The following is a 137,812-nucleotide window of genomic DNA, read 5'->3' as shown; positions in this document are numbered from 1 at the left end:
GCAAGATCGTAGAGTCTGTTTAGGACTGTACATATGTGACGTGAGATTGAGTTATACACGTTTACATCTTGTATACATGTAAGATGTAAGATCACGTATGACAGAGGGCTCATATAGCACGAAGTCCAGATCGAACGGTTATTACGTAGGGAGATTCTCAAAAAAAAACTCAGCTCTTTTATAGTGTGATGAAAAAGTAAGCCCAACAGGGCTTCTCCGTTAATAGCCACGTTGCATTCCGATTTTTTTTTGTGGCCTTGAGCGAACTCTAAACGAGACCCTAAATTTAATGTCAAGATAAAATAATACATTGGCAGTGCATAAATTTAGAGTCGAACTTTGCATGCTGGTTGATCCTGGTCACAGAGTTAGTCGACACCCAGTGAAAAACATTTGAAGGGCGACGCGTGACAAAAAAAGCACGATCGATTTTTGATTGAGACTTCACGAGTACAAGTACATGGCACCTGATTTGCTGATTTATTATACCGAGCGTCCAGCACATGGAGAATTGCGACCACAAAAACGATATGAGTTCACAAAGTCTATTATTTTCCCGTCTAAAATAACTGCACACCTTGTGTTTTCAAGAATCAAATACCTAATTTGATTTTTTTTCCTGACGAGTCAAAATCTTAGCCGCCTATTTGAGTCCTTTCGCATCGCGACACGTGTGTAAGCACATTATTGCCTTCTACCTTTTCTAAACTTATAATAGGTGCACGCGATAGATAGCTACCTACCTACCTACTTACTCCATTTAAGTTGAGTCCGTCTCTATCAATTTCTAGTATGAAATTAATCTCTTATTGCACTAACATTTACTGTCGACCTTGTAATTTTATTTGATTTAAGTTGGCCTAAGCTCAATTGAATCGTGCAAAAAATAACTAATTCATGGATTATTGGTGGGCACCACAAATAAATTATGTATACAATTGTAGTGTACTAGCATATTTTATAACAATTTATAAATGATAGTAGTTTTTTTTATAATACATATAATAGGAGACACAAAAGTTAATAAAATTTTCTATACATCTAATCAATTTCAACTTTTTTATAAAAAAGTGTCTTTCCTGAGAAACAAGATAGGCAGACGGTGAAAGTATGTACCTAGGATATATGTACACTAGGGCCTCGTTTAGATGCGAAAAGTTTTTGGATTTCGCTATTGTAGCATTTTCGTTTCTTTGTGGCAAATATTATCCAATTATGAACTAACTAGGATCAAAAGATTCGTCTCGTGATTTATAGGTAAACTGTGTAATTAGTTTTTGTTTTTATCTATATTTAATGCTTCATGCATGTGCCGCAAGATTTGATGTGACGGAAAATTTTGAAAACTTTTTGGTTTTTTGGGTGAACTAAGAGCATCTCCTAGAGACTAGGTAAAATTATATTCCAAACTATAAGATTTAGCCACTGTGTAAAATAAAATACTTACTAAAAAGTAAAAACATAGAGTTCCACAATAGCATTTGTATAGGATAACTAGTGAGGACGACATGTTATATATGACAAGTGAAAGTTTAGAGATAGCAAACTTGCTATTTTAGCAAACCAGATAGCACACCTGTTGGAATTTATTTTTTTGCTTTAAAAATGTAAAAATAGCATAGATAACTTGGATAACATAGATAACTGCCTAGCATTTTAGTTATAGCCCCTAGGAATGAGGGGCTTGAGTAGTTATACTGAGAGTCCAACTTTCTAAGATTGATTAATCTTATAGAAAATAGTTCAAATATTTGTATATTAAAATAAATTCATTAGAAATATATGCCAAACAATTAACCTACCGATTTCGATTATCTACCACAATATCAGTAATTTTTATTGCATATTTAGTCAATCTGTCCCTGTTTAGTTCTCTACCCAAAATTTTTTCATCCATCTCATCGAATCTTTAGGCACATGCATGAAACATTAAATGTAGATTAAAAAATAAACTAATTATAAAGTTTGGTTTAAAATCACGAGACAAATCTTTTAAGCCTAGTTAGTCCATGATTAGCCTTATGCTACAGTAACCCATATGTGCTAATGATAGATTAATTATGCTTAATAGATTTGTCTTACAGATTTCCAGATGGGCTATGTAATTTGTTTTTTTATTAGTTTCTAAAAACCTCTCCCAACATTCTTCCGACACATTCGATGTGACATCAAATTTTTTTTTATCTTCAATCGGCCATGTTTAGTTCACCATGAAAACCAAATCTTTTCAAGATTCCCCGTCACATCGAATCTTACACCAGATGCATGAAGTATTAAATATAGACGAAAATAAAAACTAACTGTACAGTTTACCTGTAAATCACGAGATGAATCTTTTAAGCCTAATTACTCCATGATTGAATAATGTTTGTCAAATAAAAACGAAAGTGCTACCGTTGCGAAAACTTTTCAGTTACTAAACAAGGCTCAGGCCTTATTCCTCTGCACTGATGCTGTAGACTTGTTTGGGTCTTCTTCGCCTTCGGCCTCGGCCTTGCACACGACACGGCCGAGCGGGGTCGCCGGGCTTTGACTGGCCGAGTGCCGGCCCGGCGCCTCGTACACACCATCGTGCTGGGGTTGGCGGCTTGGCGCCTCTTTTTTCCCTCCCCCCCTCCCATTTTGGCTATCTTCCCCCCCAAACCCGCCCAAAATCCCAACCCCTCCGCTCCCAATCACCGAACCCTAGCTGCCTCGCGCCGGCGATGGCGGCCCCGCGCGCCGCCAAGCGCCCCAAGTTCGCCTCCGGCGAGGCGCCGCCCCAGCGAGGGGAGGACGACTACGTGCCGGGGAACATCGTGGAGATCGAGCTCTTCAACTTCATGACCTACGACCACCTCGTCTGCTGCCCCGGCCCGCGTCTCAACCTCGTCGTCGGTCCCAATGGGTCCGGCAAGAGCTCGCTCGTCTGCGCCATTGCCCTCGGCCTCGCTGGAGACCCCAACGTATGTGCTCGACACCCTAATCGCCACCAATCTGCTATGTTTCCTCAGCGGGTTTCACTGTACTGTTGTGCTGTACGGTTCAGTTAGTCACCGCGGTTGCGATATTCGTTGCAGATTCTCGGGAGGGCGTCCAGCGTCGGTGCATTCGTCAAGAGAGGTGAGGTTGCCGGGCACGTCAAGATATCCCTTCGCGGGGAAACACCTGACGACAAGATCTGCGTTACTAGGAAGATTGATACGAAGAACAAGTCCGAGTGGCTCCTCAATGGTACCAGTGCCTCACTCCTAAAACACCATTTTCTGTGAAGTATCGGCAAGTAGAACAGACGATTTTTTTTGTTGCAAACATAAAGTCAATTACGTACAGTGAGTTACCCATCAAAGGGATTTACATTTTCCCAGCGGATGCATGCTCCTGACACGTGCCACCGATTGTTTTTCCCCTTTATCGTTGGTTTATTGAGTCACTTGTCAAAATCTTGGCTTGCTGTATTACCGTCTTGGTTTTATGGCTGGGATATTTCCCCTTTTTCCATTCTATCTTGTACACCTTAGACAAGCTGATATTGTGATTGATGGTGCTCTTAGTTGTCCTAGAGGAAATTACGGAAAGGAATGTTGTATGCATCCGGTAAATAGAAATGCTTATATTTTACATATTTTTGAGTACTGGTAACAAGCATACAACACAGAGGCTGGAAGAAACTCCTTTTCTAAAACAAGTTACTAGCATACACATGATTCTGTCATAATCTCTGCTGGTATAAATTTCATATCAACTTCCTCTACTTCAGTTGGCTCAACATCATATTCTTAAGGATGTTAATTAATGTTGCCATCTTGTCCCTTATAATGTAATTTCAGCAAAGCCATTTCTCTGAGTGTATGCATGAGTAGCTTTATTGTTTCTGTTTCTTTTATTATTTTTTGGAATGTGTTCTTCTTGTTTGGAGAAGTAGTTCTTCCTCCGTGTAACTGAAATTTGTTTCCTCCAGGCGCGACTGTCCCTAAAAAGGAAGTTATTGATGTGATTAAGAAATTCAATATTCAAGTTAACAACTTAACTCAGGTTAGCCTTTACATGTGGCTTCAGTTCTTGTAGATTCTAGTGTGTTATATCACACATCTATATTTGCTCTGCATGTTCATGATAGATTAATGAGCTGTTTGTCCTTACAAAAGCAACTGTAGAGTTTAACTTATTTTGCTGTTCTGTGCAAAACCTTCTCTAGTTCTTGCCACAAGACCGGGTATCTGAGTTTGCAAAGCTAAGTCCCATTCAACTTCTAGATGAGACTGAAAAGGCTGTTGGTGATCCTGATTTACCTGTTCAGCATCGTCAACTTGTAGAGAGAAGTAAGGAACTGAAAGCGCTTGAAGTGGTAATGACGAATCTTGCTCCTATTATTTTTTTTGTTCGCTTGAGAGTTTTAAGCTCACCTGACTTTTTCAGAAACAGTTTGTTAGGCGTCAAATCTACGCTATCGATTTACCATTTATGTTCTGCTCAATTTTAGGCTATAACGCAAAAAGAAAAGACTTTGAATAATCTAAAGGCCCTCAATGCCGAACAAGAAAAAGATGTTGAACGTGTTCGACTAAGAGATAATCTCCTTAGAAAGGTGTGTACCTTTTTGTCCATGTGTATGATTTTAGTAATAAGTTTCACTGGTGCTGTGATAATACTTTGTTTAATGTGTCATAGGCTCAATTAATGAAAAAGAAGCTGCCATGGCTGAAATTTGACATGATGAGGAAGGAGTTTGTAGAGGTCATACAAGAGAAGGAGAACACTGCAAAGCAAGAAATGGAAGAAGCAGCCAGAGTCTGGGAAGATTCAAAAGGCCCTATTGAGTATGTTCCATGGTTCCAGAAATCTTCAATTGTTCATTTTGGGAATATACATTCCTTCTAGATGTTTTTTTAATTATTTCGTACAACATGATTTTCTATTCATCCTCATCCTGGGAAAAAAAGGTTTCCTTTGCATTGATGACAAAAATGCACCTACATTATAGTTCTATTTCTTTTAGCCAGTACTCCAATAATTGGTACTCCAATAATTGGAAATCGGGTCAGCTTGACCTCCAGTTTCAGTTGGGATTGATACACTTCTTTTTCATTTGTGTTTTTTCTTGCTTGACGAGATTGAAGCAAAGTTCCTGATTGCCATAGTTTGTTAACAACATAGCAATCTGTGAATTCAGTCACTTTACATAAAATTTGAAAAATGAAACCTCCCATCCCTATGTGGTCAAATTTTTGTGAGATACTAAGTTAAATGATTGCATCACCCACCCAAGGTGGAGATGGGAGGGGATTAACTCAGAACATTAGTTGCGCGCCAACTCCTTTGCCGTCAAGCATCTCCAAAGTGCGATGTACCTAAGTTTCCATCCACACTGTTCCTTATTAGTTTCGCAAATATGCTTCTGGGCTTATGTGGTCATGGTCCTAGCCTCAAGACAGCTTAAGCATCATTTACAGTCCTAACCCAGCTAAAATTTTATGTGGACACATTTCATTCAATTAAACCCTTTTGGATCCATCTCAGGCTCAGCTGAATTCCCTCCACTGGATATTTAGTTTGAAGTTGCTTATACAAATTCCATGTTTGGCTTCAAATACATCAGAGAGAAAAAAATGACAATTAAAACATAGTATAAAAATGTTCTTTACTTGTTCAAAACAAACAAAATACACAAAGAAAAGTGGATATTGAGAGGTTAGGAATATGCTATTAGAATATGAAACAACTTGTCTTTATGATTGTGGCTTTACATTGAAGAAGTCCAACTTAGCTGAATGTGTGCTTTCTGAATAAGGCAATGTTTGGATTTTAAGGTCTAAAGGGAGATTCCCTTTTTTGCCATTTTTTTGTAGCAAACTCAAGAAACACAAGGCAACTCATACTTCAAATATAAAGAAGATAAGCAGCCAAATAAATGAAAACATGGACAAACGTCAGAAAGTTATGGACCATGATTTAAGGCTGGTATGAACCATTCTTTACTGTAATCAGGCATGCATTAGTGTCTTGCTGCTTTCATTCTTTGACATTCCTTGGTATCAGAATGCAGAACTGAAAGCTACATTTGATGAAATTGATGACCTCAAAAAACAAGAAAAATCTCGCCAGCAAAGGATCCTGAAAACTAAGGAAGATCTCGCTGCTGCTGAAAAGGATCTTGAAGATCTACAGCCGTATGAACTTCCTAAAGCTGAAATGGTTGGTAGATTAGCCTTACTTTACACCCTGCTTTCTTTAAATATTTTTTCTTACTCTGTTATTGACTGTTATTACGTCCAGTTTACGTGCTCATAATAACACAAGTTTTTCAGGGTGGTTGTATTTACACTAGTAGCTATATTTTCTTTCTGCAACAGACACAGCTAAGAGACCAAATTGCACGAATAAATGTTGAGATAAAAAATCTAAAAGCGGAAAGGGATGCCATGGAGTCTCAGTTAGCTCGAGAGGAAGAAAGCATGAGGAGATGTTCTGATAGGTAACCTGCTTCGAACTGCTGTCATCTCCACAAAAGACTAGGTTACCTAACACTAAATTGTTCCAGGCTGAAGGAAATGGAAAGCAAGAACAGTAAACTACTCCAAGCATTACGAAGTGCTGGTGCTGATAAAATCATTGAAGCATACCACTGGGTTCAAGCTAACAAAAAGAATTTCAGGGAAGAAGTCTACGGGCCTGTTCTCCTTGAGGTTCGTGTAGTATTCCTGTCTACAGTCCTTTTCTTTGCAGCCATGATACTATACCTTGTTTCAACTGTCCCCAGGTAAATGTTCAGGATAAACTTCACGCCACTTACTTGGAAGACCATGTTCCAAACTATATATGGAAGGTACAAATACAGTGCTAATGCTTCATTTCTTGATTGATGCTGAATAATGTTGCACGCATTGCATGTTGTATTAGTTTCTACTCCCTCTGTTCTAAATTATACTTTGCAAGGTTTATTCCTAAGTCAAAACTCTTGTTTTGAAAAAGTTTTCGGAAAGAAATATATTAATATCTATAGGTTCAAACAAATGCGCAATCAAAACATATATCACAAGAATTTTAATGAAACTAATTTGATGTTCTAAATGTTGTTCCATTTTAGTTAAAGTTAAAGAGGTCTGACTCAGGACAAAGCCAAAGTGAACTATAATCTGAAACAGGGAGTATTTAACATTCATGTAGAACTAGAGAAAGCAGCTAGGGGAAAATTTTACAAGTGGCTGCTGGATCACCTTTTGCTATACTGCCATTGCACATTCCAATGTTGTATGCATAGTCCATGTGCAGAAGCAGATTTATCCTCCCATTATTGAGGATGATCACCAGCCAATCATATGCCATTTATGTATATACAACCCTAGCTTATTGTCATTGCTGACTTGCGAATAGTTACATGCCGTCATCTTGTTTCTTGTGGAAAACCATTGTAATTTCTGTAAACAATTGATGCACCAGTCATTCATCACTCTGGATGCTTCCGACCGTGACTACATTGTTAGAGAAACGAAGCAGTATGGCATCCCTGTTCTGAACTACTTGGTGCGTGAAGGCACAAAGAGACGGCCATTAAACATCACTCCAGAGGTAAGCAGATAGGGGCCAAGCATTTGCTCTTATTTGTTGCACCCTCTTTTGCAACTTTTATTGTGCATGCACATTCACACTAACCATCATCCTTACTTGTTCCTGAGCATTTTGAATGAATGTGCTCCACGGTTATTCCTTTTTGTGACGTGATTGATCTTTGTGCTTTCTTGACCTCTGTTCACACTTAAAACATGACCCGAGAACTTTGTGATAGTAATATTGAATATTCTGCTTTTCTTCCTTTGGCAGATGAGGCAACTTGGGATCTACTCCCGTCTTGATCAAGTATTTCAAGCCCCTGACACTGTAAAAGATGTTTTGATTAGTCAGGCGGGTTTGGATGATTCGGTATAACTACTTTACTATTTAAGTTCTGTTCATAAAAAAGAGTGATAATTTGTATATTGGCATGGTCCCTGGAACATACCTTTGACTTATTTCTTATAACCATTATATTGCCAAACCAGAGAAAATTGTATGATCGTGAAACCTTTTTTTGTTGTTGCAAATCTCCCCATATCATCATGAGATCCCCCCCTTCCACTCCCACACAAACACACACTCAGCTCTGAAATTACAAACACGCCAGATAAAAAAAGGCACGTCCTCCACCAAGTGACCTGCTGACCTCAAAGTTCAAAGCACAAATTGTTATTGGTGTTTTAGGTTTTGATAGGTTAAGTGCTTAACTGAAAGGAGTACCTGAAACCCTCCACTCAAAGTTGTTTTTTGTCTCACCTTCTTCTTTTATGTGTATTTAGTACATTGGTACAGATGAAACTCATCGCAGAGCAGATGAGGTATCAAAGCTAGGCATCTGTGACTTTTGGACTCCGGATAACCATTATCGATGGTCAAAATCAAGATATAGCGGTTATATGTCAGCATTTGTAGATGCAGTCCGTCCTTCTCGGCTCTTCAAGAGCAGTATGTCATCTCAGCCTCGGTAATTCAAATACATAATGCACCTAGCGTCTCTTATTCTTGTCCTGCTTTCCCCGCAGATCTGGATGTAAGCTGCATTGAAGAGCTTCAACTTCAGAAAGAAAACCATGTAAAGAATATTGAAGGAATGCGTGAGGCTTTAAAAACACTTCATAGAAAACAGAGGCAGTTAGAAGACGAAGAGGCAATTATACACAAGCAGAAGGTTTGATCTTTTCAGTTTCATTGATTTTTGATGTTTCCCTACAATTTGGTGTTTTCTTATCCCTTCGAATGTAATCAGCTGATGAGCTTAAAACTCTAAGAACTTGGTTGCGTGGGTTCACAGAGGCCTGGAACTATTCCTTTGTTTTTACTTCCATGGTTTTTAATTATTAATTAGTTGTTCCTTGTGACTTATATTTTGCTAATTAAATTTTCTAGGAAGAAATTATTAATGCTATGAAGTACCATAAGAAGACTCGGGAAGAGATACAAAGGCGTGTTGGTATGATACTTTCTCCTGATCTTTTGTTCCTTTCATGTGAATCATATAATAATTGGTCTTCCAGACATGAAAAGGCAAATGCTGAGGAACATATCCAGAGAAGAAGATGTAGAATCCAGCACAAGAAAGCTTGTTGATCAGGTTGCTAAGTTAAATGATGAGAGGTTTCATGCAATGATAAAACTTAAGGTAATATGGCCTTTATCCTAACAAACGTTTTTAGTTGTTTGTCCAGAAAAGCATCAAATTACTCTGTACTTATTTCAGTTTTATTTCAACTGTCATAGGATTTGCTTACTGAAGCTGTTGCTCTCAAATGGAGTCACACAGAAAAGAACATGGCTTCAATTGAGCTCGATACAAAGGTATACACTACATTTACAAGAGTAGGTTGTCTGTACTATCATTTCCGATCAGATTACATATTACATTTTGAAATGTAAGACATCGTTTGGCCTGTTGCTGTTGTCTGGTCTCACAAATACTGTTTGCTTTAATTTATCTTATATTACAATGCTGATGACACTAAAATCATAATATGTGTAAATATGGGTCTGGTCATACTAATTTAATCTCACAAAATCTACAAATTGTTAGGTTAGTTGTTGGTAAAAATAGTGAGCTTTGAATCTTGAAATGCATGCACATTGTATGAAAGAAATGGGCGGGTGTTGGATGGAGGGACATTAATATATGTAGAAATATGTGGGTGTTTGTATGGAAGGGCACTAATATACGTAGATAATTTGTACTAGTTTAGCAATGATGCACAAAATGAACAAATGAACATACATTTAAGTGTGAAGTGAACTCAGTTGAATGGAATGGTTGTTTTCTTTTCTTGTATTTCCCCCTGGTTATAAAGTTTGTGAGCTTGCAGAACTGTAGCAATTTTTCTTGTGTTGTCCATAATATCTACGCTTCATGGGATTATCTGGCTGGTATTACTGATTTTTTTGCTCTTTCTGTTTGACCATAATTGATCATGTCATAGATATGGGAGATGGAAAAGGATGTGAAAAAACTTGAAAAGGACGCTAGTCAGAAGGCTAGAAACTACGAAGATTGTAAGTTCGTTTTAAAATAAATTCTCTTGCTGTTTTCTTGTGATAATTGTGAAGTCAGGAAAGTTACAAATGGTGAAATGTGGCCAGGGCAACCTCCCCTCTCCCCACTAAACATCAAATAATTTGTTAAGTATGGTCTTTTGGCTGAGCCCACAATTATCAGGGACAACTCACATCATTGTTTCATAGTCAATTATTTTGTAAGCGGTGGCACAGTATATTTGTGCATCTTTTTAAATATAAAGCGCACACTTTTTGGGTGTGCTTTACCAATTATGTGCTAGATAAATGAAGAGTTAATCAAAGGTGACAATGTGAACAAACAACTAAGTGGGAAGTGAACTTATAGATTGAATGGAATCTATTTGTTGTTTTCTACTTGCAAATACCACATATTTCAGTTTACTGTTTAATCGGTGACTGCATTTAACTTATTTTTTATTTGAAATGAGAAGTAGAAGCAAGTTATCTTGAAATCTGGTTGGAAGAGTAATTTCTTTTCCTTGCTCTACAAATTATTATCTGCAGTTGAATGTGCATAAACTGATTTCAACTGTCATATTTTTTATTTCTTCAGGTAAAAGAATCACTCAGGAGCATAGGCGGAGGCTGTCTATTGCGAAACAGAATGCAGAGTCGATAGCCGTGATTACTAAAGACCTTAAAAAAGATTTTGAAGCGGTATAGTTAAAATTTAGTTTGTGCAAACTTCATTCTGAACTTATGGTAGAATACCAATTCATTACAATGGGTTTTGTGTTATCTGAATGTACTGATTGTTTCTTATATTTCAATTAAATGCATGTAGTATTGATTCCTTTTTTGAATTCTACGAAATGACAATCATTAATTCATCACACTAAGCATTTCACCTAGATTGACCATGACCATTAATAATGTCTATTGTATTAGTAATAACTGGATTTTTATGTGGTTATGCCATTTTATCATCAAATCCTGTTTTCCTGCACCGTACTTGAATCTGCAATATAATAGTTTAAGCCATACAACACCTGCATGCTCAATCCACCACAAACAACCTTTCAGTCAAATACGAGAAAAATGATTTCCAGCTCTAAAGTGCTCGTGCTGAAAATTGAGACTTTGAGAGTCTTATCATATCGTATACTAACCATGCGAGGTTGGACACAACACATGTCTAAGTGATTATATACACTAATAGAATCTTCTAGCACTGCTCTTAGGGGCATCATTAGCACTAATAATCCGTTTATTGATTCTTGTAGATGCCCAAAACTGTAGAAGAACTGGAAGCTGCAATACAAGATACTGAATTAGAGGCAAATTCTATGCTATTTCTTAACCAAAATGTTTTGCAGGAGTATCAAAACCGGCAACATGAGGTATCAAAATGTCTTGTTCTGTTGTTCATATGTGCTGGCCAGTTATCAATGATTATGTTTTACTCACTGGCAGAATTATCTACTGAGAACTTAACAGATGACATTTTATGGAATTACTGATATTTTTTTTAAAAATCTTTTCGAGATGATAACATAGTGAGGGAATCCAGGAAGGCGAGTTATGAAATGTCTATTTCCTGAAGTGCATTAAAATTGTTGAGGCTGCATATGCTCTCCCTTCAGACTATCACCCTTGCGGGAAATGCTTGGCTATGTATGATATGGTCTGTCGATCGGGAACTGATTCTAGAACAGCAGGATAGATCGGCTAACTTGCCCTCCATAGAGACTCTGAGCTGCTTTCGTTGATCTATTTTCTTCTTTCCTAACCCATTTCTGTATGATATGGTCTGTTGATCGGGAACTGATTCAAGAACAGCAGGATAGATCGGCTAACTTGCCCTCCATAGAGACTCTGAGCTGCTTTCTTTGATCTATTTTCTTCTTTCCTAACCCATTTCTCAAGGATGCCTTTATTGACCAGGTGTCTAACAACCTACTAACAAATCTCCTTGTAAAAAAACTACTAATAAATCTTATCCATGTAACTAATCAACCCTATCTGCTACAAATTAATCCCTAAGCTGCTGTTGCTGCACCTTGTCCAGAGCCACAGCCGGCCCACTTGCCCTAACAATGTATGAATAATAAGCTGTTGTCACTTGCCCTAACAATGTATGAATAATAAGCTGTTGTTTGGGTGTAATCATAGTCTTCTTGTTATTTGTAAATAAATTAGGATAGTAGATGAAGCCTCGGACAGTTGAACCGTCCAAAAGAAGTCAAATTTGAGTTGAGCCTTGGACAGTTCAGCAGTTCATCTATTGAATCATAATCTGTTTTGAGCTACTAAATCAATCTTCTCTGCCTAGAATTTCGTTGATACAATATTGATTTTACAGATAGAATCAATCTCAAATAAACTTAAGGATGATAAGGGTGAACATGAGATATGCTGTTCTGAAATCGAAACAGTAAAGGTTTGAATACTTCATCTTGTCACCTGAATTGAAATGATTTATTTTACTTCTTTTTTTGGATCCATCTCCTACGACTTGACTTAAGTCGTTTTGTAGGGTAAATGGCTCCCAACTCTGCGGACTCTTGTTTCAAAAATAAATGACACATTCAGTCATAACTTTCAAGAAATGGCAGTTGCTGGAGAAGTTTCACTGGGTATGTATAGGTTCTGTTTCTTCACCATTGTTTGTTTTCTTTGATAATACACTAATTGTTGCGTCAAAACTTCCTTGCAGATGAGCACGGTCTTGATTTTGATCACTATGGTATTCTTATAAAGGTGAAATTTAGGTGAGCTTTCTCCAAATGAGAGCAATTTTGATATTTCTGAAACTGGATGAATAAATAACCATCACTTTGCACCATATTTTTTTTTGAAAACATACTCTGCACCATATTAATCAATGTACTGTTTTGTAATGGTGAGCTAGCTTGGTATTGTCTACTAATTACATTTGCCTGGAGTACCAGACTCAGCCCTTCCAAGTCGACTAAAGGGATACTAAGTACTTTTAGAATTTATTTTGACAAAATCTTATGATTATTATTTATTAATCTACAGATGATGTATTAGTCTGTCCTACAGATGATCTTTCTGTGATCCCTGTATCTTGTGAAAGTTTTTTTTTTTTAAAAAAAATCAGAATTGGATGTTATGGAAATGAAATAGCACGCTAGCATTATATTCTCTTATCCAGTCTCCCAGAGCTCCTCAGTGCATGTTGTTAAGTGGGCTTGCCTTGTTTTGTCGTGTGCTATATTTTAGTGGACTTCTCTTCCATGAAGCACTCGCACATGCTCTGAGCAGTTCCACTATTCTTGTCCTTATCATCTAAAAGTGAATAGTGGTCTGGCCATCATATGAAGTAGGTTCCACTCCAATTCGCAGAAGAGTTGTGCAACCAGTGTCCAACTGAATTAAAATGACTGAAAGTGGAGCACAGTTCATAGATGAAGATGGTTTATCCTTTCTCAAGTCTATCTCTCCCTCTTTTGTGATGTTTCCTATTTCCGAGTCTATCAGGAGATTTTGTATATGTAAATAATTCTAATTCTCATGGAAGAAATATTTTTTTATTTGTGTGGCCAGTATCTATTCTTTTGATTGCATATTTGTTGCTGATATTGTTTTTTTTACTATGCTGTGCTTCTAGCAAGGGTTTTGATGTATTCTCTCTTGGTTGTCAGGCAAACTAGTCAGCTGCAGGTGTTAAGCTCTCATCACCAATCTGGAGGGGTATGAAAGATCAACAAGTGTCAAGTCAAATGTGAAACCTTTTCTCTTCACCTACTTATTGTCATTATTATTTCCTTGCTGTTCATAGGAGCGATCAGTATCGACCATCTTGTATCTTGTGTCACTTCAAGATCTTACCAACTGCCCCTTTCGGGTTGTTGATGAGATAAATCAAGGTAAACAACTGGATTGCTTCATTTCTCCCTCAACTGTATGACCGTTAACTTGTGGCTTTGAGGTTGTCTAAGGCATTCATCCGAATATGCAGGAATGGACCCCATAAACGAGAGGAAAATGTTTCAGCAGCTTGTTAGAGCTGCCAGCCAAATTAACACGCCACAGTTAGTGACGGTGCACTCAACACTTTGTACAGCATGCATATCTGCAGACCTCCCGACATCTGATAACCTCCCCTTTCTTTTGCCTGCAGGTGCTTCCTTCTGACGCCCAAGCTTCTACCTGATCTGGAGTACAGCGATGCCTGCACCGTTCTCAACATTATGAACGGCCCATGGATTGAGGAGCCAGCAAAAGGTACTCGTCTCACTTATGCTTTCTGGAAAAAGAAAACATGCTGATCTTACTGGCGAACTGAACATGTAAACATTCTCGGTCTGAGTTGTAGCTAATTCGTGTGATGCTTGCAGCTTGGAGCTCCGGGGATTGTTGGAGGACAGTGGTCAGCGCTTCTGGGCACTGATCAGCCTAATATTTTGCCTCGACCGCAGGAGGCTGAATATTTTGCCTTTGACCTCAGGAGGCTTTGTAAAGTTTAGCGTGTAGAGCTGGAAGCAGCTATTGGTTGGTTAATTTAAGCTTTAGTTGTACTCCATGTAAATATAGGAGAGCTAAGGTAGCTGGTTGCATTATCTATCTATTAACTAGTTGCTGGGCTGCTCTAGTCACTTGGCAGCCCATTTGTCACGGGAGGGTACTGCACTGCGTAATGATCCCGACCCGGTAGCTCACCACCAGCTAGTATTTCTGCAACTGACCAGCTTAGTTCAGTAATTATTTTGCAGCGTGGCAGCAGCAGTCAGTCCGTGTGGTGTGTGCCTGTCTAGTTGCTATGACCCCTCTAGGCGTGTTTCAATTCACTGTTGCTTGGATAATCTCTTGACGAGGTTTGTTGTAGCGTTCAAATACCGGCCAATCTTTGCTGCAGCCAGCCTGTTAGCTCGCATCGCACTCTAATGGTCTGTTTCTTGCATCTTATTAGCATGTCGTCAATAGCGTGGCCATGCTGATTTTTTTTTGGTCGCCAGTGGAAGCGTGTCCAGTAGCCACGATATTCGACATGTCCCCAGGATAAATTCAAGGATAGTTTTGCCAGACAGTTAACTTTTTACAGTGAAGTTGAATTTCATTTTTTTCTTTCAGCGTCTGCCTTTCTCATCTGCTGATTCTTGTGGTGGTAACGTTTGAGTGTTTGACTATTGAGGATTTGGTACTCAAGCCTCACCAAATGTTTCCAGCGCAAGGCTGCAAGTGCAAGCGACCAAACAAGCCCTGATCGGCTTATAATAACAGCAACAACTCACAAACCAGTCACACTCCTCTTGGTATCCCATTGATGTTACAATTTTTAAGCTAACAGCTACATATGGGACATTACACGAGCTGAAGATGCATCACACGAGCGCAAAAGGAGAGTGGTTATCACACCGTGTTCCATTTGATCTCCACGTGTATCATCCCGTTCCTCGAGTTGATGAGGTGGTACTTCTCGTTGATCCGGCCGTTGTTCACCACATCCACCAGGTTTATATTCACATGCCCCAGCGATTCCTGGAAGTTCGAGAGATCGAGCCTTAGCTATGTGTTATGAGTTATGACAGACAGCAAAGAGGGAGGGTGATGCTTCAGCCTGCAACTGCAGCATGAATGACTTGCCTTGTTGCGGAAGGGAAGTCCACGGCGTTTGCTTTTAACTTCGATGTGGATCTTGTCTTCCACTGGAGGCTCGTCTACCATGAACTGGAACTCCTCGCTCCATCTTGGATCTCTTGTTTTCCTTATGACCTGCAACAGCAATGTACACAGGATTGGACCATGAGGAGGTTATTGGCGGTAAGGGGTTTTTGTTGCTTGATTTTGTGCCAAAGGGTTCAATTGAAGTTGTGCGAGAACTGAAACATGCAAAACGTGAGGTATGGGCAGTTTAGTCAGATTCAAGTGCTATTCCAGTTCTTTTATTTGCCACCTTTGAGTGAAATGATTATGATGCAAGTCTCTGTGTAGATGATATAGTCATGGCAAAATGGACTGCGGCAATGTGGCAATGTCTTTCTGTGGAAGCAGTGTTATGCTAGTGAAATTATGGATCAGTTCTCCAAATGAGACTATAAGATGGACAGAGAAGTTACTCCTATCATTCTAAACTTTTGTGCCCAATTAGCTGTCCACAACTTTAGCTTATCAGGCCAAGATCTCAGAAGTCTGGATCTACATATTCTCAGCTTAGACATTGCTACCAGTTAGGTAATTCAGTTCATCTGACTAAAAAATGAAAACTAAAACCAATAAAGACGAAAAAGTCACAATAGGGTTTTAGGGCTTGCTACGTTTTGCTATACAGATTTTAAAAATAAATGAGGCCTTGTTTAGTTCCGAAAAATTTTGGGTTTTGGGTATTGTAGTATTTTCATTTTTATTTGGTAATTATTGTCCAATCATAGACTAACTAGATTCAAAAGATTCATCTCGCGATTTACAGGTAAACTGTATAATTAGTTTTAGTTTTCAACTATATTTAATGCTTTATGCATGTGCCGCAAGATTCGATGTGACGGGGAATTTTGAAAAGTTTTTGGTTTTTGGCGTGAACTAAACAAGGCCTGAGCGTTGCTACATAAGAAATAATAATAATTTAGTAGTGTTACCTTTGTTTTCTTTCGTTCTCCCCTGAAAAGTACCTCAGCATACGGATTAGTATGTCGCTTCCCTTCGACATCTTCTGCATTTTCTACTGAAACCAACAGCACCCCACCACTGCATTCACCGTCTGCTTCCCTTCTTACACTAGCATTACCTTCACCATCTGAAGACATATTGTCTTCTCTGAAGGGATCAAATGTCAACTCAACAATGAGCTTTCCTCTATTCTTCTTGTTCTGCGGATCATTTGGGTTCATGCTTCGAACAAGGTCGAGTGTGAATAACTTGCTCTCGTAAGGTGTAAGCAAGCGGAGGGGAATTACTTGCATGCCCAGTTTATCATGCATCTTAACCTGCACAATCAGAAATACGCTAAGGTTATCGATGGGTGTCTCTCCTGCCAATGCAAATCAGGAAAAAAACATATATTCCATCACAATGAGCCATTATGAGAATATCAGAAGTAGAAAAGTAAGTTGCATACAACTAGAAACCTTTTCCCAATCAAACATGTGAAGCTCAAGGACTTGAGTGTCAGGATCCTTGACTATGAACCTGAAGTGTTCATTCCATTCAGGATTCAGGTTGCTCATCTTAACAGAGGTTTTCTTCCAGGGCAGTCTTTCACCACTCAGGCGCATCTTGACATAGGGATCAGATTTGCCAAGAAAGTCCATCTTGAGAAGATTCAGGGCTTTAATTACCTTTACATGCAAGATTCCAACAGGCTTCTTTGTAGCTCCACTGCAATATGGTTCATAGAATAAAGAGTAATTAAATTAAAGTTAAACTGGAAATTTTGTTTTAAGAAAACTGGAAAATATTTGCTAAAAATAGGACGATGAGCTATTGCTTGTAATAACAAGAAAATGTTTGTATTATCATCCGATTCTTTGTTATAAACATTTGGATGTCATAAATAATAATTAAATCCACATTAAGTTTTGTTGTGACTCGTAGATGAAGCACTAGCTGTTTGGATTTCATTGCTAGAGAATTTCACCTTGCTCCATCTAAGATAGGAATCTGTATAACCTTAGGCCAGTGATACAAAATTGAGATTTGCTTTGATATCTGATCCTGTGAGAAAAAAGGATAATAAGACCAGAGTGAACGTATTATATATGCCTGTGCTTCTACAGTACATTTACTCAAGGGTTTGGGAATGTTTTTTAATACAAAGCTAGAAGAGCAGTTACCTGAACATATTGATACAAGACTGGTATAGCCATGACATCTCCCCCCAACAATTTGAATCCAAAATCTATACGTGGCTATACCCACAAAACTTGAGTTAGTAATCTTTAATAAAATTATTAAGTGCAGATGGAAGACACAATACATACCTTTTCCATTAGTGAAACACACAAGTTAGCAAAACAGGGAAAGCTTGGCACAAGTGACTTCAGAGTCACACGTGGTTTTAGCATTATATGCAAATCTTCAAGCTGGAAATGGCAAATATAGGACTTCAATACGTCAGTGAACTACCAAGCCTTATATGTATAATGCAGCCAACCAGGGACAAAAGCTAACCTGAACCGTCACTTTGAAAGAATGCACCTTTGCATTCACTGTTACATTTGAAGTGCTAGCCCACCGAATCACAGGCTCAATTACCAACTCTTTTTCTAGCATTTCGTAAACTTTAATGCCTGTTTTAAGCAAGTAAAAGTATGCGAAATTTATATTCAGATGGAAGCCAAAACAAGTTGGAAACGAAGTAAACAGTGAACAGACAGCCCTTCCAAATTACACTTCAACTATAATGCATCAACGGGATCAGCTTTATATTCTAGGAATAGTTGAGTTTCACACATTAATAGAGTGTTTGGTTTCAGGAATGGGTTAGTCCATCATCTTCTCACTCATCACTTTTTTTTATTTCGTTTCTGGAATAGAATAGGTTGATGTATCATCACCACCTCATTCCTCACAAGCTAATAATTAGTACTAGTGTGAGGAATGGAGTCATTGCAAATTTGCAATATCACTCAGCACATTGCACCGCAACAGTAAGCTATCTAAGAGAAATTGCAGACCTTGAAATGTAGGTGGAAGAGCCCCAAGTGTCAACTGCCCAAATTCAATTGATTCTATACCATATTGTCCAACATATTGATCAAATATTGGCCTCGTTGCACGTTTTATATTGTTGCATATTGCCTGCGTTCGTGGAGCAGAACATTATTTTAGCTAATCATGCTTCCGTCTAAAATTTATACAGCGCAGAAATGATGTACCCGTAGAAATCTAACTAAATTTGTACCAAATAAGTCAAATAAAGGTTGAAAGAACCTTATCCAGAAAAGGCCACATGTCAAAAATGAACTTGTTCATCCAGTCAATCTGCAAAACAGTACGATGTTGTGAACTATAATCAGAGACATCTTGTGTTTGAGCATTTGCAACTCCAGCTTCCAATTCAAAACATTGGAACAGTTTTGGAATACCAGTTCGATGTGTGGAAAAAATATGAACCATGCTCCCAAAAGTAACCCATTTTCCTGTCGGACTCTTCAAGAACTTCACCAACTATAGAATCTTTTGACGTGACACCTAAGCTAAAAGGAATGTGTAATGTGATTCTATGTAAATCCTCATTGGCAACATGGTAGTCTCATTTCTCAAATCGGATGAATGAACTCGCATATCCTTATTAGGTGGGAATACATGCTTTAAAACTAATGTGTCTCCAAAAAAAGACTAAATATATACTGAATATAATTCCATATCAATTTAAAGGTTTATCATAGCCAAATTGATTTGTTTCACTCGAGAAACTTAATGCTAATATTAAGATGAACTTTCACAAAAAATGTTGTTCTATAGATCAAATCTATTAGTTTCAAACATAAATAAACCATAAATTTATTTTGGGTAAAACACGAATAAGGTTCAATTTCTTCCATAAGACTTACATTCCTACAGAGATGATCCTCAAGGTTTTAGTAAACATGCAGTTGACTTACACCTGCATTCACTCATTAAACAGGGATTGATATACTATGGACATTCCATCAAGTAACAAGAATAAAACATTGGATTAGTAGTGTAATAAGAACTAAAAAGTATGTACTCACCCGCTCATAGTCTGGGCTCTTCACCCATAATGGAATATCTGGTATTGTTGCCTGCAGGGTTTCAGAATCTAAATCTCGTAGAGGTTTAATGACAGGATCCTGTAAAGTCAACCATGAGAAACCAGATTACGTTGCAATTTTATTGATACAGCACAATAATTACCACAAATGTCCACCTCTATGGAAATTTATATATTCATAATAGTATTGGCTGCTATAACAAGGTAAAAAAAGTAATTCAGCCCAACATTTCTGGAAAAATTAAGACTATATTTTTTGGATTAGAATTCGGTTAAAAAGTGGACAAGTTATCGGTAGTTACAAATTCAAATTTCAGTCTAGCTGCAATAAATGAAAATATTATTTCATGGTCTCAGTTTGCACTACTAGAGAACACTACGCCAAAGCTATCTTTTGAAATTTATATGCCTTCATGAAACATGATCGTTAGTAATTCACTAATTGGTGATCCATAGGTACAAGGGTAGCATCACTTAAGAGGAAAAGGTGACAATAAAACCGAATTAGTTGTATTTTTTCTCCAGAAAACTTAATAGATGTTCTAAGTGGGTTCATATTACAGAGTTGGAGATAATGTAAAACGGATATAGTTGTCTCGACTCTGTAGAGGCAAGCTGTTAGTGTGTGCTATATTGGTGTCAAACTGAAATTGATTTTATGACTTTCGGTTGCACAATATCTCTGTAAAAATGACAGTTAAGACTTTTCTTTACTTAGCGTTGTGGATCTGATTCTTTCTTTTCTTACCAACTAAGCTATCCAAATGTCATTGTAGTCTCAAGAAGACTGCTGACTGCGTGTTCAGACAAGTACGCTATAGATATAGTATTTATTAAGTTCCAAAGTTGAATTTTGTTCCCATCATATTCAATTCAACAACTGCACGTCATATTCATTCCTATGGGCAAACTGATGAAACCACCTGTAGTTTTGCGCGAACCACATGCTGGAAAATGATTCCAAGCATATTAGACAGCTTTGAAGAAAAGCATCACTCAAATATGCCCAAGTACCATGCTAATTAAATAACTATCACTACATCGTTAATTACAAGCACCCCGCCATAATAATAATAATATGCACTAATCCCGTTTCACATTGGCAACATTAAACAAATGCATACACGTACGTAGACGTACAGATATATCTTACTGTCATGCACTTGGCATATCCTTTCTGTAATCTGCAACCTGCTTTGTCCAACATAGACAGAGACACATAACCTATACGGTGAATCGATCCTGTCACTGATCCTCTAGAGGGGGAAAAAAACCCTCACACAAACTCCCGAATCCTCTTCCACTACAACAATTTCTAACCTGAAAGTCGGTATCTGCCTGGCAGTGCCCAACCATGCAAATTGCCACTAGGATCTGATCGGAGCGAACATAATCCGTTCGTTGGACAAGGCAAAAAAAACGAATCAGATACGCAAGCCGGCATCAGTCGGCAGGCCATTCAAAGTAAGGCTTCAAAGCTGGAAAAAGGTACTCTCAGCTGGCTGATGGCCAACTATTTCTGAAAGGAAACGTACCGGACAACCCAAGACTTCAGATGCCTACGTACTCCCTCGACCGGCCCACAACTGAAAATCGCTCCAGCTGATGTAATCTCACCTGGACTTTGGAGGGCCGCACGCACAATCTTCTCCACGTCGCATCGCCACCGTGTACAGAAATGTAGAATAAGCCAACGGAGTCACTAGTTTTCTTTTTAAAAAAAGATTAAAAAAATCCTCTGTTTTTAAGAAATCAACATAACAAGTCACTATTGACAACGAGCTTGGTCGCTGTTTTTCCTCCAAGCAAAGACGCGATCGAAGGAGGGAGGAAGCAAACATAGTATATCTCCACATCCCAATCAAATCAAATCTTCCCCAACCATACGCGGCGGGGCTGCGCAGTCGTCGATGGCCAGCTTGCGCGTGGCGTGTGCACTGTGCAGCTTCGATTCGGGGAAGGCCGTCGTGCCCATCCTGATTTGGTGCAGACGATCGATCGGGTGGTGGTCCTGCTGGGCTCCTGCCCGATACGTGCACGCACAACGCACGGAATGAACGCGCATCGATCGATCGATCGAATCGCGGATTCGATTCGATTCGAACTAGCGTGACCGGAGCACGGAAACTCGGAGTACGCAATCAGCAAACGCGCGCGGCTAGCTAGTGCAGTGCTGCGGCGCGGGGATAGACGAAGACGACGGTGGTCACCGTACGCAGTTACGCACGCACCTGGAGGCGGCGAGCGGCGGCGAAGTAGCGGAGGTAGACGAAGTAGGCGGCGGCGAGGCCGATGGGGACGCCGAGGCAGAAACCGAGGACGCCGCCCACGAGGCCCATCGTCGCCGTCGCTGTCCCTGCCGCGATCGCGAAATGCCGGCCGGCGCCGCGCCACTACCCCAGGCGCCGCGGCAACCGCCGCCGCATGGGGAGTCGGGAACGACCGACCGCGCGCGCGCGCGGAGGTTGCTGCTGCAGGCTCGTTGTGGGTGTGGGCGGCGGGGTTTCGTGGTCGCCGCTTGCTGCTGCTGCTGCTGTTCTGGTTCCTCCTCCTCCTCCTCGGATGCGTCGAACGAACCGAGGCGGCGGGGACAACAACTGGAGTAGTATAGTCCGGAGTAGTAGCTAGTAGAAGCGGCGGAGGCGGCGAGCGCGAAGCGAGGTAGCGAGCTGGCGCTGGCGACGGCGGAGTTTTATTGCTCGGGATGGGGACGGACGACGGAGACTGGGATGCTTCGTGCGTCGGCGTGGAGAGAGCGGCACTTGGCAAGCGGGGTTTATGAGGGTCGCCGTCCGCAAGCCAAGGCGGCCGGCGCGACGTGCCGCGCGGGTGGTGGTCTGGCTCTGGCCGTGGCCGACGCCTGGTGGCTGGTGGACTGGAAAAGGGAAACCACCACACGCTATTTTGGGGGGAAGGGGAACTCCACGCGGCCTCGCGCACGAAGGGCGCAACCGTCGGTCGTTGCGGCGGCGGCGGCAGAGCCAGCGGGCGGGCTCGGCACGGGCGCGCTGCCGGGTCGCGTTTTGGTTCGGTTCCAGGCTGTTTGTTTGGGTCAAGTAATCAAGTTGGAAGTAGGCTTTTGCCTGGCGTCGTGTCACGGTTTATGCAGTAACTAGCATATGCCCGTGCGTTGCTACGGGAGTAAAATTTCAATGCACGATAATATAAAAAACTATGCCAAATTAAAAAATATATATACTAACATACTATTCTGATCCAATTGCAAAAAAAAGCACAATTTCTAAAAAAATCATCAATTCGTCATATGTATTATCAATATATACTTTTTTCTTAGCCGCCGCCTGCCCTGGCCCACCCCGGTGACTCACTACGTCTCGCCAACGCCCGCCGCGCTGGAGACGTCGTGCTCAAGTTTGGCTCGGGCACCCGCTCGCTCACCGTCACGCTGCTACAGGCAGACGCTACCATCTCCTTGCGGTGCCGGTGCCGCGGTAGCGCCTCCTGAAGGTCGGGCACGATGGGGTTGGGGGTCGGAGGGGGGGGGGTGTCTTGCGTGTGAGATGTGAGCGCGTGAGGCCCACCTGTCGGCGCAGTTCGCTGGAGCGGGAGGGGCACGCAGAAGCTTGGAGGCACGTTGAAGTGGTGTTGGCGTCTCCTGTTTGATCTTTTTAGGAGTGAGATTGAACTATTGATCAATATATAATGAACTATACAATCCCCGTTTACTACCATTCTATGAATTTCGGTTTACATATGGTCAATCTTCTAGGATGAAGACTTTATATATGCTTCAAAATTCTTTTTTGCGAATTTCACAAATACTAACACAGACGCTCAACACACACTCAGAATATATGTACGCAAACTCTATCTTTATGAACACCTTAAAAATGGCACATCTCGGGATAGCGATCAGATACAAGAGATTCCATACATCCAAGTTTTTTTCCAGGGAATCCAAAGTTTATTATATTTCTGGGTGGCATAGTCTGGTGCCCAGGCCCCGTCTCATCAGGAAACATCGGCCTTGGCAAATCGGGCTGACAAGTTTGTATTCGTCCCAGCCCGGCCCATCCAGCCAGCCGCCATCCACTGCTCCTCTTCATCGCAAACCCTAATAAACCCGTCGCCGCCGCCTCCTCGCTCGTCCTCCCTCTCCTCCCAAATCGCGCCACCACCAAGCACCTGACCGGTTCCCCATGGCCTTCCACCTCGACTTCCGCTACCTGGATGAGGGTCTCGGCGGCGAGCGCGGCAAGCGCAAGCGCCGTGAGGAGGCCGATGCGGCGGCCGCAGACTCCATGGACCTCGACGCCGACGCGCCCCGGCCGTCTAAGGTCCGCGCCATGCCTTCCCTCTCCGACCCCTCGAAGCCGACCTCCTTCGACCAGCCCACCTACGACGGCGTCATCGCGGGGCGCGTGTCAGGGTTGGGGGTCGGGGGGTGTCTTGCGTGTGAGATGTGAGCGCGTGGGGCCCACCTGTCGGTGCAGTTCGCTGGAGCGTGAGGGGCACGCGGAAGGAGGCACGTTAAAGAGGTTTTTTTTGCTAGGGTGGTCCAGCTACGGCTGTTCTAGGTCGGCCTTCTTCAACACTCGTTAGAAGCGTGTTGTCTCTATGTTTAAACTCTTCTTCTTAATACTATTATACACAAATCTTTTGTGTTTTCGAGAAAAAAAAGTTTGTTCTATGTATGCATACATACTTAACATAGATATCACTTTAGATGGTCTAGTATGAGCATATACTTAGTCTACATACATTTCATTCGGTCATATACATGCTTTGTGCAATAAGGTGAGAGTAAAAATTTGCAGTACAACTGCTAATTTATCAGAACCATAGTTAATCCTAGTGCCATCAACAAGTCAGATACATCTACCTCTGGCTCCTCCAACACAGATTATAGTAATTGTGATGCATCGAATTGAATAAAAAATTAAGTGAACCTCAAATAAGAAAACTGATGACATTATTCTAAATTATCCTCAAATAAGACAATGCTTCAGCTTAGAAGATATACAGAAATCAAAGAATTAGTTAGTGCATGGAGAGGAACCATATTTGCAAGGTTGATCTCTGGGCTTGTGTTGTCAATAAGTTACAGTGTCATGATTAGCACAAAACTACTCTGTGGCAGTGCCAACATCATCTCTTCCATGTACTCCACCACTTGTATTTGTCATGATCACCGTCAGCTTCAAGCTGACAATGATGACAGGCCTCCTGAAATGCCTCACACTGCCACCATCAGAAATATTTTTTCTGCCAGCTGATCTCTATAGTGATCTCAAGCAGGAGATGTGCCGGCTGACTTGGATTAAAAGATCGAGATCACAATACCATATTGAACTATCAACTGGACTATGAATACACGTGGGAAAGAACAAGACCAAAGTAGGATATTGAATTATCAAACTACTACACTAATACAATAGATCATATGTAGACTTGAAATATATGATTACTCACAGGTCCGTGATTGTGCCTTGTTACAAGCAAAACAAAACCAGATGGCAAATAAAATATGTACTGGAATTTTATACATAGTAGTGCTTGTGTTTGTACAGCTTGTAGGCACACAATACAAGAAGCTGCTAAAACAGAGGGTTGTAAAACTGTTCATATTTCATTAAATGGTCTGAACATGTTCTCAAGTGTAGGGATCTCCAGAGCAAGATTTTTTTTCTATTGACCTTTGAACTCTAGTTTGAAACTACCAATAGATTTTTTGCAGGGCCTATATTGACAAATAAGAAGAATAAAACTACGTAAATGTAAATCACATATTAAGAGCTAAGCATCATGAATCTAGGAGTTTATTAGGAGCTAAGCATCATGAATTCTGACGGATCAATATGGATAACTAATGTTTTTATTAGGAATGAATAGTTGACTGATTTGATTTGAGGAGAAAGTACAGATAAGGGATTTATGGTGACCTCTGTGCACTAATGTTTTATGCCTCTCTTGAATGAAGGTAGCATTCACATTCCTGGGATTCTATATGAGAGAGTTGCATACAAATTTGGAAATAGAATAGAACAGTAATTATTTTAATTTAGTGCAAGTTATTAGTTAGGTAAGGTGCTAAACATGTCTAGGAGAACAAAAACTTTATGCAGCCAAATAATAGGATGCCTACTTTTAGGGTTGTGTGTTGTTATGCACCATCATACTGCTATCTGGCAAAGCAAAAGTAATTTGTAGACAAAACATTTTCTAGCATCATCAGCTATCTGGCAAAGAAAAGGTAATTTGAACTACTACACCAAAAAATGACTAAATTGAATTTCTCTAGGATATAATCCCCAACACTGAAATTAGTTCAGTGAGGTAGAGATAAGTGGATTTTTCCTAGCTAGAAACTCAAATTGGTTTACAGTTATGAATTAAGCCAATTAATTCAAATCTACACATCAGGAAACAAGGGGAAGAGATATCATACGATTTGGTGGCATGGTGTTGCTTGAATTGCTTCAGTCGCCGACGTGTGTGACGGTGTCTTGGCTCAGGGCAGAGGTGAGGCACAGAGGCTTTATGAAGGTGGGGGCGGCTGCTGCTACTGGTCAGTGAGAACCAGGAGCCGGGAGCTTGGGAAAGTCGTCTCACTCACAGTTAGCAGAAATTCGGAATCCGGGGAAAATAATTGAAGAGAACATGGTACACTGTAAGTTAACCAGATTGAGATCAGATAACCTAATACTATGAAAACAGCAAATTGAGCAAATTGAGAAGACAGCTCTGTAAAATTGAGAATTGAGATATCAGATACTGCTAGTGTAAGAGTGGGTGTAGTTACGATGGACTCACCATGCTACATATATGTTATCATTTTCCTCTTAATGAAAATTTTTATGCGAACAATATTGATCTGGCATTGAACCAACAACTAATAGAAATATACCCTCTCGTCCAACACTTACAGAAAATAGCTTGCAAAAAAATATACACCTGCACAAGCCTATATTTTTGAAGAGTCTATGTTCTACCACTCATTTTGTAATTCTGAGCAGATATGATCCGTTCGTAGCAACTCCCAGACAGAACTCCCTTCGTACAGTACGATGCCGTGTGCAAAACTGCAAACCGGGCGAGGCCAAAATTCACTTTTGCAGAAAAACATCCATGCTGGAGACTCTCATCGGGAATAATCCACGCCCAAAGGAAGTCGGTCGTTCCCGAGGCTTCCGAGAAAATAACACGCGCCCCTCGCAGTCGCACGCAAAGACGACGTGCTCGCTACCCTCCCCCAACTCGCAAGTCGCCTGCCCCGCCCCCCGCTCGGTTAGCAAGGAAGCAGGATATTTGGTGCGAGCGGGCGGTGTGAGCCTGCTGAGAGCGAGCAAAAAGCCAGCAGCAGCGAGGCGACGTCGGCATCGGCATCGGCACCGGCAGGGGAGAGCCCGAGCAGCGGAGCACACCTATCCTCTCCACCTGGAACCCCGCGCGTGCTCCGCCGACCGCGGCCGGTGCGGCCACGACTCGGCACGCGCTAGCTAGCTGTTGCCCTTCCCCAGGGGGCCCACCACTACCATCCCCGCTGCCCGGCCTCACGTGGTGATGATGATTCCTAGGGAGCCGCGGCGGCCGGAGCACCCTTCCTCCTCCCGTCGCAGCGTCTGCGTCCAGGTAAGTTGTTGCCTCACAAATCTGGAGCTGACTGTTGAGTTTTCGCCCGTCACATTGTACGGATTAGTTCTCAGATTTTTCGAATTTGTCCCCTTTCAGGCAAGCAAATAAAGCGGGCTCAGGGCGAGATCTGTGTGGGTGGGTGGATAGCCAGAGCGGAGCCTCACCTCGCCGTCTGTCTTCTTGCGGTTGCAGTAGCCAGCCTCCATGGCGTGGACAGGGAACAACAGCGTCGACGGGCCTTCTCCTTCTCGACACGGGCGAGGGTAGGGAGTGAAGAGGCGGTGGCGTAGACGAGCGCAGGTGAGGATGGCTTGGTAGACGCGGAGAGACGAGCGGACGGGAGGAATAGTAGGCGGTGGCGTGGGCGACCGCGGCGCTGAGGGAAAGTGAGGAGGGAGGAGGAAGTGGTGCTGAGGCGATTGAAGGCGCACGCCTGGGGAAGCGGGCGTCTGGCTCCACCATGCAGGGAAAGTTTGGGAGCGAGCGGTCCCATCGCAAACCCACCGCCGCCGCCTCCTCGCTCGTCCTCCCTCTCCTCCCAAATTGCGCCACCACCAAGCACCCGACCGGTTCCCCATGGCCTTCCACCTCGACTTCCGCTACCTGGATGAGGGTCTCAGCGGCGAGCGCAAGCGCCGCGAGGAGGCCGAAGCGGCGGCCACGGACTCCATGGACCTCGACGCCGACGCGCCCCGGCCGTCTAAGGTCCGCGCCATGCCTTCCCTCTCCGACCCCTCGAAGCCGGCCTCCTTCGGCCAGCCCACCTACGACGGCGTCATCGCGGGGCGCGTGCCAGGGTTGAGGGTCGGGGGTGTCTTGCGTGTGAGATGTGAGCGCGTGGGGCCCTGTCGACGAAAGCTGGTCGGCAGTCTACCTTGGGGTATACCCACGGTAGTAGTTTGTCGGTAGACGGTGCGCAAACTACGAACTCGATGGTGACGCAAGACTCGGACAAACTTTTTATCCAGGTTCGGCCGCCGAGTTGGCGTAATACCTACGTCCTGCGTCTGGTTGTATTGATTTGTGTTGAGAGAATAATGATGTCCTAGGCGGGTCCCTTGCCTCTCCTTATATAGTCCGGAGGCCAGGGTTACAGATCTGGAAGCTAATCCTAGTCGGTTACAATTGCCATAGATAGTTCGATATCAATTCCTATTCTAACCGACCAGAATCCTGCTTGATCTCCACGTCTTGTTTCCTTGCGCGAAAATCCGAGCTGTCGGATCAAACCTTGAGCTCGTCTCGTAATGGGCCAAACCTTCTGGCCCAAGTCTAGCCGTAAGGGTATAGGGGTTCATACCCCCACAGCTAGTCCCCGAGCACCATGTATTGTGAAGTAACACGCCGTCTTGAGCTTCTTCGACCAGTGAAACTTGACGTCTTCAATCAACATGAAAGTTGCCCAAACAATAGCAACAGTATTTTGACCAAATCTAAAGATATTTGATCAACATCATCATCGAAGAAGCCAATTGTTCGAAGAATGCATGGTGCTCTTGAGAAAAAATATTTCTTTTTTGGTGAAGTGTGCCCACTTTACTTTTCTGAAAAGCACGGTCCTTCAAAAAGGCAAGCAAGTTCACCGCAAGGTGAAGTGTGCCCACTTAGTCCCCGAGCCTGGTAGCAGGTGACGTAGTCACGTGGTGCCAGGGTCAAAAGAAGAAACCTCAAAGCAACTTTGGATGTGAGATGCATCGCTAGATGCATCATACCGATGTAGTCCCCGAGCTTGCTGGAAGGCGAAGTATGAACCTTGTAGCAAGGTCTAAAAAATTAAAATTATCCAGTCCCCGAGCATCTCATGCTTATTTACCATCGAATAGAGTCATCAATTTGACGAGCTGGTCAACCAGTCCCCGGGTGTACAATGCTCGGAGATCGATACAACCCGCTGATTCCCGAACTAATAAACTAGGCGACCAGTCCCCGAGCATCAAGCGCTCGTTGGTCGGTGTGGTCCCAACAAATTTGACGACCAGTCCCCGAGCATCAAGTGCTCGGTGGTCGGTGCATTCCTTGAAGTTCTGAATTGATAGACTGGGCGACCAGTCCCCGAGCATCAAGTGCTCGGTGGTCGGTGCAGTCCTCGGATTGTTGACTCTCTACCGTTTTTGTCTTCTTGTTTTGAAAAAAATTTTACCACATAAAAGTTGACGTGACGAGACCTCCTGACGGGATGTCAGATGGCTGCATGAAAAGTTGCGCCTGGCAACTGTACAGCCGCCCTTTGCGCGGTTTGAGAAAAGGAAGCCATCAATTTGTACGAAAACTCCGCCGCATTAATTGTCGATAATCATTGAAAACCGAAGCGCCGCGTCCGCCGTATGGCCCGCCCACTTCCCGAGAATGCGGGAAGTGGAAGGGGTGAAGTTGTGGTTTATAAGGTCTCGACAGTTACCCCTGCACTGCTTACCCTGCCATTGCCTTCAAGCCTTCTGCTCTTGCCTCCTTCAATCACCTGCGCCTTCCTAACTCGAAGCCACTCCTGCGCCTCCAATGGCGAAGAGCGACTCCAAGAAGAGGGCCGAGCTGATGGCCAAGGAGTGGAAGAAATCCCACAGCACTGCAAAGTCCCTCGGTGACCTCGTCGATATGGGGCTACTGCACAGCCCAGAGCTTGGCGGCTGGAGGGCGCCAGAGGGGGAGAGCTACCCCGACCCCCGCGCCGGTGAGATCGTAGTGTTCGAGGATTTTATTAAGAGAGGTTTTGGGGTTCCTGTTCATCCTTTTCTTCAGGGTCTTCTTTTGTATTATGAGATCGGGATTTGCAATCTGCACCCGAACTCAATCCTTCTCATCTCCACTTTTATCCATCTGTGCGAGGCCTATGTTGGCATAGAGCCGCACTTCGATCTTTTTCGTTATCTTTTTTGTTTAAGAAAGAAGGGAGCGGTTGGAGGCTCCAAGATTGCAGGTGGAGTATACCTCAATCTTCGTGACGGGATGAAGAACCGTTATCTGCACTGTCCATAGAACACTTCCCTAACCGAATGGTATAGGAAGTGGTTCTACGTCAGGGAAGAACCGGGTAGCTCCACGTTCTGCGACGTGGGGTACATCCCCGAGAAGAGGGTAAGCTAGACCGACCGCCCAGAGTTCGACGACCAAGTGGCGGACCTGATGAAGCTGATCGACTGGTCGCGCTTGGACGGGCTAGGCGTGGTCGGCAACTTTGTGTGCCGTCGGGTGATGCCCTGCCAGAAGAGGGTACACTCGGCGTACGAGTACGCCGGAAGCCTCGACCCGACCAGGATGCGGCCTGAGGTCTTGGAGAAGACAGAGGTGCAGCAGCTATTGAACGAGCTGTTCAACTTTGCGGATGGAGGCTTCGTCCGTGGGAGTGATCGGGTGCAAGCCTTCAAGTTGGGGCGACCAGCACCTAAGGTATCTTACTGATTATTTCGCCTTAGTATTCGTTATTGTCTGCTGCTGACTTGTCTTTGTTACTTTTGTAGATCGGAGATGTTGACCGGTGCACAGTGTATGTGTCACTGGCACCTGGGATGGAGAATCCTGCGGGGGAAGATCCGCCGGAGGAAGACGCTGCTCGGTGTACTCGTTACACCAGCAGTGAGGAGGACCAGGCCCGCCCCGTCCCGACCACCGAGGAGAGAGTGTCGGGGAAAAGGCCATTGGCAGCAGATCCTTCTCCTGCGCCAACGCTGCCAGCAGAGAGCAGCCAAGCGCCAAAGCGCCGTCGGCTCGTCCGGATCACCGACGACGACAACGACGAGGAGGAGGCCGCACCATCGCTGGTCCGAAGGCCTCGTAGCCGTCCGGACAGTGCACCGGCCACTACTGATCGGGTGGCCAGCGACCCTCCTGCGCCGCGCGTCGTCGAAACGGGGGCGCAGGTGCCGACCGGCAGAGCTAGGAGGAGGTTCACCGCGACCCACCGCCGAGCAGACCTGTAAGTGTTCGACTTACGTACTTTGGCGATTTTTTTTTGCTGAAGATGGTACTTTGTTCTTTAGCGCGGCGTCGGATGTCAACCCCGACCACGTCGCCGGCCAGGGGGTGGCCGAGCCTGCTTGTGCCGCTGGGGATGCGGCGCCGCAGACCGCAGAGCGGCCTGCGGCTGCAGCCGTGCCTGAGAGCGCCGAGGAGCTCCTGGCCTCGACAAGGACTGCGGCGAGCAGCCCGACAAGGGTCGAGGAGGCTACGGGGATGCCTCCCCCGAGTAACGCTGCGGAAGTGGAGGACAGAGCCCCGACCCCTCCCCCCGTCGAAGGGAGGGAGGACCCAACGCCGCCCCGGGCAGGAACCTCTACGACTGCAGGCTCCCCGGGCCTGGTCCAGGGGCCGGTAATGCCTGCGACCACCACCGGGGGCAATGCAGTAGGCGAGGAGACCCGGGCGGCCTCCGACGACGAGGTGGAGGAGATTGAAGGTCGTCCTCGTGATGGCCGCCAACACATATATGTGTGGCGCCAACGCGGGGACCACTTTATCGGGCACAAGGAGCTCGCGGAAACAGAAGAGGCTGCCAGAGTAGAGCGCGCGGCCAAGCGTCTCATAGATGAAGTCAAGGTAAGTGATCTTTTGCACCTGCTCTGCACTTTTGTGTTGTCTTGCTGGGTCGACATATGTTCGTTTTGTAGGGCGCAATGAGAACGGCGAAGTACCGGAAGAGGTGCTTCGACCAAGTAGAAGGTATTGTGGCCGAGAACAAGGCCCTGACCGCAGAGGTCGACCGGCTGCGGTCGGAGGTTGGAGAGAAGGTGGCCGAGATGAGCGCCCAGGAGGAGCATCGTCTCGAGCTCGCTCGTCGTTTAGCCGACCAGTATCGGCAGCGAACAGGTCAGTCTCATACTTCGAGGCAGCTGCACATAGCCGCATGGTTGACTTTACTGATCTGCTAATTGTTCATGCAGACTTGGAAGAGGAGGTCGTGCGCCTTCGGCAGGAGAAAGAGCAGCTCAGCCAAGAGCTTGCCGGGGCGCTAGAGGTCGGGCGCCGAGCAGGGGAGGAGCTGGGTCAGAAAGACCGGGAGTTGTCTGGTAACACGCGCCGCCCCCGTTTTTTGCCGCCTATCGCTCTTTGATTGCCCCGGGCGGACCAAATACGTTGAGACTAACATTTTGCTTGATTTGCAGTGCTCAAGGTGAACGCCAAGAAGCACCTGGACGAGCTGGTCAAGGATCGGGACTCCTGAAAGGTCAACTGTTGTAGGATTTGGAAAGGAGTGGCCCCGGTCCTCGACTTGATCAGTCCCGACCTCCCGGAGAGCCAGCCCCGCGCGCCGAGATTGACGCCGGTTGAAAAGGCGCAACGGGCGTGGGACTGGCTTCAGCAGTTCGTGAAGGACACCGGGGAGTTTGCTGGCGCGCATATCCTTAGCATGGTGCGCGCCCACTACCCCCTGGTCGACTTGACCAGGCTGGAGAAGGAGTATCCTAAGGAGGTCGGCCCGCAGGAGGCGGATGAGCTTCGGGGTGGTCTGCTGGACTTGTCGTCGACGGTGATCGGCGACATCAATCTATGCGGAACGGGCACTCCCCCCGACCAGCCGGGTTCAGACAGGTCGGCCAGGGAGCTGTCGGGTGCGTCTATTGCGGGAGATGGGCGGTCGACGCCTGCGGTCTCGACCAGCCAGGCGCCGGTGGCCCCGACCCCTTCGTCCGGGCAGCAAGGCTAGGCGGGTGATCAGCCCGAGCAGTAGGCCAGTAGGGTAGTCTGTAGGAGTAGACTAGTGTCCGCCCGTCAGGGTATTTATTGTAAACTTTGCATGTAAAGTTTGTAATAAAGTTTGCTTTTGTCATGACTGTTATTTTGAGCGCTGTACAATTATCTGAGTGACGTGCCACTGTGTTTGATTTGTAGTTGCTAAGAGCTTCCGTCGCAGAAGACTTTCCCAGCTCTGCGTGTAAACAAAGTGTAGCCAAGAAGAAAAACTTTTATTATTGACAACTATAAAAAATTTACAAGCAAAAGTTACTAGAACTTATGGATAAAATCGGCGCAGTTTGTCTATGTGCCAAGAGTTAGGCACGCGTGTTCCGTCTGGATATGCCAATCTGTAGGACGTGGGTCGTGTGACTTCGGCGACCACGAAGGGTCCTTCCCAGGGAGTGGATAGCTTGTGCGTGCCCTCCTGGCTTGTTTTCCACCTGAGTACCAGATTGCCGACCACGAAAGAACGGTCCTTGACGTTCCTGTTATGGTACCGCCTGACTGCCGCAAGATACTTTGCTGTTCGGAGACAAGAATTTAGACGCTTTTCCTCCAAGCAGTTGATTTCAAGCTCCCTGGCGTTGTCGGCTGTTGACTGGTCGAAGTTTTTAATTCTGGGGGAACCGAAGGTTATATCAGACGGCAGGACTGCCTCGGTGCCGTAAACCATGAAGTAGGGTGACACTCCCTGTTCCGACTAGTCTGAGTTCGGAGACCCCAGACCACAGCTGGCAACTCTTTCATCCATCGACCAGGTGCTCTGTCGTTCTCGGTGTACAACCTTTTCTTTAGGGCGTCAATGATCATTCCGTTTGCGCGCTCGACCTGACCATTTGCCCGTGGGTGAGCTACTGACACGTATTTTATGACTATGCCCCTGTCATCGCAGAAGTCCCAAAACGTGGTGCCTGTGAAGTGAGTACCCAGGTCGGTGATTATACTGTTTGGGATTCCGAATCTGTGTATGATTTGATTGAGGAACTCCACAGCCTTCTCGGAGGTTGCTTTAACCAATGGCATGTATTCGATCCATTTTGAGAACTTGTCGATTAATACGAAAACGAACTTGAAGTTACCAGGAGCCGGTTTAAATGGCCCGATCATGTCGAGCCCCCAGCAGGCGAAAGGCCAGGATGATGGGATTTTTTGAATCTCGTGAGCAGGTATGTGGGTCCTTTTAGCGAAGAACTGACATCCCTCACAATGTCGGACCAGTTTTTCTGCGTCGTTGACCGCGGTTGGCCAATAAAAACCTGCTCGGAAAGCTTTCCCAACCAGCGTTCTGGATGCGGCATGATTGCCGCAGGATCCGGCATGTATGTCCTCTAGGAGCTTGATGCCATCATCTTGGGATATGCATTTGAGCAGCACTTCAGAACATGCATTTTTTCGCATAAGTTTGCCGTCCACTAGTATGTAATTCTTTGATCGTCGAATGAGGCGCTCGTTCTCTGTTTTGTCCTGAAAGCCTGACCCGTCCGATATATATCTGATGAACGGGGTGCGCCAATCACGGCCACTGGTTGTCGGAGTGGCATCGTCTATGAGCATTGTTTCCGTAGGTTGCTTTTCGACCAGGCCGGAGCCCACACTTGGCTCATGGATGTCTTGGACGAAAACACCCCGTGGGTTCTGGGCCCGAGATGACCCTAACTTTGACAGCGCATCTGCTGCTTGGTTCTTATCTCGGACCACGTGGATGTATTCTATGCCGTAGAAGTTGGTCTCCCACTTGCGAATTTCTTTGCAGTAGAGATCCATCTTTTCGTGGGTTGCGTCCCATTCTTTGTTGAGCTGGTTGATAACCAATGCGGAGTCGCCATAGACTAGAGGCGTTTGACTCCCAACTCAACGGCTAGTCGGATGCCATGCAGGCATGCTTCGTATTTGGCGACATTGTTTGATGCCGGAAAAAGGATCCTAAGGACGTAACGCAGTTTGTCCTTGTTAGGCGACACGAAAAGAATCCCCGCGCCAGTGCTGTTGATGTTCAAGGACCCGTCAAAGAACATCAACCAGTGGTCGGAGACGTCGGGAACGGGAGGCTCGTTGAGATCCGTCCACTCTGCAATGAAATCGACCAGGGCCTGAGACTTGACTGTGGTGCGGCTCTGGAATTCAAGGGAGAATGGGCATAACTCTATTGCCCATTTTACAATTCTGCCGTTGGCGTCTTTATTGCGCAGAATGTCCCCAAGGGGGAAACTGGTGGTTACCAAGATTCGATGGTCGTCGAAGTAGTGCTTTAGCTTTCTCGATGTTATTAGAATGACGTATATTAGCTTCTGTATTTGTGGATATCTGGCCTTGGACTCGTTTAGGACTTCGCTTATGAAGTAAACGGGTCGCTGGACCTTGTAGACATGTCCTGGCTCGTCTCGCTCGACCACTATTGCTGTGGAAACAACCCTGTCGGTTGCAGCAATGTAAAGGAGTAGGTCTTCATTGGGCTGAGGTGCTGTAAGAACGGGCGGGGAAGTGAGGAAAGTCTTAAGCTGGGTGAACGCAGCGTCGGCTTCCTCTGTCCAAGAAAACTTTTCCGACGCCTTCAAGAGTTTGAAGAAAGGGAGGCCTTTTTCTCCTAGTCTTGAGATGAAGCGGCTGAGTGCGGCCATACATCCGGTGAGCTTCTGAATATCCTTGACATTTTTAGGTGGTCGCATGTCGAGTACTGCTTTTACTTTTGAAGGATTCGGCCGTATGCCGTCACGGCTGACGACGTTGCCGAGTAGTAGACCGGAGGGGACGCCAAAGATGCACTTTTTGGGGTTAAGCTTCCATTTGTACCTGTTTAGCACCTTAAAGGTTCGGTCTAGGTTGTCGATTAGGGTGCTTGCATCCCTTGTTTTGACGACTACGTCGTCTACATAGGCCTCGACGAGGTCATCACGAATCTCGTCGTGGAGACATTGCTGGATGGCCCGTTGATAGGTGGCTCCGGCATTTTTGAGTCCAAATGACATGGTCGTGTAGCAATATGCGCCGAAAGGAGTAATGAAAAACGTTTTTATCTGATCGTCTTCCTTTAGCGAGATCTGGTGATAACCAGAGTAGCAGTCTAGAAAAGAGAGGAGTTCGCATCCGGCCGTTGAGTCGAACACCTCGTCGATGCGAGGGAGACCAAAAGGATCTTTAGGACAGTGTTTATTGAGATCAGTGTAATCAACGCACATTCTCCATTCATTATTCTTTTTGCGTACAAGAACCGGATTGGCAAGCCAATCGGGGTGATACACTTCTTTTATGAATCCGGCTGCTAGAAGCCGTGTTATTTTTGTCCTAATAGCCTCCTTTTTGTCACGAGCGAACCGTCACAGCTTTTGCTTGATTGGTCTTGCGGTCTTCGAGACGTTTAAGGAGTGCTCGATCAGGTTTCGTGGGACGCCAGGCATGTCTGCGGGTTTCCATGCGAAAACGCTCACGTTGTCCCTTAGAAACCTGACGAGCGCGTCTTCCTATTTGGGGTCCAGATTGGCCCCGATGAGGGCCGTCTTCTCGGGGCTGCCGTCGACCAGTTGTATTTCTTTTTGCTCCTTGGATTTTGAATTCTTCGTGGCGGTCTCCTGCTCGGGTAGTCGGAGCTGGTCTGGAGGTAGCTGTGCGGCTTGGGTTGCTGTTTCTGCCATCCGGATTGAGAGATCAATTGCTTCGGTAATCTTGAAGCTCTCTTCCTCGCAAGTATATGCAGTGTAGACATTGCCTCTGATGGTCAGGACGCCCTTCTCCGTAGGCATTTTGAGGACCAGGTATGAGTAATGCGGGACCGCCATGAATTTTGTCAGCGATGGTCGGCCCAGTATGGCGTGGTAGGTCCCATCGAAGTCGGCGACCACAAAGTTGACGAACTCTGTCCGAAAGTGGTCGGGCGTGCCGAATTGGACAGGCAATGTTATCTGTCCGAGGGGCACTGAACTCTGACCTGGCAGGACTCCCCAGAATTGAGCATCGTAGGGTTTTAGTTGCGCCGGAGATATCTTGAGAGCGGGCAGGCTGTTGCGGAAGAGGATGTCAATGGAGCTTTCTCCATCCATGAGGACGCGCTCGAATCTGATGCTGTTGATGCAAGGGTCCAGGATTAGAGGGAAACGACCTAGCTCTGGGATAGCGGCCCCCTGATCCTTCCTGCTGAAGGAGATCTCCCTGTGCGACCACGGGGGAAACTTCGGGTCTGCGATCAGGCCGTCCGTGCTGTCTATGTTGAGGCAGGCTCTCTTTAATAGCTTTCTTTCTCGCTTAGATTCGATGGAGACCTTGCCCCCGAAGATGGAGTGGACCACGTCAGTGGGACTGACATATTGGTGTCGTGGGTCCCTATCTTGGTCCTCGTCCTCGTCTTCGTGGTCGTGCCCGTCTCGTTTTCCATTTTTCTTGGCAGAGTCGTCTTGGGCGGCCCGCCGTGTATAGATGTTTTTGAGGACGCGGCACTCTTCCATGGTATGATTGGATTTTGGATGCAGTTGGCACGGTCCCTTCAACATTTTGTTGTAGTCTTCTTGGTCTCGCCGCCCGTTGGGACGCTTGACTATATTCACTTCATGGTCGTGGTCGCGGGGGCGCTTTCCTCTGAAATCGTCGCGATTGTCGCGCCGCCTATCCCAACCTTCTCTGTGATCGCGGTTGTCGGGGCGGCGGTGGTTCCTGTTGTCGAAGCGGCCGCGACTATCATCTCACCGGGGAGGCTGGTCGGGCCCTCTCGCGTCGTCCCGGATTAGTTTTTCTGCGTCGTTGGCATCGGCGTAATTTTTAGCCGTGGCGAGGAGCTCGGCCATCGTTGTTGGCCTTTTGCGCAACAGCTTGTTCCTCAGTGCTTCATGGAAGCGCAGGCCTTTGATGAAAGCGGAGATGGCCTCGTCGTGGGAAATCTTCGGGATCTTAAGGCGCATATCCGAGAATCGTCAGATGTAATCGCGTAGAGGTTCATTTTTCCTGTCCCTTATCCTTTCGAGGTCATGCTTGTTCCTAGGTTGCTCGCATGTGGCGATAAATTTGTCGATGAAAGCCTGTCGTAGCTCTTCCCAAGAGTCGAAGGAGTCCTCGGGCAGGCCGAGGAGCCACTGATGACCAGCCTGGTCGAGGACTACTGGGAAGTAGTTGGCCATGACGTGCTCGTCTCCTGCTGCTGATCGGACGACAATTTCGTAGAGAGTGATCCAGTTCTCTGGATTTTCCTTGCCGTCGTACTTTTTGAGTTTCTCGAGCTTGAAATTGCGGGGCCACACGACCTGGCGGAGGTGTGAGGAGAACTGCCTCAGGCCCGGGGGGCCGTGCGTTGCATCATACTCGATACGGCGTAGGTTTTCGTGGACTGCTCTCTCTGTGGCGCGCTTGTTGATGCGGTCCCGGGCGTCTTTGGGAGGGATGTTATACCGAAGATCCCTGTATTGGTTTACTTCTTGACCACGCCTGCGATTCTGCTCGCGGTAACCGCCAGCATCCCGACCGCCGTCGTCACGCCGTGAATCTTTTCGATGGTTGTCGGGGGAATGACTGCGGTGGTGCCTGCTGGGCTGCGGTGAGGTGCGGCTACGATGAGTCTGGTCGGAGGTGGCTTCCGTATAGGAGACGGCCTGGACTTTTTTTGAGCAGAGTGGCTGTCTGTCCCATCGCGGCGATCAGGTGTGCTCGGACACTGGTTCGGACCCCCTGGCACTCAGGAGTATCAGGGAGCCGATCTAAATTAGCCATGGCGACAGCCACGTTGGCGCTTGGCGTTTTATAAACTGGTTGATCCCCAACCATGTCGAAAGCGTCGCTGAGATTATGCGGCGGGATTTGGCGCTCCTCGTCCGCGCGTCGTCGGGCGCGATCGGCGTTACGCTGCTCGCGGAGCTGCCTCTGCTCGTCTGTTTCTCCATCAACGACTGGCTCATCGGCGCTGACATTGAAAACAATGTCTCCTCACCGGGGTGAGAATACCGGAAAACGAGGGAAGCCCGGAGGATGTGAAGGTAAAACCAGGTCGTAGTCCTCGTCTTCGGAGTTTATAACTTCGGTGGGGACGGAACCAGTGCTCGAATTTGTGCTGGAAGCCTGACCGTCCCGTAGTTCTCGGATCGTCACCATGTTGACGTAGTGACGAGCAGGTCGACCGTTCCACTTTGGCAGCCAACCCGCCTTGTTGAAAAGGGATTGGATGTGCCGTGAGTAGAGGGAGGCCGAGTTGTTTAGACCGCAAGGGTAATCTTCTTCCGGGTTAGCCTTGAGCTTGACGGATCGTCCTGAGGGAGTTGAGGTTATCGTCAGAGACGTTCCCAGCCGTTCGTGTGTAACGACACGAGTTGGCCGGTGGGATTTGAAAAAATCCGTTGGGGCGGCTTGATCAGGCTGGCGCAGGATCCCATCTACTAGTTGGGACGCTTCAAGTAGCTTGAAATCGGCGTGATCAAGTGCCTGGAGAAGGTCCGAGCAGTCGATCTTCCTTCCCTTGAAGAGTGGGAGCGGTGGTCGGGCGCTCGGTGCCATCACTCGAGTGGTCGGAGCCGACGTGATCCCAGATTGGATCTGGGTTTCTTCCGAAACCGTGGTCTTGAGACCACCGCCGCGCGTCGTCCACGTGATCTGGCCGACGGTGAACGTGACGCCTTCGGGCACGGTCGCGGAAGCTGGGATCGTGACCATCTTGTTCGCCGGAGAAGTTGCACGCACACCCCCTACCTGGCGCGCCACTGTCGACGAAAGCTGGTCGGCAGTCTACCTTGGGGTATACCCACGGTAGTAGTTTGTCGGTAGACGGTGCGCAAACTACGAACTCAATGGTGACGCAAGACTCGGACAAGCTTTTTATCCAGGTTCGGCCGCCGTGTTGGCGTAATACCTACGTCCTGCGTCTGGTTGTATTGATTTGTGTTGAGAGAATAATGATGTCCTAGGGGGGTCCCTTGCTTCTCCTTATATAGTCCGGAGGGCAGGGTTACAGATCTGGAAGCTAATCCTAGTCGGTTACAATTGTCATAGATAGTTCGATATCAATTCCTATTCTAACCGACCAGAATCCTGCTTGATCTCCGCGTCTTGTTTCCTTGCGCGAAAATCCGAGCTGTCGGATCAAACCTTGAGCTCGTCTCGTAATGGGCCAAACCTCCTGGCCCAAGTCTAGCCGTAAGGGTATAGGGGTTTATACCCCCACAGGCCCACCTGTCGGCGCAGTTCGCTGGAGCGGGAGGGGCACGCGGAAGGAGGCACGTTGAAGTGGTGTTGACGTCCCTGTATCGGCTTTTTAGGGGTAGAGATTATGCCATATTGCCATGGCCCATGCATTGCAGCAAGAAAGGCATTCTCTACTAATACTACTACTACTACTACTCCCGTCTAGATTGCTCTATACTAAACTCAAGACCTGCCTTGTTTGAACTTTGAACACCAATTGAGAGATGTGCTAACACGTCGGCGGCTGACATGTTGGCATGTCGCCAGTCAAGGCTTCGTTTTCATGGGAGATGATGTTCCCGGGTTGGCGTTTGTGCGAGCATTCAGCCCATTCACTGGAAGGTGTCCAGCCCGCTCGCATTTTGGGCTTGGTATGGAAACCTGGCTGGACCATAGCCTAGCAACATTCGATGTTGGAAATTTATGCAATCAGCCTTGACTAATCGGAGTCTTTTCTCATACGGATAAATCCTAACACCATTTAACGTGTTTGAAACTGCTCCATAAATTTCACTGTAGAGCAGTTTTTTAAAAATATATATATATATATAATTTATAGTGTACCTTTTTATATGGTCTCACAACTTCATCTTTTTCAGAGCTAAACCTGTTTGGCGAAAAAAAACATGTAGTGGAGCTCAAAAACATGGAGTGGAGCAGTCCCAACCCCTAATTAGCACTGCTGATGCACGGGGCCATTGCTCGGTTAGGGTTCCTATCGAGCCTTTTTCGGTTGTCGTTGTCTTAATTATTACTACTATTACAATAGAGATGTAATCTACTTCGATCCTGTTTAAAATTATAAGTTGTTGGCAACTTCAGCTTAGCATGTTGGCAATCCTCTCTATTTGGAAGCCCCATCTTTAGGTAGTTGTCACCACAATATGCTTGATCATTTTGACAACCGAAAATAGAATTACCTTTGGTAATGCTAGTTTCACCTTAAATATCTCGAAGGATGACTTCAGGAAAGAGCTTGGGTTAGTTCGTATAATGGCCAAGCAAAATGTTAGTGTTCTTCTATATATGTGGAGAGAGAGAGAGTCTACTATAATTGCAATCTTCTTTTTCTCTTTGGCTTCGAAAGCCTTGTAAACGTACAATTCACCATATAATAAAAAATTTAAGTAGGGGGCTCCCCTACTTACTCCTAAAAATCATAGATAAACTGAGCTCTGATTCAGTTTTTGCCTAGAGGTAAAATCGTCATTTCGCTCGAACTTAAAATTATTTAGCCTTATACTAACACAAGGGCCAAACTAGAAATAGCTTTCAGACCAAATAGGCAAGTTCAAAACAGAAAGGCTAGGAAGGAAGCTCAACTTTATAGTCGAAAAAAAAGAAGGAAGCAGAACTCTTTTTTTTCTTAAGGCTGAGGAAGGAAGTCATTACAGTGCAAACTCAGCGAGAGCACAAGGTGATACCAAAATGAAATGTCCAGCCCAGTTCACGTTTAGAGACCACAAGAGAGAACTCGCCCGGCCCATCTCCTGTTGGCCCTGCTGGGGTCCAGCCTGGCACCTGGCTGGCGAGCAACCGCCTGGCCTTTTTAGCCATTTCGCTTGTGCCCCCTCTGCCTCTCCACGCTCTCCTCTCTTTCCAAATTCGAATCCAAGGAGGGCGGCAGAGAGCAGAGACAAGCGCCACGAGTGGCGGGAGGGTGAAACGGCGAGGAGGGCAAGCGGGGAGAGCAGCGTCGATGGCGTACCAACTCCACGGCGGCGGCGGCGGCGGAGTCGCCCAGGAACTGAACCTGCCGCCTCCAGAAGGCGGTGAACAGGCGCCTCCCCTGGCGGCGGAGGCGGACCGCATCTCGTCGCTGCCGGAGAAGGCGCGGCAGCACATCCTGAGCTTCCTCCCGCTCAAGGCGGCGGTGAAGTTGGGGATCGCCTCCAAAAGCTGGTCGCGCCTCGTGAACACTCCACAGTGGCCGTGCGACTCCATCCTCACGATCCACATCCACCCGGCGACGCAGGGGCCGTGCGACTGCCTCGTCTCCAAACACATCCGCTCCGACCAAATCGTGCCGCTGCTGGCTAACGAGCTGAGCAGCCGCGGTCGGGGCCCGAGCCACCGCCTCCTCCGCTTCTTCCTCAAGGTCGACGACGCCCAGACGCGCCTCGCTGACTTCTACTCCCTCCTCGACTACGCCGCCGACTGCGACGTAGAGGAGATCTACGTCAACGTGGGGCAGGGGCCGCCCGAGGTATCCTTCAACTTCGCGCGGGCGAGCCACCACCTCTTGCGCTTGGTGCTCGTCGGCGTCGGCGTCAAGGAGGCCCATCGTCTACCTGTGAGCCAGGTCCGCTCCATCAACACGCTCGAGGTCATTTGCATCCGGTCCGCCAGCCTCGGCGACCTCGACCTCAAAAGGGCACTCCTCTTGTGCCCCCGCCTCCGCATCCTCGTCCTGCGCGACTGCCGCGTCCTCACCTGCGTTGATGTCACGGCTGCAAGCGAGCGCCTGGTGAGGCTCACCGTCGTGGAGTGCCCCCAGGTCGACCAAATCAGTGTCAGCGCCGCCGTAGGCCTCCATTCGTTCCGCTACGTCGGCGACTTGCTCCGGTCCGTGGCCCTCCCTCCAACCTGCTTCGGGGATCTCCGCATCTGCTTCACGAAAGCGACACTTGTCGAACCGATCCGGTTCCACAACTGGCTCGATGCACTCCCAAATCTCTCCAACCTCGTCAACCTCAGCATATGCAGCAATGCTCTCAAGGTTTGTGATCGATCGATCAGATTCCATGCACGCATGCATGTTTGGTTTTGTCGTCGCGATGTCACCAACTAACTGCAGAATCTGTGCTGTTGCTTTTGCTCTGCAGATTATGTCTGTCTTGCGTAACAGGGAAAATTTCCAGCCCCAGGTGGCCAAGTTGAGCAACCTGCAGAATTTGAGAGAGCTGCAGCTGGTCTTCTACTCAATGAACACCCCCATGCTATCCCACATATATGGATTCCTCAGGATGTGCCGCTGTTCTCAGCTGAGAAATCTCTTCCTGGAGGTTAGCGAACTTAGCGCTTGGTACACGCTTGTGAAATGCAGTTCTATTCTAGCTAGTAGTAACTCTGTCTCATTTGCATACTGCGTACGCTCTCGTCTTATTCACTTTTATGTGTTACTGATGAATGCTTACAACTGTAATTATGCCTCAGCTCCCAAAAGCCACAGCTGAATCCTTCGCGGATGCTATCAGAGGGTCAGCCGAAGAGCCACCAATGGATGGCTTCGAGAGCCTTGTGAAGGTAAAGATAACCAACTTCAAGTGGCAGTGCAGTGAGATTGAGGTGGTGCACTTTTTGTTCAGAAAGGCCATGTCCCTCCAGAAGCTGATACTAGTTGCTCCCAAGGGGACATATCCACAAAGGGATCAGTCAGGCAATGCCATTTTCCCAGATTTAAACCTGCTGTGCGTCGAAAAAACTCCAGCGAATTTGGAGGTACAAGGTGCTCAGTTAGTTCTTTGGTTCTAAAATCAAGGCAGTTCAGCGAGATTTTCCCAGATTTGGTGCTCAGTTAGTTCTTTTCTCAGTTAGTTCTTTTTGAGCAATTAGTTTTCAGTCAGCACTAGTTAAGTTCTGGCCCTAAGGTTTGGTTTGAGATACCATTTCACTCACTAGTTGGACATATATCGGGAATGTGCATGCATGGAAATTAAATAAATGCTGATTTTGCATTATGTAATTTCCCATCTCAGTTCTATTACAGCAAAGAGATCCGTTGTCTATAACTGATAATTCCATATGGTGTTCCCACTATCGACATTTTAGCCTTGTTTCTGAAAATAGAGCAGCTGCTGCTTCCATTTTTCTTGTGCTAGCTATCTATGTGTTTGATATGTTGGTGAAATATCATCATATCATTGGATTCAGCTACATGTTTGAGATACCAATTAATGAACATCATCATATCAATCTGTGTGAATAAACTTGAATAAAGGGTTAATGTGGGGCCTTCTCTTTCTCTTTTTGTTTTTGTTCTGTAATTTGGAAGACTTTTTTTACTCGCAATAAAATTTCTGTAGGGGTCAAGGCTCCTCCAGTGTCCTAAAAAAACAGAACTGGTTTGATTTCAACTTTCAACATAGTGAGAGGAACTTGATTACACTGTTTGTTAACACATTAGGTCTTGTTTGGATGTAGTCGGATTCACATCAATTCACATGTGTTGAGGTGGATTGGTGTGGAATTTGAACTAAATTCCACCCCCAATCCACACCAACACATATGGATTGAAGTGAATCCGACAACATCCAAATAAAGCCTTAGATGAATTTAGTATGCGCTATTGCGAGGTTGTTTAATAACATGCAAACTACTTCCTCCATTCCAAATTGTAAGTCATTACAAGAATCTTGGAGAGTCAATTTTTTCTAAGTTTGACCAAATTTATATGGTTATGATACCAACTAAGTATCATTAGATTCTTCCTTAATTATATTTTTATAGTATACTCACTTTGCATTACAAATCTTAGTATTTCTCTCTATAATTTTGGTCAAACATGAAAATGTTTTGACTCTCAAATGGAATGACTTATAATTTGGAATGGATTGAGTACTTGGTAGCTTCTGTTTTATTGCCCTTACTTTACTTCTGGTACCTGGTCTAGGCTGAACTTCATATGCAATTGCCGTGATCGATCTCTATTCTGTTGTTTTTCTTTTAACACAGAGGACCTGCTTGCTTAAGCATTTTGCTGAGTTAATGTATTTCAGATACTTGTGAAATATCATCATAGTGGTATGGCCGTATGGGGATGCAGATGCTAGTGAAATATCGCATCAACTTCTGCAAATAAAAGTAGTCCACTTAACAATAGCTGATGTGGTGTTCTCAGGAACAGAACCATTTTCATTTTGTCCTTCACCAACGCATAAGGAACTGAATTAGGATTCCCTTATATGTTGTTTGTTGCAGATGCATTTGAATTTTGAGTGTACTAGAGATTGGTGATTGCGTCACTTAGGACTGAGGATTTCCCTTATGTTTTCTCTCTTAGATTAGCGATTGTGAATTTGGATTCTACATTCTGTAATGAAACAGATAAAGCACTAATTACATATAACAAGCTAAAATTAAAGAGTGTATTGTGGAGACGAATTAGACATGTGGTAGACAATAATAAAAAGAAACAAAAAGATAGAGAAAATAATAAAAACATTAATTCTTAATTATATAAGATGTTATCAGAGAAAAATTTAAGTACTAACAATATCATTGACTAGCTAATTAAAATATTATTAAATAATTAATTAAGAAGATGCATTGTGAGGCCATAGAAATATTTGGGGGGTGCCGGGCCCCCTCAGCTCCGATCCCTTCCCTCTCCAACACCATCCATTCTCTCCAGCCAGATGAAAATTTGACTTTTTGAGAAAAGGTGAAGTGATAAATATCTGTTCCTACTTCCTAATAACATATGTACTATGCCACTAATCGTAGTATACATTCACCTTATTTTCTGAAAAATCTTTGTCACCCTGTCTTCCTAAGGCAAATTTTATATAGATAGCGCTCCCTATTTATTTCTTCTTCCCACAAGACTCGTTTGACAATTCGGGGATGATAACCACGTGTGGAGCAAACCACATAGGATTGGTTGATTCCCGATCTGTCCACGCTGGCTGCACACAACACTCACAGGGATTGCCAATCCCGTTCCCCTTCACACTGTCACACGTGTGTGCAGCAAAACCATGGTACCTAGCCGCTACTAGGTAGTTGTTGAATACAACAAGCTCTGTTCTTTAGCAAGGTACAATGTCAGGTAAAATCCTAAAAAAAACAACTATGAAAAGTCTAAAATGAAAATCTTTAATACTAACCCAAAAATTCAAAACCAACCATAAAAAATGGAATAGAATCTGAAACTATAACAGTGCATATACAAGACCTTAAATGACGCATTGGGTCATCCCAGAAACTATGCAAGAATAAAACATTTCAAGTAACTAAAACTAGAGCTGCAAGGTTTCAACTAGTTCTCTCAACACAAATTAACATTAATATATTTGATTTTTGGTATCAAGTTATAACACTTCGGCATGTCAACTCTGATTTGCATAATCATCTTAACATTTCAGCTCCAACTTGAACCTGCTACAAATGCTAGTAGCAAAGGAGATAATAGTTCACATCTTAACTCTTTGGCATATTGAACAAAAAAAAAGGAGAGAGAAATCGTTTGTAAGTAGATCATATAAATAAACTGCCTAATAAACATAAGAAATTGGTGGCCAATTAACACTCATGAGCTATTTTTTTCTCTTAATGAAATAAGGGTGAATGGCCCGATCTCGAAAAAAAAAACTCATGAGCTATTTCTAGAAGAGCAGGTTCACCAATCTGCACAATGTTGCCGCCTGCTATAAGTCTATAACAAGTCATCTCCAACTAATTTCAGTCAATTTCATAAAAAAAATAAGGTGTGAACGTGATGTTTTAATTTTAGGGTCCAACTTTTGATGTGAGACCCACATAAGCAACATTATTGTACACGAAGTTGCTACCTGTTATAACAAGTCACCTCCAACTAATTTCAGACAATTTTGCAAAAAAATTTAAGGTGACTCGTTATAACATGAGGTTTTAAATTTTAGGGCCAGCTTTTAACGTAGGTCCCATATTTAAATCTAGCTACACCAGTGTGCACAAAGTAACCAACTCATCTCAAAGAAATTATGATCAGTTTTGCTCAAATTTTGAAGTGTGAATGCAAGATTTTTTAATATTAAGGTCTGGATTTTTATGGGGTCCCAAATATAGATCTAATCTTGTTAATTTACACAAAATATGTTAATTTACCAAAGTTTTAGTTTCACAAAAATTTTAAGGTCTGAACACGAGGTTTTCAATCCAGTGTGGTCCAACTTTGACATAGAGCCCACATGTATAAACTAGTTCAACTCAAAACAATGAGTATATATAAGATTGTTATTATCCAATGAATATGAATAAGATTGGGGAGGGTAAAAATGAATAATGATGATATGGACTTGGGCATGAAAAAAATATGGATTTGTCCATACCCTCCTTAGTAACAGGTAGGGATGAATGTCCAGCCCAGTTACAACAAGAGAGAACCGGCACGGCCCATCTAGTCTTATATCCCTCATATTGAAAAAAAAATTGCATGGAGCCTGGGTCCAGCGCGCGTCCCGTGCGACCCCAGGCTGGATGGATGCCGCGTGGAGACGTCTTCCATCGTACGGCCGCTGGAATCAAGCCCGTCCGTATGGTTTGCGACGGCTCCATATCGAACGAATCACGGCTTGGCTCCATTTTCCATCGGCTTAGACCTCCTCTGCAGCCTGTTGAATACGAGAAGACGCCCCTAGCAGATCGATGCCTGGAGCCCTACACAGTGCACGCCGCCGCCGCTGCTTCGATGAATGAACCGGCTGCTTCCGTTGGAGACCAAGAAGATGGAATCACAACTGATGACTTGATGACATCTTCTTCTCTCATGGAGGATTCACGTGCACTAGAAATTGATGTTGGTCATGATCATCGAGAAGACGAACAGACACAGGTTGGTAGATTAATTGGTTATCTGTTCAAATCATTGTGCCTTTTTTATTCTTGAATAGATACAATGAGCATTATTTCACAGAACACCACATTTACCATGGGAGTAGAGACCATTGGCACCATGTCACACACGGATGGATCAGTGGAGAATGAAGTGCCTGATCAGGTAAAAAAAATATAAGTTGCAGATCTGACAGAATATAAGATTATTTGTTTTATTATAGTACACCTTTAATTGAAAATTAATATGTACAGACGGTGGTTGATAAAGCTAGAAAAAATTTGGTCCCTCCTAAAGTTGGAATGATTTTTCAATCCGAGGAACAGGCTTATGAGATGTACAACACCTATGCCGGTAAAGCTGGGTTTAGTATTAGAAAGAGCAAGACAAAGCGCCGCCAAGATGGTAGTATATGTCAGAAATATATAGTTTGCAGTAGCCAAAGACATCGAGAAAATGAGTTATCACAAAAGGACATTACAAGGACAGATTGTGATGCTCGTGTTCAGTTTAGTATCAGCAAAGAGGAAATTTGGAGAGTGCAAAAGGTTGTACTAGACCACAATCATTATCTTGCTAGTCCAAACAAGGCACACAAGCTGAGGTCCCAACGACAGGTTATAGAGGCGGATAGGAAATTAATTGGACAGATACGGGAAGCTGGAATGAAGCCAGCCCAGGTTTATGAATTCATGAAGGAGTTTTATGGAGGAGAAGAAAACACACCATTTGCTAAGATGGATTGTGATAATGAGATTGGTCGTGAGCGCAGACAGTACTTAGAAGCCAATGATGCACAAACATTGTCTGAATATTTGAGAAATAAACAGCTACAAGATCCTACATTTTTTTATGCATTTCAAGTAGATAAGGAAGATGGTCGCATAGCAAATTTCTTCTGGGCAGATGGTCAGTCTATCATGGATTACAAATGCTTCGGTGATGCTGTGTCATTTGACACCACGTTTCAAACTAATAAGTTTGACATGCCATTTGCTCCGATTCTTGGTTGCAACCATCACAAGCAAACAATAATTTTTGGGTGTGCACTTATATTTAATGAAACTATTGAATCATTTGTTTGGCTTTTTGAAACCTTTCTAACAGCAATGTCAGGTAAGCATCCTAGCACAATTTTTACAGATCAAGACGCAGCTATGGCAACTGCAATTGCTTATGTATTCCCAAAAACAAGCCACCGTCTTTGTTTATGGCACATTTGCTTAAATGCTGCTAAATATCTTAGTCATGTAATTCATGCGTCGGATAACAAGTTCCTACCAGAATTCAAAAGGTGTGTATATGAAGACAGATCAGAGATTTACTTTATAGAGAAATGACATGAATTATTGGCTAAATACAACCTTGAGAATAACTCATGGATGGCAAACCTATATGCTTTGAGGGCAAAGTGGGCTGCGGTATACCGTGACTCTTTTACAGGAGACATGAACTCGACCCAAAGAAGCGAAGGTATGAATAATGTTTTCAAGAAAAGATTTCGTAGGAGGCTCGGTCTTTCAGAACTCCTTGTAGAATGTGAGAAGGTTGCAGTTAGTCTCCGTGCAAATGAGTTGGATGCTGATTTTAAGTCACGCCGGAAGAACCCAGTTACATACATTTCAAATCTACCTATGCTGAATACTGCAGCTGAATCATATACAAGAAGAATGTATTCAGAGTTTGAGGAAGAATTTAAAAGACAGTTTACATTGTCTTGTGAATTATTGGAAACTGCAGGAACAAACTTGACATTCTTTGTTAAGTATATGCAATCTGATCGTGGAGCAACAGTAGTGCTCAACACCGAAGATTCCACCATTATATGCTCTTGTCGGATGTTTGAATCGATAGGTATGTATTCTATTACATTTCAGTTCATAAAATAAAATAACCTATAATGTTGGCTGACTAAATTGGCAACTATATCTTATAGGTTTACTGTGCAAGCATGCTCTTAGAGTCTTCAATATGAATGGAGTATACAATTTGCCATCGCAATATATACTGCCTAGATGGACAAAATATGCGAAAACTGGATTTTATATTGAGAAACAAGGAACTGAGAAGGGAGATTTGAAAACACAAGCAGCACTTATATCTCGACAGGCCACATCTCTTGCATTGAAGTGTTCACCGTCGAAAGAACTTCTTGATAAACTGCAGGAAGCCATACATAACTTGAACCTCGAAGCGGATACTTATTTGAGTGAGATGCATGAAAAATCCAATGAGGTTCCTCCATTTACCCATGAAAGTGTCCAACAACCATTAAATGGTGCAATATCATTTAGAATTCCCCAAGTAATAAAAGGACCAAAGAGTACACGTTTTAAAAATGCTGTTGAAAAGAAGGCAGGGAAGAAGAAGAAGAAAGGTGGCCAGAAAAAAGGTACTGACCTTTTGATTATGTCTATAATTTTGTAAAATATTGTATTATGATATATATATATATATATATATATTATTGTAGGTGAAGATCTGGAAAATAATGATGCAGAAACCAGAGATGAACATGCTGATCCAAACCAAATAATTGTAAGACATTACCTATTTTCACAATTTTATTCTCTTATAATCATGATTTGTAAACAACACTTTCTTATGCTATATATGGCAGAATTTTAATGCTGAGACATCTTCATCCATGGATGCTCCTTTGCTGCAAGGTGGATATGCTAATTCCACAATGACACACTTCAATTTAATTCCACAACCTTCTGCAATGGCTGCTCCATATATTCCAGGAGGATACACAAGTCTCTTAATGGGAGTTGATCAAGATGCTACAGTGCAAACTGCTGTTAGGAAGTTACATTTTGATGGAATGCAAAATCATGATTCTATGTAACTGTGCTCAAATGAGCTGTCAAGTGTCCTTATGAAATGAAACATGTACATTCTGTTGGCTGTGCTCTGAATAAGAACCTTATAGAGCAGGCACAACAGGTACCTCTTGAAATGTTTAGCTTCGACGTTGCCTTTCCAGAATAATGCATTTCAGAGAATCAATTATTCCAGAGAATCAATCAGATTATTAAGACATCCATTTCACCATTGATTTCAAAACATACAAACATATTTCAGATAAAAATCATATGTACATATGGGATCCCTCCAGTACAAGCAGGGCCTAACTAGGGCGGATCTGCTCTGAAATACTAAGCAAATGCACTGAAACAGGCTGCAGAGGAGGTCCGCAGAGGAGGCATCGATCTGGGGGCGTCTTCTCGTATTCAACAAGCTGCAGAGGAGGTCTAAGGCGATGGAAAATGGAGCCAAGCCGTGATTCGTAATGGAGCCGAGCCGTGATTCGTTCGATACGGAGCCGTCGCAAATCATACGGACGGGCTCGATTCCAGCGGCCGTACGATGGGAGACGTCTCCACGCGGCATCCATCCAGCCCTGGGGTCGCACGGGACGCGCGCTGGACCCAGGGTCCATGCAATTTTTTTCCTCATATTGCCCCTGCTGGGGTCCAGCCTGGCCTTTTAACCATTTTCTGTTCCGCCGCCTCCCCTCTCTGCTTCTTAAATTCGAATTCCAAGGAGGGCAGAGCAGAGACAAGCGCACGAGTGGAGAGTGGCGGGAGGGTGAATCAGCGAGGAGGGCAAGGGGGAGAGCAGCGTCAATGGCGTACCAACTCCACGGCGGCGGCGGAGTCGCCCCGGACCTGAACCCGCTGCCTGCAATAGGCGGTGAACAGGCGCCTCCCGCGGCGGCGGAGGTGGACCGCATCTCGTCGCTGCCGGAGAAGGCGCGGCAGCGCATCCTGAGCTTCCTCCCGCTCAAGACGGCGACGATGTTGGGGATGGTCTCCAGAAGCTGGTCGCGTCTCGTGTCCAAGCCGCAGTGGCCGTGCGACTCCATCCTCGGGATCCACATCCGCCCCGCGACCGCGACGCAGGGGCCGTGCCACTGCCCTCTCGTCACACACGTTCGCTCCGACCAAATCGCGCCGCTGCTGGCTAACGAGCTGGCCAGCCGCGGCCGGGGCCCGGGCCCGGGCCACCGCCTCCTCCGCTTCCTCCTCAACGTCGAGGACGCCCAGACGCGCCCTGCCGACTTCGACTCCCTCCTCGACTATTCTGCCGACTGCGACGTGGAGCACGTCGTCGTCGTCGTCGACGCGCGGCGGGGGCCGCCCGAGCTCTCGTTCAACTTCCCGCGGGCGAGCCACCACCTCTTGCGCTTGGTACTCTTCGGCGTCGGCGTCAACGAGGCCCATCGACCTATGAGCCAGTTCCGCTCGATCAACACGCTCGAGGTCATGACCATCCAGAACACCAGCCTCGGCGACCTCGACCTCAGAAGGATACTCCTCTCGTGCAGCCGCCTCCGCATCCTCGTCCTGCGCAACTGCCGCGTCCTCACCTGCGTTAATGTCACGGCAGCAAGCGAGCGCCTGGCAAGGCTAACCGTCGTGGAGTGCCCCCAGGTCGAGAAAATCAGTGCCAGCACCGCCTTAGGCCTCCATTCCTTCAGGTACAGCGGCGCCTTCCTCCGGTCCGTGGCCCTCCCTCAAACCTGCTTCGGGGATCTCTACATCCGCTTCACGAAGTCGAGAGTTAGCAGCCAGATCCAGTACCACAGCTGGCTCAACGCACTCCCAAATCTCTCCAACCTCGTCGTCCTCACCATATGCAGCAATGCTCTCAAGGTTAGTTTGTGATCGATTGGATTCCATGCATTGCATGGATGTTTGGTTTTGTCGTCGCAATGTCACCAACTGACAGAATCTGTGTTATTACTTTTGCTCTGCAGATTATGTCTAGCTTGCGTAGCAGGGAAGATTTCCAGCCCCAGGTGGCCAAGTTGAGCAACCTACAGAATTTGAGAGAGCTGCAGCTGGTCTTGTATACAATGGACACCCTCATGCTATCCCACATATATTGGTTCCTCAGGATGTGCCGCTGTTCTCGGCTGAGAAATCTCTTCGTGGAGGTCAGCACTTGTGAAATGCAGTTCAGTTCTAGCTAGTAGTAACTCTTCCTCATGTACGTACATGCTCATGCTCGTCGTATTCACTTCTATTTTTCTGATGAATGCTCGCAACTGTGATTTATATATGCCTCAGCTGCCAGAAGTGAAAGGTGAATCCTTCATGGATGCTGTCAGAGGGTTGGCCGCCGAAGAGCCAATGATGGATGACTTCAACAACCTTGTGATTGTAAAGATAACCAACTTCAAGTGGCAGTGCAATGAGATTGAGCTGGTGCACTTTCTGCTCAGAAAGGCCAGCTCCCTCCAGAAGGTGATACTAGTTGTTCCCAAGGGGACAATTACAGAAAGGGATCAGTCAGGCAATCCCATTTTCCCAGATGTAAACCTGCTGCGCTTTGAAAAATTTCCGACGAAGGTCAAGGTAGTAGTGCTCAACGAGTGTCTTGGTGCTAAAATCAGGGAATTTCATCGAGATGTCTTTTTGGAGTATTATTAGTTTTCAGTCAGCATAGTTAAGTTTTGGCCCTAAGGTTTGGTTTCAGATACCATTTCACTGACTAGTTGGATATATACTGGACAGCCTTAATCGGGAATGTGTGTGGAAATAAAATGCTGATTCTGCATTCTGTATTTCCCCTCTCAGTTGTACTACAGCAAAGAGATCCATGTCCTATAACTGATAATTCATATAGTGTTGCCACTATTGACATTTTAGCTTTGTTCCTGAAAACACAGCAGCTGCTGCTTTCATTTTTCTTGTGCTATCTATGTGTTTGATATTTTGGTGAAATACATCATATCATTGGATTCAGCTATATACATGTTTGAGATACCAATGAACATCATCATATAAATCCGTGTGAATAAACTTGAATAAAGGGTTAATTTAATAATATCATGATTCACGTGCAGATTGGACTCCTTAAGAACAGAACTGGTTTGATTTGAACTTTTAACATAGTGAGTGGAAGTGAATCAAACCAGTTCTGTTCTTAAGGAAAATTCAGTATATGTTGGAACTGAATTTTCCAGTATATGCTATTGCGAGGCTGTTTAAAACCACGCAAGTGCTTTGTAGCTTGTGTTGTTTTGCCCTTACTTTACTTTGGTAACTTGTACCTGGTCTAGGCTGAACTTCATATGTGATCCAATGTAATTACTTGGTTTTTTATCCATGCAAGTAGCTAGGTTGCTTTGGTCTATTGGCTGCTCGCCAGTAGCGTAAAACTTTGTAACACGTTGTTACGCTCTTCTTAATGAAATACGGGTTAACCACCCGATCGAGAAAAAAAAATCATATGTGATTGCCGTGATTGATCTCTTTCGTTTTCTTTTAACACAGAGGACGTGCATGCTTAAGCATTTTCCTGGAGTTATTATATATTTCAGATACTTGTGAAATATCATTATATTGGTATGGCTGTATGGGGAAGCAGATGCTAGTGAAATATTGCATCAACTTCTGCAAATAAAAGTAGCCCACTAGGCAGGACCTGATGTGGTGTTCTCAGGAACAGAATCACTTTCGTTTTGTCCTTCATCAGTGCATAAGGTACTGAATTTGAATTCTACATTGGTTGATTAAGTTGTTTGTTGCAGATCTATTTGAAATTTGAGTGTTGCTGTACCAGAGGTTGGTGATTGTGTCACTTAGGACTGAGAGGATTTCCCTTATGTTTTCTCTCTTAATCTGAAAAGAACATACGAACTTACTTCCAGTAAATACAAAGAATGCTTGACAAGCTGTCAGCATACATCCTCGCGTAAAACTACTGACCGTGTAGCGTTTATCAGAGAAGCAACACAGACTGAAAAAAATTCCAAATACCAGATACATTTGCAGGGTTCCACGTTTTTAAGGTAACCGTCTCCAGCCAGAACGTGGCCAATGTTCTGGCTGTTGTCGGCGCGATTCGTATCGGCGAGGTTGAGCTGCACCTCCACCCGTCCATGGCGTCTGCCTCTCGCTACGTTAGCCGCCTATCTCCCCCCCCCCCTCAACCCCCTAGCTCCCACCCACCGCCTGGGCATGGAGTTACTGCGCGGCGTCAGGGTAGCTCACTTGTCAACTCGCGGGGTTCCGCGCCCTCGAGTGTCGAGAAGATCTCGCTTGGGTCAGTCCCACAAGATCTTCTTCGTTCCGACACCTCCATCCCTCTACCTGCTTCGAACCCTATGTCGGGTGCTGCTGGCCCGGTGACACGTCCTGTCGCCTTTAACCCGACAGCCCCCTCTAGGACCCCTGGCTTCAATGCCCAACGACCGCGCAGCTACCTGGAGGCCGCGCTCTCTCCCCCTGCCCCCAAAAGACCTTCTTTCAAAACTCTTAAACCTCTAAACCCTAACTTCCGCTGCTTTCGGTGCCTCTCCACGGACCACCGAGTGAACGAGTGCCGCGACCCTGTCAAGTGTCGCCGCTGCCACGCTTCAGGGCACAGAGCTCCCCAGTGCAAAATGGCCCCGCTACGTCGCCTGCTTCGTGCCGCCGCCAACCGCCTTCGCACCCCGGCGGCCGCTCGGGCTGCTGCGCCGCGTCGGGCGTCTGGCGGAATCGGTTCGCCAGCCTCGCCGCCTACTCCTCCTGGCGGCTCCCCCGCGGCCCATCTTGGGTCCCCGGACTTTTGCTTCCCCGCTTCGGCCGCTTTCGACGCGGCAAACATGGTGGCCTCCAGCTCCGCCGCCACGGTGCCAGCCGCGCCTCAGGGATCCCAGTCCCTGCTCCTTCTCGCCTCTGAGCCTCCCCCACCCCAGCCTCTGAGTGTGGATAAGTTCGTCACCTCGGAGTCGGCGGGGGGGGGGGGGGGGGGGGGGGGCTGGCACCCTGCCGGACTCCTAGGGTCTCATCTCCGTCGGCACGGACACGAACGTCCCCAGCTCGCCGCGCTTTCTGCCCCGCGAGCCGACGGAGCGGTCCAACCGCATCTTCGCGGGCATGGATGCCTCTGACTCCTCTGGTGAGGAGTTCGGCAGCGGCGACCTTGACTCGAGCTCGGACGATGCCTGGCAGCAGACTCGTCTGCGTCACGCAGAGGCCTGGGTCTCTCCGGGGCGTGCCGAGCTTTCGGAGAGACTCCTTTTCGCCTTTGTCGAGCCCCCGGTCCCTATGCTGGAGGTGAGCTTCTTCCTCCGGAGCGCCCTACGGGCGCTTGCTCCCCGCCTCCCGGTCGACCTGCTGCCTTCCTCCCGTGGTGCTTTGCTGCTTCGCTGCGAGTCAGCTGCCGACCGTGATCTTCTACACCGCCTCGGCCCTGTTTCCCACGAGGGCCACATGCTGCACCTCCAAAAGCCAGAGGAAACCTCCAATAGGTTCTTCCGTGTGCCTGCCTGGCTCGCCTTTGTTGCTGTCACCGACTTCCCCAATGAGCATTGGTATGCGGAGAAGATCTCCCAGTGCTTCAGGAGCTTCAGCGAGGTGGTTGAGATCGACCCGGAATGCCTTACCGGGGAGAACTTCGGCCCCCTGCGCCTGCTCCTGGAGGTGAACGACCGGCTAGAGATCCCCTTGTACCTGAGGATCTCTAGCAAACTCGGTGTGGGACGGGCTGGTGCTGTGGCCAAGATCCTCCCAATCCGAGTCTGGCCTCGCCAGTCCCAGCTGGACAGCCAGGGGAACCTCGCGCGGTTCTTTGGCCCCCCGGCGCCCCCCCAGCATGGGCCGTCGCTGGGACCATCCTTGGGACCAATGTCGAGCACTCAGCAGCTTCGCCCAACGTCAAACTACTTCTACTGTGACCTCTACCCCGCCGGCGGATCCCAGCGGGGCACTGCTGCTGCCAGACTCGTCTTCGACCCCTTGCGGCCCTGCTCGGCCCCTGTCAGTGGGTCGGCCGCGGCGTCCACGGCTGTGCCCGCGGCCCGAGTCCTCGGGCTGGCTTTCGCTCTGGCTCGCCTCCTGTCCGCGCCGAGGCAGTCAGCGGTGACTCCGGCTTCGCCGACGGTCCTGGCGGCGAGCCCGACAAGGCAAGGGCCGGCCGCCGGCTCGAGCCCCAAGCTCATCACCTACCGTCGACGTCGTCTACGTCTCAAGTCGAGTGCAGCGCTCCCAGCTCGTCCTCAACCTGCGCCCGAGCCGTCGAGGCGCACCAGCTCGCGCCTTGCCGCTAAGGCGAACCAGCACTTCGTGGACATGACAGCCCAGGTCGAATTCCCAGGGTTCATTGCTCTCATCTGTTGGGAGATTTGGAAAGCCAGAAACGCAAAAGTATTCAGAGGTGAATCACTCACAGCTGATCAGGTGCTGCTACTCTGCAAAAACGCTGCTGCACAATGGAAGCACAGACTTTCGAGGTCCAAGAAACAGCTAGCCGACACTTGGTGCTCCATCTTTACGATGGCTAGACAGGGTCAAGGTTAACTTGCCTTTTCTTTCTTTGATCTCTTTTGTACCCCTTGCTCAAGTCTATGAGCTTTGAGCTTTGCTCATCTCTGTAAACCAACGAGCCGTTTTGGGCTGTTTAATAAACTCAGGTGGGGAATCTCCCCCCCCGGTGACCCTCAAAAAAAAATTTTCCTTATCTAATTTGCCCTTTCAGTACGTACAACTGTGTGTGTGTGTGTGGGGGGGGGGGGTGGTTTAGCAATTTAACATGCTGCATGTTTTTTGCATCCTCTTACTGGATATCAGATATTCAGACACCGTAGCAATTATGCAAGAACCTACATAACTACATTGACTTTGCCTACCTGTTTCTGCCTTACCTATTTCTTAAAGGAATCAGACCCCAGACATTTATACACACAATCATGGGTATCATCATTTCTCATTTCTGTTGTGTGTAACTCTGTGGACTGAATTGAGTACTGTAGTTTTTCTTTATAACAAACCAGTGCTATATGAGACCTCATATATTTATTTTCACAACGTGGGTTTATGCCGCCCTAACGGAAAAAATAAAAGTTCTTTCAGTGTTCTGAACATTGTTTCCCTCCTTGTTTAGAATGCAAACAACATTCAGAGACAGCAGCATGATCTTTCAAAAAAACATTCAGAGACAGCAGACCACATCATCTTCCAGAATGTCATTAGAACACACTGTTTTTTCTTTGATGCATTAGAACACACTGTTGCAAGAGTAGCTATCCCATTTCGATTGAGATTTGTTATGCCCCATTATTTCAAATTCAAATATGATTCCACAGTTCATTCCACCTGGGTCTAGGTATTGCACCTTCCCTTTTCAAATGGGCTGCTGGGCCACAGGGCCGGGTCTGCATGGCTGTCTATTGGCCCAGGATTCTGTTCCTTGAACGGCCCAGGTTTCTCCAGGCCTCCTCGTCTCATCGAGTGGGTGTGGGACCGGGGAAGCGAAAGGGATGCTAGTGGGGACCGCGCGGCACCGTCAATGGCTACCGAATCGGACGGCGGCGGCGGCGCCAGAGCGAAGAGGAGGCGGCGGGTGGATGAGCAAGTGGGCCAGCGAAAAGAGGTGGCGGCGGGGCCGGAGGCGGCTCATGTTTTCCCCATCTCAGCGCTGCCGGACGACCTACGGCGGCGCATCCTGACCCGTCTCCCACTCAAGGATGCCATCCGCACGGTGGCGCTCCCGCAGGGGTGGCGCGACCTCTGGAAGAGCCGATGGGCGGAACCGACATCCTGCCTCGACATCCACCTCCTCCCCGGCGACAAGCCTGACTGAGGTGCTCCGCTTGCTGGAGAGCGGCCCGCGTCGCCGCCTCGACCGCGTCTCCCTCGTCGTTGACAACCAGAGGCTCAGGAACCACCACCTCAGGCGCCTCCTCGCGTACGCCGCCGAGTGCCGCGTCAAGGACCTCCAGATCGATCTGCGTCCTCGCGCATCTCTCCCTCCGCAACATCAACATAAGCGACCATTACTACAAGGACGCGCAGTCATTCTGTGTGTTCGAGATCATCCGCCTCCACTCCGTCACCAGTAGTGTGAATTTCAGCAGAGTTGTGGCACTGTGCCCCCCGCCTCCGCATTCTCGATCCGCGCCGCTGTTACTGTGGCCGCATTCTTCTGCGCGGTGCCAGAGACCGCATCCCGCCCCCCGAACTCCCTGAGCCCAGTCACCATCGCCGAATGCCACCGGGAGACCAGGCTGCATACTGTAGGGGTGCCTAGGCTCCGCTCCTTACGCTACAGCGGTAAATTCTTCGATTTTTCCTACGACCTTCCGATGGGCCCTGCACCCACTGGCCTCTACATCTGCCTTAGTGAGCTAATACCCCACACCTGGAATAGAATCCTCCCGAATGATCTCTCCGGTCTCACGGTACTCACCGTCTGCAGCAATGCCCTCAAGGTATGCTCATGAATTGTTTGGTTGCAAAAAGGCATGCATATATTTATTTTTTCTTTTAATTAACCATGACCTTTAGGTTGCATCTTCCTTGTTGAATGAAGGACCAATTGCTGATGAGACAAGATTTTTTTTCGAGAACGTGCAAAGCGCCGATGGGACAAGATGAGTAAATTGCCGAGTTTGAAAGAGCTACTGCTGCTGATGCTTGAAATGGAGATGCACAACCTAGCTGACATTTATCTGCTCCTCAAGTCTTGCCACTTTTCTAATCTTGAGAGGCTCTTTGTGCAGGTTACCATTTCTTACGGCTTTCTGTATCGCTTTACTTAGTAGTCACTCTTGTCATTTTACTGAACCTGTGTCTGCATTCTTATTTGTTGAAATGCTCTGCATGTTTGGGGTTAATTTTTGCAGCTCCTGGCTACCAGTGACGTGGCCTCGAGGGATTTAGTTGAAGAGGTGTGCGTGTAGAACTACCAGGGGCAGTGGCGGCATACCCTACATGCCCAGCGTATACGGTACATATATTGATTTATACATGAATCTATGTACCTAAGTAGATCTCTTCAATCCTAATTGTTAATAGGAATTCTTATCAAATATAAAATGAAGTATCTGTAGTATGTACGTTGAAAATTAGATGGCCATGGAAAAATCAGAACCTACTCGGATTAGACGGAAGTGTGTTTGGACTTTGAACAGAACAGAAACGAAGAGCATGACGCAAAAAAAACAGTAGTAAACAGACACGGTCACGGAGGAAGTAAAATGGGAGCAAGAGAACGGAGAGAAACGAAAAAGCACGGGTGAAAAAGAAGGAAAATAAAAAAAGACAAACAAAAAAACTCTTTGTGGTTCAATATTAGAGTACGATGTGGATAGAAGATATAGATTTTTACTTTTGTTTTTTCTATATTCTATTTAGATTAGGACTCTTATTTAGCTAACTCAAAATCAGAGAGATATATATTTGGATTAGGATTCCTAGCTATATCCACGTTATCTGAAAAGTCTTGCAATTACATAAATAGGAAAGAAAAACTTGAGTTGAGGACATATAGGAAAGATTTTCAGTTTCGGTGCCAAATAGGAAAGGAGAATTATTTTCAGGACCAAATAGGAAGTTTTCTCTTAAAAATATGTGCATCTTACAAATTCATAATTTGAGAATAAATAAGGTGATCTCACTAATCCATAATTTGAGAATAAATGAGTTCATCTGACAAACCCATAAATTAAGCCTAAATGAGTTCGTCTAACAAATCTAAATTGAAACTGAATGAGTTATCTCACAAATCCATAATTAAATGAGTTCATCTCGTAGCAAATAAATCATGAGTTTACATCTCACAAAACAGTGTTCACATGTCACAAAATATCATTCATCCCATATGTAGCTTTTCTCTCTAGAGACAGATTTTTTTGGTGCAGCTGTATATTAAATGGCATAGGTTATACGTGTTACTGTCTCCTACCTTCTAATCATCCTTTCTGGACTATCCTATAGTATTTGTTCTCTAGTTGGTCTTTTGTGGGTGGCAACTTCACCGCTTACCTTTTTTAACGTACTTTCCAGGCTGCCTTCTTTCTGCAAGTAAAAATAAATATTTTTTGTAATGACATGGTAATTCAAGCTTTGAATGAAAAAACAATACTTGTCTGCAGCCAGCCCACGCGCTGCTAGCTCGGCCACCGCAGCCTTCCCATGCCTTCTTTGGAATTCTTGCAGTTCTATGCTTCTTTGTGTCACACTGAAAACAGTCTTGCACTCTTTGCTGCCAGCGTCGCTGGTAACATCGTCCTGCTGGGATGCCACATCGCCACACACATAATCTCTGGGCTCCAGGAGCGGGACTGGAATCACATTCACATGAAAGAATCGCGCCAATATTGCCTCTAAATGCTCAGAAAAAAATCACAAAAAAACACAACATGCTCACTGTTCAAGTGCCCCGGGAAAAAAAATGCCATAATATAGAGCTAGAACACCTGAAGGGACAAAAACATCTTTGCACAATGGAACTTAACATTGTTACATGCCAAACCACGACAGTGCCAGTTTAGGAACAAAAATTTGAAGAAGTGTCAGATAAGGAAAATTTGAAGTTTGAGTGCTAAATTAGGAAGAACAAGTCTTTTTTATGTCAAATAAAAAAATTTCTCTTTATGTAAGGGATACAAAGCTACAATTATAATTTCCTTTGGACACATGATTTGGAAACTATGGCATTCATTAGAACGTCAATTTTTTTTTCAAAAAATGATATGCAAAGCTACTTCTTTCTTCATCATGCTTCTGCCGTGAAGTTCTATGTCATGCTTTTGATGCGCATGCTGCGCGTACCGCTTCACGTGACACCGCCGGCAGGTTTCGGCGCAAGGACAAAGCAGAGCAGATAAAAACAAGGAGAACACATCGCCGCAGTCGCATCGCGCCGCGCCCACGGTTTTTACCCAGATTGGGGAACGAGCGAGAAATGGCGATCGGCAATCCCGACGACGGCGCCGGCGTCGGCGACGACAGTGGAGCAAAGAAGCAGAGGGTTGATGAGCAAGGGGACGGAAGCGAGGTGGTGGGTGCGGATCCGATCTCGGTGGATCGCATCTCGGCGCTGCCGGACGACCTGCGGCGGCGCATCCTGACGCACCTCGTCCTCAAGGAGGCCATCCGCACAGGGGCGCTCGCGCGCGGGTGGCGCGACCTGTGGAGGAGCCGGTGGGACCGTGGCTCCATCGAGGTGTGCCTCTACTCCCGCAACGACCCACAGAGGGAGTTGGGCGCGTTGGAGCAGGAACCGCCTCCGCGCCTCCGCATGGACCGTTTCTCCCTCGTCGTCGAGACCTCCTGGCTCAAGTCCTCAGAGCTCAAGCGCTTCATCAGGTACGCCACAGATCGCCGCGTTGAGGATCTCCACGTCGCGATGCGGAAGAGCGGCAAGAACAAGCTTAACTTCCACCTGCCACTGTCGAGCTGGACCCTTGTGTGCCTCTCGCTCCACCGCATCAGCATCTCCAACATGTACTACAAGGGCGCCCGACCATTCCGTGCTCTTGAGGCAATCCGGCTCTACTCAGTCTCCATTAAGGTGGGTTTCACAACAATGATGGAGTTGTGCCCTAGCCTTGTCACTCTTGACCTGCGCGACTGCAACATCCACTGTGACATCCGCTGCGACCGCGGCACACGCTTATTGTTAGTGCCACGGACCGTCAAGAATGTCACCATCGTGGAGTGTGATGGGTATTCCAAAATATGGATGCTCACGCGTAACCTCCGCTCCTTCCGCTATAGTGGTGACGTCTGCCATGGGCTCTTCTACCTTCCATGGGAGGGCAGCATGCTTGCTGATCTCTATATTCAGTTTGCCAACCAGCTAGTATCAAACCAGCACAATATCGATAGTTTGGAATTTTCTATCCCCAAGAATATACCAGGCCTCAACGTTCTCACCATTTGTTGCAATGCCCTGCAGGTTTTTTCTCCATACTGATTTGTTTAATTTGGTCTTTTGCTTTATCATGTACTCCGTCCATTCCAAACGAGTAAAGTGCACTAGCAGTCCTTTCGATTGTGCCATCCCGGTCTCTAAATTTACAAATTGTTTGTTTAGGTCCTCAAACCTGTTTGGTTAGAGCATCCTAGTTCCTAAACCTGCAAATCATTTGTTTAGGTTCTCAATTTTGTTCAGTTGTGTCACTGTAGTCCCTAAACTCGCAAATTGCCCTTTTAGATCCAAATAGACATTGATTGAGTACATAAATTGGCAACTAGCAAGTTTAAGGACTAAGTTGACATAGTCAAACAAGCTTAAGAACCTAAATATACAAGTTGCGAGTTTAGGGACCTAACATAGGCAAACAAGTTTGAGAACATAAATGAACAATTTGGTAGTTTGCAGACCCGTATGATGTAGCCAAAAAATGTTTGAGGACCGCCAACAGAGTTTACTCATTCCAAATTATAAGACGTTTTGGGTTTTCTAGATATATAGCTTTTTCTGTGCATTTAGATATAAATTGTGTCTAGATATGTAGCGAAAGCAATATCTAGGAAAGCCAATATGTCTTGTAATTTAGAATAGGAGTATTACCTAACTTATAAGTTGATTTCCCATAGAACAAAAAAGAAAAAAACATATATGCTTAGTTGACCATACCTTTTATTTTAGGTTGCATCGTATTCCTTGCCAAGTAATGGTGTCACGTTGCCTAGTCGCAACTTACACAGTTTGAGAGAGCTGCAACTGCTCATGTCAGACATGGAAGCTGTCAACCTAGCTGATCTCTACGTGTTCCTCAAGTCCTGCCGATGTCCTAATCTGAAAAGGCTCTTTGTGCAGGTTAACACCTTCAACGCCTTCCTAATTTCTTTGCATCATAACCATCCTGTATTTTTATTTCATCTATATCTGTGTTCTTGTCAAATTGTGATTTTTCTGAATGATTATGGTTCATCTTTGTAGCTCTCGGCCTTCAGTAATGAGCCCATGGAAGGTCCTATTGATCAGGTGAGGGAAGAGCCACCTCAGGATGGCTTTGACAACCTTGTGATGGTAAAGGTCATGAACTTCAGTTGGCGCCCTACTGAGGTGCAACTAGTGAGTTTTTTGTTGAGGAAAGCTAGCTCTCTGTGTAAAATATTGATAGTTTCTCCAAATAACACTCCGCTGGATTTGCCTGGTGTACAAGAAGCAGACCTTTTGCTTCTGAAAGAAGCTTTAGCCAACGGTAAGATAGTGCTGAGTGAGTTTGACGATGCTACAATTCAACCATATCATTCCGAGGCCTTTATCAAGTTTTAGTTTTCAATGACAAGGCGATCGAGTCAGAGTCCTATGGCTAGCAATATCAAACTATTAGGGAGTTATCCTTTTTGTTGTAAACTCTTATAGATAGCATGCACTATGAAGAAGCCTATAATGTTACATTCTTAATTTTTTCTAGAGTATTAATGCTTGCAAAGTAAAAATCATGTATTCCAGTTCCAGTATGTGCTTATTGCTTTCAGTCCCGATACCACATACATCAGGTGTTGACACATTATCCCTATGATGAATCAGAGCAGCTTCATATTTGATTGGTTTTAAAAAAGACTGCAAGTTTTTCGCTTGCTTGGTAATCCAAAATAGAGTTTGGACCTATGACAGACTAGCAACGTGTGGCTGGCTAAACAACATCTTCTGTCCACTATGTCGACATGCATGAAATAGCTCACCACTTGTTAGCTGACTGGTGCTATGTAAAGAGGATCTGGAACTTGTTAGCGGACTATCTCATATAACAACCACCAACTGGACTCCAACGAATAGGTACATGCTTGGTGGACTAACCTAGCGCACACATAAGATGTGCAGAAAAAGCTTTGAGAACTTTCATTATTCTAGTGGTTTAGGAGATATGGAAAGAAAGAAATCAAAGAGTGCTCTAGTACAAAAAGCTATCTGCCATTTTGCTCTTTGAAAAAAAAATCAAGGAGGAAGCTACTTGGGCAATAGCGCAGGGGCAAAGAAACTATCTAAGATCATGCCTCTCTATGGTTGATCCTTTGTTATTAATAGTTTTAGTTTTTCTTTGCCCTTTATGGTTGTACCTTCTTCTCTAGCATCATCTCATGCCAGTTTGTTCAAATAAAACTTTCACAATTTAAATGAGGACGAATTAATTTGTGGATTAGGAATAGTGTGTAAATGTTATATCTTTATCTACTAGAAAGTGTTTCTTGGATAAGCAACGAACCTGCATTTTTTTCAAATTGCAGATGTTGTGTTCCAAGAATCCATGGTGTTAAGTTTTCATTCTCTGATCTCCCATGTTAGTAACAGAATTGAAAATTGCTGTTTAACATGTCTTTTAAGTTGTGGATCAGAAATAGTTATGTTTCTCTACTGGAAAGTGTTTACTGAAGAAGCAACAACCCCCCCCCCCCCCCTCCCACCCCAAAATAACAGATACATTGTCGTTTTTCAAGATTCCCAAGTGTTATTTTTTCATTGTCTGATTTGTCTTTGGCATATAAAGCTGTCTTTGGCATTCTCTAACTAGATATCTGATATTCAGATACCATAGCAGTTATGCAAGAATCTACATTTACACACAGTCATGGTCATTTATGATTTGTGTAACTCAGTGCACCGAATTCCTTGCTGTAGTTTTCCTTTTACAACAAATCAGTGCTATAGGAGACCTCATATATCTCTATCCATCATATGTGGTTAATTTATGAAGTCTCACACAAAAAAAAAATCTTTCCCTCCTTGTTAAGTAGTATGAGATTTTCTTTAAGGATTGACCACGGATTGACCATGGATTTTGGAAACCTAAACCCTAAAAGTTATTTAGAGAGGCTTCTTGATTAAGACTAAATTGGGAGCCCCCAATTTTGAAAACCACATCAATGTAGGAACCAAGGAAACCCTAAAACGGAAACAAGGATGATGCAAAATCTTATCAAACGAGACTATGATAGCTTCAACTGTAGCTATTTGTTGTTCTTCTTTGGCGAGCACCTCTGATGATGGCCTCCAGTTCGTGTTTGGGGTTGAGGGTAGAGTTTGGGGAATAGGGCCAGGGATGGGATGACTATTGAATGGACAACGGTGGTGGTGGGTAGACTGAATGACATGGTGGCATCAGTCAGGGGTGGTTGTGGATGCTAGATAGGTGTGTCGGATGTTTAATTTGTTGTTGATCATAATATTGTAGCAAATGTATGAAGAAACTGGTACTATCTCTGTAACTTCTTTTCTTAAGTTTAATGAATGGATTCCTGCTTGTGCTTACGTTCTTGTTGTGTTACCATTACTATTTCACATTTCAATGTGAAGACAGAATTCTTATATCTGGAACTGTGATTATGTGCTATGAATATATGATGCCAGTTACCTTTCTTTTTGATTTACTAGTCAGATATGAGATTGTGTCACTTCAGCCTAGACATTGGGGAGGTACACAATTCATTATCTTGAGTATTTTTTTTTATTAAGGCTATCTTGAGTGATTCTGTGTTTGTTGCCAACATATGTTTTCTATAAGATAAGGTTCCAGAAGTAGCCTGGTGAAAAGTTTGAGCTATATGATTGATATATCTTAGATGAAGTGCAGTGCTGATAACAATGCACTAACGTATTTGCTGTGGCCGTCCTGATATACCTAGAGTGAAAACTGTAAACTACAGAAGTAACTCAGCAACAAGATTTCAATGTTGTCAGCAAAAGTTTTATGGTTTACAGATCTTAGTGGTTATACATCTCCATTTTCTGTTGTTACAGAAATATAAAAAAAGTGGTTTCTACTTCAAAAGAACCATAGCATAGAGGATATCCATTAATTGGATGGGTCACGATTCTGAGAACCACCCTTTTGGTCTGTATCTGTTGTGCACAGTACTTGGGGACCCTGTTTACTTATCCGGTTAGCCCTATTTCTTAGATCTAAACTTCACATGGTTTCTTTTTCTTTCATTATCATCAGGGTTGGTCCTTGCTGAATGACAAAATAGGATTGCACTATACTGATTATGAGTACATCCTAATTATTATTCTCGGTAATCAGTATACTTTGTAGTCACTTGGTAACACCTTGGAAACCTGCAATTTGCAGTTGGAAAAAGTTTTCCATTTTTTATTCAATAAAACGCTGCATTGTCATTAATTTTACACATGGATGCATCATGGCAGCTTGTCACATTTTATTGGTCTTACCAAGTGATTGTATCAAACTATGTTTGCATTCATGTAGTGCAACTAAGTCATATGCTGTTTTCAGCTTAACAGAAAAAAGAATGCAGTCGCATCTTCTATTTGACGCCATATCACCACCTGGTAATGCAAGAATCATAATTCAGATAACTCAGAGACATACAATTTTGTCCACAAATGCATGGCTAAAATTCAGTACTTCATACATTTGTCAAAGATAAAATAAAACTTCTATACTGTTACATGAATCCCTTCTATTTGCATAAGTTGAAGTTATAATATTTCACTAGTATCTCCAATATTACTGCTATAGTTTACAAGAAAAGGATAAAGATCATCAGTGGCGATGTCATATGAAGTTACGTTCAGACAAGGTACCTATATTACCAAGTAAAGTAAGGGCAAAACAACATCTTATCTGCTTTGTCCTTTCACCAACAGAACAGAAAAAAAAAATGCAGTTTAGCAATTTTTTCCCATCCTATAAGTGGATCTGAAATGTTCAGAGACCATTGTACCTACTCCTTATGCAAGAATGGAAAATCTGCATCTGACTTGTTTATCTCGTACACCTGTGTTGAATTTCATGAATCAGAGTTGAGAAGTTTATCCATATTATCATAGTATTCATTGCTGCTACTTCCCTTTCAAAAATCATTGCTATTTGGGACTTCATATATATCTTTCCTATCATCTGATTAATTTTATGCTGCCTCACGATGAAAAAGCTGTTGCTGTGAACTCTTTTCAAGTGTGAGCTTTATGCCCGATCATTTCATTTCAAATAAAAGCTTGTCCATCTACGTGCACAACTCCACCTTGTTTTCTCAAGTATTTTTCAGATGGGCTACCGGCTAGAAAATGCTTCAAACTTCCTGATTAAGCATTTTCTCTCTTCGAAACAAAAGAAGTAGATTAGATTTCTTAAAGGGAGAATATAAATAAAAAAACTTTTTTTCTGTACAAGGTTTACACATGGGCCAAAAGCCCAAACCTAAGGCAGCACGCCTGGTCTGCTTGAGCCTTTGAACGTCCATGTTTCGGCCTCGAGTGGGCCCAGCTCCTTCTCCTTTTACCAGCGCAGCGCCTCTTCTTCTGTCTGGCTTCTGCGCGGGGGGAGAGAGGAAGGGCTGGGTTTTCCTCCCCAAATTGGAGAACGGGCAGGAAATGGCCATCGACTCCGGCGGCGGCGGAGCGAAGCGGCAAAGGGTGGATGAGCAAGGGGATCGATGCGAAATGGTGGGCTCGGACGCGGTCCCGATGGACCGCATCTCTGCGCTACCGGACGAGCTGCGGCAGCGCATCCTGACGCACCTCCCGCTCAAGGACGCCATCCGCACGGGGGCGCTCGCGCACGGGTGGCGCGACCTGTGGAAGGGCCGGTGGGCGCACCGCGCCTCCCTCGAGGTGCACCTCCGCTCCCGCGACGACCCGCGGAGGGAGCTGGACGCGTTGGAGCACGAACCGCGCCCGCGCCGACGGCTCGACCGCTTCTCCCTCATCGTCGACATCTGCAAACTCAAGTCCTCGGAGCTCCGGCGCTTCCTCGACTACGCCTCGGAGTGCGGCGTCGAGGACCTCCACGTGGAGACGCGCAAGATCACGGCCGCGGACAAGCTCAGCTTCCACCTGCCGCTGTCGAGCCCGTCCCTCGCGTGCCTCTCGCTCCGCCGCATCAGCGTCTCCAGTATGTACTACAAGGGCGCCCGGTCGTTCCAGGCTCTCCAGGTCATCCGGCTCCACTCAGTTAACATTACCCAGGCGGCGTTCAGAAAAATGATGGAGCTGTGCCCCAGCCTCCTCACACTCGACCTGCGCGACTGTGACTGTGACGACTGCTTTTGGAACTACGACAGATGCTTGGTCATGCCTCAGAACCTGAGGAGTGTTAGCGTCACGGAGTGTGATGGATTCACCCTTCTGAACATGGTGCCTCTGCCCAACCTTCGATCCTTCCACTACAGTGGACACTTCGTCGAGGCCCCCTTCAACCTTCCAGGCGACGCCGTTCTTGCTGATCTTTATATTCTGTTTGCTGATTCAGTATCAATAAAGTACGATGCCAAAAGGTTGAATAGTTCTCTCCCGAAGGATTTATCTGGCCTCAACGTTCTCACCATCTGTTCCAATGTTCTCCCGGTATTTTCTCCTTATTGAATTTTATTTTATATTGTCTTCTTATCACCTAACTTATAGGTTGCTTGATTTTTCAAGAGAGAGAGAGAGAGAGAGAGAACAGATAGTTTTCTTTACCGAACCGAACAATTCCGTTTATTTCAGGTTGCATCTTTCTTGACAGATGATGGAAAAAGTGCTCATTTGCCCAATCTCAACTTAAACAGTTTGAGAGAGCTACAGTTACTCATGTTAAAAATGGACGCTGTCAACCTAGCTGACCTTTATGTGTTCCTCAAGACCTGCCAATGTCCTAATCTGGAGAGGCTCTTTGTGCAGGTTAACACCTTGAGCGCCTTACTAAATTTCTTTGCTTCATGACATCATTCGATCTTTTCATTTCATCTATATCTGAGTTCTTATCAAATTGTAATGCTTCTGAATGACTATAGCTCATCTTTGTAGCTCCCGAAATCTAGTTATGGACCCATGGAATGTTCAACTGATGAGGTGAGGGAAGAACCACCAGAGAATGGCTTAGACAACCTTGTGATTGTGAAGGTCATGAACTTCAATTGGCACCGCACTGAGGTTGAGCTAGTGAGTTTTCTATTGAGGAAAGCTAGCTCCCTGCGTAAACTATTAATAGTTTCTCCCAATATCGCTCCATTGGATTTGCCCGGTGTACAAGAAGCAGACCTTGTGCTTTTCAAAGAAGCTTTAACCAATGGCAAGATAATTTTGAGTGAGTCTGACGATGCTGCAACTCAACCATATCATTTTGAAGTGCCAAGTTCTAGTTGTCAGTGACGAGTCTGGTTGGAGCCCTATGGATAGTAATACTAGACAATCATGGGAATTATCCTTTTGTTTGTAGCTCTTATATACTGATAAAATATGAAGAAACCAATGTTGTCTCCCTAGTGTCATGACTCATGAATATTACTACTAGCAAAATATTTAAAATGTATGGTATTCCAGTATGTGCGTGCTTTGATGTCCCAGTACCACTTCATGTAATTGACATATTATCCCCATGAATTGAAGCAGGTCCGTATCATCTATAAAACGAAGATGAACTAAATTATGGATGAGAAATAGTAGTGATAATGCTCTATGTTGTTGGTTATGTTCCTTGTTGATTTCTTACCTTGAGGTATGATTGCATTGAAGTGGCGAGGTCTGCACTTATATATATGACTTGTAGTCTTGTGCCTGACATATTTTTTTTTTGATATAATTATCTGTTGTGATGTCATGGTCTCATGGAATGTGAACTAGAGAAGTATTTAATAACAAATTTTCTCTTAATAAATTTAAACGGTTGTCTATCTCCCTTTGCTATGGACCAAAGCAAAGTATGTGATTTCTGCCTCAAATAAGGTCCAGTGGATGAGAAACTGAATTGTTATTCTAAAACCACTATTTGGAGCTTGTGTCTACTCTATGAGTAGCCCTGTAGCTGTAGGACCACTATTTGGAGCTTGTGTCTACTCTATGAGTAGCCCACTCTATGAGTAGCCCTGTATGTTCTTTTGTGGGTGTGGGGAGGGGTTGGCTTCTCAGCCGTATTTCCTCTTCTTCAATGTTTACTTATCTGTCTTCTTGTTTTCTTATGATCTATCAAGGCTAAGTGCTATGGCATCTCCATTCTCCAATGTTCAGAAGCCATAGCACTTAGAGCAAGTATTATAGGCTAAATACTGAGGTGGAGGAGAGAAGAGAGAGGAGAAGCAGACTGTAAGCTTACAGCCAGCTTAGGCACAGGAACCAAAAAACTTTATGAGAGAGATAAGTGGACCATATATTAATAGTGAATAGCTAACTATTGTATGAGTGGGCTGGAAGAAGGCTGCAAGAAACCTTATAGCCAGCAAGTGGACTGTATTATTAAACTTGCTCGTAGTGTTAAGGAATCCACATCACATCAACTTGTCGATCTGTTGGTTGCTGGTACTTTGTTTCTGCATTACAGAATGATTTCTTGAATCAGAGTTCAGAAGTTTATCCATACTATAATGGATATCACCATTTCCATTTTATGTTACTTAGTCGTTTTGAATTCATTGATGTATGTAATCTTCCTCTGAGAAATCACTGCTACTGGGGATTTCACCCAGTTCTTTCCATCATCGGAGGCAGCCTAATGGTCAAAATTCAAAACTGTTGTGTATGAACACAACGATGAGCTTTTTGTGTATAATGCCCAATCATTTCAAGTATGATTCCAAAGTTTCCCCCATCTGGGTGTAGAGCTACATCTTGTTTTTGCAAAGAATTTTTCCGATGGGTTCTGACTAGTAAAGCTGCAGCCTGCCTGGTTACCTCAATTTTTTTCCTCTTATTATGGGAAACAAAAGTATATATATAGTTTTCTTAATAGGGAGAATAAAATAAGAATTTGCCCGTACAAATACAAGGCTTACGCGTGGGCCAAGAGCCCAAAACTCTGGCAGCACGCCTCGTCCCCCCTTGAGCGTCCATGTTTCGGCCCACTCCTTTTCTATAACCCGCAGGCTCGCAGGTTCACAACACCCAGCGGCGGCGCATCGGTTTCTGGGTGGGTGAGGGAGAAGAAGGGTCTTCCCAAATTGGGGACGAGCAGGAAATGGCGATCGACTCCGGCGGCGGTGGCGGCTGCAGCGGCAGCGGCAGCGGAGCGAAGAAGCAAAGGCTGGTTGAGCTGGATGACCGATGTGAGGCGGTGGAATCGGATGCGATCCGGGCAGACCGCATCTCGGCGCTCCCTGAAGAGCTGCGGCTGCACGTCCTGACGGACCTCCCCCTCAAGGACGCCATCCGCACGGGGGCGCTCGCTCGCGGGTGGCGCGACCTGTGGAAGCGCCGGTGGGCGCACCGCGCCTCCCTCAAGGTGCACCTCTGCTCCCGCGACGACCCGCGGAGAGAGCTGGACGCCCTGGCGCGCGAGCCGCGCCCGCGCCGCCGCCTCGAGCGCTTCTCCCTGATCGTCGACACCTCGTACCTCAAGTCCTCGGAGTTCCAGCGCTTTCTCGACTACGCTACCGAGTGCGGCGTCGAGGACCTCCACGTGGAGACGCAGTCGCGCAGCACCACGGCCGCGGCCAAGCTAAAATTCCACCTGCCACTGTCGAGCCCGGCGCTCGCGCGCCTCTCGCTCCGCGACATCCCCGTCTCCATGTTCTACAAGGGCGCCCAGCAGCCCTTCCAAGCTCTGGAGGTCATCCGGCTCGTATCGGTCTCCTTTCGCTCGGAGGCTTTCACAAAAATGATGGCGCTGTGCCCCAACCTCCTCACTCTCGATCTGCGGCTCTGCCGCTGCAACGGTTACGGTTGGGTGTTCAACAGGCTGCCGCCGAACCTGAGGAGTCTTACCATCGCGCGCTGTGATAGGATCACCAGTCTGGACTTCGTGCGTGTGCCTACCCTGCGTTCCTTCCGCTACTATGGCTGCCCCTCCAACTTGCCCTTCTCCATTCCACGCGATGCCGTGCTTTCTGATCTTTATATTCAGCTATACTCATATGATCCAGTACCGATGAAAGAGTGGAATATCGATAAGTTGAGGAAATCTCTCCCGGAGGATTTATCCAGCCTCGGTGTTCTCACCATCTGTTACAAAGCCCTCACGGTACTTTCTTGGTATTCAATCTTGTTTATTATCTCTGGTCTTCTTGTCACTTAGGAGTAATTTTTAGTTGCTTGATTTCCGTAAATATGAAACAAAAAAAAATCTTATGTCTTGACAGCCGATGGAGCCAGTGCCTAACCATGCCTTTTATTTTAGGGTGCATCTGTCTTGCCAGCCGATGGAGCCAGTGCCCAGTTGACCAATTTCAACTTACACAGTTTGAAAGAGCTACACCTACGCATGTTAGAAATGAAAGCTGTCAACCTATCCAACCTGTATCTGTTCCTCAAGACCTTCCAGTGTCCTAATCTGGAGAGGCTCTTTGTGCAGGTTAATGCAATCAATGCCTTTGTAATTTCTATGTTTCATAGTCGTCCTGTCTTTTTTACTATGGTTTTTCATTGTAGTTCCCGAACTATAGATATGCGCCCATGGAAGGTTCTATTGATCAGGTGTGGGAAGAACCACCGGAAGTTGGCTTGGACAACCTTGTCATGGTAAAGGTCATGAACTTCAACTGGAACCCTGCCGAGGTGCAGCTAGTGAGTTTTCTGTTGAGGAAAGCTAAGTCTCTGCACAAACTGTTAATAGTTTCTCACAATGTCACCCCAGTGGATCTGCCTGATACACCAGAAGCAGACCTTTCACCTCTCAAAGAAGCTTTGGTCAATGGAAAGATAATGTTTACCAAGTCCGACAATGCAGCGACTCAACCATATCATGATGCCTTTATCAAGGTATAGTTTAGTTACCAGTCGAGTCAGAGCCCTATGGATAGTAATATCAGCTTATCTAGGCATTATCCTTTGGTTGTAGTTCTTATTGATAAAACGATAAGATATGAAGAACCAATGTTGTCTCCTTAATTTGTTTCTTGAATATTACTACTAGCAAAATATTTAAAATGCATGATGTTCCAGTGTGCTCATGCTTTGCTATCCTGGCACCACTTGGATGATGTATTTGACATATTGTCCTTATGATGATGAATCAGAGCTCTGCCGCTTCATATTATCTACCACAACTCAAATGTGGACTAGAAATAATGTTAATGCTATATATTGCCATTTATCTGCCTCGTTGATATTTACCTTGAGGTATCAGATTGAATCAAAGTGAAGAGGTCTGTGCTTACTTACATGACTTGTAGTCTTGTTGCCAACATATTCGTTGATATGGTAACTTTCAGGAAGTAGCCTGATTGATAACAGAGAGTGCAATGCTGATAGTGATGGATTTGATTATCTGTTGCAATTGCCATGGAATGCGAACTAGAGAAGCAAACTTGCTTTCAAAATTCTGTTAACATTTTTTCATGGTTGCTAATTGAGTAATGGTTCTCTATCTCCTTTTGCTATGGACCGAAGGGAAAAAGGGATATGTACTTGAAATATGGTTTAGCGCATAGGAGATTGGATAATAAAACCACTCTTTGGAGCTTCTTGTCTGCTTTAAGTAGCATTATTTTTTTGGTGTGTTTGGGGTTCAGGGGGTAGCTAGTCTGCACTATTTACCTTTTTGTCTTCTTGTTTTCTTGTCAACGTTTTCAATAATTATCATAACAGTTCTGAACATTATAATTATTGCTCCGATCATACTTTATAAGTTATAATCGAGCTTTGTGCTTTGTGATCATGAAAGTGGACAGAGAATCTGATGCTGTTGTTTGTTTTTTAGTGCATAGAGCTCAGGGTTTCAGTCAGGAAAGGAACTTTCCTATCTCAGGTCTTTATATTTAGTCCTGCATTTGTTCTACATTCATGTGGTACAACATATGTCGATTTTTAAAGCACCCCCTGGCTCTTATGAGTTTGGTACTTTGCTTGCTTTCTAGTTGCCTACCCATAAAGGGCAGTGATACCATGGGATGATATCATAGGGGTAATCTTGTGCATCTAGAGCTGTGTCATGCTCTTGTTTTTTTTAATCTCATACTCTTGTTTTTTTGTTGTTCTCATGTTTTCGCTGCCAATATGGTGGTTGCTTGATCTAATGTTTCTAGTTTCTACTCATGATGAAGTCATCTTCATTGTGTTGCTGCTACTGGGAACAGACCTATATGTTCGGGAGTTGGGCATGGCTGATGTCCTAATGCTTCAACTAGTACATAGAGTAGGTACCATAAAAGAACCAGATCTCGAGCTTGTGCGTGCTTTGCTTGTCTACATGAGCATCAGTTTAAGTTACAGTCATTTTCTGCTCAAGTGGAGCTGGCACTGCATGCAAAGTTCAATGGCCTATTGGCTATTGTACGTATTTAATAAAACTTTATCAATATGTTAAATGAATGCTGATATCATTTTTTTTATGTGGATCTGTAATGTTCCATTCAGCAAAGGTGCACTTAGGTAAGAACAATGCACATATATAATTATAAGAAAATTTCAGATATATAGTAGTAGTAAACAGAATACAGATGCAGCTAGGCTCAATTAGTCGATTATATTAGAATATCTATTATGTTTGATTGATACTCCAACGCTTAAGATAACTCAGGGACAGACAATTTAGTCACCCGTGGAGGACTAAGATTCAGTGCTCCATACATCGTTGAAAAATAAAATGAAAACTGGTCAGTCCTGAAGATCACTTTTGAGTTTTGATATTGTTAAGTGAACAACTTTTTTTTTTTGCATAAGTTGATACGATAATATTTCACTATTATCTGTTAGAACTTTTGTTTCTGCATGGCCGAGTGGTGAATTTCTTGAATCAAACTTCACAAGTTTATGCATACTATCATTGACACCATCATTTCCAGTTGGTGTTACTTAGCCAATTAAATTCATCGTTGTAATATTCCTCTGAAAATCATTGAGGAATTCATAACATTACTTTTCATCATCTGATTAATTTTATGCAGCCTCTTAATACAAAACTGTTGCTGCGGACTCTCTTCATGAATGAGTTTTAGGCCTTGTTTAGTTGCCGAAATGAAAAGTTTTCGGCCACTGTAGCACTTTTCTTTGTTTGGGGTAAATATTGTCTAAATATGAACTAACTAGACTCAAAAGATTCATCTCTCGATTTACAAGCAAACTATGTAATTCGTTTTTATTTTTGACTATATTTAATGCTTCATGTATGCGCCACAAGATTCAATATGACGAGGAATCTTCAAAAGTTTTTGGTTTTTTGGGTGAACTAAACAAGGCCTTATATTTTGCATGATCGTTTCAAGTATGATTCCGAAGTTTTGTCCATCTGGGTGTGGAACTCCATCTTGTTTTGAAAAATTCTTTTTCAGACCAGCTACTGTGTACTGAATAGCAAGGCTCCAGGCTTCTTGATTATTGGAAGATTTTTCTCTTTTATTATTATACTTGAAATAAAAGAAGTACGCTTTCTTAATTAGAAAGTAAAAGCTGCATGGGCCAAAAATTCAAAATTCAGTCCGCATTCAGCTTTGGCTCTGAATGGCCCATCTATTTTTGAGAAAATTGGATTTTTGCTGGCTGAAATTATGGGCTTTGCAAAATATGATTTTCTTGTTTCCCTGCCACTTTAACTCTTTTACCTTTTTTTCCCGGAAAGACAAAATTATCCTTACGCAAATTTGACCGTACTGACTGCTGAGCACCTGCATGCCTGGTTGCTTGGGTGGCTGCCTGGCTGGCGGGGCGGCCGGCTGCGTCACTGCGTGTGGTTGGATGGCCGCCACCATTGTACATCAGTACATGGGTCGTATTTGACCATAATTTAAACAAAAAAAACATATGTGATAGAGTTATAAATATTACAAAATCATAATTTGAGAGTAATTGAGTTCATCTCACAAACCCATAAATTAAGTCCTTGTGTTCATCTCACAAATCCATAAATTGGTTATCTCACGAATCCATAAATTGAACCTAAATGATTTATCTCACAAACCCATAAATTAAGCCCAAATGAGTTCATCTCACAAATCCATAAATTAAACCTAAATGTGTTATCTCACAAATCCATAAATTGAACCTAAATGAGTTATCTCATGAATCCATAATTAAATGAGTTCATCTCATAGCAAATAAGTCATGAGTTTACATCACAGAAAATAAAGTGTCCACATGTCACAAAACATCATTCATCCCATACTCCCTCCACACCTATAAAAAAAAGTTGTTTAAGACAGCGAAATGGTCTCCAAAGCCTAACTTTGACTCATTGTTTTTTTAAAAAAAAATATCAAAAAGTGGTATATGCATACTTTTATGAAAGTATTTTTCAAGACAAATTTATATAGTTTTCACATTTCCAAACTCAACAACCTAAAAGTTATTCGTGATTTATATTTCCAATATTTAACCCAAACCTTATCCAAAATAACTTTTTTATAGTTATGGAGAGAGTATGTAGTTTTCTCTCTAGAGTTAGTTTTTCGGTGCAACTGTATATTAAATGGCATGGGTATATGTGTTACTATTTCTTACTTCCTTCATTCTAAATTATAAGTCGTTTTGACTTTATTGGTACATCTATTTTTGATATACATCTAGATATGATAATATGTCTAGATACATATAAAAATGGATGAACCAAAAAAAATTAAGGCAACTTATAATTTGGAACAAAGGGAGTACTTTCTAGTTATCTTTCTGGACAATTCATAATTTGGGATAAAGTACTAAAAATCATTTAAATGACTTATGTTTTCTGTCAGCTTATTTTATTTCCTAGTAACATTTATTTGAACAAAAATATGACAATTTTATTTCCTTTTTTAGAGTAACCAAATTTTATTTCCTAGGCTGTTTAGTTCCCAAAAATTTTGCAAATCTTCTCAAGATTTCTCATCACATCGAATCTTATGGCATATGCATGGAGCATTAAATATAGATAAAAAATAACTAATTGTACACTACCCGTAATTTGCGAGATGAATCTTTTAAGCTTAATTAGTCCATAATTAGACAATAATCATCAAATACAAATTAAAGTGATATAGTAGTCATTTTGCAAAAAAAAAAGTAACTAGACAACGTATCATATGCAACCCAGCTTCGTGTGCAACCTATGCAATCACCAATTAAGGCCACATGATCTAGATCCAACGTCTGAGGTTTTTTTTTCACTTAAACCCCTTCACCTATGGATTTAAATCTAACCCGTGTGTATCCAGATGGGAGGGTTTAAGTGAAAAAAAAATCTCAAACATTAGATCTAGATCCTGTGGTATTAATTAGTGGTTGTATAGGTTCACGAAGCTGAGTTACTTTTCCTTTAACTAAACAGTGCCTAGTAAGGGCACTCACAATACAAGACTCTATCACAGAGTTGAAGACACTTAATTACATATTATTTATGGTATTTTGCTGATGTGGCAGCATATTTATTGAAGAAAGAGGTAGAAAAAATAAGACTCCAAGTCTTATTTAGACTTCAAATCCACATTGTTCGAGATAATAAATAACTTTAGACTCTATGATAGAGTGTGCATTGTGAGTGGCCTAAAAAGGACGTTGGCTTACGCATGGGCCAAGAGCCCAAAACTCCGGCAGCACATCGGTTTCTGATTTTTTTTTTCTCAAAAAAGAAAAAAGACAATCGGTTTCTGCCTTTCTGGTTCCGGAGTTTGGGTTGAGGAACGAAGCGAGTGGCGGCGGCGGCGGTTCCGAGAATGGCCATCGGTTCCGACAGCGGCGGCGGCGGCGGAGTGAAGAGGCAAAGGGTGGATGACCGATGCGAGGCGGTGGCTTCGGATGCGTTCCCGGTAGACCGCATCTCGGCGCTGCCGGACGAGCTGCGACTGCACGTCCTGACGCACCTCCCCCTCAAGGACGCCATCCGCACGGGGGCGCTCGCTCGCGGGTGGCGCGACCTATGGAGGGGCCGGTGGGCGCACCGCGCCTCCCTCGAGGTGCACCTCCGCTCCCACGACGACCTGGGGAGAGAGCTGGACGTGCTGGAGCGCGAGCCGCGCCCGCGCCGCCGCCTCGAGCGCTTCTCCCTGGTCGTCGACATCTCCAACCTCAAGTCCTCGGAACTCCGGCGTTTTCTCGATTACGCTGCCGAGTGCGGCGTCGAGGACCTCCACGTGGAGATGCTCCAGGGCACGATTGCGAGCAGACTCAACTTCCACTTGCCGCTGTCGAGCCCGGCCCTCGCGTGCCTCTCGCTCCGCCACATCTGCGTCTCCAAAATGTACCACAAGGGCGCCCGGCCATTCCACGCTCTCGAGGTCATCCGGCTCGCATCGGTGTCCTTCCGCAGGGAGGCTTTCAGAGAAATGATGGCGCTGTGCCCCAGCCTCCTCGTTCTCGATCTGCGCTGCTGCAGCTGTAGTGGTTGGGTGTTCGACAGGCTGCCGCCGAACCTGAGGAGTCTTACCATCGCGGGCTGTGATAGGATTACCAGTCTGGACTTCGTGCGTGTTCCTAGCCTGCGCTCCTTCCGCTACAGTGGCTGCTTCTCCAACTTGCCTTTATCCATTCCACGCGATGCTGTGCTTTCTGATCTTTATATTCAGTTATATGACTCAGTAATGATGAAAGAGTGGCATATCGATAAGTTGAGGAAATCTCTCCCGAAGGATTTATCCAGACTCAACGTTCTCACTATCAGTTACAAAGCTCTCACGGTACTTTCTCCGAATTCAATCTTGTTTATTATTTCAGGTCTTCTTGTCACTTAGGAGTAGCTTTTAGTTGCTTGATTTCCATAAATATGAAAGGAAAAAAATTCATGGTTTCCTAAGCTAACCATGCCTTTTATTTTAGGGTGCATCTGTCTTGTCAGTTGATGGGGTCAGTGCCCAATTGCCCAATTTCAACTTACATGGATTGAAAGAGCTACACCTACTCATGTTACAGACAAAAGCTGTCAACCTAGCTAACCTCTATCTGTTCCTCAAGACCTTCCAGTGTCCTAATCTGGAGAGGCTCTTTGTGCAGGTTAACACAATCAATGCCTTTGTAATTTCTTTGCTTCACAGTCATCCTGTGTTTTTTACTATGGTTCATCTTTGTAGCTCCCGGCATATAGATTAAAGCCCACAGAAGGTTCTATTGATCAGGTGCGGGAAGAGCCACCGGAAGATGGCTTAGACAACCTTGTCATGATAAAGGTCATGAACTTCAACTGGTGCCCCACCGAGGTGCAGCTAGTGAGTTTTCTATTGAGGAAGGCTAGCTCTCTGCAGAAACTGTTAATAGTTTCTCGCAATGTCACTCCAGTGGATTCGCCCGGTGCATCAGAAGCGGACCTTTCGCTTCTCAAAGAAGCTTTGGTCAATGGCACGATAATGTTTACTGAGTCTGATAATGCAGCAACTCAGCCATATCATAAGGCCTATATCAATCTATAGTGCAGTCACCAGTCGAATCAGAGCCCTAAAGATAGTAATACTAGCCTATCAGGACATTAACATTTTGGTTCCAGTTCTTACTGAGAAAATTGTAAGATATCAAGAAACCAATGTTGTCTCCTTAATTTCTTTCTTGAATATTACTCTTAGTGAAGTATTAATAATGCATGGTGTTCCAATATGCTCTTGCTTTGCTGTCCTGGTACCACTTGCATGATGTATTTAACATGTTAATATTATCCTTATGATGATGATGTATCAATCATATGTTATTTAGTTGTCACTTGGCTCGGTTAGTTTGGGGGGTTTTACAGGATATCTTTGAACTAGATTTTTTACCTAGATCCATAGAAGATATGTCTATGACCTGGTTACATGGCACGGGGCCTCTACCTAAGCGGTTGATGATGTTTTTCTTCGCGGGTTTTGCCTGGGCGTTATGGATTACGCGGAACAAGATGGCAATTGAGAAAACTTTTGTTAAAATGCCAACTGATGTGATATATGTGGCGATATCATTCTTGCAGAGATGGAGTATCCTTTTGAAGGAGAAAGACAAGGAGCGCGTGTGGCAGGTGCTGGAGGCAATTAGACGCTGGCTGAAGGACTTTAAACCCAAGATTTCCACTGCTACTGATGTCTTCGAGATTTAACAGTTTTTGTTTTTGTTGTGCTCTAGATGTTGTCTTTACCTTCCTGGTTTTGGGCTGATATAGCCGTGAATTGTAATGTGGCTGGTAACCCCAGCGAACCTGTTACGTTGTGCTTTCTTAAAAGCAGAGTTGATCCTCTTTAAAAAAAAATTCTGGAGCTTCATATTATCTTTCACAACTCAAACGAATATGAGTTAAGCTGTGGATCACACTTCTCCTATATTCTAGGTGCCTGAGTTTTCGTTGTTGTTCGGGCAGCATGTAATTTTTTCATTGTTTATTTGGCTAATAGAAGAAAAAAAATTATGACTTGTCTCTTGTGAGTTGTCCTTTTAATTATACTTGTTGATTGTATAAAATTGTTGCCTGCAAATTCATGCACCTGAAATATAGCAACTCCCATAATGATATGTTATATCTTATCGGTTGATATTTACCTTGAGGTATCAGATTGAATCAAAGTGAAGAGGTCTGTGCTTACTTTCATGGCCTGTAGTCTTGTTGCCAACATTTTTTTTATATGATAACTTTCAAGAAGTAGCCTGATTGATAAACAGAGTGCAATTCTGATAGTGATGGATTTGAATATTTAATCATCTGTTGTGATTGCCATGCGGTGGGGTCTGCGAAAGAGAAGCAAACTTGGTTACAGAATTTTGTTGTCAATGATTTTTCATGGTTTATGGTTGCTAATTGAGTAATGGTGTGTGTGTTGGGGGGGGGGGGGGGGGGGGGGGGCAGCTTTGCCATATTAACAAGTCAAACAAAGATGAAAGAAGTTGTGGATCAGAATTATTGATGATGTTATTGTTGTCAGTCTTCTTCCTTCTTCATTTGCTACCTTGAGGTATCAGATTGTATCAAAGCAGGGGGGTTTGTTCTTATTTACATGACTTGTAGTCTTTTTGGCATTTTCCCTATTGATTACAAAGTGGCGAAGTGCAATGCTGCCACTGTTAGTGTTGAATTTAATAAATATTATCATCTTGTAACTATATGAAAGAGGGCAGAGAAACCAAAGATCACCGTTTCCTTTCTCTTTATCTTTTGAGTGAGAACATCTCGGTTTCAATAGTTATTTCATTTTTTCAAGGTTTTGTGCCCCTCGGTTCCTGTTGGTTCGTGCTTTTGCTTTCTGATTTAAATGTATCATCTTTCCTGACATCATCTTGCTTATCTTGTCTTGCACTACCGGGAGTGGCTGCCTTCTTTGTTGTGTGGGCATTGTGCATGGCTGATGACCTGATGCGTCGGCAAAGCCAATGGTACATGACTACATCAGCTGGGGATGTGAACTCTGTGGTGAATCCTATCTAACATGCTGTTGCTACTCCTGGTGGCTGGAGGTGTACGGTGCTTTAGGACTTGTTTAGTTCGCTTTAGGTCTTGTTTAGTTCGTTAAAATTTTCGTTTTTGGCTACTGTAGCACTTTCGTTTTTATTTGACAAATATTATACAAACAAAAAATAATTAGGCTCAAAAGATCCATCTCACAAATTACAGGTAAACTGTGCAATTAGTTTTTATTTTCATTTATATTTAATGCTTCATGCATGTGACCAAAGATTCGATGTGATGGAGAATCTTGAAAATTTTTGCGAACTAAACAAAGCCTTAGTTGAGCATATGGTTCTCTATCTGCCTTGTTCTTTTCAATATAATTGAAATTGTGGGCTTTATCTTGTGTTATCGTCCTCCAAATGGATATCAGTCATCAGATATTCAGATGCCATGCACATGTGCAGCAGGAGTTTTATTTATGGCCAAGGTTGGGCCATGGTCCCAGCTAACCTACAAAACTTGATTAAGCACATGTGCAGCTGTAGTTAATTTCACTATTTGATGCTTTGTGTACACTACTACTCTCTTAGTCTTATTGGGTGGGCCCCTCCCAATTCATTAGCAAGGTCCAGCACTGCCAAAGTTTGATTTTAAAGTTTTGTCCATCTGGGTGTAGTGTAGAGCTCCTTCTTGTTTTTTTGCAAAACCTTTTTCCCATGGGCTACTGACTAAGCAAGGCTGCAGGCTGCCTTGTTATTGGAAGCATTTTTTCCCCTCTTATTATGGGAAACAAAAGTAGTTTTCTTAAACTGAGAATAAATAAAATAAATAAATAAAAGTTTGCCAGTACAATCACAAGGCTTACGCATGGGCCAAGAGCAGAAAACTGTGGCAGAGCGTCCACGTTTCGGCCCAGTATGGCCCAACTCCTTTTCTTTAACCTCGCAGGCTCGCAGTCGCAGATTCGCACGCAACGCGCCCAGCGGCGCTTTGGTTTCTGGGCGGTGGACTCGGGGAGAGGGAGAGTAGGGTATTCCCCAAATTGGGGACGAGCGGGAAATGGCCATGAACTCGGCCGGCGGCGATGACGGTGGCGGCGGCGGATCGAAGAGGCAAAGGGTGGATGGGCTGGATGACCGGTGCGAGGCGGTGGGTTCGGATGCGATCCCGGTGGACCGCATCTCCGCGCTCCCCGACGAGCTGCGGATGCACATCCTGACGCACCTCTCCCTGAAGAACGCCATCCGCACGGGGGCGCTCGCTCGCGGGTGGCGCGACCTGTGGAAGCGCCGGTGGGCGCACTGCGCCTCCCTCGAGGTGCACCTCCGCTCCCGCAACGACCTGCGGAGGGAGCTGGACACGATGGAGAGCGAGCCGCGGCCGCGCCGCCGCCTCGACCGCTTCTCCCTCATCGTCCGAATCTCCACTCTCAAGGCTTCGGAGCTCCGGCGATTTCTCAACTACACCGCCGAGTGTGGCGTCGAGGACCTCCACGTGAAGACACTCCGCAGCACGACCGCTAGCAAGCTCAACTTCCACCTGCCGCTGTCGAGCCCGGCCCTCGCGTGCCTCTCGCTCAGCGAGATCACCGTCTCCATGTTCTACAAGGACACCTTGCGGCCATTCCACGCTCTCGAGGTCATCCGGCTCGTATCGGTCTTTTTCCGCTGCAGAGAGGCTTTCGGAGAAATGATGGCTCTGTGCCCCAGCCTCCTCACTCTCGATCTGCGGAGCTGCAAATGTATCGGTAACGGTTGGGAGTTCGACAGGCTACCGCCGAACCTGAGGAGTCTTACCATCGCGGACTGTGGTAGGATCACCAGTCTGGACTTCGTGCGTGTGCCTAGCCTACGCTCCTTCCGCTACAGTGGCTGGTTCTCCAACTTGCCTTTATCCATTCCACGCGATGCTGTGCTTTCTGATCTTTATATTCAGTTATATGACTCAGTAACGATGAAAGAGTGGAATATCGATAAGTTGAGGAAATCTCTCCCGAAGGATTTATCCAGCCTCAACATTCTCACCATCTGTTACAAAGCCCTCATGGTACTTTCTCCGTGTTCAATCTTGTTTATTATTTCTGGTCTTCTTGTCACTTAGGAGTTAGGAGTAACTTTTAGTTGCTTGATTTTCATAGATATGAAACAAAAATATTGGGTTTTTATCCTAAACATGCCTTTTATTTCAGGGTGCATATTTCTCCTCAGCCGATGGAGCCAGTGCCCAGTTGCCCAATTTCAACTTACACAGTTTGAAAGAGCTACACCTACTCATGTTAGGAATGAAAGCTGTCAATCTATCCAGCCTGTATCTGTTCCTGAAGACCTTCCAATGTCCTAATCTGGAGAGGCTTTTTGTGCAGGTTAACACAGTCATTGCCTTTGTAATTTCTTTGCTTCATAGTCATCCTGTCTTTCTTACTTTGGTTTTTCTTTGTAGTTCCCGGACTATAAATATGTGCCCATTGAAGGTTCTATTGATCAGGTGTGGGAAGAACCACCGGAAGATGGCTTGGACAACCTTGTCATGGTAAAGGTCATGGGCTTCAACTGGAACCCTGATGAGGTGCAGCTAGTGACTTTTCTGTTGAAGAAAGCTAGGTCTCTGCACAAACTGTTAATAGTTTCTCGCAATGTCACTCCAGTGGATTCGCATGGTGCACCAGAAGCAGACATTTTGCTTCTCAAAGAAGCTTTGGTCAATGGCAAGATAATGTTGATTACATCCGACAATGCAGCAACTCAGCCATATCATGAGGCCTATATCAAGCTACTATAGTTGTCAGTCACCAGTCGAGTCAGCCCTCTGGATAGTAATATCAGACTATCTAGGCACTATCCTTTTGGTGGTACCTCCTATATGTAGATAATATATGAAAAACGATGATTGTCTTATAATTTCTTTCTTCAATATTACTATTAGCAAAGTTAAAATGCATGGTATCCTGTATGTGTTTTCTTTCATGTCCTGGAACCACTTGCATCTTGTATTTGACATATTATCCCTATGAATTGAAGCTGCTTTATATCATATTTAACAATTAGTTATTGATGATGTTATATGTTGTCAGTCATCTTCCTTGTTTATTTGTTACCTTGAGGTATCAGATATTCAGATTGCATCTAAGTGGGGAGCTCTGTGCTTATTTACATGAATTGTAGTCTTGTTGCCATTTTTCGATATGGTATACTCAGGAAGTTGCCCTATTGATATAAAGTGGCAAAGTGCAATGCTGCTAGTGTTGAATTTACTTGTTTGTTGTGACTTTCTAGGGGGTATTGGAGTGTGAAATAGAGAAGCAACTTAGTAACAGAATTTTTTTTATCAATAGTTTTCATGATTTATAAATGCTAATCCCTTTGCTATGGACCTAAGCAAGAAATGATATTTCTACCTGAAATAAATCGTAGTGCATGGGAGATTCAGTCTTCCATCATTCAGTTTTACCTTGTACTAGTATGAAAGTGGGCAGAAAAATCAAAGATGTTTCTTTTCTCTCTTTTTTTCGCGTAAGAATATCTCAGTTTCAATTGGAAATAATGAAAATTTTCCTATTTCTAGTCTTCATATAGTGCTGCATTTACTTATGTATTCAGGATGGCATAATTTCATTTCAATTTTTCAAGGTTTTGCCCCCATCGGTTCCTGTTGGCTGGTGCTTTGCCTTCTGATTTAAATTTATCATCTTTCCTGAGTGGACCCCCTCTCACTGCTATGATGAAGGCTAGTGATACCATGGACTTTTGTTTTACGTGCTCGCGCATGTTTTAGCTGTTTATATGGTGTCTCGTTGCTGAGGGAATTCTACTCATGACGCCATTTCATCTTGCTTATCTTGTCTTGCCACTAGCAGGAGTGGCTGCCTTCTTTGTTGTCTGGCCGTCTGGGCATTGTGCTTGCGCATGGCTGAGCAAAGTCAAATGGTACATGGTATGGAAGGTTAGTGGGTATGAGTTTTTGAGTATGTTTTTCATGCCCTGGCCTTACTACCGTATACATGATTTACAAATAAGCTACCATTGTACCATGGATGTGAGCTATCATCTGTGGCCAATCCTATCTAACATGTTGTTGCTAGTCGTAATCCTGGAGGTGTATGGTGCTTTGGTTGTTGAGACTTGAGAGTCTGGTTCTCTATCTGCCTTGTTATTCTCAATAGAGTTGAATTTGTGGGGTTTATTCTGTGTTATCACCCTCTAAATGGATATCAAATGCCATGCATGACAGCACATGTGCCGCAGGAGCTTATTTATGGCCAAGGTTGGACATGGTCCCAGCTAACTTACAAAATTTGTTTAAACAATACGTATACGTAGTAGTTAATTTCACTATTTGATGGCTTTGGGTACACTACTCTCTTGGTCTTATTGGCCCACTACCAATTCATTAGCATGCTCCAGCAGGACCAGCACTGTCAACTACCGAGCTATAGTCATAAGTAGCACGGGACACAAAATACAAAAGAAAACGATGTCGATCGGGCCTGTCTTTGCAGTCAATTTGCGTGTGCTTGTCTACATTGGCATCAGTTCAGATTACAGTTTTTATGCTCAAGTTGGGTGAAGGCAAAGTTCAGTGACGTACTGTAAGTACTGAATGAAATTCTATTGGCATGTTTTGACCAATATTGAATTAATGAATCGCAGAATCAACGGATGTTGATAATAATTTCATATGCAGAGTAGCAATCCTTGTAAAGATCCATTCAGCAAAGGAATATTTAGGATTAATTATAAACAATGCACATATATAATTATACATAAGCAACAACATTTCAGATACGTAGTAGTGGTAAACAGAATACAAATGCAACCAGACGTACTTGTACTAGGATATATTTATTATAGTTGATTGTTACTCTAATCTAATGCTTAGAAGCAGCGAGAAGTTTTTTATTTAGGGAAAATAAAATAAGTAGAAGTAGTTGGGCCTTGTTCAGTTGATGAGTGACGAATGGGCCCCCAACCTTCATTTGGAAGAGGCTAGCCCATCAGTGGATGCGGACGGGCCTATCGAACACCCAACTGAAGCAAACCGACTGGGCCCCCATTTGGGCCGCACGGTCTTGAGCCAGCTCCTCCATCCTGCGTATCTTGCGCGGCAGCCCGCACACGTAGTCCTGCGCGCGCCGCCCCTCGCCGGACAGGCCGGCGCCGAGCTCCGCCACCTTCCACCTGCGCACGAAGTGCTCCACCATGTCGGCGTAGTCCGCCGCCGTGTACACCCCCGAGCGCTGCGCAACCGCCGAGAAGTGATCGAAGAGGCGCTCGTCGCGGCCGTCGTCCATGAGCTCGCCGGGCATGGTGATCTTGGCGCGCATCACGGCGGCGAGCGCCCGCACCATGCCGTCCTGGTCGTCCTCGAAGGCCCTGGCGGCGGCCCTGGTGTAGGCTGCCTCGTGGCGCCTCTCGTCGGCCGCGATGACGCCGCAGAGCTTGGCGAGGCAGGCGTCGCCGTGGAGGCCCGCCTGCCTGGCGGTGCGGGCGTGGGAGACGAAGGTGGCGCGCTCCTGGAAGGAGCCGTAGATGAGGCTGTGGTACGCGCTGGAGGGCCGCAGCATGGCGCGCATGCCGCGGCCGAGGAGGTGGTGCACCGTCGTCTCGACGCGCCGCATGTCCACGCGGCCGCACAGGTAGAGGTAGCGGTTGAGCAGGTCGCCGTGGCGGTTCTCCTCGGCGGTCCAGCCGCGCAGCCAGCGCGCCCAGCCGTGGTCGTCGCAGCCGGTGGCGTCGCCGCCGCCCGCCACGCGGTTGGCCATGGACATGTAGCCGGGCAGGCCCTCCTCCGTGACCATGCTGCCCACGAGGCAGACGAGGAGGTCGTCGGGCACGCCAGCCGCACGGGCCTGGAGCTCCGCCACCTGGCTCCGCTGCTCGTCGGCGGAGACGACGAAGGAGGGCAGCAGGTCGGCCGGCTGCCAGGCCTCCTCCACGGGGGTGAGCAGCGGCAGCATATGCTCGTCCACCCACCCGTCCTCCGCCAGGCGCCGCATCATCATCTCTTCCCGTTCCTGCTCATCAACATGAAAGGCAGTTGCGGCTGCGGTGGCCACCGTCGTCGCTGCCGGAGCGCGCCAGCTGCGGCGGCCGAGGAGATGTGCTTGGGAAGAAGAACGATTCTTGACCAGCAACATCGTAGTACCCCTCATCTTGTTGCAGAAGCATGGCCTCACCGACATGGGCGGCGATGGTGCTAGTGCCATCATCGTCATGAGCCCCGGCATGGTCAGCTAGCCTCCTATCTGTCCACTGCTGCTGAGTTTGCTATCGTCTTGCTCGATCCGACTGCACATGGACGTATATATATGGAGCCAGGAGGCAGGGAGGTACTGAGGATTGATATCGATCAGTGGCGACCGGTGAGCTAGACCGGCAATGCGCATAACCATTGATGCTACTCCCTCCATCCCAAATTATAAGTCATTCCAAGAATTTTGGAGAGTCAAAGCATTTTCACGTTTGACCAAAATTATAGAGAAAAATACTAAAATTTGTAACGTAAAATGAGTATACTATAAAAATATAATTAAGAAGGAATCTAATGATACTTAGTTAGTACCATAATTATTATTATTTTATAATATAAATTTGGTCAAACTTAGAAAAGTTTGACTCTCTAAGATTCTTAGAATGACTTACAATTTGGGATGGAGGGAGTACAAACTAAAATTAAAGTATTGATTAATATTATCCAAGTGAGGATGGTGATCGATCTAGCCATTGACGATGCTGTTTTTTCTTGCGTACATAGTTTTTTTTTACGGAAACTTGCGTACGTATATGACACCCTCATGGAGGGGTATAGGACATGTCCTAGCTGGAGTTGCTAAAGGAAAGGACTGAATTGTATAGAACATTATCCAAGAGGTTCTAAAGGAAATGACTTGGATTGTATAGAATTAATAGTGTAGAGCGGAAGAAAAAAGTTTGCATATGGAGAGCGAGATAAATGGATTTGAAAAAAGGTACTGTGAGACGAAATAAATGCAGGTTCGGATGGGTCAATCAATTGCTCTCTCCGTTCCAAATTATAAGTCATTCCAAGAATCTTAGAAAGTCAAAGTTTTTCAAGTTTGACTAAATTTATATAGCAAAATAATAACATTTTTGATACCAACCAAGTATCATTAGATTCTTTGTTAGTTATATTTTCATAGTGTACCTATTTTATGACATCAATTTTTATATTTTTCTATATATTTTTGATCGATCTTAAAAATATTTTAACTCTCCAAGATTCTTGGAATGACTTATAATTTGGAACGGAGGGAGTACTCGTCAAATACGATGTTTGCAGCTGGATGAGAATCTTGGTAAAAAAAACAAGTTGTTCTACCCACATAAATTAGAGGAAATCCTCAAATTTTGCTTGCCTCCATATCAAATTGCAGATATGCTTGTATGTCACTACGAGAGAAAAAATGTATGGTATATGTCTGGTTGATTAGAGCATCTTCAAAAATACCACATATCCCTTCTCCATCCATGTTTTTTGAGGAAAAAAAAGAAAAACTCATCTTCAAAAGTACCTCATATCTTTTCCTCATCTTTTGTTAATTGCCAAACAAGCTCGTACCATACATAAAAATATGTGTAGCTTTCTCGCGTGCATCCACTATTCCCCGCCCCGTCTCCTCCTTCCGGCACGACACCATGACTCTTACCGGCGCCTCCTCTCTATGGCGTCATCTTTTAGGCTCCGTCCATGTCTTTGTATATTCAAAAAGAAAGTTGTTTTGAACAAAGTTTGAATCAAATATTGAAGATATAAATCATGAATAACTTTTAAATTGTTGAGTTTAAAAATATTAAACTTATATAATAAATTTGTCTTAAAAATATTTCATAATAGTATGTATGTGTATATCACTTTCTTATAAATATTTTTATAAGAGTAAGAAGTTAAAATTATGCTTTGAAGACCGTATCACCATCTAGACTTATTTTTCGAGTAAGGCCTTTTTAGTTTTAAATTTTTTTGTAAAATGGACATTGTAGCACTTTCGTTTATATTTGAAAAATATTGTCCAATAATCATGGACTAACTAGGCTCAATAGATTCGTCTTGCAAATTACACATAAACCGTGCAATTAGGTATTTCTTTTATCCATATTTAATGCTTCATATATGTACCGCAAAATTCGATGTGACGGAGAATCTAAAAATTTTTGTAAATTTTTTTTGGGAACTGGCCTTGTTTAGTTCGCAAAAATTTTCAAGATTCCCCGTCACATCGAATCTTTGGTCGCATGCATGGAGTATTAAATATAGACGAAAATAAAAACTAACTGCACAGTTTATCTGTAATTTGTGAGATGAATCTTTTGAGCCTAGTTACTCCGTGATTGGACAATATTTGTCAAATAAAAACAAAATGCTACAGTAACTAAACAAGAACCTAACGAGTGCTGAGAAGGGAGTACATGACACGGTGTCGGTCCCAGACCCCCGAGCAAATGCACGCACGCAAGACCGCGGAGATTGGTTGGGTCACATCACGATCGCTGGTTCAACTCGGCTGTGGAGATGGAGTCCTTGTTTGCGATGCGACGCGTTCCCAGAGCGTCGTCCGGCCGGGGCTCGTCGCCGCCGTCGTGCAAGTCCTGCGCGCGGCGGCGGCGGCGACGCTTGCGTGTTACTGCTCCCGTGCGTGCGAGGCCGCCGCCGAGGTGTGCCCCGCCCCGCGCTGCTCCAGGTCCTGCTGCGACGAGGAGGTCCTGCCCGCCGGCGTTCGTCCCTGCTTGCGCCGGCACACGCACACGTGACCGGGGTCAGGCAGCAAGCTTTTGTTGGGTGCATCCCGCAGAAATGCACGATGTTGCAGCAAAACCGTGGCAACTTGGGCAAAAGCAGCTGAGTCCGGCGCTGCGGCCTGCGGCTAAGCCTCGTTCAGTCCGGGAAAAAATTTAGATTCAGTTACTGTAGCATTTTATTTATATTTAATAATTATTATCTAACTATGAACTAGTTAGGTTTAAAAAATTTATTTCGTAAATTATAGATAAACTATGCAATTAGTTACAGCTAGCGGGCGGCCAGGTTGATATCCGCATCTTAGACAAACGTTTGCAAGAGGCGTGGCAACTTAATTATAACCAACCGCGTGTCATCTTAATATAATACCTAATGAGTTAGCCCGATCAATTAGTATGCATGTTGCTACTGTTGTACGGTCATACGGTGGGCACAACCTCCACTTTTATATTGGTATAAATTTGCTGACAATCACTATAAAAAAATCGCATCGACGTTCGATTCATCAAATTAATTAGAAGAAGAAAAAACTAGCAACAAAATTGGCCACCATTACTCGTAGAAAAAAATAAAACAAAACACTCATATATCTATTTCTAAAGCACTCACCCGACATTGCCATTATTGAAGAAAACAAGCTGATTGAGGGGGCCATATCTTAAGGGTGTTTGGATCATAGAGCTAATAATTAATCTATGTTTTTTTACACAAATTAGAAAGATTAAATGTAGGCTAATTCTGAACTAATAAGTGCTAATGGAGGCTGCTAATTGATATGGTTAGAGTCTATTAGCTCTTAATTAGCCCATGTTTCATCCATTTTCATAAGGTGGATTAAGTTTAGCCGTTAGATCCAAACATGTCCTTAGTTTAGCTAGGGATGGAAAAACCCGTATAAAGAACTAAATGGTTTATGCAAATGACAACCCCGTGGACTGCTCCATCTAGCAAAAATCTGGTATCCAAGGAGTTTCCAAATTAATCCTGGGGGTGAGTTTCCAATCCGTACCTGCGACGCCAGCTTCTTACTCTGACATGCATGTGGATCGAGCACGGAGTAGGTCGTGTCTCCCATAATTTGCCCATATGCATGTATAGTGCTTAATTACATTCCCTTAGTACTGCTGCGTGCTGGCCCAACACGTTCTTAATAAATGCGTGCAAACTAACGTCATCTTGCACTGTACATCGATCCCTTAACTACCCTCATTTACACGCGCATGTTCTTGGCTTCAGTACGAGTACTGTAGCAATACCGCTGGATATTCTGTCTACTTTGGGCTAAAAATTAAATGTGATGTGTCATTCTAGTCTCTAGATGCACTTACAACAGCTGTTTGTACAGCACGTCGTTCCTCTCCTGCCCACTAGAGCATGGTGTAGCCTGCAGAGTGCCACAGAGTACGTATACATGCATGTTGGCACACATGCATGGTGCATGCTACGTTGCTACTGCTACTGCAGCTGTAAGAGAATTGAAGAAACGGTGGACGCTAAGCCCATCATGGATTCATGAGCTAGCAATGGTGTAGATAGGAGGTAGTAATAATAATATATATTTTCATATGACACATTGTTCAGAATAAACTTTTCTATATGACACATCGTCGTCCCGGAGTCAGGGTCACTTTTCTTCTATATACCAGCATGCATGCTGCAGCAGTGCGGCCACATCGATCCACATATGCATGCAAGCGTGATAAATTTGATTTCATGATCCAACGAACAAGGGTAGTTGTTGTGTCGTTGTCGATCAACATTCAACCAAGGAATACTCCTAGCTAGCCACATGCACGAATTACGATCCACGACATGTAGCAATAGTCATACATTGGATGGGATCCACAAATTCATAGATGCATGCATGTGATTGGAATATTTGATGACTAATGTATTGCAAGCCGTAACTTTGGCCCCATTATTTTTCAGCGAAAAAAGGAGCCCTTGGAGAGGAACCGATCTCGTTTGGTAGGGCTCTAGCTCCTTTCAAAAGAAGGCTCCGGCTTTGGTTCCTAATGTGAAGCGGCTTCTCTAGTGAAGTTAGAGCCATTTCAAATACGTTTAGCAAAAATGACTCCAATGATAATTTTGTAATAATTCGTGTTAAGTTTACAGAGAAGAGCTAGGAGAAGCCATATTTTTTTTTTGGCTTCGACTACTATGAGCTCCTTGCAAAGAGCCGATCCCTTTGGGAGGGTTCCTTGAGAAGCTAGAGCCCAATCCCTGCTAAATGGATTTTATGTATTGGTCGAATCATGCACGTGCATTCACTACACACTGAGTTTGGTTACCTTGGTTTTACATTTTGTGGCGGTAAAAATGACTCTAACGTGATTTAAAAAAACTCTATTTTTTAACTAATGTAGCGTGATTTTTAACGTGAATATATGTCAACAGGTGACAACAGGAGATCAACACATGATGCCTAAAAAGCAGACATGGGCCTAAATGCAGGCCAGAACTTGCCACAAACTGACTTCACGGGCTTTAGGCCTGTTTGCTTGAAGGCCTCCAGGTAGCTGCTCCCGTGCCAGGCCCTTTGCTTCAGGGGAAGCACCTTTATATATGTGGAGGAGAGCAGAGCCATCAGAATGGAACCGGTTACTCTGAATTTCAGAATTACTGTCCTTTTACTCTGAATTTCTCAATTACGCTGTCCTGTGGCTTCAGGGATTTGGACTAGACCCACATGTCAGCCACCCATATAAAGAGGACAGTAAAGTGATCAGAGGAGGATCATCCACTTGTGACCTGGAATGAGGTGTAGACGTGTAGTTTGCAGAGTGATGGACACAATTAAGATGCAGTGAGTAAGCAGAGGCGAACACACTGTCGCTTTGAGATGGAATGGGATGGACATACTTACGAGAAGTAGATCTATGCAGATTTGCAATATATGGGATGTGTGTTTTTACAAGGAGATAAATATGCTCCCAACATGTAGGATACAATAAGTCAACGAGTACTTCAAACAAATGATAAGGAATACCATTCATAATAATGCTTTCGCGTTCTAAACGGGAATTATTACACAAGTATACTAGTGGATCTCTGGTGAAACCCTAATGACTGATCATGGGCAATACATGGAGACCTCAGGCAGCAGGTAATAAGACAAAACTTAAGACATCGTTAAAACTATACAAGTGATTTATGATCTGAATCTGACCGTTGTTGTCTCAGGGTAGCTCCTCATGATCCCAATAAGTTGAAGACAAGATTTGGAGAGCTTAAGAAAGCAAAGACAGAGAAACTAAAATGTAATGTCCATCGCGCTCACAGATCCTCAACATCCTGCTTTGATGATGTGGGGTGACCTTCATACTCTAACTTCACGCCTAAGCTTGCAGTGATGGCCCTGAATTTCAGCCTTATCTTCTCCATCACGTCTTGAATCTGTTCATTCTCCGGATCAGACAGCGGATAGCTGCTCACCAGTGCAGCTAGCTGCTCAATATTCTTCCTGAGCCGAGCTGAGAAGGCGTTCTGATCAATGAGAATTGCGGACGTCCACACATCCAGACAGCCCTGAAAGAAACCCAGTTCTTCACCGACTTGGAAACCCATCTTTAAACCAACCTGCCTTCCCTCTTCCTTTCCAGATGCCAAACCATCATTATAGCCATTTTTATATCCCTCCTGGTAATGTGTCTCATCTAAGAGTAATGTTGGGTCAAGAAAATCAACCTCAATCTTAGGTTGCTGATCCATAATATGAACAAGAGCCTAGTTTAGGCATGCAACAGACAGTTCTCAAGAAACGTGATTCCAGAAAGCCTGCTTCATAGTAAAAAATAAAAGGCTGAGCATAATAAGAAACTAAACGAACACACGCTAAAGGAAAAAAAGGAATTCATAAAACTGTATTTGAAATAGTGCTGTGAATCAAGAGAGGGAAACTCCAAATGCATGAATGTTTTATTTAAAATATCACCTATATTTTACTGAATGCAAACAGAAAAGTAAAACTGGTCTGTTAAAAACTGATGAAGTGAGACAACTTGATATTCAGAAATCAGAAACATCAAGTTTACTAATAGAAACATTTGCTACAGAAATGAAAAAGGTATGTTAGTGACTATACATGTACCCGCAAATACAAGTGGAAAAGCCACTTTGTTACTAGCACGTAGTAATAACTTTCTACAAAAGACTCCAATATCAGAAAGTGTAATCATAATCAGGGTTGGCCCGATTGATACATATGCTTGCATATTTTAATACCATATGGGATTACTACAAAATTGTGCAGGGCCTCTAGAAGAAAGCATGATGAAACCTAGGTCTTACAAACTAAACTGAAGAATTTACTGACAAAATCCAAACCACATGGAACAAATCTGAAGGATCAAGGTTCCCTGAACCAAAATATGAAGATTTTTTGCTGGCAACTGTGTACGGCATATGGGTTTGGTCAGGAAATACTACTAATGAAAGCACCTGCAGCTTCTTGGCCCCTGCTCCCAGTTCCACCAGCAGAGCCAAGGCCCGGCCACCCTGGGCAGCTGGCGGGAGGGGAGAGGGAGGTGCGTACGCAGGGTCGCCGGCCGGTGTGCGGAGGACGGAGGCGAGGGCGCGAGGCGACTGGCGAGAGGCGGGAGGGGGAAGCCGCTGACGCCGCCGCCGAGCCTGGGACTTCCCCTCCGTCGCGAGCAGAGCGTCGGCGCTGCGAGGTATGATGCGGCGGTGTCTGGGTTGTGCGGATTGAATGGATTTGTAGATGGGCCACTAATTAAAAGCCCATACAATCTCTTTTCCTTTTTTTCCATTTCTTTTCTTTCTAACATCTTTTAACAAATTAGCAGCAATAAGGCTATAAGGCTATAATAAATATCCATATATCTAGAATAAATACATTTACCAGCAATTTTGTGAGATAATGATTTCTTTAAAAATATTTTTTAAATACAAACCCTATTATAAGAAATTATGAAAATTTTCCCTCGCACCTTTCCTATAAAAAGAAAGAGGAAAGATAGACAAAGACTTATGATTCATTTGCTCTTTTTCCTAGCGACGTGCGTGTTTCAAAGCATCGCTTTCTGCAATCGCATGTTTCAACAAAGGAACAGAAAACATAGAACGGGAACAAGAACTTGAATCGAGAACGTAAAGGTTCTCAGGACATGGAACATGACCATGTTCTACATTTCCGGCTGCTAAGATCCCTACCAGATCAACCGCTAGTATTGCGGGCGGAAGTGGTCATATGTACATAGTTTCTGCAACAATTTCCACTTATCAAAATAGTCCATATAGATTAGCCAAGTCTCTCCATCAAATGAATTAGGTAACCACTGCAACATGGGCGACCGAAGCTACGATTAAAAGGGCGACCGAGACTTGTCACGAACAATTTCAACAATTTCAAATTTCCAAGTACACATAAAAATCAAGGACCCGATAATCTAGAAGGTTGCTCACTCGCCATTGCATCCACACCTATTTAAGATGTATACTAGGATTATGGTTGTAGAGACGTCTGTCAAATTTTATTAACAAGAAAATGATGACTGCTCATCGCCGGTTCCAAGGAGCTGCTATAATAGTGTTCATCCTCCTGGTCTTACAATATGCACAATCCACTTCTTCCACCCATGAGCGAGAGCAAGAGCAAAGAGCAGATGGCAGAAGCTGCATGACAAACGAGTGGACCGCACTCCTCACCTTCAAGGCAAGCCTGTCAGATCCTTCCCGTCGCCTTTCGTCATGGCATGGTCGAGCTTGTTGCCAATGGAGGGGAATCCAGTGTGACAATAGGACTGGTCATGTCATCAAGCTCGACCTGCGCAACCCTCACCCCCATGGCATGAATCAGGATTCTCGATTGAGCTTGTTGGCAGGTGAGATGCCCTCCTCAATTGTTTCTCTGAAGCATCTAAGGTACTTGGACCTCAGCTACAACGACTTCAAGCAAGCACGCATTCCGCTGTTCATGGGGGCTTTAAGGAGTTTGAGGTATATTAACTTCTCAAACGCAAATTTCCATGGGGAAATTCCTTCTCGTATTGGAAATCTCTCCGAGTTGCGATGTTTTGACATTAGCAATAACGATCTGAACACACAAGATCTCTCGTGGTTGCATCATCTTTCTCTGCTAAGGAATCTTGATATGAGCGGAGTAGACCTCAGTTCTGCAAGGGACTGGGTTCAGTGGCTCAACATGCTTCCTGCTCTTCGAGTTGTTCGATTGTCAGACTGCAGGTTTAGCGGCGGAGTTGAAAAAACCCTGACCCATTCCAACCTCACCCATATTGAGGTCCTTGATCTGTCAAGAAACTCATTTAACTTTTCAGTCCACCACAACTGGTTCTGGGGTCTCACCAGCCTTAAGGAGCTTCATCTGTCAAATTCTGAATGGTCTGGGCCTATTCCTGATGCATTAGGCAATATGTCCTCTCTCCAAGTCATAGACTTAAGCCAGAACCATATATTGTCAGGAAACATACCCAGAAACTTGGCGAGTCTCTGTGATTTACAGATATTGAACTTTGAAGAGGTCAATATAAATGGAGACATAGAAAAACTGATGGAAAGATTACCAAAATGCTCATGGAATAAACTACGTGTGCTCAACTTTTACCGGTCAAATTTGACTGGAGAGATACCCGTTTGGATAGGAAATTTGTCGAGTCTCGTTTCCCTGGATCTATCTGTGAATGAGCTAGTCGGTCATGTACCTATTGGGATAGGAGCACTTAGCAACTTGAATTACCTGGGCCTTGGCTCAAATAAGCTCAGTGGCTTGCTCTCCGAAGAACATTTTGCAGGCCTGGTGAACTTGGATACTCTGGACCTTGAAGACAACTCTTTAAGATTGGGTTTAGGGGAAGATTGGGTTCCTCCATTCCAATTATTAACAATTGGGTTTTTCAGATCATGTGACTTGGGGCCTCAATTTCCTGCATGGCTGAGACAGGCTCCAGAGATAGTTCACCTCGATATTTCAAACACGAACATAATTGATCGTTTGCCTGACTGGTTCTGGGTTGTTTTCCGTAATGCCATCAGCTTGTTCCTGTCAAACAATCAAATAAGTGGGGCTTTACCAGCAAAATTAGAAATAGAATCAGCATCAGTATTGGATATCTCGAACAATTCTTTGTCAGGGACGCTGCCAGTATATGTCACAGGACCTCAACTGGAGAGATTGTATCTTTCTGACAACTATATCACCGGCAACATCCCAGCATACTTTTGTGAACTGTATAGCTTGAAAGAATTGGATCTATCAAATAATGAACTAACAGGAGGTTTTCCACAATGTTTGAAGAATGGCTCATCAGCATCTGATCCTTATTCTTTCAATCACTTCGGTTCTATGTTGGAAGTATTGGACTTGAAGAATAACCATTTGTCTGGGGAGCTCCTTGATAACCTTTGGAGTGCTACACGATTAGTCTTTCTAGATGTGTCATTTAACAAATTATCTGGAAGTGTGCCAGCATGGATAGGTGAGAAACTGCCACTACTAGGAGTGTTCATTCTAAGATCGAATATGTTCTGTGGTCATCTTCCTAAGGAGTTGATGAAGCTAGAGTATCTTCATTATTTGGATTTAGCACACAACAGCATATCGGGAAACATACCTTCATCTCTGGTGGACTTGAAAACCATGGCTATTCCAGGTGGACTTAATTATTTTCCGGAGAGCATATCAATGTTTACAAAACATCAAGAGCTTCACTATACCTTGAAATTCAAGGGTTCAGCAGTAACTCTAGTTGACCTGTCCTGCAACAGTTTCATTGGGCAGATCCCAAAAGAATTATCCTTACTCAAGGGACTACAAAGTTTGAATCTATCTGGTAACCAATTGAGTGGACCAATTCCAGATGGCATCGGTGGTTTAAGGGAATTAGAATCTCTCGACATATCTTACAATGGTTTGAGTGGTGAAATCCCCTCAAGTTTATCAGATCTCACTTTTTTAAGTTGGTTGAACCTGTCCTACAATAATTTATCGGGACAGATCCCCTCAGGAAAACAGCTGCAAACACTCAATAATCAGTACATGTACATAGGTAATCCTGGACTTTGTGGGCCTCCCCTTGTCAACAATTGCTCCACGAATGAAAGAGGCAAAAATAGTTATGAGGAAGATGAAGGTACCGCACGTGATAGATCATCTTTTTACATAAGTATGAGCTTGGGATTTGTGATGGGTCTTTGGATGGTGTTTTGCACCATGATGTTCAAGGAAAAATTCAGGGATGCTTACTTTCAGATGATTGATAACATATACGACAAGGTTTATCTTTTTTTTTTTTGCGACAATGACAATGTTTATCATGTGTAACAGTTTATGAGTAACAGAGCAAGACTGCCTCTATGATGAAATTATCAAATTGCGCAGCTAGCTTGATTAGACAAAGATATGATTATGTGTGTCGTTAGCATTAGTTTGGAAAAAGTTTACGTATTATAGGAGTATCCGTGCAGTTAACTTAAATGTACATTTTGTTTATCAGAGCGACAACTTTGAGCTACTCAATCCATTCTCTTTTCTACTTATCATTTGGAGGGGATTGCGGATAGTTTAATTCCCTACAAGTCAAAATCCCCCTGAATCTCCTCTAGCCCCCTTGATTTGGGGATGAAACAAACAAGGCCTGAAGGATCAAGGTTCCCTGAGAAAAAATATGAAGATTTTCCGCTGGCAAGTGTATAATGACACCATCTAACCAGAAAATGATTCTTTGAAAAAAAAGACCAGGAGATGGTAATTGTGTGCATTAAAGGCCTGGAACCACGGATATCGGATCACATTTAATTTCTATTTCAGCTATCAGTGTTTGTGTGGGTTAGTTTGGAGGAGGTCCTTGTGCTGCAATGCAGGATCACTTTTGCCCTTGAATTGCAATATAATGGACTAAAGAGCATCCAAGTTCAAAGAGAAAGGTAGGTTGGTTTTGGGATATGCCAACTTGCAATAAGTAAGCTACATAAAAAAGAAATTCATAGCGCAATCTACTGGCTATGCAGCATGCTTACGGATACAGATACGTACATCTAATTGAGCAAATTCAGATGGGTGGATAAGACACTTTTCTACAAAACCCAATACACATATACGTTTTAGTTATTTTTAACAAATAAATAGTAAGGCACCAAGGCATATTAGAATTCTAAAAGCAGTGGCAGCATGGCAGGGATATTGAAATTTCCTTTGCGTTCTTGCAATTGTACTGATCTACTTGAAGTTTGCATATTGCTAGCACTCTATCAACGAAGCCTGCCAAGCATCTCCATCCAAATCTCAAAATCCAAATAAGAGCGTAAGAGTACTGAAGTCGAACTTATCAAACTGAGGAAGGATAAAATTGTTCAAGTAAATCATCTTAGACTCGATGCTTCAGACTTGAGGAGAGCTCGGAGGAGAACAGTAGATCACCAATACATACATACTAACGACTCCCAGACCCATCCGGCAGCCCAATACATACATACTAACGAAAGCTCTCGCAGAACCTGCACTAGAACTACTTAGTTCCTTATTAGCCGGAAAAAATCAAGCAAAGAGTCTGAATTAATTTGACTATGGGGCATGGAAGAGGGGGACATGAAGGGACTACGGCCACAGGAGGGAAGAGGAGGAAATAGGAGAAACTCACTTGCTGACTCGCCGCCGCTATACCCCCGGCAGGTGGTGGAGCACGCCGCCGCCCGCAAGGTTCACGCCGCCCGCCGCTGTGCGTTATCGCCTCGACGCCTGCGGGCTAATTGAAAGGAAGGGTCATTGACTCATCGTACTCCTGGACCTGGACGGTATCCTCAATGGGCCAATACATATATGATGGGCTTGATATGATATCGGCCCGGCGAGCGGAGGGCGCGATTCGGCAGGTTGGAGAGGAAGATGAACCAGATGGAGAGCTATACAAGGAAGATGATATAGATGAAGAAGAAGAGGAGCTAGATGAAAGAGCCGTTTGGTTGGCGTAGGTAAAGTTTATCAGTTGTCGCATCGAATGTTTATACACATGCATAGAGTACTAAATATAGATTATTTATGAAACTAAAAACACAGGTAGAGATTAATTTACGAAATGAATCTTTTAAGCATAATTAGTCTATGATTAGACACGATTTGTCAAATAAGACGAAAATACTACAGTACCTATTAAACTTTAACACTCTCAACCAAACACTCAACCAAATATGCTTAAGAAAGGGCTATGCTACGGTGATGTCTATGGGCAAGATCCTTGTGATGAAAATGTGCCAGAGGATGACCAATCTCAGGAAGATATGACAGAGTAATCGCTTAAATAACCTTATATATTGGGAATCTGGTGAAAATTAAGTGCCACTACTTTGAGATGCGGCTAGTAAGGTTACTGTTGAGGAGGGCTACATTGCTTTTTATAGAGACAGTACTGAATTCTGAAAAAACTTCACCAGATGCTCGGATACTGATCCTGATGCAAACCAGTCAGTGCATTGTGATGTTTTTTTTAGTTTGCCATCAGTTAAATTGTACTAGATTGCAATTAAGGACTTGGCTTGTGGTTTGTCACTCCAAGTTTATATAGATATTGTTGGCTGTTGAAAGTATGGTTTCTCAATTTGGCACTGTCATTTTGCCACTTCGGTCACTAATTTATGAATTGGGAAACATGCAACTATGCAAGCCACTGTATTTGCTGCAGTAGGTATAGTATTTGTTTGACATACTATGAATTGGGTCATTAATTTATGAATTGGGAAACATGCAACTATGCAGGCCATGAATGAATGAATGATGAGGGAGTTGTATTCTCTAGGCATTTTGTTCTTATTAATTATCATCAGGTAGCTTGATCTGTTTCCGCTCCTGACTACCTGAGTGAGTGAAAAAAAAAATTTATTACCTTGTTGACCAGAGTTCAGTGTAACACATGGATTGAAGTTCTTGTAAAATTACTGCAAGGGGGCTCTCAGTTAGAAATTCTTCTGCTGCTGCAGGAAATAGAATGTTTACAGCAAAATTCATACATTCCATTACGATAAAGGAAAAGTCTGACAGTTTAATCACTATTTTGTGCGTCGATTCCTTACTAGACACGCAGTACGAAGCCTTTACTTTGTCATTATTTGCTATCTTTCTTACTGCTTTTATGAGTTAACTTGTTTTTGGCATGAAGATTATATGAACCTACACCTTTTTTTTTTGCGAGACTATATGAAGCTACACCTAACGCAATATAATTCAAGTCATATTCAGAACTACAAGATCATGTGTCTTGCTGATCAACCTGCAGAAAGTCTGGCTGGCTGAATGTACCTGCAGAGCGGCAAGTTTAACATACACAAGAGTGTTTTCTCCGTATCTGCTTGTTTGGCTCTATGCTTTGCACTGCGGTTGCTCATATGTCCATCTCTACATAGATTATATTGTAAATTCAGGTTACTGTTTGATCATTCCTGAATCTGAATGTGAGATGCCGACTGTGCAGTAGCACTGCCTTTAAAGTTCCATCAATGCCTGTAAATTCAGATTACTGTTTGATCATTACTGTTTCCTCATGCAGCAGGAGTTAGCTGAAGCAGTTTACTCACGCAGGACGGCAGGAATCAGGAAAAAGCAGCGTGGGGGCTGGGAGGCTGAGAAGCCCCCTGACTGAAGCATATGGCATGTTTCTAAACACGAAAAGATAAAAAAGAGAAAGAATAGGAAAAAGAAAGAAGAAGCGATAGGCCATGTGGACGTGTCACATGCTGGTCAGGTCAAGTCAATTATTTAGCCATTTATTACTGCTCTGGTCATCAGGTCATCGTAAAGAAATGCAGGAACGGCCATGACTCATCAGAGGGCGACGGGGGAACTAACGCAGATCAGCCGGTGTATAATTTCGGCGATGGTGTGACACGTGTCAGTCTCTCAATTCTTAACACGGCTGCAAAGTCTTTGATGTGGATGAGATCTGGAACTTTTTATTTTCCATTCCGGCTTCACCTCAAATTTGGGGCGATTTTATTTTTATTTTACACGTAGTACTCCGTACTTGGGACAGGTCAGAGGGAGCTGCCGACCTGCCGTCCCTGGGATCCGTCCCTGTTGCTGCGACACATCCGCAGCCGCTAGCCAATGTGCGGCGACCAAGGGAGCTACTACTAGGACTGAGCTGGTAGGCTAGGCTCTTCCATCGCTCTCCTTGCGTTCTCCGGTCTCAGCGGATCGCTCATCGTTCGGTATTGGGGGTTCTTCGGGACTCAGTAAGGTCTAAACTCTGAAGGCGAGCAAAGGATGGGATTCTCCTTCTTCACCTACCGAGCCGGTGCTCGATTGCTGGACGGGATCGCGCGCCCCGGCGTCTCCACCGCAGCACTTCTGTTCGCGGCGGCCAGGTGCGGGTTCTTCCTCCGACGCTTTCCACCAGAAATCTGCCCGATTTTGCTCTTCTCCTTCTTCGTCTTCTTTTTTATTGGTTTTGTCGCGTGATTTACTGTTCGTTTTCCTGTTTACCCGTTTTTTTCCCATCCCTTTGTGTTGTTTTCCTATTCGACAATCGTGGTCAACTGCGAATATCATGTTCTTGGCCTTTGGCCATACGTATACTGTACTTTTGGAAAGGGAAAGGCCACCCTTTTATTAATCCATAATCCACTCCTTCGGTTTGCTCCGAAAATTTCACTTTGATTAGTCTGGAATCTGAACCTAGTGTCGGGGTCGTATTTGGGCTGCATTTGCAAGCTAAATGATTCGCTGCCGCTTTGCAGTGGCGGCGGCCTTGTGGCTTACGCGGATTCCGCTGCAGAGAGTGCTCCGGAGCCATCTCAGGGTGCTCCCAAGAAGAAGCTGCTGGTTCTTGGGACTGGCTGGGCTGGGACGTCATTCCTGAAGAACCTCGACTGCTCCCAGTATGAAGTGAAGGTCATCTCGCCCCGGAACTACTTCGCATTCACGCCTCTGCTTCCGAGTGTCACGTGTGGGACTGTCGAGCCGCGCAGCATTATTGAACCTGTGCGGAGGATGTTTGAGAAGGTACTTATTTGCCAATTGATTCTGTGCTATTGTGTTCTGAAAGAAATCGGGTGTGGTGTTTTTCTATAAATTCTCCTACTACGAATGAACCCTTTGGGATGCAGCCCTCCTTACCCAGTATCTCTTGGGTCTTGCCCTGTGTTGGTTAACTGTTGATCTGTGATACTCCCAACATCCAAAACAAGTGGGGCCTTAGAACGCATGCAATCAGCATAATCTGATCATAGGTATAATTTATAATGTGTAAATCACAATCTTGCACTTTTTTGACTTGTTCAGTGTCCCTAATATGTGATGATAAAATCTGGTTGTCATTTGTCAAAGTGGCATACATTGACATCAAAATGCCAAAAGCTTCATTTCTTGTTTACTGGGAGTGTTTACCTTGGATGCCTCGGTAGTGTTCATTCACTTTGTTAGTTGTGACACTGACTATTTGTTGTTCTTCTTGTCTTTTTTTTTTTAGAAAAACAAGGATGTCACATTTTGTGAAGCAGAGTGTTTCAAGATTGACGCAAATAAAAAAACTGTACATTGCCGTTCTGCTGTTGGAACTAATCTTGATGGGAACGGTGATTTTATGTTAGATTATGATTACTTAGTTGTTGCTCTTGGAGCTACTGTAAGTACATTTAACACTCCTGGAGTGCTGGAGCACTGCTGCTTTTTGAAGGTAAAATTCCTTACATATTCTGTTACGATCCGTATATCAATTATAAGCTTTAGTTATTCTGATTGATCTTTTATAACATCATGAAGACACTTTTGATTTTGATATAATAATTGTCTAATCCTTTGTGAAATGACACTTTTATGACTAACAAAACCTGCAACGATAAAATCTTACATTGACACATAGATTTCATTTCATTGTATGAAAGAGCCTGTCAAATTGTAACCATGAAAGAGAGTCAAATGGCAGTTTACACTGAACCATTTGGCATGATGTCGTGCACACCCATTTGGAATGCATATATAGCTTGCAGCTACTAATGCTAAGCATATGTGACCTAGGTTTTCTTGTTCACACGTTAACATTCCCATGGAGCACTTGCTTAATGTCATTACATTCTCTGAATGACCCTGTTGTGTGATTTTGCCCTTAATGCAGTATAAATCTTCAGTATCCTTATGGTCATTCTTTGAAGATTTACATTCATGAAGCTACTAACTGCATCATGTAATATTTTCTGTCTTCCTCTATCATGATATGGCTTCACATCGTGAAAGTCAGGAAGTAGAGGATGCTCAGAAGATACGGAGATGTGTGATAGATTGTTTTGAAAAAGCATCACTTCCAAATATTAGCGCCGAGGAGAAAAGGAAAATTCTACATTTTGTAGTTATTGGTGGTGGACCTACTGGAGTTGAATTTGCAGCAGAGATGCATGATTTTCTTGTCGAAGATTTGGTGAAACTATACCCTGCCATTCAAGACTTTGTGAAGATAACAATTATTCAATCGGGAGAGCATATATTGAATATGTAAGGTTCTATGGACTTCTTAGATAGTCTTGTTGCAGTAATAGCCATCTTTATCTTTCATGTTGCTGTAATAGTCCTGTGTACTTTGGATAAGAGAACCTCCAGGTTAGCTTAGTGTATCTGTATTACAGTTGCAGTTGGGTGTTTTTTTTCCTTTTTACATGGAAAAGCATTTCAAATTGGATGAAAACATGAACACTGTAGCTGTGTTCAAAATCTTTACTTGATTTAGCCTCAGCAGACTGTAACGTTTACCATGATATGAATGTCTATTTTCTGTTATATAGGTTTGATGAAAGAATAGCTGCATTTGCTGAACAGAAGTTCCAGAGGGATGGCATCGAAGTGTGCACAGGCTTCAGAGTGATAAAGGTGTCTGATGATTCGATTACAATGAAGAGCAAATCAGCTGGCAAGGAGGTATCAGTGCCTTATGGAATGGCTGTTTGGTCTGCTGGCATTGGTACTCGTCCTGTCATCATGGACTTCATGCAACAAATTGGGCAGGTTGTTGAATCTCTCATTACCAGCTAACCCATTTATGACTTACTCAGCAATAGTACAACTCCAATGTTTTGTTAATATATCAAAATATTCTCTCCTTGAACAGACTAATCGACGTGCCTTGGCAACTAATGAGTGGTTAAGAGTTCGTGAGTGTGAAGGTGTCTATGCAATTGGTGACTGTGCTACAGTGAGTCAAAGAAAAATAATGGTATGTGTAGAGCCTTTAATCCCTATTTACAGATAAAGCCTATTGTTCTTGCTTTCCAACTTGACAGCTTGTAAAGGTCAACAGTCATGTCATTTACATCACTGCACAAGCTTATACTGATATACTGTAAATCGTGAATGCATATATCAATAGGTTTATTGCTCGATAATTCATATGTATGAGATCTACCATTCTGTAGCTCATATGTATTTTTCAACAGCAAATCTCTCTGACTTATCTGTTTCTATACTTTAAGGACGATATTTCAATGGTATTCAAGATGGCAGACAAGGACAATTCTGGCACTTTAACACTGAAAGAGATCAATGATGTTTTAGAAGATATATGTATAAGATATCCACAAGTAGAGCTTTATATGAAAAGTATGCACATGCTTGATATTGCGGATTTAATAAAAGGCGCAATAGGTGATTCTCACAAGGAGTCTATGGTGGTTGACATAGAGGAGTTCAAAAAAGCTCTGAGCCATGTTGATTCCCAAGTGAAAAATGCTCCAGCAACAGCTCAGGTTTGCTCTATGGTGATATGCAAGTTCTCTGTTAGTGGTATATAGCAGTATAGCACAGACAATGCGATGATTTTGTGAATAACCAATTTTCCTGACTGTTAGGTCGCTGCGCAACAAGGACAGTATCTCGCTGAATGTTTCAACAAAATGGAAAAATGCAAAGAGGATCCAGAAGGCCCTTTGCGCATGACAGGGGGGTCTGGCCGTCACTTTTTCCGCCCATTTCGGTATTTAGCTTTCTGTTCACACTCCAAAGTCATAACTGCATAGTTGCATGCCATATATGTCAGGCCTGAAAGGCATTATTTCTGACAAGCTTAATAATAGCATAGAGACTAATAATTCATGTTCAGTCAAGATATATCAACTTTTAATACGAAAGATGGTCAGTTCAGAACTTGTTTTTTATCCAGTGAAAAGGGTTGCTAACCAATTATAATTTTCAAAAATAGGTGTCAACATGTAAAGTTGGCAATACTGATACTGACGTACTGTTAGCTCTCCACTTATTTCTGCATTGTATGCCTACTCATCTCTTGATGCCGTTGCTTTGAAGCTACAAGCATTTCGGGCAATTCGCACCCCTGGGTGGAGAACAAGCCGCTGCAGAGCTCCCGGGCGACTGGGTCTCCATGGGCCACAGCACTCAGTGGCTCTGGTACTCTGTGTATGCCAGGTAGAAACTCACTCTCGAGTGCGCCCTCATCATCGACAACCCATCTGACCGGAGAAAGCACAACCCCTCATTGTGTTTGCATGTTGCTATTCTCTCCACTTCAGCCACCGCCTTATCCTTTTTTTTTCCATCATGAATAATCAAGCCTCTGTCCTCACAAGTCAGTTTTTGTGCGATAATGTATTGTAGCATGTGCCTGCTGAGTTGTGCTTATCTCCTACCATTCAAAAGTGCTTTAAGATTCGTGCTGCAGTACACTCTCTGTTATGTTCATCACTTTTCTTCCCAGTGTTTTGCACTCTCTCTCTCCTGCTGCACATATCTCAAAGTTGTTTAAATGGCCAGGATAGTATGTGCTGAGCATGTACAGGCCAAAAAAACGCGTTCGTTTTTGTGGCAACTCATGACTGTCCTAACTCGCTATCATTGTTCTCTTCCCATGTATCCAGCAAGCAGGTGAGCTGGCGCACGAGGGTGCTGGTGGTTTCAGACTGGACGCGCCGGTTCATATTCGGGAGGGATTCAAGCCGAATTTAGCGCGCCCCGCCGCCGAGCCAGATGCATCGGCATCGTCGTCCTTCTTCTGCACAGGGATTTCTTTTGAAGAATAATCGATTTGCTGCTGGAGCTTGAGCAAGCAAAGCTGTTCCTGTTTCCCGCCTCGCGCCAGGTCCTGCCAACGAAACTGCTCTTCTTTCATCTGTGTCTGATGCACGGTGTTCCTTTTCCTTGCTCCTGCTACATGGTGGCAGTGGCTCTCAACATGTGAAGCAGGCAAGCAGCTTTGGAAGAAAGAGGCCCACTTTTTTAGCTTTCACTGTAGCCCCGTTTGGAACATGGCATCAGATTCTTGCCGCGAGAATCGAACCACTTCACGTGAAATTGTCGCGAGCCATTGTTCGTTTGCACACATGCCGTGCAAGTTCGTTGTTATGGAGTGAACTGTTGCTGCATTTTACATCTTTTGGACTAGGGTACATGATATGAACCCACCAAAATCAACCAGATGAGGTCTCAAGTGCTGTTCAGGTTTTCACTGCTTGTAACAGCAGTGATAATACTGATTACTGACAGCAATAACGGCATGTCTGCCTGGAGGGTGGCCACGGGATGTAGTACGCCTACATCACATGGTGTGGGAGCCCCGGCGGCATCCATGTTCTCTAGTGTCTTTGTCTACGCATGGATTGGTCCTCCCGGCCAATGGAATGCCGAGTGGTCCATTTTTGCTGCTCACGCCGGCCTCTTCTGCCGCAGCCGGCCTCTTCTACATCACGTGCTGTATGGATACGGCTATACGCTCCCCCTGTTCGACCGTTAATATATTACCGGTTGTGATAATAATCTGCTCTGGATTCACTGGAACAGGAGCAGCTTGCAGAGCATGTAAAGCAGGACAGGTTCTTCTCCCTCTGGTACTTTCGTTTACCACTCGGATAGTCAGGGTCCATCCTACTTGGTACGTGGCTAGCCAAAATTGCAAATTCGGCATGTTCGTTTGGCTGCCATACTGTTAGCCAAAATTGCAAATGCCTCCATTTGGTAGTTGAGGGACGGATTTGAGATTTGGAGGAAAGGTAAAGGACGGTTATGGTCACTGAACAAAAAAAAAAAATCACTCAATCCGGTGAGTACCGCACAAAGCAAATTGTATATACTTGTTTTGAAGGTAAAATCCGGTGAATACTACGGTAAGTACCGTACCGTACTTCGCTGGGGCAGAAGATACAAAGAGGCATTTGCAGATGAGATCCATCATCCATGGACAATTGGACACGACACCTCATCGGTTCATCCTGTGATGTGGTTTTGGCATCTAGGTAAGTGCTCCATTCACGCTGTCTTCTGTAGGTAGTATGCCTTTCATGACAGAGTTATAGTACAAACGTGCATTTACACCATCCAAATCAATGCCTGTCCCCTGCCTTGCTCTTCATCCATCACTGGAGTGGAGTGGCCGGTGGGGGGAAAAATCATTGAAAGCAAGAACAGGTAGGGCTCATCCTTTGATCCTTTTCTCACAAAAGAAATCTATCAAGTCATCTCCAAGCTTAAAGCCCAAGAGTCCTTAGTGTACCTTACTAGATTTGCACGCACTTGCCAACTGATTAGTGATTGCCCTAGCTAGACCCAGCCGTGCCTTTGTTTCGCCGCATGTCCTGGCCCAGATCACAGGCCAATAAGAACATGCCAATAAGTACTATATTTTTTTTTCAAATGACATATTGTAATTTGGAACTGGGACAATTTTATATTTGCCACTGAATGACTATATGCAACTAATGCTGTTCATCATGACTTCATCTTGTAATGTCATCGTTTCTCATTGACGGCATTTGTGGATTCTTTTTTGGTTTTGGGTGCCATTAGATGAGTTCATTACGAGAATAGTGTGAGAAGCTGTTGCTGTACTGTGACTTTACCTTCAAGTATCGTACGCTGCTACGGAGCAGGTTAGGTGACCAACAGCACATCTTGCATGAATCACTGGGACACGGACACAGCTGCCCTGCCAATGGGTACCAACAGAAAGAGAAGCGTAAAGCCATTTTGCCGTTATTTTACTCCAGGAAAGGTACTCGATGCTGGCCTCATAATACATGGTGAGCAGAGCACTGCATAATCACCAACTCAACTGTAGCTCATGACTCCATTATATCCCAAGGAGGTGATGAAATAAAGGTTTTCAGCATCCTTTAACTCTTTCTGCAGACTCACCCAACCCACTGATGCAAGCCATCATTCCATCCAATTGCAGCAATTTGCATCTAGAGTGTATATGCTAACAATTCATTAATACTGGCCAAATAAATTACTCTTTTAGCTAGTGCTGACTGCTAAGTACAAAGTAACAGTGAGATGGAGAGAAAACAAGTGACCAAGCCAGAGATGAAGCTGCAGGCTACACAGATTGACAGAGAGAGAGAGGAGCAAGATTCCAATGGAAGAAACCAACAGGAGCATGGCAGATTGGCAGGGGTAACTAGAGGACAGATTAGAGATTGGTGCTGGCACTACCAACCAGCCTACCCATCTGCCCCCATAGTGGCGTGCACTGGCTACCAGTAGATGCGAGTACAAAACTAATAACATTTGTCCCAGCTCTTGCCCACCATACATACATACATAGCATTTCAAGCTCCCAATCCCAAGATGAATGCTACTACATAGGTAGACAGTGTTCTTCTTGTGGTGACCTTGACAGAGTGCAGAGATGGGAGAAGCTGAAGAAGCACCAGGAGTCAGCAATGGTGAGGCACTGGAGCTCCTCATGTCCATGGCGTCCTCTTCACTGGCCTGCTCTGTCTCACAGTTCCCAGCAAAGTGGCAGTCCATCAAGGACAAGCTCCATCAGCTCTGCTGCAGCCTGAATTCACTGTGCAGCGGCGTCGGCGGCAACAGCGACGTCAACGACGATGACGAAGAGGAGCATCCTTTGTTGGCCGAGCTTCTGCGGCTGGCTTCAGCAACTGTGAGGAGCATCCAGGTCGTTGCTTCTCAGTGCAGCGACGGGTCATACACGGGTGGAAGGCTTCGTCTGAGGAGCGACCTGGACAACCTGAGCTGCAAGCTTGATGCGCACATGAAGCAGCTCAAGGAGATGGCTTCGTCCGGGGCACCCTCGCCGTCGAAGGCCATTGTCGCCGTCAGGCCCAGCGCCGAGGCCAGCGTAGGTGAGAAGGCGTTCTACCTCAAGGATCTCTTCTCCAGGATCAGGATCGGTGGCACCGTCCAGAGGAGCCAGGCACTGGCCACCATCAGAGAGCTCTTGGCGGAAGACGAATTCTGCGCAAAGGTTGTCGCTCTCGACGTCGACGACGGCATCGCCCTGCTCACCGGGTTCCTCGAGTCCACGGACGCGTGCATCCAAGAAGAGGCCGCCGGTGCCGTCGCCGTCGTCGCGAGCTCCGAGTGTTACAGAGGAATGCTGGTGAAGGCAGGGGTGATCGCCCCGCTTGTCCAGCTGCTGGAGAACACGGACACGACCAGCGAGCTGGGCAAGGAGAGAGCTGCTCACGCGCTGAGGGAGCTGACGGTGAACTCCGACAACGTGTGGGCCGTCTGCGCGCACGGTGGCCTCACCACGCTGCTGCACGCCTGCGCCGGCGCCGGCAGCAGCAGCAAGCTCATCAGCTCGTCTTTTGCAGTGCTGAGGAACCTGAGCCGGGTGGAGGAAGTGAAGATGTTCATGGTGGAGCAAGGCGTGGTCACGGAGCTGGTGAAGCTCTCCCAGAAGAAGGAGGAGGTGCGCAAGCTCGGCGCCGTCGAATTGCTCCACGCCATGGCTCTGGATGACGCCGACGTCAGGGAGGAAGCCGTCGGCATGGGGGTGATCCAGTCACTCCTCCAGTTGATATACCCCGACCTGCCGTACTCATACAAGGCCAGGGAGGTTGCTCTTGCTGCCATCTGGTTCTTCTGCTTCTCTTCTGCAAACTCCTTGGATGACCTCATCAGCTCGGATGTTCTTGGCTGGCTGCTCTTCTACCTAAACAATGGCGACTACGCCGTCCTCGAATGCACCCTCAAGATTTTGAGGCATCTCTCTGAGGTTTCTGAGGAGTACAACAGGATGATGGGCAGAGCAGGGTATTTGAGCGCCCTGTCAAGCTTGCTTGGAGCAAAATCCTGTCGAGTCCGGGAAATGGCGGCTCAGGTTCTCTCCAGCTTGCTGATGCTTCACCCCAATCGCGTCATCTTCATTCAGGACGGCGACAATCTGAACAGGCTGCTGCAGCTTCTTGATCCAGCAGAGGGCAAGCTGATGGCGAAGGACCTGATCCTCTCTGCTATCATGTCATTGGCTGAGACCCACAGTGGAAGGAAGAAGATTGTGACATCAGAGAATTTCTGCTGCCTGAAAGAACTGGCAGACACTGGTGACTTCGACGCCAAGAAGATCGTCAGGAAACTATCTACTAACAGACTGCAAACCATCTTCAGCAAAATATGGAGTGTCTAAGTTATCTCTGACTCCTTTTTCACTGAGGTTTAGCTGTAGTGTGTTTCATGTCCATAGTTTTTGCTTTGCTTGTAAGCTCGACACATCCATCAGTATGATTCCCTTGTGATATACTCCCTCCATCCCAAATTGTAAGTCGTTTGACTTTTTTTACCCCAAGTTTGACCACTCGTCTTATTCAAAAAAATTTGTGCAAATATAGTCAAATTTAAGTCACTCTTGAAGAACTTTTATTAATAAACCAATACACAACAAAAAAAAAGTAATATTTTGTATAAAACTTTGAATAAGACGAGTGGTCAAACTTGATATTAAAAAAGTCAAACGACTTACAATTTGGAATGGATTGAGTATATTGCAACTTATTCAGTTATATTCAGCCTTTTTTTAGGAACAGGGTTCTAAATTCAGCATCCTCGTGAGCGTCTTTTTAGTATCTTACTTTGTGCAATTTATTGCAAATTCTAGTATTTCTGTCTTACACATGCAATGGCAGATAGAATGTCCAGATTTTAAGGTTTGCATGTAGCACTGCAAACCAAGTGTGTTCGGGTGTGTGTTGTTAGGGTTCTTGCTCCTTTTTTTTCTTCTTAATATAATGATGCACATTGCACAGCTCTCCTATGTTTTCAAGAGGAAAAAAAAACAGCACTGCAAACATATATGACTATAATTCATAGCTCAAGAACTCCATCAGAAGTATCAGTTTCGTTCTCTAATTATCTAATGTCATGACTATAAGCTAGGAAAGGAGGGGCATATGCTGAACCGTCAAACCAGCCAATCTTCTGTACTACATCTGCATCTATAGATAATCCAAAGAAAACTTAAGCACCCTACCAATCCGTTATGATAGGAGCAAGTGGGAGTTAGGTAGCAGCCAAACTAACGGCTCCTGCAACATTGTTACTGGGAAAACCCGTGAAATTTAGTAGTAGTAGTAGACAACTGACATGTCAAAGCAGCCAAATGGAGGGAGGATAGACAAGAACAGCACTAAAATACTGGCATCGCTCTCATACCAAACAATCATCAGCAAATATTCAGACAAAAAAAGAGGGCTGTCTTGTTCGCCAGTAGTTTGTTTTCTTTTGATGAATATTCTTAGGATTTGGGCATTCGGCATTCCCGTGATGCTTCAAGATGGCCTCGTGAATGGTGATCCAGTTATGACTGATCCAGGCCTCTGTTCGTGGTCCAAAGGTCCAGCCTGTCCTCTATTTGTTTGTATATCTCCAAGCTGAAAGCAGTGGTGATGTGGATTCATGGTTTGTGCAGTCCTTATTTTTTTACTGCTGAAAAAATGTATTACCTGAACACACCACCCGTTTTGAACAATGTTTCACATTTTTCATCAGTGGACTTCCTCTTCCTGTGTGTTGGAGAAAAACTATGCATGAACTAGAGAACTAAGACTAGAATTGTTAAACAATCATGCATGGCTGTGGTACAACATTCAGGAGAAAGATGTGACATTCCCAGCTGGATTGGTGGAAACCTTAGAGAACTTCTTATAGGTGCTACTGATACAGTGATACTGACCAGTTACTTGCATACAAGGGGCAGCAATTCATCAGTCCCCAAAGCAAAACATCCAAATGCATTTAAAAATCAAAGGAAGCAAAGCAAGACAAATATAGGAGGAGAAGCATATTATAAACCACAGCATGATCCTGTACTTCATCGAACCAAGAACACACTTATTACAATTCGAAACAAGAGCACCAGCAGGAGCAAACCTTTCGCTCTCTTTTCACAAGGCAACACAAAAGTACTAGCAATGTCTCAAGAGGGGGAAAAAATAGGACATGAGATATGATATGAATGTAACAGTAGATTATGTAGTAGCACACTGCAAAAAGAGGCCTCACCCCAGATGCAAGCTCAAGTTAAGCAGGCACTTCAAACACTCATGACGAAGGGGAGCCAAGCTGTCAGAAGGAATTGATCGAAGCCAAACATCTCATGCTTCTGCTTCTGCTGCTGCTTCCTCCTCAGGTGATTCAAGCTCAACCACCCGTGCCTGGTAGGGCGTAACGAGATTGCCATCGTCTGCTGCGGACGTGAAGAAGGATCGCTTCCCAACCAAATCCGCAACACGCTTGGCACACCCCGAGTCACGCGGGCTCTCATCAGAAGGCGGCATGGTCTTGATCCTTGGGAGCAACTCTGCAACCTTGGCAACTGTTCCAGGAGACAGCTCACCATTCGACGGTTCAGTGAGCATTGGTCTGATCTCCTCCCTCTGGCTTGTAGCACTAACCGGTCCAGGGAGGGACTGCTTGCACCGCTTGTCTTGTGACACAGCTGCCAGGGACGAGCCAGGGGTGATGCTGTAGCGGCTCGGGACGACCCTGACCTTGGAGCTCCCCGCCGGCCTCTTCGCAGTGGCTGCATTGCTGCTGGTGTGATTGACCACCACCACGCCTTTGGGCTTGAGCTCATCAGCCACTTTGCTAACCACGGGTGCCACGTTCCCTCCCCTCGCCGCCTCTGTAGCCTTGGCGTTGCCTGCTCTTGTCTCGGCAGCCTTGGAAGTGGACTGCCTCCTGGACCTGCTGGGGCTCATGCTCCCGCTCCTCGCCTTGGCTCTGCTTGCTGCGGTGCCTTGCCTGGCATTGCTGGACGGCCACGGTCTGGCGGGGACGGCGTGCTGCTTGGAACGCTGGCCTTCCTCTCGAACGGCACCGAGCTTGTTTGTGAAGGGCTTGACCCGCGCCGCCGCCCCGGGCTTGCTGCCGACGCCGTTGTGGATCTCCAAGGGCCCGAGACTAACGCCCCTGCGCCGCTGCACGGGAGGCTCCTTGATCGGCCTCAGGATCGGCCGCGCGGCGCCGCCCTCGCCCTGAATCTTCCTCTGCGGCGCGGTAGTGGTGGCAGCGACGGCGGAGGGGACCCTAGGGTTCGCGGCGACGATGTCGAGGGGCCCGAGGCTGACGCCCCTGCCCCGCGACGCCGCCGCCGGGGCCTGCTTGATCGGCTTCGGAGCCTGCGCGGCGCGCGGCTGCTGCTGCTGCTGCTTGTCGGTGGTGAGCGGGTTGGGGTTGACGGCAGCGGCGACGTCGAGCGGGCCCATGCTGAGCCCCCGCGTCCGCGGCCGCGGCGCCGCCTTCGCCGCGGGCGCGACGACCCCTCCGCGCTTGGACGGTTCCGACTGCTTGGAGGTGCGGAGGTGGTGGAGGCGGGAGGACAGGCGCAGGATCTCCGCCTCGATGTGGCCGATCTCCGCCTCGACGTCGGGCTCGGGGTCGGGGTCGGGGCGGTGGTTCTCCTTGTCCCCCTCCACCTCGCGGCCTGCGCTCGCGCGCGCAGGGGAGTGGGCGTGCCACGCGGACGAGGAGGCGTGGTCGAAGGCGGCGTTGTTCCAGACGTGCACCAGCGGGATGAGCGGGTCCTCCTCCATCTTCCACCACCGCCGGACAGTCCCCTGTTCCCTTCCCGTCGAGCAGAGAGAGAGATTAGGGCGGAAACAAACCAACACTGAGCCCGCCACGAACGAATCCAATCGGGCAATCGAAACTCGAAACCAGACGGATACCTGGACCGGGCGATCGATCGACGGGTGACCGGAGGGCGGAGGCTGGATGCGGATGGGCTCCTGCTTCCTGCCTTCCCGCTTCCCCCTCGCTGGCGTGATCTGAGGCGCGATTGGTTGGTTTGGTTTTTCGAAACTCGCGGTGCGAATTGGGGCGATGCGGTGCGGGGAAAGAGGAAGAGAGGTTTAAGAGGCGGGGGGGGGGGGGGGGGGGGGGGGGGGGGTGTCAGTACTCGACCGTTGGGGAGCTCGGGAGCGGAAGGGGAGCGCCGCCGCGCCTTGTATTATTGGCAGTGGATTCTTTTTTTTTTGAAGGAAAAGGAGAAATGCACTCGCTGACTGTGGGGGCCACGCTGCTGCAAGTACTAGTGGGTGGGGGTGGGACCGTGCCACCGTGGGAGGCTCGGATGCGAGTACGGTGCGCGTCCACCGAACTCCATCCGAAAATGTCGTTGCGTCGCATCCATCCCTTCGACACGTTACGGCAGTCGACGGAAGCTCCATCTCTGAGATTTCAAATTCGAAGATTGATTTACGCCTGCAAAATTCATATTTTGCCTCTACTAGTGCTGGCTGCTGCTACTTCAGTTCAGGCAACGGCTACTCGTTTGGTTTCGCCCATTTTGGAAAATAAAAAAGGGTAGAGAGTTTGGTCGTTTCGCGTCCTACCTACGCTTCTGCATCAACCGAGGAGTAAGAAACTGCGTTCGTTCGAGTTAGCGGCTAGCGCCGTAGACTGCGCGGACGGTTTCGTTTCCCGCCGATTGTTGGGGCCTTGTTTACTTCGCAAAAATTTTCAAAATTCTCTGTCATATTAAATCTTTGGTCGCATGCATAGAGTATTAAATATAGACGAAAATAAAAACTAACTGCACAGTTTACCTATAATTTGTGAGATGAATCTTTTGAGCCTAGTTACTCCGTGATTAGACAATGTTTGTCAAATAAAAACGAAATGCTACAGTATCAAAAACAAAAAATTTTGCGAACTAAACAAGGCCGACTCGTGGTGAGCATCGGATCCTCTCCTAGCACGCACGGACGATTTGTAAACGGAATCGATTGACACCGACTCTTGCAGTCAGAGGTTTCGAAAATGTGCTAAGGTGTACTATTAGGCCTTGTTTAGTTCACTCAAAAAGCAAAAAAAAAAAATTTCAACATTTCCCGTTACATCGAATCTTACGCCACGTGCATGGAGTATTAAATATAGACGAAAATAAAAACTAATTATACAGTTTATCTGTAAATCACGAGATGAATCTTTTAAACATAGTTATTCTATGATTAGATAATGTTTGTCAAATAAAAAACGAAAGTGCTACAGTTTCTGAAAATTTTTCAGTTTTCGAAACTAAACAAGGCGCTACTTCCATGATGAGAAAAAACTCCCGCAAAAGACTGCTTTGTACAGTAGTACAGGGGTGAAACGAAGACATTATTCGGTTTTTGCGGGACGGTGCGGAGAATATGGGTTCCTAGCGCCGCACTGGCCTGGCACACAGCTAGGAATGAAAACGGTACGGATATTTTCTGACCGTATTCGAGACCGAATTCGTTTAGAGAGGTTTAGATCTGTATCCGAGTCCGAATGTTTAACATCCGATACCGTATCCGTATCCGAATACTTAAATCGTATATTTATGATGTCGACATCCAATCATATCTTATCCGACATGATTGACATTATCCGTATTCTCAATCCGAATCCGACCAGAAATATGAAAACAAATATAATATCGATAATATCCGTTCGTATCCGATCCGTTTTCATCCCTACCCGCAGCTCACCGACTCCGTCGTCTTGGCGCCGTGCCGGCCGGCAGTGGCTGCCGTGTGCCGGCTAGGCTACCGTTGCTGCGGGCTGCGGCATCGCTTGTCCCGCGCCGGTCCTGCCCGTTGCGCACGTCCAGCCGACGCCCACCGCCACCCACCTGGCGTCTGGCCTGCGCGCGCGCACTCAGAAATGATCAGCTGGAAGGATTTACGTACACATGGACCCACACGGTCAGCTGAAGAGCATAGTGCCAAATTAGTGCCACTGAAACACCAGTAGAGTACAGCAGGTTTCCAGGCTTCACGCCAGTTCAGCTGCATGAAACATTTGTCTGATATCTGTACATAGGCCTTGTTTAGTTCACTCTTAAAACCAAAAAAGTTTTCAAGATTTCCCGTCACATCGAATCTTGTGGCACATGCATAAAACATTAAATATAGACGAAAACAAAAACTAATTACACAGTTTAGCTGTAAATCACGAGACGAATCTTTTGATCCTAGTTAGTCCATGATTGGATAATATTTATCACAAACAAACGAAAGTGCTACAGTACCGAAAACTTTTCACTTTTCGGAACTAAACAAGGCCATAGTAGTATGACTTAAACGGGTTTCGTTTAGGTACAGGAACTTTCTATAATCTTTGTGCGAGAAGGGACATTAGCCTCCTAAAATCAACAGGAATTATACTAAAGATCTAATGACAGGGTAAAGAAGGCTTTATAGCACCGCAACAGTTGCTGCCAGCATAGTGATGAATTGCCGCACTAGTGCACTGAATCGAGATTAATTTGAGCTAACTTGTCCAGGATAAGTTCGTTATGTGCAAGGTATAGGTATTTAATTTTTTTTTTTGGTTCAATTTGCTTGCTGCAAAGAATCTAGCGAATGGAGATTTCACTAGACTTTTCCTTTCACCAAACGAAGTGATAAGATTTTGCAGCATAAGTATTAATTCGTACAGGCGTCTTCGGAAATTCATGCATTAAAAGTAAGGCCTCTTGCATATTTTTCTACGGGTATTTACTTGTCGAGCTGTTGGAGTACTTGATTCTGAATTTATTATCAGTCTCCTGTCTTCCCTTACCACAATATTCTTCTCTCCCAGAAATGACGGCCAGTAATGGGCCGTAAAAACAAGCCCACGTACAGCCGAACTTCCCGAGATTAACAACAGCCCAAGTCTTACATAAGATGGGAAAGCCAGTGCAGTTCTTAATCTACCTGTGTTTATGATCACCACTTCACCTGGACATAAAAATTACTATTCTTTTCGATATGATATATATGACGAAATCAAACAAAATGAACAGTTTGCATCGTGTTAAACCACCAAACAGATTGTCAACAACCACAGAATTCACAAGCACGCACGCGACAAAACCACTATTGCATTGCATGGGAACCGTCCACCCTCCCAGACCGAGTTCAGTCAGTTGCGATTGCGACGGTCAGGTCAGTTGGGTCCCCAGAGGAGCAGGTGCATGAGCTTCTCCGTCCTCTCGATCTCCGCCTCCCGCTGCCTCCACTCTCGCTCCCGCTCGCGCTCGAGCTCCCCCGCCGCCGTCCGCGCGCGTCCCTTGGCCCGCAACGTCGCCACCGTCTCGGCCTCCTCCGCCTTGGCGTCGCGCCGGCACGCAGACGCCGCCGCCTGCTCCGGCTCCAGCCTCGCGTCGTGCAGGGAGGCGCGGAACGTGCGCTCCCGCCCGCACTCCCGCCCGTTGCACATGCCTCGCGCTCGCCTCGGCGGCTGCCCTGCCACCCGCTGGTCGCCGACGTCGACGGCTCCCCACCACCACAGGCCACCTGACGGCTAGCTCGTCTCGCTGCAACCTCTCCGTGTGGCACGCCGAGTTAGACGACGCTACTGGTTGCTTGTTTGGTCACGTACGTTTGAGCTACATGGTGAATTTCTCAGGCCGCTACTTATAGAGAGCGGCCTGCGTGAATTTGTCAGCCACACGATCACACCCGGACCGGCTTCGGAAACAAGTGATGCGCGTCTCACCAGGCGCCAGGCGCGGGTGTGGGTCGGTGCGGAGTGCGCGCGGGGGAAGCCGGAAACGGTGGCTGCTGGCTGGGAGCGGGAGGAGCGTCCACGGTTTCGGTGGCTTTTCTGGCCCGTGCCCGTGTGGTGGCAGCGCGAACCCAGCGAAAGCGCCCGGACCCAGCCCACCGAAACCGGCCGGTGGGTGCCGGGTGCTCGCTGTTCGCTCCGCGGCGGTGGAATGGAAGGGGGGTGCTAGGGTCCGAATGGGGCGGACAGAATTCGCGGTCCGATGGTTTCCCGCACAATTAATTCCCGTCCAATCAGAGTAGCACGCATGTGAATAAAGTCTGTCTTATAGGACCAACATCAGGCTAACGGTTGGCAGATGCTGTGGCCCACCTCATCCATGCATTCTCCACTTTCATCAACAAATTTTAAAAAGTCATAACTCCTAAACTAAATATCTAAATTAAAATCCGATTACACCATCGCATTTCTTATAATAAATCCTTCAAAACAAGATCTCACATGGATGTATTTAGATAAAATTTTATTAATAAACATTTATCTTATAAAGATAAAACATTTTTATTTATGAGAGACGATGTTCTAGGTTCAGAAAACAAATGTTCCATATTCATAAGAAAAATGTTCTCAGCTTAAAAAATAGTGTTCTAGTTTAGATTCATAAAACTGATATTATAATATTTAAAATAAATAAATAAATACATCATGTAAACAAAAAAATCTAAAGCAAAGCATAAGAAAAAAACACGTAATAGAGAAAATTTTAAAAGAATATCATAGATACTTTTCAAACATCCTAAAAATAAACTATAAAACATCACATGTGTACTAAACTGAACATCACTAAATACACTATAGAACACTATTAAATACATTATAGAACATCGTATATATATTACGTGAACATCACTAGATATATCATAGAACACCATATGTTTACTAAGTGAACATCACTAAATACATCATAGAACATCACTCAATATATTATAGAACATTATATATATACTAAGTGGACATCACTAAATTCACCATAAAACAACACTTAATGTATTATAGAACATCGCATATATATGAACACAAAAAGTTAATAAAAAAGATAAAAGAATTAAAGAAAAACATAATTAGAAAACAAAATAAATAAAACAAATAGAAAATAAAAAAAAAGATAAGATAACAATAAAACATCACATATACAAACACATGAACACAAAAAACCAATAAAAAGGAGAAAAAATAGAAGAAACATAAACAAAAAAATATAAAAAAAATAAAAACAGATAAAAAAGAAATAGTTTATATAGTAATTAAAAAAGAAACAACAAAAAGTAGAAAAAGAAAAAAAATAGATATAGAAAAAAATTATAAATTGAAAAAAAAGAGAAAAAACCACATGACAAATGGAAAAAAATAAATATATGGAAAGAAAAAAAGATAAACATACCAACCTATGAACACATAAAAACAAAAAAAGAATACAAACAATTAGAGTTAAAAGAAAAAGAAATAAAAAAAATAGAATGAAATAAAGATTAAAAGCTAACGGAAGAAAAAAAGAAGAAGAAATAAATACCTGGACTCCTACTCCTCGCTCCGCTTTCTGTTTTTATTGGGCTGCGAGAAAAAGTCAAAAAAGTAACTGACGCAGAAACTAACGTGTAGAAAACTAGAAACTGCAGCCAATCCAACGCACGGAAAACTAAAGCGCGAGAATCGACGATGCGGGAAACGAAGGCGGGAAACCATCGGACAGTGTCTCCCGGTCCGGGAATGGAAGGAATGAACCTGCCTTGCCAAGCCAACGAGATGACCGGCCAGTGGCACGACACGACGCGTTCTTTTTCGAGGGAAGTCGCCTCGTCGGCGCATCGCATCGCATCGCATCGTGCTGCCCACCACATCGGTGAAAACCTCGCGCGACCGCCGACGGCTCCTCGGCTGGTAAATGAGGAGATGGCTCGAGACGATTGGGATCTTGTCAGCGTTTTTTTTTGCTGATTCGGTCCTGTTCGGCACGCGCCTAATTGTACACTTTCCTCTCGGTGAACTGCTAGGCTCTGTCCCGCAGGCTTCAGCGTCGTCAAAAAAAGGTTGTCACGAAAGATAGATTGGTGCAGCGTCCACATCCGTCGTGCAAAACTATGTGTGAGGCTGGAGTAACATCTCTGTTCTGGGAAAAGGATCTGTGAGCCTCTGTGTTGACAACCCAGGCTGAGTTTAGTGCCAACACCGTACCCTGATTGGCAAGTCCACAACTACAAATGCAAATTGTTCAGCTCACCCAAGCAGAGTCCGAGACGACCAATCCCGATCAAAGAAATAGAGGAAGAGGACCAAAGGAGTAAATTACTATGGCTTGCATCATTGTACGTTGTTGGTGTGTGTGTGTGTCTACGGTACACAGCTTCGTCGACCATGAGTTAAGTGTGAGGTACCAGTTGATGCATTTGCAAGTACAGCTGCTTAAGCAAAACGGCATGCAAAATGAGACATGCATAAGGTAAAACTTGCTTTGTGGTGAAAAAGAAGATGAGGGTAGAACTGCCTGGGAAGTGTAGAACCATTATAACCTTTTTTTTTTCTAAGATGAATTAGGACCTAGAGCCCTTTTAATTAATAATCTAATGTCTGACCATTAGCTTCTTACAATTTATTATCAGTTACTACAAACCAACATCCTACTAACATAAATAATGAAATACAAATCCACCAGTGCATCAAATATGCATATACATTGTCTAATTGATGCCAAAGTTTATAAATATTTGATTTTTTAAGGAACAAATGTTGTATTTCCTTTTCCGATTCTAATACGCACTAGAAATGGAGCTGCCGTAGAGAGTAGATGAAACACTGATCAAACCCCACAACCAAATTTTTTGTAGTAAAAATGTGCTGCTGCACTGCTTCAGAAAATCATCACTGTTACCGAAGGATGACAGTAGAACTTGTGTTTCATAGAAGGCATAATTAAACCAGTAAAAAGTCATCAAACGAAGTCAAGTAAAACTCAATTATATAGGAGTATTAAAAAGTCTCATACCGGTTCAATAAAAAAAAAACCGTAAACGAACGTTCCAGGCGTATGCAGACCACATGCACCTCACCACCTCACTCATTTTCAGCGAAAGCAAAGGCAGAAAAGAATGCAGATTATTCTCCCACACGCGGCCCAACCCCTGGTTTTTGGGAATCTGGGTGTAGTAGTCACTCTGCCGAAAACCAGCAACCAGCAGAGCCCCCTGTTTTCCCCTCCCGCCGCGTCCGTCCACTCCGTCCTCGCTGCCGCCAACTGCCTGCATCGGCTACCTGCCGGCTGCCGGACGTATATAAGCGCCTCCCCTCCCCTCGTCATCGCCGCAGTGCAGAGCGTCAACACAAGCAAGCAGACCAAGATTCAGAAGCAAGAACAAGTCTCTAGCCGGTGCGCGATCGATCGAGAGGACTGACCGAGATCGTCATCAAGCTCGGAGCAAGCAGTGAATTAAGATGAGCGCATCGTCGTCGGTGGCCGTGAGCAAGAAGGCGTCGTCGCTGGTGGTGGCGGCGAGCATGAGCGCGGTGGAGGCGCTCAAGGACCAGGCGGGGCTGTGCCGGTGGGACTACGCTCTCCGCTCGCTCTACAACCGCGCGGCCGCCGCCAATAAGGTCGTCGTCACCGGCCGTGCCGTGCCGGTGTCGCTCTCGTCGTCCCAGGCCGCGGGCGGCAGCGCTGCGGCCTCCACTCCCGCGGCCGCCGCCGGCAGGGCCGCCAGGCCCAGGCGATCGGAGGAGGAGAAGCTGCACAAGGCGTACCACCTCGTCTGCTGGGGCCCTAATTAGTTCTTCTTTGTATACACGTCTTATGCGAATTGCGATTCCTCCTCTTCTTGTTCATACATAGAGATACAGAGATGTACTATGTGTCTGCAAATTTTGCATGTAATCCGTCCTCTGAAGCCATGGGAATTGCTTATTGCTGGGTGATAAACAAATGGACATGGGAAATTTTGTGATGTGATTAGTGATTACCTCTTGGCTCTTGCAGTCTTGCTGATCTCAGAGTGACCATACCATCTTGCTCGCGTTAGCACTGGTTATTACTTGAACAGCTCAACCGGGATCCCGGAGCGAGGAATCATCTGAAAAGATTTCTATGATGGGTGCAGCGGCTGATGAATGTTGATCAGAGACTACCACTGAACTGAAGCACTGCTCATCAACGCCTGCACTCAATGATGCAATTTGATTTCAGTTTACCGACATCCATCTTGGATCTGCATCTGCAACTCTCCTGCTGTCCTGCATATATGAAGAACGGGTACTGCTATACTGCAGGTTGCGAGTTTGAGAGAGAAACGTTTTGTTTTTGGTAAGGAGAGATCAACTCTGTAGTTTGTACTTTTGTACTGCCTAATTCGGTGCTACTGCCAGTTGGATTCTCTTCGGGCCTTGTTTAGTTCTAAAAATATTTCTTTTCGTTCGTCATATCAAAATTTTAGAGATATATATACGAAACATTAAATATAGATAAAAAACAATTAATTGCATATTTTATTTGTAATTGTAAGATGAATCTTTTAAGTCTAATTAATCTATGATTAGACACTAATTATCAAATAAAATAAAAATGCTACGGTAAGTTTTTCATAAACTAAACAAGACCCACTTGATTGAGAAAAAAGAAAAGAAAGAAAAAGAGAGACAGTACTGCTACCTTCGTGGTCCCATGAGCTGCATCGAGCGGCGGACTCTCTACCTGTCTTTTGTAGAAACCGTGCTATGTTCACTTAAATTTATCGGCACTATTTTTTAGCTACGAAAATAATATTTTTCTTTCACAACAAATTAACATCAGCATAAGCAACCACCATTGTTTTCCTTCAACTTTTAAAACTAGACATCTTACTCATCAACACTTAAAACCATATAAACTCTCCTTTATTTTTAATTAAACCCATGTAGGGGCTTCGGCCCCTATAGTATCGTAAAAACAGACACTCCAAACCATATAAATTCTCTTCATGCACTCAATTAAAAATGTTTTTAAAGGTGATCATTGTATTTTTAGTTTTCAAGGTGATTCATTCTTTTTTGTAAAAAGAAAATCTAGTGAATACTCCCTCCATACTAAAGAAATGAAGTCATTTCAGATGCGACAGTCTCCAAAGCATAATTTATCTTTTTATTTTTATAAAAAATATTTATCAAAAAGTGGTATACGTATATTTTTATAAAAGTATTTTCAAGATAAATCTATTCATATGATTTTTATATTTCCAAACTCAACAACTTAAAGTTACTCATGATTTATATTCCCAACATTTGACCTAAGCCTTATCTAAAATGACTTTATTTTTTAGTAGGCTTTTGAACCACAAAAAATATCTTTGAAACTCTAAAGTTTTGTGAATAAAGTTAGATATAGATTAGGACACGAAAATTCCAAATAATATATTTAGATCTTATGAAAATATCCCTAAAACATTCAATAAATTTGATTTAGATCCAGGAAAATGGAAAACTATTTTAAAAATATATAACTTTTTCAAAACATTATAATAGATGTCTAAAAACCATTTTCAAAACTTTTCTGCAAAAACATGAGATGCAAGTATGTAACCAACAGGAATGCATGCCATACCAAATGAATTTTGAATTCTTGCGTTCAACACCAAATGGGTGCAGCGCTGATGAATGCAATTATGCAATTGATTGCAGTTTACCGACTCCCATCTTGGATCTACATCGTCTGCAACTCTCATGCTGTCCTGCATATATGAAGAACGATTTCTTTTGTAATATAAAAGAGAGATCAACTTTGTTCTGCCCAATTCTGTGCTACTGCCAGGACTCGTTTTTTGGAAATTCCTCAGTTGATCGCAAAAAAAGAAAAGAAAAGAGAGAGGTAGCGGGCTCTTTGTCGCGGAATGGGCTTGGCGTTTGTGGAGACCGACTGATCGACCAGGTCCACCATGACATCTATTGGGCCTTAGCCTGAGGAGAATCAGGGACATGTGAAGGCCCAACAAATATTATCATCCTATACACTGCCCGTGTCATTTGCTCCCCAAGAATATCGCCATGTTCTATTTTTTCTCCCTTCAACTTTTAAAATTAGACGTCTTGCCCCTCAACACTCAAAACCATATAAAATCTCTACATGCCCTCAGTTAAAAGTGTTTTTTCAAGGTGATCGTTATATTTTAATTTTCAAGGTGATTTCATTCGTTTTTGGTTAAAACATGGTGAATACTTGCTAAGGTTTTTAAACCACAAAAAATATCTTTGAACTTCTGAAGTTATATGAATAAACTTAGAGATAGATTGGGACATGAAAAATCAAAATAATATACGTAGAGCTTGTGAAGATATCTCTACAAGATTCAATGAATTAGATTTAGCTCTAGAAAAAGGTAAAATGTCTAGAAAAGTCTAGAAAGTTTTGAAAACATTATTACCAATCTAGAGAATTTGCCGGCTTAGTCTTTGAAAGTACTCATAGGGATACGGTTTGTATGCATATGTTCATAGGGTGAGTGTATGTGTTGTAATCGTCCGTGTTGTACTAGTACACTAATTTTAACCATGAGGGGCGCTTTAGATTAACCATTTTCACAACCGCCTCAGCACAAAGATCACAATTAATCATGCCTTAACCGAGACGGTTGTCCTAACCATCTCAATTAGTTTATCTACCAATTACCTGAGGTAGGCACGTTAAAACACCTATCTTGATTAATATATTATCGGAGGCAAGCGCATTAGAACACTCGCCTCAATTAATCAATAAAAAAATCCACGAGTTCGTTGGCGAGCCCGTTTCCAAACCTGTCGGTGCGCCCGTTCACCGTCACCCGTAGTGCCGCATGTAGGAGTAGGTATGCACGCAGGACACCATCGTCGACGGATCCGCGCGTGGGCATCCTCCTCCTCGCCGGCGGCAGATTGTTTATGTGATCGGTCTCCCGTCCCGTCACTACAGAAATCAGGTTCTTTGCCGAGTGTCTCAGCCACTCGGCAAAGACTGAAATACACTGCGTCTCGACTTATCCCCTTCCGGCAAATAATTTCTTTGCCGAGTGTCGTTTTTCAGACACTCAGCAAAGATTATAACGAGTGTTGAAATATTTGCCGAGTGTCGCCAACACTCGACAAATAATTAGCGTCGTTAACGGGGCGACAAACGGCGATGTTTTCTTTGCCAAGTGTCGAACATTTCACTCGGCAAAGATTTTCCATTTTTATTTTCTGGCAATTTCTTTGCCGAGTGTCGAATATTGGATACTCGGTAAATCAGTTTAAATTTTAATTTCCTGGCCAATTTCTTTGCCGAGTGTCTTGCGCCAGCACTCGGCAAAGAATATATATTCTTTTTAAAAAGAATCTTTGCCGAGTGTCTTGCACCAGCACTCGGCAAATTTGGGACATTGGCTGTTGTGTTTTTTTCTAGCTTTGCCGTGTGTTTAGGTCATTGCACTCGGCAAAGCCTCTAGAAAATTTATTTATTTTTTGTTTTTTGCATTTCCAACTGAACCAAACATATATATCACAGGTATATATCACAACCACATATCAACACATCCGGATATATATAGCACTGTTGTCACAAAAGACATTACCAATGTACACAGTTCATCAATCCAACATAAAATCCACATAATTCATCTCACAAGTCCAAAATGCAAAGTCTGAATGACATAGTCCACAACAAGTAGCTCACGACGACGGTCCGAGATGGGAAAGCCTAGAGTGCGATCCCGCCGACCCTCCGAGAGGGGATGGCCCAACGTGCAATCTCGGTGACCCGTTCGACGTCGCCGCCGACCCATACTGCACAGAGTAGAAGAGATTACACTTAAGACAACATAAATATGTCATCACTAGGTTTCTCCGGATTGCACTAGCTTTGGCCCTAAGCATGAGCATAGAAAGTAAAACATTCGTATTCATTCTCACCGGTGTAGAATCATGTGGAGGTATCAGTGTCGGTGGAGGTGGAGCAAGCAGCGGTTGTGGTATCACCCAACCTTGTTGCTGCATCAACCTGATCATCTCTGCCATCTGCCGTTGTTGATGCTCCTGTTGGGCCTCCAAAGCTAGTGTCCTCTGCCGCTTGGCCTCCCGCTGTACCCGCTCGGCCTCCCGCTCGCCCCGCAGCGTCTCCAACTCGGCTTGCAACATTTGACCACAAATGTTTCACAAATGCAGAGCTAAGCAACGTAAAAGTCAAGGAACGGCGAATAAAACTTGAATACTTACCTGGAGTGTCGTCATCGCTGTCGGCCGCTGGCTTATGGGCACGCTGGAGCTCGTGGTCGCTGCTCGGAGCTGGCTGAGGGGAGGAGTAGAGGCCGTGTCGAGGAGGCTGTCGCCGATGAGGAACCGCCCATGCGACGTCGCCACTTGCTCGAAACTTCCTAAGTTTTTTATCATAGCCTCTTCGTGCAATAGCATGACACCTCCCCAAGTTTCGTGATTTTTCGACTTCTTTTTGGATTTTATATAATTTAAAAACACTTAAAAGGCGAGCGGCTCATCGGTTTTCGTCCACAATACAGCCAACATTTTGGGTGAGGTCCTGCATACGGCCTCAAAATACACTCTTTAACATGAATACCATTTTTGGAACCGCTACATTTTGTTATTTCATGCACCTGCAATTCAAATCGGATTTTTCGACAGAAATTCAAGTAATTAAAAAAAACTAACGAAATATAGCAAAACATATTGAAAAAGATCCAAATTTGAAAATGTAGTTTAAAATGATGTATTCAAGCTTCACAAAAAAACTGGGATAAAAAAAGGGAAAAAATTGTCGAGTGTCATAAAAAACACTCGGCAAATAAATTCTTTCCCGAGTGTCTTGCATCTGACACTCAGCAAAACACTTTTTTGTTGAGTGTCTCTTCTTGGCACTCGATAAATCTATAAATGTTTGTCGTGTGTCAACCGCGGACACTCGGCAAATAATAACGGAGGAGCCGCGTACACCGGCGTTAGCAATTTATTTGCCGAGTGCTTTCTTTATCGAGTGCTCACATGTCCAACACTCGGCAAAGATATATTTTTGCGAGTATTTTTCTTCCTCGAGTGCCCGACACTCGGCAAATATTTTATTTGCCGAGTGCCTGGAGGGCAAACACTCGGCAAATAATTGTTTGCCGAGTGCCCGAGATCCAGCACTCGACAAAGTATTTGACACTCGGCAAATTAGCTTTCTCCCGTAGTGCGTACGGTTTGTAGATGAGCCAAACCATGATTTTACTCTGAGGTTTAGACATCACATGGGCAGAGTGAATCATGACGATGGTTGTTAGCCCTAAACTGAATGAATAACAACGAATCATGATGATGATTAGCCCTAAACTAGAATGATAATATAAAAAACACATCAGGATTGTTTATTGCTGTGTGCAGGCTCACCTTGAAGCACCTACTACCAGAGAGAGAGGACCATGGATTGGATCGTGTGTCCGATAGAGGTTGGGACGTCTCCAGTCTCCACTGTCCAGCGACCAGCGATGAAAGAAAAATAGCGGGTTCCGTCGGCGGTCTGTGGGTGAGCCGAGCTGTGCGCTAATTAGTAGCTCCGTCAAAAAAAAAAAAAAATTCTAGAATCCTTACCAACTAGAAAAAAAATAACATCTATGACATAAAATACACATGTTATAAAAAATATATTATATAATAAACTTAATAATATTAATTTAATACCATAAATCTTAACATTTTTTTCTAAAAATTTAATTAAAATTTAAAAAGTTTGCCTTAGGATAACTCTAGAAATTGATTCTTTCGTGGATGCACAGAGCATGGGATCCATACGCTTGATGCTTCCGTTAGCTTGGACGCGTCATGCGTGTCTGGCGGTTGGTGTGATTTTGTGTGCTTCCCTGGTTGGGCTCGACTTAGGCAGTGTCCGTTGCATGCGAGCTGAGAGAATATACCTAATGTGGAGCAAGAGAAGAGAAGAAAAAAGAGAAGAGGATTGTAAATGCATCTCCAATGGAATAGCTCTGATCTAGCTGACCTATATTTCTATCAGATGTGGAAAAGAGAAAGGAAGGCAGAAAACATCGTCACTAGTGACCAAAGACTTTGGGCCCGTTTGGTAGGGCTCCGGCTCCGGATAAAACAGCTTCAGTTGCAGCTCCTACAAAGAAGTAGATTTTTTAGAGGAGTTAGAGCTATTTTGAGGAAACGTTTGGTAAAACAACTTCGCCTTGTACCAAAAGGAATGAAATGCCCATAACACCCTTCTCTTTTTTTTTCTTCTTTTTACTTCTTTTTCTTTTCTATCTTTTCTTTTTTTATTTCTCGTTTCTTTCTATACTCTCTCTCCACCCTATCGTATTCTCTCTCTCTCTCTCTCTCATCGTGTCCCCAACAGCTCGCCTCCTCTCGGCTCCCGCACGCCGCATAACGCAAGGAAGAGGTGACGCTGTGGGCGGTGCTCGCGAGCCCGCAGTCCAGCGACCTCACGCCTAGCGGCGCCGCAGTCCGGTGACCTCGCGCCCAGCGAGTCTGCAGTCTGGTGACCTCACACCCGACGGTCACGCGCTCCGGCGATCCAAGCCTGGACAGCGGTGCTGGTGACTGCGCACTCGCTCGTCCTCCCCTTAGGGTGTGATTGGTTGCCCCGACCGGGCCATTCAAAGGCCCATCCGGCACGGCTCGGTGCAGTTGGCCCGTGTTTGGTTTCCCTGCTTGTATCCTTTTCATGTATGCCTTTGTTCCTCTCGCCCCCTCCATCCCGGCCGCCTCCGTCTTCTCGAGTCAAGCTTCCCACTCCAGCCAGGACGCTTTGGTTCTTGGCGGGAACCCTAGGTGAACTTGGCGTGAGCTGGCGCCATCCCTGGTATAAAAGCGTGCGCGCTGGCGCTTGTTAGGGTTACCTCCTCACTCTCGCCACTCCCGCCTCCATCTTCACTGGTGAGTCCTCCCCTCTTCTCCTCTCGCGCCGCCGGAGTCACCCTTCCGGCATCCTCACCGACGGAGCCTTGAGCTCCCCTGGTGTGTGGAACGGTATATCTCACCTCCTTCGTCTCATGTTTCTTTGATTTCCATCCAGTTTTTGATTGAAATGTGCAGATAGGTTACAGTTATTTGTTGTACCGAGCTAGACCTGTGCGATTTTGATTGATATGTACTTGTTGTTGAGGCAGATCTGCCAATTCTTATGCTTGATGTGGGTCTAGTTTGGCATGTTTGTTAGCTGAAGCAAGTTTTTGCTGGTGATGCTTTTTTTGATCTAAATACTGAGTACAGTGCCTAAGGTCGATGATTACACTTGTAAAGAATGATTAGTGGACGCAGGAGGAGCTCCATCTGGAGTGGCAACCGCGTCCACCGTAGTCTTGGACTGAGTTCTTGTTCTTACTAGGTAGTACGCATCAGTACTGGTTCATTAAGGTTCTAATTTGGCCATGTGTATTCTGTTTTTTCTAGAGATGGATTTCCAAGCTAGGCGCCGAGCGGCTGCTGCTATGTTAGTAGCTGTGGCCACTTGGTTTTTCTTATGGTTTAGGAGAAGAGCTCAGGATGCTAGATCTGTATCGTATGGTCCCATGGCAGACAGGGACCAACAAAGGATGAATAACCTAAACTACATTTACAACTCAGATGATGTGCACTGTGTGAACCTCCTTAGGATGAGAAAGGCACCCTTCTTCCATCTTTGTGACCTTTTTCGCAGTAGAGACCTCTTGTCTGATAGCATCCATCTAGTGTGGAAGAGCAGGTAGCTATGTTCTTGCATGTTGTGGGTCACAACCAGAGATTTAGGGTAGTAGACCTTACATTCAGGAGGTCAGGTGAAACTATCAGTAGGTACTTTCAGAGAGTGCTTTATGTAGTAGGGGAGTTGAGGAGTGAAATGATTGTCCCTGCTTCCAACAATGTCCATTCAAAGATCCTTGGTAGCAGAAGGTGGTACCCTTATTTCAAGGTTGGTTTATATTATACTCTAATCTTGGTCATCAGTAAAGCACTGATCCTTTTCCTCAACCATTCCACAATCAACTTTGTCACATTTATATATAGAAGTGCATAGGAGCACTTGATGGAACTCATGTCTTAGCTAGGGTGCCAAAAAGGATGCAGCCTGCCTTTAGGGGGAGGAAGGGACTTACACAAAATGTCCTAGCAGCTGTGAGCTTTGATTTGAGGTTTACATATGTCCTAGCTGGGTGGGAAGGCTCTACACATGATGCCCTCATACTAGCTGATGCTCTTGTAAGACTAGATGGTCTTAGGGTGTCTCCAGGTATATTTCAATGTAGTAGTACTCATTAGTACCCAATTTGGTACAAGTAGTAACTGATCCTCAAATATGTGGCACATTTTTTAGGGAAATTCTTGCTTGTGGACGTTGGTTATGCAGTAAGACCTAGGTTTTTGCCCCCATTTCGAGGTACTAGGTATCATCTGAGGGAATATGGCAACAATAGACCCCAGAACCCAAGGGAGCTCTTTAATCTTAGGCATTCATCCCTAAGAGTCACCATTGAAAGAGCCTTTGCTACTTTTCATTCACTACATGTTTGATTACAGTTAGCTGAGGCCTTTTTTTGGATGTCAGTTTCTTTGAATGCCAATTGATGATATCTACATGCCAATGATCTATTTTCTTTCATGGCTATCATCTAACCATGTGAGACATCCATGCCCAATGCAACATCAGGGCACTTGTGCCAAGATGAAGGCTGGGCTGGATGGCTCACATGGTTTCATGGCTTCCATGAGCTTCCTAAAATAAGGCAAAGATTTCTGAGGATGGCTGGTAGTGGTCAATGTTGATTACATAACAAATGAGGTGGATCCCTTCTCTATGCTATGATGATACACTGTTATTTTCATGTCATTCATCCAATGTTCTAGCATCATCCACAGGACTGCAACAATTAGGTTCCCATGCAGTTCCTAAGCTGATGGCATCCTGTGGATGTGCTTGGACATTGCATGGGTCACTTGAGTTTGCTTAATCTGCCTCTTTTGAATACATGAAGGGATCCACCAATGACAAATCTGTATTAACTGAGGCCACTACCTAACCAATTGTGATATTGTTTGGTGATGCCAAATACTTACAAAAGGTTGCACTGGTTATTTTGAAGGGAACAATGACGACTTGGTATGTTGTTTACCGAGGGAAGAAGCCTGAGGTTTATGATTCCTGGCCTCTTTGCTGTGATGCTGTTGCTGGGTATAGTAACAATTGCTACAAGAGCTTTAAATGCAAATAAGTTGTTGCTTCATTCTTGGAGTACACGGGGTTTGAAGGTTTCTCTATGGAGGCAAATGTAGTGACCACCCCATGCATTACTGCTGGGGGCAACCACACAAGCCCAAAGAACCATCCTTTATTTGCAATTGCTGTGTTTCTGGCCGTTCTAGTGATCAGCCTAGGTGTTTTTTACCACTCGTTGCTGCAAGTGCGTCTAGTAGTTTTGTATTGCCAATGATGGTTGTCAAATGACTAACGAATTGAACTGAGGCAAGCCTATCTTTTCTAATCTAAGTATGTGTGCCATTCATGGTCTTTTCGGTTTGCTTGCCAATGGTGGTAGCCTCACCAAAACCATTCATGGGTGCTGCCACCTTTTCATTCAGCAACAACCAAACAAGATACAGTGCATCAGTGCATTCTATGAAATCATCTCAACAGGCAACCAAACATGGAACCCGTCATCCAGTACGACCACTAAAACCACAACCAAACACGGTTGCATGTACGCTCTCGACGGTGCTGATTTTGGCTGGGATGACCCCTTCATCCTGGACGAAAACTACTGGAGCAATCAATCACGCCCTTATGCGCCTCCCCGATGTTGGGGGCAGACTCGACCTCCACACGCTGGGTCCGCTGGTGTCTGATCGAAGCTGGGTGAAGCTCCATTTTCTAGCTTCACTTGCCACACTGTGCCTATGTGAGCGCAAAACGCGGATCTCCATTGCGTTTAGGTGCAGGAGCTGAAAAACGGCTCCCGGAGCCACGGCAGAATCCATACCAAACGGCCCCTCCTATTTGTCCATCCCAAGGTGGCCTGGCCCATTACGTGAATCTTTAGCTATTGATTCTTCCTACTTGCTGATGTCATGAAGGGACCCACCATTTTAGGAAATGCTAAGTCGTTGCGGGTATTTTATTTGACGTGGAAGTCAAATAGCTAACAACTATTTGCTGCTTAATATGAGTATTAATTGATCAGCAATTGTAATATTGATGGCTCGATGGCTCAACTACCAGTGATATGCATGATTGCTACCGATGGTGCTTATATCTAATAATAAGAGTATTTTTGTTCAATGATGGTATTATTGATGGCTCAGTTGCTTGTGATCATGATTGCTATTGATGATGCTTCTGATGCCGCTTGATGATCAGAGATGTCAACAACCCATGTCGCTAATAGTGATATGTCTGCCTACCAAAAGAAACACATATGAGTATCATAGCGAAACGTCTATGGAACCAAAAGAGGAAAAAAAAAATGGGTCAGTTACTTGTCTGTGATATTGTATACATCATAGACGCCTGACATCGTTTAATGATCTGTGGTATGAGATAAATCACAGACAGCCAGACAGGTCGTAACTATGTTAGAGACGAGCAAAAGAATTGTCATAGACAGATCGTAACTATTTCTCCTCATCATTTTATGTTCATTCGATTTTGAAATAAGTATTAATTAGGGATATTTGTCCTCCGTATTTTATGTTTATCTAATTTTAAAATAAGTATTTGGGACCTCGAACAAATTTAATGAAAAATATTGTTAACTACAAAGTAGTACAATTTTTGAGGTTTACAACTTTTCCATCTGAGATCGTTTGAAAATTTGAATTTCAAATATGAGAACTGCAAACACAATTTTCCTTTACATACATGATTTTAAACAAAAATGTCAACTATAAATCTTCGAGCCACATCTTTGATCGTTTCTGCCTTTCTAAAAAATTCAAATTTTACTGTGCAACTCTTCTTTTAGAGGCTTAAATCAATTTGTAGAGACGGCTAGAATAAATCCACTTCTACAAAAGGGGCATTTGTAGAGGCTGCTAAGTCACCTCTACAAATGTATCTTTAGAGACAGCTTGGTTCAAACGTCACTGTAGAGGTGGTTGGAAACTAAGCCGCCTCTATACTAAAAAAATCTCCGGTTGCTAAAAACAACAAAGGCACCTAGATCATCCACCAATCTCGTCAAGAGAAGCGTAAAACAATAAATAATTAATTGTGATGGAAGATATATTAGGGTTTGTAGGAGTAAGAAAATAGGGTAGCTAGATTTGTTTTTTAATCAATATCTCAATGGATCGTGAGCACCTTAACTACAGAGGGGAGGTGAACTTATCCCACTACGAACACCTAACGATTTTTTTGCATTTTTCCAACAACTTGTCTCGGACATGACCAGCAAACTGGCCTAACCAGGTGCATTGCTAGAGTCGGTAGAGAGAGAAGGAAAACCAACTTATCAGGTTCTGACACCAACTTAGCAGATTTTGACTTTCTCCAATTTTTGCTCTCAAGTCTCAACACATGGTGTGTATATATATACGTGACCACCCACAGACCCCATAACATAGAACCTACAATCAGGCATCGCAATATCGATCCATCATCTGCACAACAATGGCATTGCTGGATGAGTACAGCAGCCAGGAGCTACTCCAGGCTCAGCTTCAGCTCTGGCACCAGGCCCTTGGCATCTTCAAGCCTGTCGCGCTCGCGCTCGCCTTAGACCTCCAAATCCCCGACACCATCCATCGCCTCGGTGGTGCCGCCACCCTTCCCCAGATACTCTTAGAGGCTGGGATCAACCCCTGTAAGCTCCACGACCTGCGTCGCATAATGCGTGTGCTCACCTTTTCTGGCATCTTCAGCGTCAAACAGGCAGCAACGGTGGCGTCAGACGACAACGACAGGCATGACGGAGAAGGTCCAGTCTACAAACTGACGACAGCGTCCCGCCTCCTCGTCAGAGACAAGAGCTTGACAACGACCCAACAACTGCCTGCTCTTATGTACGTGCAGCTCATGCTCTCACCTTCCCGAGAATCCCCGCTCGGCAAGGGCCTATATGCATGGTTCCGGCAGGATCAGGATCAGCCGCAGCCGGCGGGACTGTCCCCGTTTGCTCTGTCGTACAGCGGCCAGACAATCTGGGAAAGAGCAGAGCGCGATGCCACCACGTTCCCATTTGACGACGCCATGGCCTCGGACACAGCCTTTCTCATGCCGATCGTCCTCAAGGAGTGTGGCGAGGTCTTCCATGGGCTAACCTCGCTTGTCGATGTTGCCGGTGGGCTTGGCGGTGCCGCTACAACCATAGCAGCGGCGTTCCCGGATTTGAAGTGCACCGTGCTGGATCTCCCACAAGTTGTCGCCAAAGCTCCCACTGACACCAACGTTCAGTACATTGCCGGCGACATGTTTCAAAGTATTCCACCGGCGAACGCTGTGTTCCTCAAGGTACCTCATCTCATGTCACACTCTTGATATTTCAGTTTGATTCAAAATGAGCTCCACATTCATTTAGTTTCAGTACGCATGGACCACTCCTCACGGTTTGTATACATATGTTTATGCATTTGAATTGATCAAGACGCAGAAAACAAACACTGATAAAGTCACACGTTGATATGCTTCTTCTTTTTTTCTCTTGAGATGACAAGGTATATATATATGTACTTCAATTCCTTATAGTTCTGCCCAGTTAACTTGATGAATGACTGATTGTTTCAGTTAGTTCTGCACGACTGGAACGATGATGAGTGTGTCAAGATACTGAAGAATTGTAAAAAAGCAATACCTTCACGAGATGCCGGAGGGAAGATAATAATAATAGATATGGTGGTTGGATCTGAGTCGTCAGATCCGTCAGACATCAAACACATAGAGACACAGATTTTAAAAGACCTCATGATGATGAATATCAATGGAGTCGAGCGAGATGAGCAAGAGTGGAAGAAGATCTCCTTCGAGGCGGGATTCAAGGACTACAAAATCATACCACTTCTCGGTGTTCGTTCTATTATTGAGCTCTATCCTTGAAAGCTTGGTGAACTAAAAACAATCCAAAACAATAAGAATATCACAACATGTATCGGTTGTCATTTGTGTTTTTTACTAGCAAACATGTTCGTGCTTTGCAACAAAATTTATATCATATGTACATCATCATCTCTTCCAGTTGAGCTACATCCCCTCATATTCCATCTTTTGTAGTACCTTTTAGATTTACACTTCGTATCGTGGCTGGATGTATGTTATTTTAACTCGTATAAAAGCGGGTGTGAGTTTGAAGAACAGAAATGACTCTCATATCTATTTCCCCACCTTGTACTACTACTCTTATATATCCTCAAGAGAGTGAAGGTATGTACATCAAATATTGTTGTTGAGGTATATATGGACAAAAGTAAAATATAGCTGTTTAAGATCAGGCCAAAAGCAACATATAGTTGTTGAGAAAAAGACAAACAAAATATAGCTGTTGAGGTCAAGCCAAAAGCAACATATAGTTGTTCAAAAAAAGGACAAAAGCAAAACCTAGGGCATGTTTGCTTAGATGGCTAACTTCCAATCAGGCTCTAGGAAGCCACTTTCCAGCTATTTGGTTGACTGTAAACAGGCCAAAGCTAGACCCCGCTACGCCACTTTGAGGTGGAGTTCGCATCACCGTACCACCCTAATCTACACCGTAGCGACACAACACACCTCCTGTAGCATTGGTCATCATTTTCTTCCATCCTGCTCTGCACCGCAATGTCGATCGTCGTCATCGTACCGTACCGCTAGTCGTTGTCGTCGTCGTTGTACTGCTCAGCCCCAAGGAGAGCAGCTTGGGCCACCTCGTCCCCCCTCGTCTCCCTCCTCCCCATCCCTAGTTTGCAAGGCCGGAGGAGCATGAGCGTCACCGCCTTGATCCTGCTTGCTACTCCCTAGATCTCCTCGCCATTGCCGCCACTCTATACCATATTCGTGCCCTCCTCTCTCAGATCCGACTGTGGCAGAGGTCTTGGTGGCTGGGGCAGCATGAAGGAGCGTGTCATCATGGAGCTCTCTACTGTGTGCTTTGCCTAGTGGAGATGGACGTGGAAATGGTGAAGGCTCTCCACTCAGCAACAGCCAGTGACTCAGGAAGCATGGAGGGCAGGCCCACCCTACTCATGTTGTGCTCGTCATGCTAGTCTTGCCATGCTTATCGTGCTTGCCCTGTTTGCGTTGCTCCCCATACTTCTCGTCATGCTCTCCCTGCTCATGTTGCTATTGTTGTGCGTCGTGCTTGCCGAGGATGCCCACCACTTGTTCGACGAAATGCCTCAAGGATAACCTTACCAATTCGGAGAAGTGACTATATCAAAACAAATTAGGCAAGTAAATACACCCTGGTGCTAACCAGGCTTAGACAGTATAGACAACCAAATAACTAGGGATTAGCTTGGTGGGAGCAAGCTAAGGTTGTCTAGACTTAGAAGCTAGTCGACTAGAAAGAAGTCAGGAAACCAAACACACCCATAGTTGTTGTTGTCATACGCCCAACGCGAGCTATGACCTCATCAATGAGAGTAGGTCAAAAGGGACCTCAGAAATAGCCTTTCTCATGTGAATTGTCCTCAAGGAGTGCGGCAAGGTCTTCTATGGGCTAACCTCACTTATCGATGCTACCGGCGAGCTTGGCGGGGCTGCTACAACCATTGCGGTGGCGTTCTTAGATTTGAAGTGCACCGTACTAGATCTCCCACAAGTTGTCACCAAAGCTCCCACTGACACCAACATGCAGTACGTTGTTGGCAACATGTTTCAAAGTATTCCATAGGCGAACGCTGTGTTCCTCAAGGTATCAATCATCTCACGTCGCACTCTTGATATTTTGGTTCGATGCAAAATAAGCT

General features: G+C 44.7%; 16 protein-coding genes across 36 annotated transcripts; 11 read left to right on the top strand and 5 right to left on the bottom strand.

The window, feature by feature from the left end:
• On the top strand, nt 2,498-14,907 carry LOC8061639 (structural maintenance of chromosomes protein 5). The gene is made up of 29 exons (XM_002438848.2): nt 2,498-2,945; nt 3,060-3,213; nt 3,941-4,014; nt 4,178-4,327; nt 4,463-4,567; nt 4,651-4,799; nt 5,829-5,940; nt 6,019-6,174; nt 6,333-6,454; nt 6,521-6,665; nt 6,740-6,805; nt 7,420-7,548; nt 7,801-7,899; nt 8,313-8,478; nt 8,556-8,701; nt 8,920-8,983; nt 9,048-9,172; nt 9,271-9,348; nt 9,978-10,050; nt 10,628-10,731; nt 11,298-11,414; nt 12,377-12,454; nt 12,551-12,650; nt 12,731-12,785; nt 13,683-13,731; nt 13,820-13,907; nt 14,000-14,072; nt 14,162-14,265; nt 14,379-14,907. Exons 1-29 carry the CDS (start codon nt 2,706-2,708, stop codon nt 14,429-14,431), a joined length of 3,174 nt encoding a protein of 1,057 aa, XP_002438893.1. The 5' UTR covers nt 2,498-2,705; the 3' UTR covers nt 14,432-14,907.
• LOC8077742 (synaptotagmin-3) lies at nt 15,175-22,593 on the bottom strand. Of its 7 annotated transcripts, XM_021449202.1 has the most exons (13): nt 21,247-21,268; nt 19,692-19,790; nt 19,530-19,582; nt 18,907-18,957; nt 18,651-18,774; nt 18,145-18,263; nt 17,955-18,056; nt 17,808-17,882; nt 17,612-17,688; nt 17,103-17,352; nt 16,614-16,961; nt 15,625-15,753; nt 15,175-15,519 (listed from the first exon to the last, which is right to left on the bottom strand). In XM_021449202.1, exons 4-13 carry the CDS (start codon nt 18,946-18,948, stop codon nt 15,391-15,393), a joined length of 1,395 nt encoding a protein of 464 aa, XP_021304877.1. In that variant the 5' UTR covers nt 18,949-18,957; nt 19,530-19,582; nt 19,692-19,790; nt 21,247-21,268; the 3' UTR covers nt 15,175-15,390. The 7 variants fall into 7 exon arrangements, with proteins under 7 accessions (XP_021304877.1, XP_002437472.1, XP_021304876.1 ...); XM_002437427.2 differs by lacking the exons at nt 19,530-19,582; nt 21,247-21,268 and adding an exon at nt 21,943-22,593; XM_021449201.1 differs by lacking the exon at nt 19,530-19,582 and having other exon boundaries at nt 21,247-21,269.
• On the top strand, nt 41,826-43,912 carry LOC8077740. The gene is made up of 3 exons (XM_002438846.2): nt 41,826-42,845; nt 42,952-43,131; nt 43,283-43,912. The coding sequence occupies exons 1-3, from the start codon at nt 41,826-41,828 to the stop codon at nt 43,598-43,600; spliced, it is 1,518 nt and encodes a 505-aa protein (XP_002438891.2). The 3' UTR covers nt 43,601-43,912.
• On the top strand, nt 57,948-63,859 carry LOC110430998 (FBD-associated F-box protein At2g26860-like). 3 transcript variants are annotated; one of them, XM_021449417.1, is made up of 6 exons: nt 57,948-58,869; nt 58,946-59,160; nt 59,284-59,387; nt 61,238-62,342; nt 63,039-63,209; nt 63,333-63,671. In XM_021449417.1, the coding sequence occupies exons 4-6, from the start codon at nt 61,347-61,349 to the stop codon at nt 63,669-63,671; spliced, it is 1,506 nt and encodes a 501-aa protein (XP_021305092.1). In that variant the 5' UTR covers nt 57,948-58,869; nt 58,946-59,160; nt 59,284-59,387; nt 61,238-61,346. The 3 variants fall into 3 exon arrangements, 2 of the variants coding, with proteins under 2 accessions (XP_021305092.1, XP_021305093.1); XM_021449418.1 differs by having other exon boundaries at nt 57,951-58,869; nt 58,971-59,160; nt 63,333-63,859; XR_002448460.1 differs by lacking the exon at nt 61,238-62,342 and having other exon boundaries at nt 57,960-58,869; nt 58,971-59,160; nt 63,333-63,859.
• Nucleotides 64,813-69,781, top strand: LOC8077735 (putative FBD-associated F-box protein At1g61330). Of its 3 annotated transcripts, none has more exons than XR_002448459.1 (3): nt 64,813-68,705; nt 68,866-69,020; nt 69,147-69,282. XR_002448459.1 is itself a non-coding variant. In XM_021449416.1 (3 exons), exons 1-3 carry the CDS (start codon nt 67,602-67,604, stop codon nt 69,158-69,160), a joined length of 1,305 nt encoding a protein of 434 aa, XP_021305091.1. In that variant the 5' UTR covers nt 64,813-67,601; the 3' UTR covers nt 69,161-69,295. The 3 variants fall into 3 exon arrangements, 2 of the variants coding, with proteins under 2 accessions (XP_021305091.1, XP_002438886.2); XM_021449416.1 differs by having other exon boundaries at nt 68,847-69,020; nt 69,134-69,295; XM_002438841.2 differs by having other exon boundaries at nt 67,643-68,705; nt 68,847-69,020; nt 69,147-69,781.
• On the top strand, nt 71,180-73,360 carry LOC8077734 (FBD-associated F-box protein At5g18780). 2 transcript variants are annotated; one of them, XM_021449414.1, is made up of 3 exons: nt 71,180-72,291; nt 72,448-72,621; nt 72,713-73,360. In XM_021449414.1, exons 1-3 carry the CDS (start codon nt 71,290-71,292, stop codon nt 72,737-72,739), a joined length of 1,203 nt encoding a protein of 400 aa, XP_021305089.1. In that variant the 5' UTR covers nt 71,180-71,289; the 3' UTR covers nt 72,740-73,360. The 2 variants fall into 2 exon arrangements, with proteins under 2 accessions (XP_021305089.1, XP_002438885.1); XM_002438840.2 differs by having other exon boundaries at nt 71,189-72,291; nt 72,699-73,360.
• On the top strand, nt 77,723-80,440 carry LOC8077733 (FBD-associated F-box protein At5g18780). 5 transcript variants are annotated; one of them, XR_002448223.1, is made up of 4 exons: nt 77,723-78,850; nt 78,990-79,163; nt 79,241-79,667; nt 80,104-80,223. XR_002448223.1 is itself a non-coding variant. In XM_021448907.1 (4 exons), exons 1-4 carry the CDS (start codon nt 77,891-77,893, stop codon nt 80,227-80,229), a joined length of 1,356 nt encoding a protein of 451 aa, XP_021304582.1. In that variant the 5' UTR covers nt 77,723-77,890; the 3' UTR covers nt 80,230-80,440. The 5 variants fall into 5 exon arrangements, 4 of the variants coding, with proteins under 4 accessions (XP_021304582.1, XP_021304581.1, XP_021304583.1 ...); XM_021448907.1 differs by having other exon boundaries at nt 79,241-79,336; nt 80,104-80,440; XM_021448906.1 differs by having other exon boundaries at nt 79,241-79,375; nt 80,104-80,440.
• On the top strand, nt 82,570-84,540 carry LOC8061638 (FBD-associated F-box protein At2g26860). Its single transcript, XM_002438838.2, has 3 exons — nt 82,570-83,556; nt 83,699-83,872; nt 83,950-84,540. Exons 1-3 carry the CDS (start codon nt 82,570-82,572, stop codon nt 84,286-84,288), a joined length of 1,500 nt encoding a protein of 499 aa, XP_002438883.1. The 3' UTR covers nt 84,289-84,540.
• LOC8061637 (acyl-[acyl-carrier-protein] desaturase 4, chloroplastic) lies at nt 86,215-87,803 on the bottom strand. The gene has a single exon (XM_002437426.2). It carries the CDS (start codon nt 87,731-87,733, stop codon nt 86,501-86,503), a length of 1,233 nt encoding a protein of 410 aa, XP_002437471.1. The 5' UTR covers nt 87,734-87,803; the 3' UTR covers nt 86,215-86,500.
• On the bottom strand, nt 93,127-100,130 carry LOC8084042 (oral cancer-overexpressed protein 1 homolog). 4 transcript variants are annotated; one of them, XR_002448485.1, is made up of 3 exons: nt 99,879-100,130; nt 94,705-97,282; nt 93,127-94,041 (listed from the first exon to the last, which is right to left on the bottom strand). XR_002448485.1 is itself a non-coding variant. In XM_021449521.1 (2 exons), exon 2 carries the CDS (start codon nt 93,973-93,975, stop codon nt 93,541-93,543), a length of 435 nt encoding a protein of 144 aa, XP_021305196.1. In that variant the 5' UTR covers nt 93,976-94,041; nt 99,879-100,029; the 3' UTR covers nt 93,127-93,540. The 4 variants fall into 4 exon arrangements, 3 of the variants coding, with proteins under 3 accessions (XP_021305196.1, XP_021305197.1, XP_002437470.1); XM_021449521.1 differs by lacking the exon at nt 94,705-97,282 and having other exon boundaries at nt 99,879-100,029; XM_021449522.1 differs by lacking the exon at nt 94,705-97,282 and having other exon boundaries at nt 93,127-94,044; nt 99,879-100,011.
• LOC8083311 (external alternative NAD(P)H-ubiquinone oxidoreductase B1, mitochondrial) lies at nt 102,216-107,596 on the top strand. 2 transcript variants are annotated; one of them, XM_002438836.2, is made up of 10 exons: nt 102,218-102,594; nt 102,967-103,231; nt 103,698-103,904; nt 104,466-104,716; nt 105,004-105,223; nt 105,327-105,431; nt 105,688-105,960; nt 106,063-106,187; nt 106,517-106,636; nt 107,086-107,589. In XM_002438836.2, exons 1-10 carry the CDS (start codon nt 102,494-102,496, stop codon nt 107,171-107,173), a joined length of 1,755 nt encoding a protein of 584 aa, XP_002438881.1. In that variant the 5' UTR covers nt 102,218-102,493; the 3' UTR covers nt 107,174-107,589. The 2 variants fall into 2 exon arrangements, with proteins under 2 accessions (XP_021304739.1, XP_002438881.1); XM_021449064.1 differs by lacking the exon at nt 106,517-106,636 and having other exon boundaries at nt 102,216-102,594; nt 107,086-107,596.
• Nucleotides 109,851-111,599, top strand: LOC8061636. Its single transcript, XM_002438835.2, has one exon. The coding sequence runs from the start codon at nt 109,851-109,853 to the stop codon at nt 111,597-111,599; it is 1,749 nt and encodes a 582-aa protein (XP_002438880.1).
• On the bottom strand, nt 113,237-115,312 carry LOC8061635 (nascent polypeptide-associated complex subunit alpha, muscle-specific form). 2 transcript variants are annotated; one of them, XM_021449065.1, is made up of 2 exons: nt 115,138-115,312; nt 113,237-115,033 (listed from the first exon to the last, which is right to left on the bottom strand). In XM_021449065.1, the coding sequence occupies exon 2, from the start codon at nt 115,000-115,002 to the stop codon at nt 113,563-113,565; it is 1,440 nt and encodes a 479-aa protein (XP_021304740.1). In that variant the 5' UTR covers nt 115,003-115,033; nt 115,138-115,312; the 3' UTR covers nt 113,237-113,562. The 2 variants fall into 2 exon arrangements, with proteins under 2 accessions (XP_021304740.1, XP_002437469.1); XM_002437424.2 differs by having other exon boundaries at nt 113,237-115,026.
• Nucleotides 118,169-118,869, bottom strand: LOC8083310. Its single transcript, XM_002437423.2, has one exon. It carries the CDS (start codon nt 118,640-118,642, stop codon nt 118,370-118,372), a length of 273 nt encoding a protein of 90 aa, XP_002437468.2. The 5' UTR covers nt 118,643-118,869; the 3' UTR covers nt 118,169-118,369.
• LOC8083309 lies at nt 122,144-122,960 on the top strand. The gene has a single exon (XM_002438834.2). The coding sequence runs from the start codon at nt 122,417-122,419 to the stop codon at nt 122,747-122,749; it is 333 nt and encodes a 110-aa protein (XP_002438879.1). The 5' UTR covers nt 122,144-122,416; the 3' UTR covers nt 122,750-122,960.
• Nucleotides 134,484-136,244, top strand: LOC8083308 (5-pentadecatrienyl resorcinol O-methyltransferase-like). The gene is made up of 2 exons (XM_002438833.2): nt 134,484-135,386; nt 135,660-136,244. Exons 1-2 carry the CDS (start codon nt 134,547-134,549, stop codon nt 135,966-135,968), a joined length of 1,149 nt encoding a protein of 382 aa, XP_002438878.1. The 5' UTR covers nt 134,484-134,546; the 3' UTR covers nt 135,969-136,244.

The sequence above is a fragment of the Sorghum bicolor genome, chromosome 10 (genome assembly GCF_000003195.3).
Source record: "Sorghum bicolor cultivar BTx623 chromosome 10, Sorghum_bicolor_NCBIv3, whole genome shotgun sequence".
In the NCBI taxonomy this organism is placed as follows: domain Eukaryota; kingdom Viridiplantae; phylum Streptophyta; class Magnoliopsida; order Poales; family Poaceae; genus Sorghum; species Sorghum bicolor.
The sequence above is the reverse complement of the archived record's forward strand: the minus strand, read 5'-3'. Positions and strand labels throughout refer to the sequence as shown.

Bases quoted from the DNA above. Each gene is read 5' to 3' on its own strand.
- LOC8061639 (XM_002438848.2), top strand. From the start codon at position 2,706: ATGGCGGCCCCGCGCGCCGCCAAGCGCCCCAAGTTCGCCTCCGGCGAG. The intron at 8,479-8,555 runs GTATGTCATCTC...CTTTCCCCGCAG, and splicing joins TTCTCGGCTCTTCAAGAGCA to ATCTGGATGTAAGCTGCATT. The intron at 10,732-11,297 runs GTATAGTTAAAA...TGATTCTTGTAG, and splicing joins TTAAAAAAGATTTTGAAGCG to ATGCCCAAAACTGTAGAAGA.
- LOC8077742 (XM_002437427.2), bottom strand. From the start codon at position 22,050: ATGGGCCTCGTGGGCGGCGTCCTCGGTTTCTGCCTCGGCGTCCCCATC. The intron at 18,264-18,650 runs GTCTGCAATTTC...TGCTTAAAACAG, and splicing joins TCTTCCACCTACATTTCAAG to GCATTAAAGTTTACGAAATG. The intron at 15,520-15,624 runs GCAAGTCATTCA...TCGAACTTCCAG, and splicing joins GACTTCCCTTCCGCAACAAG to GAATCGCTGGGGCATGTGAA.
- LOC8077740 (XM_002438846.2), top strand. From the start codon at position 41,826: ATGGCGTACCAACTCCACGGCGGCGGCGGCGGCGGAGTCGCCCAGGAA. The intron at 42,846-42,951 runs GTTTGTGATCGA...TTTGCTCTGCAG, and splicing joins TATGCAGCAATGCTCTCAAG to ATTATGTCTGTCTTGCGTAA. The intron at 43,132-43,282 runs GTTAGCGAACTT...ATTATGCCTCAG, and splicing joins TGAGAAATCTCTTCCTGGAG to CTCCCAAAAGCCACAGCTGA.
- LOC110430998 (XM_021449418.1), top strand. From the start codon at position 61,347: ATGGCGATCGGCAATCCCGACGACGGCGCCGGCGTCGGCGACGACAGT. The intron at 62,343-63,038 runs GTTTTTTCTCCA...CTTTTATTTTAG, and splicing joins TTTGTTGCAATGCCCTGCAG to GTTGCATCGTATTCCTTGCC. The intron at 63,210-63,332 runs GTTAACACCTTC...TCATCTTTGTAG, and splicing joins TGAAAAGGCTCTTTGTGCAG to CTCTCGGCCTTCAGTAATGA.
- LOC8077735 (XM_002438841.2), top strand. From the start codon at position 67,734: ATGGCCATCGACTCCGGCGGCGGCGGAGCGAAGCGGCAAAGGGTGGAT. The intron at 68,706-68,846 runs GTATTTTCTCCT...CGTTTATTTCAG, and splicing joins TCTGTTCCAATGTTCTCCCG to GTTGCATCTTTCTTGACAGA. The intron at 69,021-69,146 runs GTTAACACCTTG...TCATCTTTGTAG, and splicing joins TGGAGAGGCTCTTTGTGCAG to CTCCCGAAATCTAGTTATGG.
- LOC8077734 (XM_002438840.2), top strand. From the start codon at position 71,290: ATGGCGATCGACTCCGGCGGCGGTGGCGGCTGCAGCGGCAGCGGCAGC. The intron at 72,292-72,447 runs GTACTTTCTTGG...CTTTTATTTTAG, and splicing joins TCTGTTACAAAGCCCTCACG to GGTGCATCTGTCTTGCCAGC. The intron at 72,622-72,698 runs GTTAATGCAATC...TTTTCATTGTAG, and splicing joins TGGAGAGGCTCTTTGTGCAG to TTCCCGAACTATAGATATGC.
- LOC8077733 (XM_002438839.2), top strand. From the start codon at position 77,891: ATGGCCATCGGTTCCGACAGCGGCGGCGGCGGCGGAGTGAAGAGGCAA. The intron at 78,851-78,989 runs GTACTTTCTCCG...CTTTTATTTTAG, and splicing joins TCAGTTACAAAGCTCTCACG to GGTGCATCTGTCTTGTCAGT. The intron at 79,164-79,240 runs GTTAACACAATC...TCATCTTTGTAG, and splicing joins TGGAGAGGCTCTTTGTGCAG to CTCCCGGCATATAGATTAAA.
- LOC8061638 (XM_002438838.2), top strand. From the start codon at position 82,570: ATGGCCATGAACTCGGCCGGCGGCGATGACGGTGGCGGCGGCGGATCG. The intron at 83,557-83,698 runs GTACTTTCTCCG...CTTTTATTTCAG, and splicing joins TCTGTTACAAAGCCCTCATG to GGTGCATATTTCTCCTCAGC. The intron at 83,873-83,949 runs GTTAACACAGTC...TTTTCTTTGTAG, and splicing joins TGGAGAGGCTTTTTGTGCAG to TTCCCGGACTATAAATATGT.
- LOC8061637 (XM_002437426.2), bottom strand. From the start codon at position 87,733: ATGCCGGGGCTCATGACGATGATGGCACTAGCACCATCGCCGCCCATG.
- LOC8084042 (XM_021449521.1), bottom strand. From the start codon at position 93,975: ATGGATCAGCAACCTAAGATTGAGGTTGATTTTCTTGACCCAACATTA.
- LOC8083311 (XM_002438836.2), top strand. From the start codon at position 102,494: ATGGGATTCTCCTTCTTCACCTACCGAGCCGGTGCTCGATTGCTGGAC. The intron at 103,232-103,697 runs GTACTTATTTGC...TTTTTTTTTTAG, and splicing joins TGCGGAGGATGTTTGAGAAG to AAAAACAAGGATGTCACATT. The intron at 105,224-105,326 runs GTTGTTGAATCT...CTCCTTGAACAG, and splicing joins TCATGCAACAAATTGGGCAG to ACTAATCGACGTGCCTTGGC.
- LOC8061636 (XM_002438835.2), top strand. From the start codon at position 109,851: ATGGGAGAAGCTGAAGAAGCACCAGGAGTCAGCAATGGTGAGGCACTG.
- LOC8061635 (XM_021449065.1), bottom strand. From the start codon at position 115,002: ATGGAGGAGGACCCGCTCATCCCGCTGGTGCACGTCTGGAACAACGCC.
- LOC8083310 (XM_002437423.2), bottom strand. From the start codon at position 118,642: ATGTGCAACGGGCGGGAGTGCGGGCGGGAGCGCACGTTCCGCGCCTCC.
- LOC8083309 (XM_002438834.2), top strand. From the start codon at position 122,417: ATGAGCGCATCGTCGTCGGTGGCCGTGAGCAAGAAGGCGTCGTCGCTG.
- LOC8083308 (XM_002438833.2), top strand. From the start codon at position 134,547: ATGGCATTGCTGGATGAGTACAGCAGCCAGGAGCTACTCCAGGCTCAG. The intron at 135,387-135,659 runs GTACCTCATCTC...TGATTGTTTCAG, and splicing joins CGAACGCTGTGTTCCTCAAG to TTAGTTCTGCACGACTGGAA.